Source organism: Lepidochelys olivacea, assembly GCF_965140295.1.
Source record: "Lepidochelys olivacea isolate rLepOli2 genome assembly, chromosome: 13".
In the NCBI taxonomy this organism is placed as follows: Eukaryota; Metazoa; Chordata; order Testudines; family Cheloniidae; genus Lepidochelys; species Lepidochelys olivacea.
The window spans coordinates 13,079,835-13,222,819 of record NC_140423.1 but is presented as its reverse complement, the minus strand read 5'-3'; the positions used below and the strand labels follow the sequence as shown (position 1 = coordinate 13,222,819).

At 41.0% G+C, this 142,985-nt stretch overlaps 6 protein-coding genes and 1 long non-coding RNA gene across 13 annotated transcripts in view; 4 read left to right on the top strand and 3 right to left on the bottom strand.

Annotated features, from left to right (window-relative positions):
• LOC311529318 overlaps positions 1-9,794 on the bottom strand; it is a 14,436-nt gene extending 4,642 nt beyond the window's left edge. The window contains exons 1-2 of the long non-coding RNA XR_014713815.1: positions 9,739-9,794; positions 6,679-6,747 (exon numbers count right to left, since the gene is read on the bottom strand). This is a non-coding gene — a long non-coding RNA (uncharacterized lncRNA). The remainder of the gene's footprint in view (positions 1-6,678; positions 6,748-9,738) is intronic.
• Positions 9,795-9,918: 124 nt separating this feature from the next.
• On the top strand, positions 9,919-20,877 carry FAM210B (family with sequence similarity 210 member B). The gene is made up of 3 exons (XM_084645217.1): positions 9,919-10,501; positions 14,410-14,585; positions 17,495-20,877. The coding sequence occupies exons 1-3, from the start codon at positions 10,022-10,024 to the stop codon at positions 17,709-17,711; spliced, it is 873 nt and encodes a 290-aa protein (XP_084501343.1). The 5' UTR covers positions 9,919-10,021; the 3' UTR covers positions 17,712-20,877.
• A 2,918-nt stretch (positions 20,878-23,795) lies between these two features.
• Positions 23,796-35,629, bottom strand: AURKA (aurora kinase A). Of its 4 annotated transcripts, none has more exons than XM_084645214.1 (9): positions 35,472-35,629; positions 34,432-34,490; positions 32,651-32,939; positions 31,982-32,036; positions 30,821-31,012; positions 29,114-29,252; positions 28,095-28,243; positions 26,419-26,593; positions 23,796-24,670 (listed from the first exon to the last, which is right to left on the bottom strand). In XM_084645214.1, the coding sequence occupies exons 2-9, from the start codon at positions 34,483-34,485 to the stop codon at positions 24,479-24,481; spliced, it is 1,245 nt and encodes a 414-aa protein (XP_084501340.1). In that variant the 5' UTR covers positions 34,486-34,490; positions 35,472-35,629; the 3' UTR covers positions 23,796-24,478. The 4 variants fall into 4 exon arrangements, with proteins under 4 accessions (XP_084501340.1, XP_084501342.1, XP_084501341.1 ...); XM_084645216.1 differs by lacking the exon at positions 35,472-35,629 and adding an exon at positions 35,356-35,374; XM_084645215.1 differs by lacking the exon at positions 35,472-35,629 and adding an exon at positions 35,233-35,319.
• A 699-nt stretch (positions 35,630-36,328) lies between these two features.
• Positions 36,329-51,981, top strand: CSTF1 (cleavage stimulation factor subunit 1). 2 transcript variants are annotated; one of them, XM_084645211.1, is made up of 6 exons: positions 36,329-37,028; positions 43,232-43,427; positions 45,890-46,167; positions 46,803-47,000; positions 48,235-48,625; positions 51,077-51,981. In XM_084645211.1, the coding sequence occupies exons 1-6, from the start codon at positions 36,882-36,884 to the stop codon at positions 51,334-51,336; spliced, it is 1,470 nt and encodes a 489-aa protein (XP_084501337.1). In that variant the 5' UTR covers positions 36,329-36,881; the 3' UTR covers positions 51,337-51,981. The 2 variants fall into 2 exon arrangements, with proteins under 2 accessions (XP_084501337.1, XP_084501338.1); XM_084645212.1 differs by lacking the exon at positions 36,329-37,028 and adding an exon at positions 42,090-42,513.
• Positions 51,982-58,367: 6,386 nt separating this feature from the next.
• CASS4 (Cas scaffold protein family member 4) lies at positions 58,368-86,144 on the top strand. The gene is made up of 7 exons (XM_084645480.1): positions 58,368-58,826; positions 71,347-71,778; positions 77,072-77,176; positions 77,651-77,800; positions 80,670-82,028; positions 83,114-83,194; positions 83,995-86,144. Exons 1-7 carry the CDS (start codon positions 58,815-58,817, stop codon positions 84,406-84,408), a joined length of 2,553 nt encoding a protein of 850 aa, XP_084501606.1. The 5' UTR covers positions 58,368-58,814; the 3' UTR covers positions 84,409-86,144.
• Positions 86,145-89,258: 3,114 nt separating this feature from the next.
• On the top strand, positions 89,259-141,776 carry RTF2 (replication termination factor 2). 2 transcript variants are annotated; one of them, XM_084645702.1, is made up of 10 exons: positions 89,259-89,389; positions 91,926-92,020; positions 92,123-92,216; positions 94,485-94,624; positions 99,982-100,060; positions 129,849-130,022; positions 133,294-133,407; positions 137,780-137,834; positions 137,920-138,012; positions 139,768-141,776. In XM_084645702.1, exons 1-10 carry the CDS (start codon positions 89,321-89,323, stop codon positions 139,953-139,955), a joined length of 1,101 nt encoding a protein of 366 aa, XP_084501828.1. In that variant the 5' UTR covers positions 89,259-89,320; the 3' UTR covers positions 139,956-141,776. The 2 variants fall into 2 exon arrangements, with proteins under 2 accessions (XP_084501828.1, XP_084501829.1); XM_084645703.1 differs by lacking the exon at positions 129,849-130,022.
• LOC311529814 (beta-1,3-galactosyl-O-glycosyl-glycoprotein beta-1,6-N-acetylglucosaminyltransferase 7-like) lies at positions 106,223-118,003 on the bottom strand. Of its 2 annotated transcripts, XM_084646046.1 has the most exons (5): positions 117,752-118,003; positions 113,917-113,975; positions 112,115-113,149; positions 111,516-111,611; positions 106,223-110,446 (listed from the first exon to the last, which is right to left on the bottom strand). In XM_084646046.1, exons 3-5 carry the CDS (start codon positions 113,088-113,090, stop codon positions 110,220-110,222), a joined length of 1,299 nt encoding a protein of 432 aa, XP_084502172.1. In that variant the 5' UTR covers positions 113,091-113,149; positions 113,917-113,975; positions 117,752-118,003; the 3' UTR covers positions 106,223-110,219. The 2 variants fall into 2 exon arrangements, with proteins under 2 accessions (XP_084502172.1, XP_084502173.1); XM_084646047.1 differs by lacking the exon at positions 113,917-113,975.
• Positions 141,777-142,985: the final 1,209 nt, after the last annotated feature.

The following is a 142,985-nucleotide window of genomic DNA, read 5'->3' as shown; positions in this document are numbered from 1 at the left end:
AGGCACAAAAGGAGGGCACAGCAGGGACTAGTTTTCCTCCTCAATGGTGGGAACTCAGTACTCCCTACGCAGACAGAAATACCCTGCTCATCTGCTCACATCCCTCCACTAGAAGGCTACTATGTGTATAGTAAGCTTGTTTTATTTTTTTCTTAGTTTCATCTCGCTTTACTGCCCCCTTTCCGACACAACAAAATGCGAATAATGGAAAAGAAGCAGCTCTGCTCAGAGGGTATAATTCACCTCTGAGCAGAGGGCCAGCATAAAGACCCGAGCACCCAGACCCTCAGAATAGGGTGTAAGTGGGACATAAGTGGCTCTTAGGCGTTGTGCTGTTCTGCTGCACAGAGGTAGATTCCCTCCATGTATGTTACCTTAGCAACAGGGACTATATTAATCTTCCCAATGTGCTTGCTACACTCACTCTCTCATTTGCTTCATGACCTAAGTCATGTTGGAACCTGTGTCTCCTGATGAGAAAAAAACACACCATTAAAGCATTTAACAATTTCTCCTTCTACTTTAAAAAAATCCAGGCCCCTAATTTCTATAGAAATTCCATCCTAGTTCCTTTTCTGAATGAGGTTCATGATCAGCTCCTGGCTTTCCTCATTACATTAATGACACATGAATGGTAATGTGAAATTATCCAGCCTCGGTCATGCATATGCAATAACCCCCCACTCATCTGCAAGATCTGTCTCACTCATTTCCCCATTAAAGAGCATCATATGTTGGCTGATTGGTTTCTCAATCCCTGCATTATGAACATATACAAAAACATTGTAAAATGTAAATTCAATTTGCTGTCATGCATTTTTATGAAATTTAAAAAAAAACATAGTAAGCTTTTCCTCGTTCGCAAAACACCACTCTACTTAGATTAGGGATACTGTGGAAAGTGGTTAAAAAATCTGAAGCATTTTTGGAAGTCGTTTTAGGGGCTACCAAAATGAATGAGGATGCATTAAGTGTTCATTCTCACTAAATCATTAAAACTGAGGAACAGGAAGAACATGTTCTAGTTAAATTACAAACAGTAACTAAAGAGCCAGAAACCCTTAAAATGGAGGAAGATGTCGATGTTTTTTCAAATTCACTGGTTCAAAAAAAAATACACTAAATTTTTAGATAACTTTTGCATTAAAAACTTATGAGCGCTAAGATTACCAGCAGGAATGAAGGAAAAGATCTTGTTAAAGATATTCCTATGTTACTTGACTTGATTAAATACTTGATTATAAATTTATTCCACCAGTACAAGCAGGAAGAATATTTCTGAGTCCATCTAAATGAGAACTATTATAAGACTGAAATCCTGGCCCCATTGAAGTTAATAGCAAAACTCCCATTGACTTCAGTGAGGCCAGGATTTCACCCATGGTCTTCAGTGTACATCAATTTCATATTGTAATTACTTCCTTTATGTGTTATTATGGATAAAAATAATCACAGTGTAATAATAATTATAATGGCATAAAATGAGAGCAGCCGTCTGGCTGCTCAAAGATTAAAATTACCAAGGGCAAAGTGTAGTAATCCTAAAACAACAGCAACTCCAGGTTAGAAATCACAATAGCTACATTCAATCTAGGCAAACAAGAATTATTATAAATTGAAGGTGAATGCAGCAGATAAATAATGTTGTCTGGCAGTCACTGAGGCTGAAGTTTTCAAAAGTGGACAGAAACTGGGGGTGTCTGGATTTTTGGATCTCCATCTTGAGATATCTTGGGCTTGATTCCCAGAACTGCTGAGCACCCACAACTCCAGTGGAAGTCCAGGGGAGCTGTGAGTTCTCTGCACCTCAGAAAAACTAGGCCTAAGGTGTCCCCAGTTTGGCATCAAAAATGGGGGCACCCAAAATCAGAAATCACTATTGACAACGTGGTCCAACTCACATCATTTCTGTGTCATGACCGAATTTACTAGAGGAACTAGCTAGTATTTCACTCTAGAGAAATGAGCTAGTTTTTAGTGGTGGAAACAGGAGGTGTAGTATAGACAGGACCAGCCTTGGCAATTGATAACACAAATTTCCACTCAGGGCTCCACCGTCTTGAATAGACTTGGCAACACATAGATAAGTCCTGTGTACCCCCTGGCAGAGGGATTAAAGGAGACAGCTCAGATCCTAATATACTTGTAGCAGTTAGAGCCTCTGCTGGTTTAGGGGCCCACAAATCATAAATAGATTTCAAAGTAGCAGCCGTGTTAGTCTGACTCGCTAGCATGCACCTGCAACATTCTGTCACCAGATGGCATTCACAGACTAACAAGTTCTAGTGCTGGAACTAAACCAGGGAGAAAAAGTGTGCCTTACACACTAACACCTAGGGATGGAGGATGTGAAGGGAGGGCAGATGATTGCCAATGGACATTCAATGTCAAAGGCGATGTTTAGGGATTATTCTGATCTTTCAATAAAGTCTGGAGTAAAAAACCCAACCCAGGCCATATGTGGGCAAAGGATATTTCATTTAATAAGAAACAAAATTTGAAAATCATAGCTACATTTAAAAGATTTAAAAAGTACAAAAATAAAACCAGTGATTTATAAATTGCTTTGATTACTCTGAACAATGTAGCTGAGGACCCAATAATCCTGCAAGGAGCTGAGTGCCCTCAAGTCCGATTGACTTTAATGGCAGTTGAGTGTGCTCACACCTATTAGGAAGCACTCGTTGAACACCGTATAGGATCAAACCCTAACAGTGGGAAGGACTGCAAAAATCCAGGGCAGCCCAAAGACATCAGTCCTGCATTGAGCTCAGCATGTGAGCCCTGTGCCCACTTGGAGCTCAGTGAAGGATCTTAGCTTGAACTTGATACAGCCCTGTGCAAAGTAAAATGTGAGAGACCTTGTCCACTTCCCTCTTCACTGAATGACCAGGCCTAAGACTTCTGCATACACGCACTCACACCTGCACCATCACCAAACAACAAAAGCCATACACTGTCATATACAGATTCTCAAACCTAGGAGTCATTTGATATCCCTTACATTTTATTATTGTCTCTATGGATGGGATTTGCCTCATTTGTCTTTTTAAACAATAGCAACAATATAATCGGGCTTTATGCCCTTTTGCCCTCTAGAAAAGATGTTAATTAAATAACCCCGCAAGAGAGGACATTTGGAGCCATAAATCTCATAAATCAACTATCTGTAAAAAAACACTGAATCTGTGCCAGCAGCTGACTGCAGCCACAGAAACCGCCAGTGCAAAATCATAGATAATTTTTTAAAGTGTGGCACTGTGTCATCATACTGCAGCACTTTTTACAAAAGTCATATCCACTGCAAGAGCTGTATATTCTTGTATTATGGCTGAGCACAAAGCAGGGGCATGGTCTTTCTGTCAAACACAGATGAACATGTATTTTTGTAGGTATGTGTGTAATTTTAAAAATAATAAAACACTTAGTTTAAAAACAGAAAATTAGCCCATTAAACTAGTTTATAAAGCACTTGAATTTTAATCACGACTGACACCTCATGACAATTTTGAGTGGGTGTTGATGTTTTTATCAGCAAAAATACTAAAGCAAAAATGCAAAATGTTAAAAATCTGGCTAGATTTATGGAGCAACTACTCCTTCAGTTTGCTTTATGTTTGTATATAAATAGTAAATAGTATACTTTGGTATAGTTACAGTATGTGTATGAAAAATGCCTTGGCTGGGGAGGAGGAAGGTTAGAGAGAGAGATACATAAATATAAGAAAATCTTGTGCTGGTGCCTGTTTGAGGAATGGATATATTAGGAAAGCCCATGTTTATTACACTGAGGCAATAGGTCAAATCTGAGAACTTTTGGTAATCTGGGGAAATGGAAATTACCTACATCTGTCCTCATGCTGACCCTGAGAAATGTCCACACCAAAAGTGTTACAAAGCTAACAGAGATGTAAGCACTAACCTATGTTTATATCAGGGGTTGGCAACCTTTCAGAAGTGGGGTGCCAAGTCTTCATTTAATTACTGTAATTTAAGGTTTCGCGTGCCAGTAATACATTTTAACATTTTGAGAAGGTCTCTCTCTCTAAGTCTATATGTTATAACTAAACTATTGTTGTATGTAAAGTAAATAAGATTTTTAAAATGTTTAAGAAGCTTCATTTAAAATTAAATTAAAATGCAGATCTTATCAGTTTCATGTAATCCTTGCCCTTGCTTTTCCTTGCTGAGTTTTCCAATGTCTGTAAATAGATTATCTTCTTTGGGGAGAGAAAGGTTCCATTCATCCAGGCAGGCAGCGGGCTGAGCAGGGCCGGCGGCAGGTATCTCAGGCCAGAAGCGGGCTGAGCGGGGCTGGCGGCTGGGACCCTGGCCGGCAGGGGGCCAACAGATGGAACCCCAGGTCGGCAGCAGAAATTCAGCTTGCGTGCCGCCTTTGGCATGTGTGCCATAGGTTGCTGACCCCTGGTTTATATGGAAGTTGAACATGCTGCATCCTCTACATGAGGTGGAGGAATACAGAAACCAGAGAAGCAAGTGCCTCTCATCAATATTGAGTAGATATCACAATCACTGCAGTGGATACAATTTCATCTTTCCCTCATGGGACCTGTAATACTAACAGCTAGTAAATATTTTAGAAGTTCAAGGAGGGTCTTTGACACACAGGGACTAAAATAAAAGCAAACCAAAGATGAAATATTAATGATCTGTGATACAGCACACCTAGTGTTTAGAGGCTGGAAAGCCTGCTTCATAGAACGTTTTCCTGATTGGTGCCCCTGGATTAACTTTGAAAGTTAAATCCTGGGGGTTTTGCACCAACAATGACAACTTGTCTTTGGAGGCTATGACCCAATGCTCCCTGCATTCCAGAGGGACATCAAACCAGATGATTCAGATGCTAATACTGCAGAGCACTAACACACACTTCCGATGTAGGTTGGGTAACAGTCACAGCACTGCACTGGCAACATTAATCCTAGGCAACCAACAGAGCTGAAAACAGCCCTGTTCTCCCAGTGCCCCATCATGACACACACAACTACCCTGCCAGCCAGGGCACCATCCTGCATTCCAAGGCTCGCCATGCTCACCACATTCTCCACAGCTCATCAAAGAGGCACAGCAGGGAGTGAATCCCCTAACTGTCCTCCTTACCTCCTCACATGATAAAAAATTTTCAGGTCCACTATTAGGATTTCAAGTATTCCCAGGTGTAAGGGTCACTTACTAGAGGCTATAGGACTGCCTAAAGAGGTGAGGCTGGGTTGTGACAACATGAAGGAAGGAGATTGCAATCATATGGGAGGAAGGACAGCTCAGTGGTTTGAGCATTAGCCTGCTAAACCCAGAGTTGTGAGTTCAATCCTTGAGAGGGCCATTTAGGGATCTGGGGCAAAAACTGGGGATTGGTCCTGCTCTGAGCAGGGGGTTGGACTAGATGATCTCCTGAAGTCCCTTCCAACCCTGATATTCTATGATATGTGGGAATGGAATGGGTGCTGCACCATGTGAATTTATGCCAGGCCCTGCAAATCCTAGCAGTCGGCATGCATTCTTAATCTGGCTCTCACAGGTGTGTCTTCTCCCCATGTTCTTGGTCCATTCTTCCCAGAGGGCTGGAGCAAATATCTCTTCTCTTGGCATTTGTGTGCTCTCTTTGCTTTATGATACGTTATGTTGGGATGTTTGTTTCTTTTTCAGTGTTTGCTGTTATTGTTTCTAATTTTGTACATGGATTGTGCCCTGTCTGGAAATGTCTATGCAAAGTGACTCACCAATTATTTTATTTTATGCAAAAAAGGATCAGCCTGACCCTGTGGTTAATATTCTAGATAGCCACACTGCAGTTCTATACTTGATCCTTGATCCCAGTCTCTTGTCCCCGAAGTGGCATAGTCTGGGATCATACCTATGAGCAGGGAGTGCCTTGTGTCATCCACACTGTTGGGTTCAATTCAATTACCACTGGAGAAACCAGGGTCTTGCCTCTCACTCCTAAGCCAACTGTGACTGGAGCTTGCTTGGGCTCACAAAGAAGGCAGTACCTTTTGCCATTCACACTCTCAATGAATATGTGGCCACTGTCACCTACAAATCAAAGGTCCTTCCCCTGATTATACTGGGCACTGCTCTGAGACAGCAGCACTTTAGTAGAAGTGAATGCAGTAAGAGAATGCATCATCCTCAAGAGAATGCTTGTTTTTTCAGTGTATTGTTCAGTTTCAATTCAGTAAAACTTTATTGGCAGGGTAAGTTATAGAAGGGTTGCCAAAGTGTAAAAACGAAGCAGATCTCTCAGGTATCTGTCAGATATAAGTATGATCCACCCAGGATAGGACTGTGTTTGGGGGTGCAACAGTTTGTCAGAGGTGTCCATTCCTGATCTGGTGGCAGATTGCTGCATAGCACAATGCCATTTCTGCTGGCTTTTTCCTTTATATGCATTGTATATAGCAGCCTTAGCTAAGACTCTCATTGTTCTAGGGCTCAATCCATATAACATGTACATGTAATGTACATTTTCCATAATGGCAACAAGTTCCCCAGCTCCCCAGAGGAGGGTATGAGCACTGCTTAGTCAGCTGAAAAGTTTTCAACATCACAAATTCAGTATTTTAACTATAAAAGGACCCTTTATGTAATAATTTCTGTAATCACCAAAACATTAGAAACAGATGATTGTTTTAATAGTGGATTAAAGAAAAGTTCTACCTTCACAAGGTTCCTCTTGTAATTTTTATATCACAGATAGGATCCATGTAGATCATCTGGTAAGAGGTGCTATAAAAATACCAAAGATAGATAGATAGATAGATAATGAACATGTATGGGGATGGATAGATTGATCATTAGAAAAGATTAGATAGAATAGTCTTTGGTAGTGCTGTGGTTTGGCCTGGCCTGTATGTAACGCAGCAAATCTGTAAGACCCCGGGGCTCTATGCTGATTTTGGTTATGCCTATGAAATGTCATTGCCTTCAACAGATTTACTTCTCATTTACACTGTAATGAGATAAGAAACAAGCCCCTGGTATTTGCAGGGCTTTGCCACAGTTCAGTGGCATCATTATAATATGAGCTGGTTATGTTCACATAGGTAAGGCCAAATCGTGATGGCACTACCATGTTAATAACTCTGTCCCCCCGTAGGGTAAATGCTTCTATGTAGATGGGCAAATGTGCAAATGTTTTGGAGCAGTAATAGAGAAACCTGATAGGAAAAACAGTTGTGGTCTTGGAAACGATCCATATTCCAAGCTCTCAGAAAGGGACTAGATTTATGGACCAAGGACTAAAATGCTCGTACAGTGTTTGCTGCCCATTATGTCTGGAACAGATGCTCATTTAATATATGCAAAGCTCTCCTACTCTCTTCCTTCAAAAGACTCTTCAAAACCCATCTGCTCTGTGATGCATCCTACTGATAATGGCCACCCAACATGCTGTTTCCGCATTGTAGCATTCTTTGTCGTCCTGTGCAGCTCCAGCACGTGTTCCTACACTACAAGCCTTTCTGGGCAGGAAACCTCCTATGTATTTGACACAGTTCTCCTTTTGTACAGGGCTGTGTATGTGTACAGAACTAATAACACACATAGGGAAGAAAGGATGGGTCATTAGGGAACATAGGTCATTAGGGAGAAGAAAAACCTTTCTGAACCACTGCTTACCACTTAGGTTAATTAAGTTTTTCCATACAATTTATGGTGATGCAGGGTTTCGGAGCAGCATTGTGTGTGCCATTTGGAAGCCACTTTCACCCCAGCGGTAGATTCATTTGGGCAAAGTGTGACGTGATTTCTGTTTATGAAGGACTCCAGGGTGAAAGGTGCTGTGTAAAAGCCCAGCTCTGAACTATATTCAATAAAGTTAAGGTTGCACAGTTAAAAATCACAGAAGTTTAGGCATTGATCCTGCAAATTACTCCATATGGAAAGACCCCCGGTATGCACACCTTGTACACCCCTCTATGCAGAGCCCCACTGAAGATAATGGAGATCCACACAGGCACTGGCCTCCACATGTACAGAATAACTTGCTGGATCAGGACCTAAGGTTCCAACTGAGCTATGTAACACCTAGATGGTATTTTTACTTCCTGTTTTTCTTGTTATATTTATAACTTAGAATTAACAGTTAGGCAGTCAAGTCCAATTTTCCCTGCTTTTGCTGGGAAAGGAGGTGACTGGGATCTCAAAGATGTTGTGAGCTGTTTGGGGCAGGGACTATCTTTTTATTCTGCGCCTAGCACAATTGGGTTGTGGTCTGTCACAGGGCCCCAGATGCTACCACAATGCAAATATTCATGATAATACATGTGTACTGTGACGTCCCATGCCAGAAATGAAAGGGCAGGAGCATTTTATCTACCTGTTCACCTAGGTACATTTCCATTGGTACCTCCCATGTATTTAAATATAGACATGACAATAACAATATTTCCCTCTTTCTTCCTTCCCTCCTGTCTGGTAGGACAAATAGCTTGGTAAGGTTGTAAAGGATTTTTTTAAATGTATGTTTCTTTGTGTACATCAATGGGTGGGTATGTGTATATGTACTGAAAGAAAACTAAAATATAAGGTCCACTCTCAGAGGCCTTAGCTCTGAAAGTGAGGTCATTTTTAGTCTCCTGTGGGAGTAAGTTCCACAGTCTAGGGCCAGCTGCTGTGAAATTTCTGTCTCTTGCACTTCTGCATGAGCCTCTTCACTGTCAACTACTCATATGGCAGTCTCTGGCACTGTCATAAATTCACTAGATTTCTAGCTGCCATTGACTCATCCACCTAAATTTCCAATGTAAAACCAAGCAACACCCCTTCTCCAAAACCTTCTGTTCCACCCCTTTTTTTTTAAGGCAGATATTTTTCAGGACTTCTTTCTACCTCACAAAGAAGCAAAAAAGGACATAAGCCAGTTTTTTTCCCCTTTGTAATTCACCTTTAATGATGAGTCCTTAACCATGCCCTGTTCATTCCCTCTGAAGCATCTGGCACCGGCCAGTGTTGGAGGACAGGATACTGGGCTCGATGAATCATTAGTCTGACCCAGTAAGGCTATTCCCATGTTCTTTGTCAAACTCAGTGATGTTTAAATTCAGATGTTTGCATTTAAGGTGACAGACTCTCTCTCTCTCTCACACACACACACCATCCCAAACAACAGGGCTTTCTGCTGGGAATTAAGGGAGTGCTGTAGACAGGCCCCAGACCCTGTGGGCTTCCCTTCTGCATTCCTGCAGCCATGAGATGTGCTGTCATGGAATCCCAGGCCCTGGGAGTCTTTTCTAGCCTGATCACCACAACTCCTGGCGTTCTAGCCACCCACCACTGTGCCAGGGAGCCTAGAGTATTACTTGCACACAATATTGACTAGCTTCCCCCCACTTGCTTCTGGGAAAGGGTCCAGTTTTATTATTAGCTGCTAGTCCTACCTTCCTTCAGACTCTCTACTCTCCTCCCCAGCCTTTCCTTCCCCTCTGCTTATAGTATTAGCAGCTGGGGGGGCAGGGGGCGTCTTTTCCACCCAGCTAGCCCTTTAGCTGTCTCTCTACTCAGTTCATTGGCACCCTCTGCTAACTCCATGCCTTTCACTCCGCTCCCCATTAATGTGCCCGGGGAGAGCTGACGAGCGGGGTATGCTGAGCCAGCTGCTGACTCAGCACCCTCGCTCCTGCCTGTGCATAACTAACCCACCCGGGCTTCGCTGGCCCCACGCCTAACGGCCCCTCCGCCCCAGTCCGGGCTGAGCCCTCCCCCATCTGCAGCGCGTACCCTGGGGGGGCTGAAGAGGTGCAGAGAAGCGACGGCCAGGCCTGGCTCTACTGAGGACGATCTGCGGGGGAGGGAACAGGGAGGGGACCTAGCGTCTCCCTCCCCGCCAGGGTCCGGGGAGGAGGCTGCTCCAAACGGGGCTGCCGGCCTGCTCGCTAGGCGGGGGCGCTGTCTCTTTAAGGAGGAGGGTGCCTGGATTGGAGCGGGGGTGGCTCTTTTAGTCTCTGCGGGCCTGGGCTGCTTCCCTTGCCGGGCTCGCGGGCCAAGGGGCCCTGTTGCAGCAATGCCCTGGCTGGCGCACCTGGGCCCTCCGGCGGCTCACCGCTCGCTGGGCTCCGGGGCGCTGCTCCAAGCCACCGCACGCATCGTCTGGGGCAAGGTGGGCAGCGGCCGCAGCAGCCCCAGAGCAGCAGCGGGGGCCCCGCCGTTCCTAGGCGGCCAGGTGCAGGCTGTCCCCGGCGGAGGAGAAGCTAGAGCGGCTCCGCCCAGGAGGGAGCCTCGACCCAGCCTCCGACGGGAGTGCAGCTGGCTCGTCCTGGGGGACCTGCGCCTGCAAAGCCCCCTCCGCTTCCTGCCCCCAGCTGATCCCAGCCGCCGGGCCGGCTGCAGAGCTGCTCAGGCGGGTTATCTGCCCCCCCGCCGGGGCTTCGGATACAGACAGCAGGTGCAAGAGGACGCGGAGTTCAGCCATCTGCAGCCCCAGATAACTCTGCAAGCAACTGCCAGCAACTTCCCCAGCAGCAGCCGCGGCAGCTCCGGGAAGGTGGGTGAGGGTGACTCAGGCTGAGTCAGCAGCAACTTGCAAAGTGGGTTTAGTTTCGCTTCTCTGTAGTGCCAGTGTATCAGTGGCACATACCGATACCCCCCCAGGCTTCCTCCCATTCCATGCAATCCACGGGTGCTTTATGAAGCTGCATCTTGCGTGGGGTCTGGAGTGGGAGGGCACTGTCCCACTGAGAGGCAAGGGAGCTGTGCCTGGCCTAACTATAAGGACCTAATCTGTGCACCAGAATTTCTCAGGTTCTACAGTGTTTCTGTCCAAAATGGGTTAATTTTCTACATCACCCTCAAGATCTATTGAGGGAATAGAGATGCCAAGGAGTCACTACTGGGGAGATGGTCTCACCGCAGGGTACTGAGGGCGGGAAATATTCTTCTTCCATCCCATAGGAAGCTGTTTGTTTGTTCTTTGAAATCTTTCTAGTTATATTGTTGTAATAGCTAGTGCTGACTTACACATACTGGACACAGTTTTAACAGGCAGTAAAACAACTTCTTTTTAAAAAAAATAATAATAATGATGTCCTGTCCGCACACACTGGCCAAAAGCATTGCTTGTTTTCAAGCTGCTTCAGTTTTTGTAGGATAGGTTTTAAGAACAGAAAGTGTTAAAATAGAGGAAATGGTTCTAGTACTTGTAATGTGTGTGTACATCATAAAATACAGGAGAAGGATTCTCGCTTTCTGCCATATGCTGACTGCACATTTTGAATTTTATAGAAGATCTCAAGTACCCAGTTTTTCCGAAGTGACAGTTAAGACACAAGAGAAAAGGGATGAAATTCAGTTGGAAAGTTTAGGTTGAATGTTCCAGCAAGTGATATCTATTAGCCTGCAGAATCGTTTCCCAAGGTATATGGTAGAGGCCCGGTCACTTGGGACACTTAAAACTACACTGGGCAGGACACTTCAAAATGTTCTGGGGTGGGGGACTAACGGTCTTTCTTATCTCTTTTATCCTCTTCCCTATTTCAGTTCAAAGACAGAGTCTGGACTCCTTAGTTATCTGCACATGTATTTTCACTGTTCAATACACGTACCTTTAAAATAAAAAAATAAAATAAAAAGGAGTGGTCTTGGTTAGGAATGCAACCTGAGTGCGTTAGAACAAAATGTGTAATGTTTTAAAATTCCACAACCTGACTGAACTATATGTGGGTGTTTGGAATTTTTTTCCTCTCTTTTGCTGGGGAGAGAGGAGGGGTGTTTTTAAACTTCTTTGTGCCAGAATTTCTAAATGTGAAGGTTCAGCTCCAGGTTAATTTTTATGGCCAAGTAGTCAACCATAAAAAATGCATCTCTTTGGTTTTTCAGAGATGCTTTGCATCAGCTAGTACCCATTAAGAACAGTGGGAATTCCAGAGTACAGTGCCCCTGAAAAATATGGAAGTAATGATACTGTTTTCACTAGAAATGCTGAAGAGAGCAATGCCATGAGAATTGAATGAGAACCATCACTTAGAGTTCTTGACATGAGCTGCTTTCTCTTCTGCATCAGACCACCCACTGACTGCACCATTATCCATATGTATTTTCTTTTCAGATTAAACGCTGTTGTTTGAGACCCTTTTGTGACCATACTAATTTTTTTATTCTTAATACAGTTAGATTGTGTTCGTTTAGGGGGAAATAGTCCTGTTGGTATTGCTAAAGAACATCATATAACTACAGATGCTCAATTCAAAGTAGTCCCTCTAATATGGTGTGTGTTTGGGTTTTTTTGGTTTGTTTTTTTTTAACTAAGCCTTTTAAATATTTTTTTCATTCATTGCATTTCTGCAGGGCTGGTTCTACAAGTAAACACTGAATTTCCTTTGTCTCAGAACAATAATCTAAAAATAAAATGTCATTAATATGGATCTGCCCTCACTGAGGCCCCAGTTCATCAACCAGATGCATGACCAGGGCAAGGGGATTCAGCTCCAGGATTGTGACCAACTCTGTGCATTTGGTTGCTTTCAGTCACTGCTGAATTCTTAAACACGTTGAGCACCTTAATCTTGTGGTGGGTTGATTTCTGGCATTACAGGACTCCCTGGGTCCAAGAAAAATAGACTTTCTACAGAGATGTTATAGAATATAATTCTGTTCTCTGAGCTTTCTTTACTAAGCAAGTAGATATACAGGGCATGACCACATGGATAGTCGTCATAAACAGCTGCTAACATGGTACTGGCTAAATCTCTTGCCTCACTGCCAATACAGATTCAGAAGCTCCCTCCATGTATTTTAGCCTAGTGCCCTAGATTAGTGAGAGCAAAATTGAAAGACATGGAAGTCACTTGGGTGACAAGAACAGGCTATATCTCAGATCCTGTGATTTCGTTTTGCAGAGTTGGCTTTCATATAACAAGCCTGGAGTTCCCGAAAATCCTCTCCTGATTGTAAAAAGAAAAGGAGTACTTGTGGCACCTTAGAGACTAACCAATTTATTTGAGCATGAGCTTTCGTGAGCTACAGCTCACTTCATCGGATGCATACCGTGGAAACTGCAGCAGACTTTATATATACACAGAGAATATGAAACAATACCTCCTCCCACCCCACTGTCCTGCTGGTAATAGCTTATCTAAAGTGATCATCAGGTTGGGCCATTTCCAGCACAAATCCAGGTTTTCTCACCCTCCACCCCCCCACACAAATTCACTCTCCTGATTGTATGATGACTGCCTGAGATACCCTTTAGCACGATAAATTGAAAGCATATATAATGTGGAGCTTAACTGGGCCTACTCATTGGCAGGTTGAGAGAGTCAAAAGACTGAATGGGCAAAGGAAACTGAAATATTCTCTCCTCTATCCAGGTCAAGGTTTGAGGCACATTGACTGGTGGGAAGCATCCAATGGCACTGCCTCTGCTATAAATAAACAGGGGGCTTCAGTCTCAGTGGCTGTCAGAATGGCACCCCTACTATTAAGTAAATTGAAGAAGAGGGAACCCTTCTGTCCATCCTTTTGTCCAGTAATAAATGAAAGGTCCCAAGGTTTTTCGCTCTTGTCTTGGCCAACATTTCCTTTGGAGTTAAGACAAGATAAAGTCCAAGACTCTGTCCGATCTAGCACGGTTAGGATCAGGTTGCTTTGAAACATGCTTTTAATATGAAAATTCTATTTTAAACCTTATTCTGTTATAGAAATGCCAGAAGAAGAAATGAAATGGGTTCCCCAGTGGCTGAGGCAGAAGTCTGTCAATGGCAGCCAAACCAGTGCTAGCATATAATTTTTTCAGCCAGGGAAGGATAGTGCTGTTCATTGCTACCAAGCTACAGCAATAATTCTCAGGTTCTTTCTCTGTGTTGCTGATGCACAGAACGTGATTTACAAGAGTTTAAAATGTTGGGCCTCATCCAGGGGTAAATTATTTTAAGCTGACATCTCTCAATATGTGGTGTCCAATGAGCTTTCTATGTTACCAATCACTTGGCCTTTGGCAATACAGTGCTCTTTAAGGATCTGCACTCTGAGGCTGAGGATTGAGGTACAAAGCAAAATCACTCTGGCATGCAAACTAAGTATCCTATCCTACAGGTGATTGTGTGGGTGGAACTCTGCCTGAACTGAGTCAGTTTCAGGATCAGATTGTCTATATTTATTATTCTGTAATAGGAAAACTTGCCCTAGTGCTGGGGTCCACACAGAGCTCAATGCATCCCTTAAGCCTAGGTTAATGGCTCATGTGGACCTTGTGTGGACTCTCTTCCATGGGGTAAATTGCACCTAATACTGTGCATCTTTGTTTTGCCCCCTATCCAAAGCACCTAAAAACAGCACGGCATAGCATTCTGTGCTTTATTTTGTTTCTTAACAAGTAGCTTGAGACAATTAACTGGAACCTGGACATTGTGTGTCATGTGAGTGTTCGTTCTAAATCATCGTTTTCTTTTTGGATAGGACACAAGTAGATCCCCTGAAAAGGAAGTCACAGATCCCAGTGATGAGGATGAGAAGAAACCCAACAAATCCCAGCAGCTGAAAAAAGTTTTTAAAGAGTACGGCGCTGTAGGAGTTTCATTCCACATTGGAATTTCATTAATGTCTTTGGGAATATTCTACCTGGCTGTTTCAAGGTGCGGGTTTTCTTGCAGATTCTCTGGCCTTGGGTAATCCTGTGTTTTAAAATAAGAAATATCAAGTAGGCAGGGATTTTTGAGGCAATACTTAACTCTGGAGACTAGTCAGGGCCCAATGTTGAGACACAACAGCAGACAGCTCTATGTGCAGAAGTCTCATGGCATCCAACTGGAGATCCATGTACGGAGCAGCTGCAGATTTAGGACCAGTCTGTATTGAGACCAGCAAGAATAAAGATGAGGTTTTGCATTTAAAATGTACCTTGCTCTGCACCTGGGGGCATGGAGGATAGGGAGTGTGTCAGTGCAGTCATCCAGAAGGCAGTTTATGTTCGTGTTCTGGGGACGTGCTGTTTGAATGAAACCCTGGCTTGAGCTGTGGAGATCCGAGAGCCACCGCCATGTGCTGGAGCTGAAGATTGTTGTGTTTTTAATTCAGTATAAATCAAATAAAAACAGAACTGGATCCAAAACAAGGTGATTACCCTCACGGCCAGATTTCCAATTAGGCACAGTAGGCATTTGCCTAGGGGTGCCTAAAAATTAAGAGGGTTAAAAGGTTTTTTTGTTTTTATGGAAAACACAAAGGTCACCTGTAGGCAGGGGGCATGCTGAAGATGATGTCCCTGGGGATACGTAAGGTGTAAATCCGGCCCTGATTACTCTGGAGATCTACTCGGGGACTTGCATGCAAGGAAGGAGAGCAAAAGAATAATGTAGGCTGGTAGGTTCCTTGAAAGGCACCAGTTAGAATTTTGCCTATAACTGCAGAAGGATTAAAACAAATACAGGACTGGATTAAAAAAATAAACAGAAGGGGGACAACCAGGGAGGAGAGAGAGAGAAAGAGAAGTTTGTACATGGCTTTTGCTGGGATCATGTCCTATTTTTAGAAATGTATATAATTATTTACAGGAACAGAGCACATGGTGGCAGCAAAGATCCCTCATGCACTGCACAAACATAACTCCCCTGTTACAAAACAATTCATGTACCTTTACATGTAGGCACAGCAGAATTTGATCTTTTTTGTAAGTTTGACAATTAATATTGAGTTTTATTTTTAAGCATTTTTTTATTTGTAACTATTTATTTTTTAATTTTCACATTTTTGTAGGAAATAAAGGGGGGAGGGTTAGGGTATCCCTGACAGTAAGGCTGCAGGGGGCTCTCTGTGTGGCTGAGAGACCTGAGACAAGAGGGTGCAAGGAGAGGCTGTGGTCCTGGCTTGGCAGAGCAGAGACCTTTGGCCAGAGCCATGAGGAGGAGAAGGAGCCCACAGCTAGGGGGATGCCACCCAGCTGTTGAACGGGCTCCTGCTCCTGGCCAGGGAGTGAGTCACCAGGACTGCAGAGGGTTCTCTGCATGGCTGTGAGGCCAGTGACACCAGATTCCTGTAGGTGCTAGGTGCATTTGCCAACTGTTGATGGATTTTTGTTTGTTTGTTTGTTTGAGTTCTGTGTCAGGTGAAATTGATGCTTACCACTGACTAAGGAAGTAAATCAAATCCTATTAAGCCTTATTTATGGCCAAGTGCGAGAAGTGCAGTGGGGAAAAATGGACCATTCCAATGTCATTTAGGAAATACTCCAGAATGTAGAGCCTATTCTAGACAACTGAAAATAGTTGTAGCTTCCTTGTTTGCAATGTATATGTGACTGATGGATGGCAGGAGTTGAGACAAGTCCCTCTTTCTTTCCTTTGGTCTGTTTTTACAGAAGTTGTTTAGCATTCAAACAGCCTTTTTACTTCTCTATTAGCGAACTTTCAGCATTATGTATGGGTGTATTGTTGTCTTACTCTAGGTCAGATTTACTGATCGTCTGTTTCATTTTGCATGTTGGTTAAACTTTAAATCTTGTAAAGATTATTTACAAACTTGCAATTTTTTTTAATTCAGAAGTTAGAATAATAGAACAGGGATGTTACCTAGAGAGGTTGTGGAATCCTTGTCATTGGAGGCTTTTAAGAACAGGTTAGACAAACACCTGTCGGGGGTGGTCTAGGTGACCTCTTGAGATCCCTTCCAGCCCTACATTTTTTTTCCCTCTCTCTCTCTTTTTTTTTTTTTTTTTTTACCATAAGGGACATATCTGACTACTGGGCTGACGCTGCAGCTATACAATTGTGAAAGCAGAGAAAAGGGGGATGAATGAGAAGGTATTTGGTTTTATAGGGACACCAACCTGGGAGGGGAAAAATATCACACTTCAGTCTGAAAAGTTGTTTCCTACTCTTGTAACAGGCATCATCTGAAGTTGTCAAAAATATCACACTGTGCATTTGACAGCACTTTGTGTTTTGTCAGTTTCTGTATGTTGTGTGGGCCTTTCACACAGCAATAGGAGAGGAGAAAAATTAAACTTGTAAAACCACAAAAATTGGTGAGGAGGTATGGGAGGGCTCAGAGACAAATGTAATACCTCAAATTACAATTTATAATTGATTAGATTTCTAGTTGATGGTGCCTCTTTAAGTCAATCACAGTTTAGTGTCTTTGTTGGAATTTTAATTTCTTAATGCATCTGTGCTTTAGGCTTTTGATTTACATAGAAAAAGGGAAATGTCAAACAGCATGGGCCTCTGGAATCTTCAGAAAGATTGCAATCTAATCTCAGTGAGAGCAGTATAAACCTAGAGTGGCTCCATTTTAGAAAACTCATCCATTGTGTTAGATCAGAATCTGGCACACTGTTTAACTGCTTTTTAAGTAATGCCATAAACATTAACACTGTTCTGCTAATAACCAAGGTAGGTGTTCGGTTAGGGAACAGGAGCATGAGTACACAGATTATCCGAAGTAAACAAAAGATCTCTTTACTAATATAAGGGAACTGGTACAACTTTTTGATATGTATATTTTTTTTTCTTACAATAAATTCTTTTTTCCTTTTTTCCCTCCCCAGTGGTGTGGACATGACTGCAGTTCTCCTAAAACTTGGATTCAATGAAGCATTGGTGCAATCCAAAGTGGCTGCTGGTACAAGCACATTTGTGTTGGCCTATGCTATTCACAAAGTGTTTGCTCCAGTCCGAATCAGCATTACCTTAGTTTCTGTGCCATTCCTTGTCCGATATTTCCGTAAGATTGGTTTCTTCAAACCTCCTGCCTCAAACCCATGATGAAATCTTATTTTTTTTTTAAAAAAAAAAAGTCATGTTCATATAGCTTTTAAAGGTGCCGGGCAACTGCAGTTGCCCTATTTGGACTCATGTTAATACTGATCTCATCTCACATTTTTGCTTGTCCTTTCAGGAAAATGTTAACCCCTTCCCTTCCCTGTTAAAATGGTATCTGAAAACTCCTGCCCGTGATAACATAAGCACTTACCTACCAATGAGGAAACTGTTTAGAACATACATCTTAGTCTCTTTACAACTCAGCCATTTGGGCCTTACTTTTTTCTTGGTGAAACACACTTGCTACAGTGCAGCACTAGTTCATAATAGTGTATTTCAGGAACTAAACTAAGATTGAATTCCCATTTAATTATTCTCTGAAGCATACTCTGTCCTATCATGTGAATGCCTCTTTTGATACACAAACTCAGTGCTTAGTATTTATCCATTGCCCCTTTAAAATAATTTCTTGCTCTGAAAAGGCACTCTGGCCATGCTGTACTTCCATACTTCTAAGTTGTATGGATGCTGAGCATCACTTGAAAGCTCACTCTCCTGGTTGACTAGCAGCTGGCCCTACTGGAATCTTATTTATACTAGAGTGCTGTAGACTATTTGGGTGAAATCCTGATTCCCCTGAAATCAATGGAAGTTCTGTTACTGACTTCAAGGGGACCACAATTTCAGTCTGTGGGCATGATCCAAAGCCCATTGAAGTCAGTGGCAAGGCTCTCATAGGCTTCAATGTGGTGGATCAGGCCCTGTATTAGCAGACATATCTACAACTGAAAACAAGCTGTAGCAGGTTCTCAGCCCCTGCAGAAGAAGCTCATATACATTCCTGAAGTCCATATGCTATAATTCTGCAGACTGTTCAATGCACTAGCTAGTCACTTGATTCTTATATTAAACTAACATGACTTAATATGGGAGTGATCTATACTTTTAAGACTCTTTATTGCATAGCTCACATCAGATACCATTTTAAAGTGCTATTTCCTTTGATGTTTGAGTTGTCAATTTGGCTTGCTGTTCACAACTCAATATGGCATGTTTCTACAAACTGCTGCAATGTCTATAATTCATCAGGTCAAGAAATCTGCAGGTCTGAGCTACCTACTATGGAGTGCATATTAACTATTTTAATGTGAACAGAAAAAAAAAGCTTAGTTCTGATCTCTGCAGTAAATTCCAAAAACTTACCAATGTGCTACATTGCTCTTGCACTGCAGAAGTATTACCGTGAAGTCACAATAAGGGTATGTCCACACTGTGGATCGATGCTGCGGCGATTGATCCACTGGGGGTCGATTTAGCAGGTCTAGTGAAGGCCTGCTAAATCAACCACAGATTGCTCTCCCATCGACTCCGATACGCCTCCAGAATGAGAAGCATAAGTTAAGTGGATGGGAGAAACTCTACGCCCAGTGCAGTATAGGCACTGCAGTAAGTCGACCTAAGCAACAGCAACTCCAGCTATGTTATTCACATAGCTGGAGTTGCGTAACTTAGGTCGACTTAATCCTGTAGTGTAGACTAGTGGTTTTCAAACTTTTTGTCTGGGGACCCTGTTGAAGAAAATGATTGATGCCCGTGACCCAGCAGAGCTGGGGATAAGGGGGTTGGGGCTGGGGCAGAGGGTTGCGGTGAGGGCTGCTGGGTGGGGCTGGGAATGAGAGGTTTAGGATGTGGGAGGGGGCTCTGGGTTGAGGATGAGGGGTTTGGGGTGCAGGAAGGGGTTCTGGATTTGGGGGGGCTCAAAGCTGGGGCAGGAGATTGGGGTGTGAGCTTACCTCAGGTGACTCCCAGTCAGCAGTGCAGCTGGGATGCAGAGGCAGGCTTCCTGCCTATCCTGGCACCACAGACCATGCTGTGCCTCAGAAGCGGCCAGCAGCAGGTCTGGCTCCTAGGCAGAGGTGCGCAAGCAGCTCCGCGTGGCTCTTGCCCGCAAGCACCAACCCCCCTCCCCAGCTCCTATTGGCCAGTTTCCAGTCAATGGGATTGCGGAGCCGGTGCTCAGCGCGGGGATGGTGTGCAGAGCCCTGTGGCCCCCCTGCCTAGAAGTCGGACCTGCTGCTGGCTGGTTTGGGGGCACAACGCAGTGTCAGAATAGGTAGTCACTGGCCTGCCTTAGCTGGGCAGCACTGACGATGGGACTTTTAATGTCCCTGGGTGCTGAGCAAGGTGACCCAGAGCCTTACATGCTGCAACTCAGTACTGGGTCGCTACCTGAACTTTGAAAAACACTGGTGTCGACTTGCCCTAAGTCAGATTGACCTAAATGAGCACTTGGTAGTTTTAGATCCAAGATTTAGACATATATATTAATTATGAAATTAAATAGAAATATTTTCAGTAGCTTTATCTGGATTTTCCTCTGCAGTGTTGGTGAAACAAACACTGCAGCATAATGCAAGTGAAATGGACTATAAACAGACTAGTTCACCTACATCCTCCAAGCTGAGGAAAGTGCAAAGAACTAAGGATGTGTCAATGATGATTCAATTCTAACTTATTTATCCTTTTAAATAATCAGTTGAAAAATACTTCTTAAATATTTTATCACTGTGACAATGTTCCTATCCTAATGTGGAATTTAGTATGTACATATAGCCATGCAATACAGAGTGCCCAAGACTGGGTCCAAAATAAGCTATTGTGTACACCTCAAGGGATTTTGATGACTTAAGGCTAGATTGGCAGCTTGCAAACTGCCCTGAGTAAGGGGCAGCATATAACTGCACTACCCCAGGAGCAGGGGCCATATTGTGACTAAGAGTTGCAGTGTGGTCCCTGCTTCCTCTTTGCTCCATGGGAGATGTAAGATGCTAGCCTTCTTTCTAATGTAGCTTAAATCACCTTCTGCGCCTGTTCTGCTGCTCTGGCTGACTCACTGCCTGGCCAGGAGAGAGAGTTAGCTGCTCCTAGGTGGCTGCATTCCCTCTTGCATTGTGACCCATGATGCAGGTAGTTTGTGCAGAGACAAAATGGGGTGCCTCACATCCCTGCAATGGTGTGTAAGCTAGTTTGTGATCAACTTATCAAGCAGAGTTTACGTTTCATTTTAGTTTAATTGCTGGAATGTTTTGAGTTTTTAATTGAAATTGCCTTCTGGTGATGCTACTGAATAATGGACTTTCTGGATAAAATTGAAATATTTTTAAAGTAACCATTGAAGGTGGTGGTGGTGGTTGCATTATTAACTCCTCACAACAGTAACTTCCCTAGTCTCCTGTGATTTGCTAGCTGCTAAAACATTGCGGGGCCTTTTAAAAAAAATAAATCCGTTTGACCTTGAGTAGAATGTCTAAATTTCCTTAAAGGAAACATTTTTGGTTTTATTCCCTTTCCCATAATTATTTATAATAGAGCCATTTTCTCTGATGGGTCCCTATTGCTTTATAGAGAGTGCAATAGTACTCAAGATCAGAGAAGTCACTTTGATACTAAAGATATAGCAAGATACAAAAAATCCTACTTTTTAAAATATTCAAATGGTCATATCACTTTATTCTTTCATTTCTAAGTAAAATGTGTATTTTTCTATTATCACTATTAGAAAAACAAATAGCATTCCAGTCCTTCTATCTGTTACTTCCTGTAATGCAGTCATGATTTTATGGTTTCTGGAAACAATATTCACTTTAAAAATCACCAGCGTGCCAAGTTAATTTAATTTGTAATTAAACTGCACTTGTCCCCTTTAAGTGAGATTGAGAGACTATTTTTTACCTCTGAATTAGACAAATCTGGTTGTAAAAACTGTCATTTGCGACCTTTGTTTAGATGAACATTTTTGCAATATATTTTAAATCAAAAATATATTTTGAATTTCTGAATCCTCCTGTGTAAGCTTAGAAATGTGAAAACAGAATTAGTTTGTGAAATAGTAGCAAAGGCCTTATAAAATTGGCAACACTGGTAGAAAATACAATAAAATATTTTTTTCCCTTCTAGTTGTTTATTTTCCAGTAAGAAATCTCTTAGGCTTGGATGTATTGCAGTTCTATAACCTAAGTCATATGTATACAATTGCAAAAATGGCAGTACTCCAAAACACCAAAGGAATGTACAGTGGCAAATTATTGCATGTGAAACAGCAGCACTTAAGTAGAGTTGCATCTTGTAAAAGTGAAGACTGACAGTCAGGTGTGGACCAGTGACTGCAGATACCCCCTGAAATTGAACACAGGGTCCAGTGTATACTGACAGCAGGATCCAATCCTGTGGCAACATGACTTTTTTTCCTGATTTTCCTATAATACTCTATTTCCATTTTGCCCATCACATGCAATTTACTCCTGGGGGAATTCTGCACCACAGCAATACAGAATTTTGCAGAACTTAGAATTGTGTGCAGAATTTCCTTTCCCCCCCAGAAATTGGCTGCAGTGCTGGTAGCTACCACTGGACCTGGCAGAGCCCAGCTTGCACATGGAAGACACTGCTGGGAGGGAGGGAGACAGAGGGTTTGTGGCAGCTACTATTCCCTGGGAAGGAGACAGAAGAGTGCAGGAAACTATGCAAGCCTGGGACCCACAATCAGGCTGTTTCTCCTCTTGGCTCTGAGAGGGCAGTGGGGGGCCAAAGCTGGGCTCAGAAGGGTAAGAGGGTGGGTATGTGGGCTGGGGCAAGTATAGGCATGTCCCAGCAGTACGCTTAAACAAGATCCCTGATTCATAATGAATTCCACAGGCTCCCTAGGGGTTCTTCTGTATGTACTGACACATTAAAACTAGACTGTCTTGCTAACAAGGTAAGAATACACTTTTATTCCTGTCTGTGAATGCAGTCTGAGACACTTCACTGGAAACTTAACAGGAGAGATGACTGCAAGCCAAAATATTAATTTTTAATGGGTAGCAGGTTTAAAACATAAAAGGGAGTTCTTCACTCAGTGCACAGTCCATCTGTGGAACTCCTTGCCTGAGGTTGTGAAGGCTATGATTATAACAGGGTTTAAAAGAGAACTGGATAAATTCATGGAGGTTAAGTCTATTAGCTGGGATAGGTAAGGAATAGCATCCTTAGCCTGTTTGTCAGAGGGTGGAGATGGATGGCAAGAGAGAGATCACTTGATCATTACCTGTTAGGTTCACTCTCCCTCTGGGACACCTAGCATTGGCCACTGTTGGTAGACAGGATACTGGGCTGGATGGACCTTTGGTCTGACCCAGTATGGCCTCTTATGTTATTAGCCCCCTTCTAACTGTAGAAGTCATTCAGGTGCCTCAGTGCTCACCTTTACATGTGGAAGTCTTGTTTACTGTATCCACAGTAGTAGAAAAAGAAGCTCAAAGTGCTTCAGCTCACTACCTTAATTAATTCAATACAGAAACTTTAGACCAACATAATCATAGACCCTTAAACAGGCTGCTGCTAGAACCTCTTTCCACCCCAGGTTTAGGATTTTCCTTGCAGCATGACTATATGCAAAGGAAAATTAACATGAGTTTATTACCTCTAGATTAAGGATACCAAACTTTGTGAAGTTTGACATTTCAGCCCTAACCACCTTCCTTGTATTCACATTTTTAAACCCTGACATTTTAGGCTGACGCATACCCCTTTGTTGCTGTTCCCTATGCTGGTTAGGGCAGAGGTTTTAGTAACTTGTGTTTAAAACACAGGTGGGTCCTTAATCTGTGTATGGGCCTGTTTACACAAATAATTTAAATTGATGCAGACCCATGGGGACAGTTACAGTAGTATAAGGGTTACTTTAACTAGTACAAATGCTTCCATGGTAGTTATAGGAAGCTAGTTTTGTTTTAAAAGAATTCTCATTAGCCTATTCCCACACCTCATTCTTTACCTCAAAACTGGATTTACAGCAGTTATACTAATATAATTTAGCAGATCCTTGTGCTAAAACAAAGATTTGAAGTGATTGCTGATGACCCTCCATGAAACTGTACAGTAAAGTCATTAGGCTCTACAAAGTATACTAACATCTTTAAGATCAGACTCTTATGTTTCATAAAATAGGAAGTGTCTACATTTTAATTTGAAACATTTTGCTATATTTTTCTAGTTTAAGATCATCTAATAAGTCCAGCAGTATGTGCAGTAAACATTACCTCCCTATCAAAATGTAATAAGTCTTTATTTAACAAATTTCAAGTGCCTCACCCCTCCACACAACAGCAGACCAAAGAGTACACAGAAGCAAGAAATGCACACAATTATTAGGACACATTTATGAAGAGGCACATTCATCTTTTTCCACTCATCTTCAGATCACTGCACATTTGTGATAACCTTAGCAGCCCAATAAGTTAGAATGTAGGTAACGCAAGGATTTATTATTGCACTATTTGACCATGACAGATATCCAGAACCACAACTGTCTCTTGCTATGAGGAAGTAGGAGCCAAAAATTAAGACTGATCACATTATAGGGCCTTTGGCAAGAACACAACATTTAACTTTGCCTCATCTCAATGTATATGACCCATATGCAAACTGGGCTTCAAGTACGTTGGCTAATATTCTATCAACTTCTTTAAGTACACTTCTTGTCAAACTGCTCTCAATACATATATATAAAAAAACATTTTCTCCATTACAATAAGAGAGTTTAAAATGGTGAATAGCTCACACAACTGAATCATTCCCCACTCCCCCAGTCTGTTTTAATTAGCAGGTCTTTTATTAAAGTCTCATTGCAAGCAACCTTTCCCGGCTGCATTAAAGTAGTCATGGTTACAGGGCTCTCCTTTTGCTTATAGTTCATTTGAGATTGTTTATAGCATGAAACAGACACCTTGCTAAGATGGCGTTCTGTTACTGGTAGCAGCCTCACTCTTCCGGCTGCTTGGTTGTTTTGTAGAGTTTGTGGTAATCCATGGGTGTGCAAGCACGTCTTTCAGTGGCAGCCTCTGGTATGGATTATGCTTCAGGAGCTTTACAATTAAGTCCTTAGCTCCCTCTGTTACAAAAGGAGGAAATCTGAATTCCACCTAAAAACAAGCAATAAGTTACTATTCTAGTGGTAAATATAGAACTAACATTTTCAGGTGTTAGGAATTGTTTGTAGTTGTACAGGGAGTAAAGCAGAGAATACTGGGATGTAGATGGAGCCAAAGGAAAGTTTAGAAGAGCATTATCAGTCAGCCCATACACGAGATCTGACTGATTTTTTTTCCCCCCAGCCTCGTCACATTTCAACTATACAGAAGCAAACCAGGTTACTCCTGAGAGAATTCTACACCAAAAAAATTAAAAATTCTGTGCACAATATTTTAAAATTCTGCAAATGTTGAGAATCAAAACAACACTACATGATCACATCACTTTCAATTATTTTGGTAATTGATTTCAAAATACCTGTGAGCAAGTATGTCTGTAACAATAGACACCATTTTCCCAGGAGTAGAGAGTTAAAGAAACCCCTATGACAACCCAATTCCTGTTTCTCTCCCCCATCCCACAGCCACCCAGCCACCTCCCCCTGTCTGAGCCTTGCCAGGACCCCCCCCAGCCCAGATACCCACACCTCCTCCTCACCAAATCCCAGCCCCCACACCCACCCTCTTATAACCCAGAGCCCAACTGTGGACCCCCAGCCCAGAAACTCCCCACCCCTCAGAGCCCAGGGATCCAGCAGGAAAAAACAGCCTGATGGTGGGACCCAGGCTTGTGTGGAGTTTCTTGCACACCATTGTCTCCTTCCCTCAGAGCACATGGGGAAGTGCAGCTGAAGGGAACCCTCTAGCTCCCTCCCCCTCCTCCCAGCAGTGTCTTCTATGCGCAAACTGGGCTCTGTCAGGTCCAGCAGCACTGCAGCCAATTTCTGTGGGGGAAAGGAAATTCTGCACGCACATTAATTTCTGCAAAATTCTGTATTGCGCAGTGGCATAGAATTCCCCCAGGAGTAAAACCAGGAATCCCCAAAATGTGGTACATAAGCTTCATATTCCATCCATTCACTTCACAACGATTTTTAAGAAGGTGGTATGTGAACCAATTCATTGTGAGACCGTGAGTTAGAAATGTTGTTGTACTCATGATTACTAAAGCAACCTTTCATATGCGAAGCAAAAAAAAGCCTTCGTACAGCCTGAAACACTGACCAAGTTACAAATTCGACACAACGCTGCAAAGAAACTAGGGTAACTAAATACCAATGGCACCTTAAATGCCAGAATTCAACTATTCAATTGCTTATCATTTCTAGTAGCTGAAATGGAAAAAGGATAAGAGAAGCCTTGGGAGGAGAAAAATGGGAATTACTATAGGGAAAAGAGAGGGGAAGTCCCAGCGTGGGAGAAGAAAGAGAATCAAAGGGCAGAAAGTAGTGGTCCTAAAGGTAACTATTTTCCCTCAGAGGGATGATGAATGTAGCAACAGTGTATTAACAAAAAGTTACAGATAACTGAATGTTATTTACTTCACTGATTTTTATGCACAACTCCCACTGACAGTAAAAGTTTTGCTGTGGCTTGTACGTTAATTTACACTGGGTTACAGCCCATATTAAGAGAAGAATCCAACCTTCTCTAAAGGCTGATTTAGATAAAATTCCTGATGGATCACAGCTGCTAGGCTGCTCTTTGATTAACCATGGGAAACCACAGGAAATCGAGGCCCCATTTTCCTTCCTTTAAGTAGTTGAGAAAACAACATTTCAGTTTTATCACCCCATATCTATTTAATATCACTGAATAGGTGACTTAGGAGGAAGAAGTGAAAATGACCCAATACTTGCCTTTGAAATACTTCTGTAAGTTTCCTGGTATGTCTCTGCCTCAAAAGGAGGTTTCCCTACTAGAAATTCATAGCACAGAACCCCCAGGCTCCAGAGATCCACCTTTTCATCATGTGTTCTCCCTTCAATCATTTCAGGAGGCAAGTAGTCAAGTGTACCACAAAGAGTTGTCCTCCTAAAACACATACAAATGGTTTCATACAGAAACTGTAGTTTGGGCTTTATGCAGCAGTATTCTCCATTTCTAAGAATCACTCAGTTACTTTGCTAGTACCAGCTTCCACCCAGAAATTCTAGTTTCTCGTATGAACTTGATAGTTAAGTATAGAAGTCGAATATTAACTTTTAGACACCATCTTGAGGGCAACATTTGTACTGATAACTTGGTGTGTTCAGTTACACAAGGAATTACACATAGTAGTTGATGCTCCCTTTACTCCAAAGAGCTCACTTCAAGTGTCACACATTGGACAATGACAGAGGGGGCAGGTCTATACTCTTGAACAGTGGTTCTCAACCAGGAGCCCCCTGGGGGGGCCACCAAGTAAGGCCCATGTTAAGACTTGCTGGGGCTCAGGGCTAGTGTTCCATCTAATTTATTTCCACCCATGTGCGAAATGAATTTTGTTACATGCACCAATATGGAGGTGATGTGTGACACATCACCTCCATATTGGTGCACATAAAATTCATGAGTCGGGGGGGGCCAAGGGGTTCAGACTGTTGGAGGGGGCTCAGGGCTGGGGCAGAGGGTTGGAGTGCGAATGGGGTGAGGATTTCGGCTGGGAGTGTGGGCTTTGGGGAGGGGATAGGCACCTGTACCCCAGCCGCGGCAGGTCCAAGACAGGCTGGATTGGGGCGCCTGTCCCCAGGCAACAGCAGGTTTAGGACTGGGCTGGGGTGCCGGTCCCCCAGCCGCAGCAAGTCTGGGGCTGGGCTGGGGTGCTGTGCTGCGGCGGGTCTGGGGCTTGGGGAGAGGCATCTCTCCCCGCCACAGCCCTGAGCGTCTGTGCAGTGCTTAATAGGCAGCTGCGCAGCTTAGAGGGAACTTAGCTCAGGGCAGAAAGCCAAAGCCCCACCGCATGGAACTGAAGCCAGGGGCCATGAGTCTCGCCACCCGAAGCTGAAGCCTGAGCAATGTAGCTTTGCAGGTGGCCCCTGTGGCATGGGGCCCCAGACAATTGAACTATCTACTACCCCCTAACACCGGCCGTGTCTTTTATATACAGAAAACCAGTTATTGTGGCACAGGTGGGCAGTGGGATTTGTACAGAATGTTGAAGGAACTCAGAAAGAAAAAGGTTGAGAATCCCTGCTCTTGAGAATTAACGACGGAAACCCTTCTGTTCTCCCCAGGGGGTGCAAGGCTCCAAATACACTAAAACAGTGCTTTCTTGCTACACTCTGCACCAACACATCGAAGGGGATTGGGATGAAGGTAGGACAGACCTGTAAATAAACTGGGCAAACCAATCAGTTTTGGGGTTCTCATGACACAGTGTGCATATTTCTAGGCAAGCTGCAGTTGTGTGATTCAGTCTCTGTGCATCAGCCTTCCTCAATTAGTGCTGTGACAGTGGTGTATGTTCTTTAATACATACTAAGATTTTATTTAGAGCCATGAAGCTTTGTGCTGCATCAAGAGATGATAGGGTACGTAGTGTCTGAGTTCTTACCTAGATGACGGAGCATGCACAGACCATCCAAAGTCAGCAATCTTCAGCTCTCCGTTTGAACCAAGCAGCAAGTTTTCTGGCTTGATGTCTCTATGAATCACTCTCTTTGAATGACAGTATGATAGAGCATCTGCCAATTCTGTCATATACTGTAAAGTGATCCCATGAGACAGTATATGTTAAAGACATAGTAACCTCCTTAGCTTAACTGTTAGAGAACTTGGTGTCTAGACACCCATTATGAAATTGGCAGTGTTGTCAGTTTCAGCCCAATAAGGTCTATCTTAACACTTTATAAGTTATTTCACCCTTTTAAGCCCCTTTGACTATTTAGTGCTGTGCTCTACAGCAGTGGTTCTCAACTAGGGGTCCAGGGCCCACTGGAGGGGGACAAGCAGGTTTCAGGGGACCCACCAAGCAGGGCTGGCATTAGACTTGCTGTGGCCCAGGGCAAAAAGCCGAAGCCCCACCACATGGGGCTGAAGCCTGGGGTTCCAAGCCCTGCCACCCAGGGCTGAAGCTGAAGCCAGAGCAACCTAGCTTCACAGGGTCCCCGTGGCGACGGGCCCCAAGCAACTGCCCTGCTTGCTGCCCCCTATTGCTTGCCCTGCCTTTTATATGCAGGGAAACAGTTGTTGTGGCACAGGTGGGTCCTAGAGTTTTTATAGCAGGTTGGGGGCTCAGAAAGAAAAAGGTTGAGAACCCCTACTCTACAGCACCTTCCCCTCCTCTATACTTACTTGAGACGTCTAGGACCTTAAAGTGGCAGCCAACAGCGAACGTTTATGATGCACATAGTAACTAACTTTCTAGACTATTCCTAAATATCTAGTTTCAAAACTAAAAAGATTTTTTTTTAATCAGTTCTGCTCTTAGTTACCAAATGCATTGATTTCAGTGGAGATGCACTCATGTGCCTAATGTCAGATTTTGATCTAAAGGTCTAACTTTATGCTTCAGATATTAACTGCATTTGCAAAAGGTTGGTGGATGATAAAAAAACCTCTAGAGACACTTACAGTAGCAGTTCTCTGCTCATCAAACTTGGTTAGCTTCTGCAACTCTTTGTAGACTTCTCCTCGAGGTGCATATTCTAGAATTAGGTAGACTCTTGTGGCATCATGGAAGTAGCCATATAGCCTGAGAATATTGGGATGCCTGCAAAAAAAAAAAAAAAAAGTGAATTTTTCTCTACCAGAAAACACCTCTACACAGACAAACAAAATACTGATTTTCATTTTCATTTTTTGGGGGGTCATCGATATAGATGTTATGTAGTTACTAGCACCTAGTTTGAGTTTCATGCATTGGAGGAGCTAGACTGCTAGCTAACATTTTATGGAGTTATCGCTCCCTAAAATTTATACCAGTGACAAAGCACATATCAACTTTAGTATAGAAAGGTGATTTTGATTGATTTTATTTTGAAGACACTTTTTTTTAAGTCTGCTAGCCATTGCATTCAAGAAATTTCTTCAGTGTAGTTCTGTAGCATTTCACCTCAGAGTGCTTCTGTTTGGCAAGCCTACTGTATAACTTAGGTTTCAGAGTAGCAGCTGTGTTAGTCTGTATCCACAAAAAGAACAGGAGTACTTGTGGCACCTTAGAGACTAATAAATTTATTTGAGCATAAGCTTTCATGGGCTACAGCCCACTTCATTGGATGCATACAGTGGAAAATACAGCAGGACAATTTCATACGTCAATCTTAGTGCCTTTAGGCTAGTAAGTAAAGTTCTGGAGCTGCTACAGCTTAGAGTGCATATTTTTAACTTCCTTTCCTTTTTCCTCAATTGAGCAAAGATTGTTTAAGCTCCCCTCCGCCCCCCATCTTTATACAACTTTTCAGAGACACCTTGTTTGTGCACCTCACTTCTCTAGACAGCCTTCCCAACCATGCTACCAAGATCAAAGTCTATGTTGGTAGAACTTGATCACTTGGGAGCGTGAATAAGCCACCCCTCTGAGCAACAAGTTATACCGACTTAAGCGCCAGTGTGGATACTGCTAGGCTGACAGGAGAGCTTCTCCTGCTGACATAGCTACCGCTTCCTGTGGAGGCTGGAATAATTAAGTCAATGGAAGAGCTCTCTCCCGTCAGCTTAGAGCGTCAGCACTAGCAGCGCTACCCTGGCCCGCTGTAAGCTCTGTGGTGTAGCCATAGACTCAGGGATATTAAATATTTCCCCCCACTCCAGAACGTAGAAGACTAGAAAGTTTAAGGAACATTTAAAGGAATTGTACAGACTTGTGCCATCTAAAACGAGTGGGAGAAATCCCCTTATATAATATTTGACCGGGGGGGGGAGGAGGGGGGTTGTTAAGGCCAATTCCTTTAATTGTTTCCTACTGTGTGGCATAAAGGTCAGGATAAAATATAGAGACATGCAATTGACTTGCTGTTTTGAGAGGTTGCTGTGACAAAGCATAAAAACCTGCCCTGTAGATTCATATTGCAAGCTCCACACATGTGATAGTCTGTAAATGATCAACCTTAGTTAGATATCAAGAAAATGCTTGGCACCGTACAAAAACTAGAGAGCCTGCCCTAATATCATACAAGTGACACAGGAGACTGGTTTGCCCAGGCCATCCCGAAAGAGTAACTTTCACAAGATATTCCTACCCTCCTCCTTTAATTGAGGGTCAAGAGATACAATGGAGTCCAACTGTCTCTCCTGTTCTCTGGAAGCATATCTAAAAAAGTAGTTTTAGATCAATTTTACCTAAGATGAGACTGTATTTCTACTTCTCTCCGCAGCTGATGTTCTACTCCTGCTTTTTCCAGCTGTGTTTTAAACAACACCTTCAGCGCCAGGATAAATTTACTTTGCTTTTCACGAGCCAGATACACATTTCCAAACTTTCCTTTTCCCAGAGGACGGCCAATTTCGAAGTCGTCAAGACACCACTGCCTTCTATGAGAAAGTTAAACAGTTTTAAGTTGCTAGAAGCCACACCAGGGACTAGAATTTCTTGATACATTGGGATAACGTCCCAGAATAACTCCACTGAAGTCAAATGAGTTACTCCACATTTATACCAAATTAACTGGCCCCAAGTATTCCCCCCTTCTAGGGCCAGTTACCCAAGAAATGAAAACCTATCTTTGGGAAAAGGAATGCAACATGTAAGGGTCAGTTCTCTTTTCACACTTCTGGATCCAAATCTTCAGTTGTGCAGGGAATTTTGCACATGGCCAGGTTGAATGTGCCAAGGTAAAAGCATGCCTGGACACAAATGTCCAATTTGTGCACACAAATCAAGGTGTGCACAGATCAGTGGTTTGGATATATCAGAGTGCATGCACCTAATTTAGTGTGCATACTCTTGTGAGCTGAGCCATAACAACTCTGTCTTGCACATGCTATTAATACATTTTCCTCCTATGTTCATGTATATGTGCAGAAGATTTGAGAGTCTGGAAAGAGGCATTTGTCATTTAGTTTCAAAATATAAAATTTTGTCCAGCTTCATGGGAAAAACAAAAAACATTAAGTTGAGGTTTTCCATACAAGAAAAAAAAATCTTCACTCAGAATAGCTTCTTAAATGAAAAGCATATAGTTCTCTTTTGGCTAAAGAGTATGCAGATTTTTCTTTTTTAAACAAGCTATGAAAGCCTTTGCTCTTGAAGGTTATCAGGTCATGAAACAGATTAAAGATTTCCTAGAACTTCATCAAAGTATCTCATATTCATAGCTCCAAAATATTTTGTGGTATTTACAAATGCAGAGACAGCATTTCTGATAATAAACAGGCTCAAAACCAATAGTTGTGGTTAAGTCAACAAAATACTTCGCATCCAAATTGCTACATTATTTAGTCCTAAATACAAAGAGACCCTGGCCCCAACAGACATCAATGGCAGCATACCCATGGACTTACTTTTTAGTTTCTTCATTTTTCTGGACAGATGTCCCTTCTGCTTCAAGGCTTTTTGCTGCACATAAAGAGAATTGAACACTTCATAACTATAGTTCATAAACACCACTGTCTGCTTCCAAAATGATTTTTCTCAACCTAGTTCCCAAGTTTTGCATACAAGTCAGGCTCGGACTCCATGGACAGCCTGAACCTATTTAGTTTCTCCTATTGCAACCATTACCATGGTATCTGAGCATCAGTGACCACTATCTTAGTCTCATATGAATAAGCTACTAATCTGGCCTATAAAAAAGCAAGCATCATCACACTAGCTAGTAAATCACAACTACAAGGGATTTTTTTAATACAGGAAAACTCTGTACAAGTCTGAACTACCCTTCTAACGTGTCTTCCCGTTAGTAAAGCATTCTCTTGTGGATTGTAAGGTATTTTGGGCAGGGACTGTCTTTTTGTTCTATGCTTGCACAGCACCTTACCCAGCCGAGTCCTGGTCCATAATTAGGACTCATAGGTGCTATGATAATAAAAATAATAGAAAAGAATTATGGTTCAAGGTGAAACTAGACAAATCTCTTATGCATGCAGCAAGAATACATGCCAATTTAGTTAATATGCTGAAGTTGACTGCATATTATTGAAAATGAAACATTTATTTACAGTTATATTTACCAGATAGTGAAGCCTGTGGAGGTTCCTCATTGTTTTTACTTGGAGCCTGAGGCCTAGAATTTGGTTGAACTAGAAAAGTTGGTCGAGGCTGTTGCATCAGCTGGTTTTGAGACTGTTTCTGGTTTGACAGCACAGATTTTTGAGCCTGTGACTGTACAGGAACTCGCTGAGCCAAATTTGAAGGACACAAAATACGCTGTGCTTGGACTCCACCTCCAGGTATCCGATTCTGAGGATGCTGCTGATGCACAGGGAGCCGTTTTGGACCATCCCCAATGGTGGGTAGAGTCTAAAAAACCCAACACATTTAATTACAGTAGAGGCAAGTACAACATACTAGAAGTTCTGCTTTTCCTGTAGTTTATTCCTTGGGCCTGTCCATTTATTATTACAGGCAGGCAAGTGTTTTTTCCTACCTGTGTATGAGCTAATTAGCTCCATTACACTCAATTAATATACCCATTAAGAGTTAAAAAAAGTAAATCATACAGAAAGGAGGATATCATAAAATCATAGAAATGTCAAGACTGATAGGAATGTTGATAGTCCCCTGCACCAAGGCAGGACTAAGGCCTGGTCTACACTAGAGTTAGGTCGACATAAGGCAGCTCATGTCAACCTAACTCTGTAAGCATCTACACTAAAAGGTAGTTTCCACTGATGTAAGTTGCCCAATACATCGACTTAATAACTCCACCTCCATGAGAGGTGTAGCGCTTAGATCGATGAAGTTAGGTCGACGCAGTGTCCGTGTAGACACAGCGTTACTTACATCGCCGAGGGGCCCGGCTGTCAGTGTGCCATAATGCGCATGCAGTTAAGTCGGTGGAAAGCACTCCCGGTGAGGACGTGCACTGCAGACAGGACTATAATGTGGACATGAAACACTGCTTTAATTACTGCAGTGGCTGTACATTGATTTAACTTGAGTCGACTTAATTTCATACTGTAGACATGCCCTAGGTATTATCTAGACCACCCTGACAGGAATTCTTGTTCTTAAAAACCTGACAGAGAATCCACAACCGCCCTAAGCAATTTGTTCCAGTGTTTAACTACCCTTACAGTTAGGAAGGGTTTTTCTAATATCTAACCTAAATCTCCCCTGCTTCAATTTAAGCCCATTACTTCTTGTCCTGTCCTCAGAGGATAAAGAGAACAATTTATCACCCTCCTCATTCTAACTACCTTTTACACACTTGAAGGCTTAGATCTGCCTCTCTTCTCTAGAAGAAACAGTCCAATTTTTTCAATTCTTTCCTCACAGGTCTATTTTCTATACCTTTAACCATTTTTGTTGCTCTCCACTGGACTTTCTCCAATTTGTCCACATCTTTCCCAAAGTATGATGCCCAGAACTGAACACAATACTCCAGCTGAGGCCTTATCAATGCTAAATGGAAGAATTACTTCTTGTGTCTCGCTTGCAACATTCCTAAGAATACATCCCAGCATGATGATCACAGTCTTAGATATTTAAAGACCCATATCACAAGAAATGGCTGCCACCCCACAAGAAAACATTTTAACACTAACACCATGCAGAAGCAGTCTGTAGAAGTTGTATTCCAGGTGGCTAAGTCTCCACAGCAGTGAGCTACTGAGAGTAGCTTGGAGAATATTCCCTGTGTCTTTACGAAAAAAAGCGGAACCTATTTGATGAAGAGTCAGAGATAATTATCACAGATAATTTGTGGAGTGAACAAATAGAGGCTTACAGTCCTCATATGATCAAGCCAAGTAAAATGCATTTGCCTAATAAGTGTGCAAGACCACTTTACCTTGACACTGTGACCAGGGAGCCCATTGTGGTTCTCTTTACTATTTTTCTCCATATTGCCTAAATAGAGAACATTTAATTGCAAAGCTGTCTCATGCAGGGACATTAACTAGAAATATCTTCCATACAGAGCACCCTTCTCCTCATCACCCCTTGCACGTCCTCCTCATACCCCCAACCCTCACACTCTGCTTTCTTCATCCACACCCTATATCAACCCACACCCCGCTGCAGTTTTCATACCTTCAGTGCCCCTCCCCAATGAAACCCCCACACCACCCACAGATGTAGTCTTCCCACTCCCACATCTGGTCCTGCACAATCTCCTCCCACTACCGTCAGGATCGTAATGGTTCCTACTGGCCCGAAAAATCCGAGTCTCGGAACCCGGTATCCTTTACAGTCTCCCCCAGTACAATCCCCTGGCACTGTAAGCGACACACCTCATACCCCTCAAATCCAGCTCCCCCTGCAACCCTCTCCCCATTACAACGCTTCACCTCCAGCTCCATGCGGCTCCCGCTCACAAACGCAACTGCACAGGTCTCCCACTTCCCCGCCGGCGGCGCCCCGCACCCCCATGAAGCCCCTGCCTGCTGCACCTCCCGCGCACGCGCTCCCCACCGGCTCCTGAGGGAGCCCGCCCACGCGCTCCCCACCCGTGAAGCCCCCCCCCCCCCCGCTGCAACTCCCCACGCCCCGTTCCCACCAGCCTCTTCATTCCCTACTCCGCGCCTCGCGCCCTCCTCAGCCCCGAGGCGGCCCCCTTCCCAGATCCCCCACAGCCCCGTGCTCCCCTCACCGTCGCCACCGCCCCGACCGCCCGAGCTGTTTGAATTCAAACCGCCCTCCTGGGCTACCCTTTAAACCGCCGCCGCTCTCCATTAGCCCCTCCCGAGCCCCGCCTCTGCCCCCCGAGCCTCACCCCCGCCCGCAATGTCGCCGGGACACAAAACGCGGCGACCCGCTGCACGACCCCACTTCCAGTACCCAGCGATGCCGCCGCGGCACGGATGAGGCGTGTGACTGCCAGTCACTCACCTGCGGGAGGGGGGGGGGTCCAGACTCTCACAGCCTGTAACTGGTACACGTCTCCCCCCCCGCACCGTACTAGGGGCAAGCGATACCTTACAACAGATAATTAAACGATCTGCCGGTGATGATTTGATTTCTTTTCAGGCGCCCGCCCGCGGAGGCCCAGGATTGGCCTCTCGAGGCCACGTGACAAGGAATGCAGCCAGTTACTATAATCCGCTGAGTTTTTTAAAATAGAGGCAGATGATTGGCCTCCTGAGTCCACGTGACAAGATCAGCGGCCTTTTTTGACGAACCTAAGCGGAAGGCGGGGATGCGACGTGCTTGCGTGATCACGCTCACGCCGAGGGGGGTGGGGCTTCTTTTAAAATGGTTGTCGCTTCGGGCTGAGAGTTAGTCGGAAGCAACCATTTTAAAAGAAGTCGCCCCCTCCCCCAAATAAATCCTAGTTGGGGAAAATCACAAGCCCAAATCCGTTTATGATAACTGCGCTGCCACAGTTACGCGATTTTGCGTAATGAAAGACCGACCAAGCAGAAAAGAGGAAAGTCCGTAACTGACGCGTCGGTCTACGTAGTTAGTGTAGGGAGGAAACAAGAGCGAGATGACGCGTAAAGAACGCACGTAGCGGCGTTAACGCGACGCTAAGGGCGGGAGGGCGCGGCGGGTAGCGGTCACGCATGCGCCCGAGTCGTGCCCGTGACGTTCAGAGGCTCGCTCGGCAACCTGAGGAACAGTTAGGAACCAATCGGCGGGCGGCGCCGCGGACGAGAGGCCAATCAACAGGCATCCTTGTTCCTCACCGCCGGCCATTAAGATCTGGCGCAGAGAGTGCGCACAGAGCCTGGGGGGTGGGGACGGGAAGGACTTCGGGGGGGGCTGCCTTAGAAGCTGCTCGTCCCTAGCTTCAGGCGGAGAAAGGTGGCTGGGCTCTTGCCTGGCGAGCGGGTCGCCCCGGCGGTCGGTGACGTGTGATCCGCGGCCGTTGCTCCGGGCTGTGGCTCTCGAGCACCAACGTGAGTGGGACCGTGGCCAGCGTGTCGCAGCAGCGGTGACGTGTGGTCAGTGACAGGGCCCACGGACAGCGGGCGGTCGAGCGCAGGGCCAGCGTGTCGCACCAGCGGGGCTTTGGGCGCTCGAGGGCACGCGGGAGGGGGGCACCGGGCCGTTCTGTTGCACTAGCAGCCGGGCGTGTCGCCTGCTGGCTCCCGTTGGACCTGGGCCGCAACGCACAACCGTGAAGGGGCTCTCGAGCCATTGTGTGTGTGATTGTGTGACCGGCGGGCCCGGCGTGAGGACGGCTTGAGGCCTTTGAAGGCGTGAGCTAGGCGGCATCTCCCGTTGCCACCGTGCTCGTGGGGACGAGTGTGGAAGTGGTCTCGGCGTGTGGGGCTGCGTGGCGGTGACGTGTGATAGATGGCAGCGAGGACAGGTGTGAGGAGGATGTCAGGCCGTCGTGTTCCCTCAGCGTGTGATAGACGTCCGCTTCCACGGGGCCTGAGTAACGTGGTCTCCCCCGCTCCTGAGCCACGGCCGCTGCGGCTGCCTTTCCTTGAGGCTGAGGTGAGTAGGGCCGTTTCTGCGGGGGTGGGCTGGGCGGGTCTGTTCTCTTGGGACAGGCCTTCAGCACTGCTGCTGAGGCACCCTGAAGTGCCTTGTCTGAGTGTGCCACCATGTTGTCTCCTAAATTCTGGAGTCATCCCAGAGGTCTGAAGCACCCAGCAGTGGGGCCTGGTGACTTTCAGTTCCATTTGCTTCCAGCGAGGCTTGGGATGTAGAACCCAGCAGTCCCAATCCCCAGTCTCCTGAGATCCCACTGCTCTCACTCTATCAAAGGAATTGAAACCAGGAGTTCTGAATTTCAATTACAGATCTTATTAGGCTACTCAATCCCTAACCCCTTTCCAGGCCCCTCCCAATGAATACTGCCATTGATCTCTGTAGCCTCTTTATCATTTCTCAGTTTACCATGCTCTGAGCTAACCATTAGGTCTTATTTCTGCTAGAGCTGGAAATAAATGAATTGTGCTCTCCTGAACTAGACTGGTGTTATCATTAGAACTTCCTGCGCTTCCAGACCGGGAATAGAATCTGCCTTTCCATGCTCCTAGTCCCACCCTACAGTCCCCTTTCCTCCCCACAAAAAGTAGGCGTTTGCCAAGGGTCTGTATATGCTCCCAGGCTCACGCTTTTGTGGTGTACATGCACCGGGTCACCCAGCTCTTGGTTGTTTAGCATGTACTCCCCATGCTCCTGGCACAATTTGCTGCTGATAGCCCTTACTGACATCTAGGTATTCTGTTATTGCACTGTCACAATTTGCTGTCTCTATGCTTCCCTGTCTCCTGGTCTAAAGTGGCATATTCTGACTGAGGGGAAGAACTCCCATCACAATTTGCTGCCCCTTGACCAGGGGATGGGAAGAATAGAGTTAACCAATTGTGATGGCAGTGCCCCATCTGTCATAATTTGCTGTCAGCAAGGCAAACAAGAATCGCTTACTTTACATGTCAACATTTTAAAAAGTATCTAAACTTATTTTTAAAAACAGAATTAACACTTATTTTTGTGACTAGCTAAGTGTACATTAAAATTGAATTTCTCTATTATTATTTGTATTTTGATTGTATAATTGCAAGAAAACCAAAATATTTACCTTTTAAAAAGTTATACAGTAGACACATTTTGTAAACATCACAACTATAATTGCACAAAGTTTGTATACGTTTCTTTTTTACTGCTCAGGATGTTTTCACTGGTTCCCTGTGGAAGGCAGAGCACATGTTGCCCACCTCCTGCAGGAGTCACACTGTGCCTTTCGGGGAAAAAAAGATGGAAAAAATGACTACACTAATTGTGCAAAATATAATTTCAATTAACTCAAAATTATAAAATATTTATTGAACTTCTGCTGTGATTTTTAACTTTCTAGTTACATATCAGTTGAAGTTTTTATTAATTTGGAATTATTACCACAATCCTGACCCTTATCCAGGTTATTCCATCTGCGCTATATGTAACTGCCTAGATACTGGGCCATAACTTCTGTTCTTGTGCAATGAACTATCCTATTCTGCAAAAAGAAAAGGAGTACTTGGGGCACCTTAGAGGCTAACCAATTTATTTGAGCATAAGCTTTCGTGAGCTACAGCTCACTTCATCGGATGCAACACTATGAAGTGAGCTGTAGCTCACGAAAGCTTATGCTCAAATAAATTGGTTAGCCTCTAAGGTGCCCCAAGTACTCCTTTTCTTTTTGCAAATACAGACTAACACGGCTGTTACTCTGAAACCTATCCTATTCTGTTTACTTACTTGCTCAAACATATGGCATGTGTTTCTAATACACTTCTGAGTTTCTTAGCATTATGCAATCTTTGTTTTCTTTCTTGCATATGACAGGGTTGCAGCAGTAGACTTTTGTGCTCTCTGCAAAATCAATATAATTTAATCAAATGATTTCCTAATTACGGAAACTATAAATAGAAATAGATTCATTAATAAATGTCACTTATTTCAAGAACTACAGTAACGATTTGCAAATATTTTCCTTTCAGGTGCGGGGGGTCATATTTAAATAATATTTGGTACCCTCATCTATTTCTCTTAAACTGTTAATTTGTAGATATAACTATATCCTACTGTATTTCAGTGCTCTTTTGGTTTCAACCATTTTTTATTTTTCACTAATTAAACACAATATTCATACAGAGAACCCAGTTTCTTTCATTAGGGTACCAAATTTGTGACACATTTTAGTACATTTATTAAAATAACTATGATGACATTCTACTCTTCCTATTTACCTTCCCGTATACTCTGACTTCACTAGGAATATATAACAAAGCTATACCTGATTTTTTCCATTAAGAGAATTGCTGTTTTTCTCCTGTATATACATAGGATATCTTGTGTGGCTTCCACATTAGTTCTAGAATCTTATGCATTTTTAAAATAGAAAACTCATCATAACTAAGTAGTAGTCAAAATTTGACATTAACCACTTTTAGGATGGATGGTCTAACAGTGTGCCCAACCTCTAGTATCTTGTGTTCCACGATTTCTGTTTTCCAGAGTCACATAGTAGATTTTTCAGTTTCTCAGTGGAGGAAGAATCTATACTTTAAAATGAATAGCCAATAGCTGACTTCATAATTGTATTTCATGCTTTCATAAAGTCACTCTCAATATTTAGTAATGGTTTACTTTTTTATTTAATAAATGCTTGGAATCAGTACATGCGCACACATACGGTTTTATATTAAGGTATGCATATACCACCTGCCAGAGTCTTGGGCTATATTTGCTGCTATTGTGCCATTGATAAGCCCTTCATACTCATGCTAAATATTAGTGTTTTGAGCCCAAGCTGAGTGAAACAGTCACATGCTCAATTCCTACCAGTTCAGTGTCCACCCTTTTTAATAGTGAGCACAAATATGTGCTGTTTCCATTTTTATCTTTAGCTATCAGGAAATTAATCCGATCTTGTTGTTAAATCACATTTATTGAAAATAGCATCCCACTAATACTGCATGTTAACTATGAATATAAATATCATCTAAAAAGTCATCTCCTAACTCGCATGAGGTGTAGGGAGATAGGGTGAGACACTCCTCCCCACCCTACACAAACAAATCCCTTCCAGAACTTGGCTCACATAAGGGGGGCATGTATGGGAGGGCCTTAACCACCATAGATGGGCAGGGACTCCTAAGATCCTGATATAGACACAGTGGCCAGACACACCACTGGGGGGGCTCAGACTCCCTGGAAGGCAGGTCACCACATATTGCATGGGGGTGTCCACACCTCTCTAGATGGGCTGGACCCTCTAGATCAGTGTTTCTCAAACTTTTGTACTGGTGATCCCTTTCACATAGCAAGCCTCTGAGTGTGCTCGTCCTTATAAATTAAAACCACTTTTTAATATATTTAACACCATTATAAATGCTGGAGGCAAAGCGGGGTTTGGGGTGGAGGCTGACAGCTCGCGACCCCCCATGTAATAACCTTGCCGACCCCCTTTGGGGTCCTGACCCCCAGTTTGAGAACCCCTGCTCTAGATTGTGGCATGTACGTGGGAAAGGAGAGGTGCCCTGTCTGCCTATTCTACCAGCCCCCAATAACTCCATGTCCCATCTTTCCAGTGTCCCTCCCCATCACTTAACCCTCTCAACCCCTCTCCTTCCCACCCAGTCCCATATATCCCCCTCCCTTGCTCTAAGACCACCACCCCCGTTCCCACCTACTCTTCCACCCCAGTCACGTTCCAGGGAGCAGTTGCATGTGTAATTTTTTCTCCTTTTTTTTAAAAAAGTTTCAGCACTTTCAGAATATTCTGCTGTACTTAGATTACATTTCCACAAAACCAAAACTCCCTTTGACAGAGGCAGATTGGAGCAAACTGTATCTCCTGCTTTTATTTAGGATTTCTGTCCTGGGCTGGATTTGCCACCAGGCTGTGGCTTAGGTTTGGTGATCATAACAGTCCCCCCCTTGAGCCATTCAAGATGTGTGATGTAGAGGTCGTTTCCAGCTATCTTCTCTCTCTGTGCAGGCTCAGTATAATCCATGTGGCATGTTATCAAGCACTTTAAAGAGTGGTGCTCCTAACAGGAGAATTAAAGTTCTTGGCTGCTAATGTAATTTGATTTCCCCCAAAAGGATATAGTGTATGATACCATACACTCCATTGAGGTGGCTCTCAAGCATTTGAGACCCTGGTGTGATGATCTCTGAGACCTGGTTTGATCTCTATCTGTGATCAAACATTCACTACCAGAACATGTGAATATTAAGAAAAGTGGGGAGGTGGGGGAGGAGTAGGTACTGTATCTCATGAACCCCTTGTTCAGATAGCCCCAAATTTAGGTCAGTGCCCAGGAGGCACAATTTCAAGCCAATCAAAGAAAGGAAAGGGAAACTAAAGAAGTTTTGATGCCAGCCTTAAAGTCATTTGATTTAAAAAACGAAACAAAACAAAACACTTGTGCAAATAAAAATTAAAAATTGCAAACTGCAAAATCACAGTAAAAACATATGAAGTGTTCTACTAGAAACAATGTGAGATGTGATTGTTAACCTCTAGCAACTATTAATATTTTCAGTTGCTTGCTATTAAAATATAAATTAAATAGTGCAATGGCATCTGTTTGCACAATGTTAATATAAATGAAGTGTAAGATAAGAGTAATAAAAACAATTTTAAAAAGTAAATAATGAAAAGGCAGGAAACAGCTTTGACAGTGGATTACAAGAAATGGAATCTGATTCAGGGACTGGAACAGTAGATAAAACAAATTAGTGAACTGCTCTGAGGCTTTATGCAGACATAGACAGAAAAGGAATTCGTTAAAATACTAAAAGCATGTATAGGAATGCTGTTTGTGTTTCACTGTATTCAGTCTTCTTTAGCTGCTCAGTACATCGTTTCAGATAAGGAAGAGGTGCCTTTTCTAGGCATTGAGATGCTCTATGCCTTTAAAAACAGCCCTGGTAAGCGGACCGTGAGATACCCCTTTGCTAAGCAGTGTAAACAATAGTCTTCTTGCCACGCACAGCTTATTTTTGCAACCCACACAGACATCTCGCCCCACTTCTAGTAAACTCTCTATGTGTCTAGTTTCCCCCTTTTCCCCCCGTTGTCTGGCAGAGGCTCTTAACCCCGGCCCCTACTCCCTATGCCTGATTTTGCCCCTCTCCTTCGCCTGCCTCCACTAGCTGCATGATTTCCTTGAGTGTGCAGTCTGGATCCCTGCACTGCAGGTAAGATCCCACCTCTCCGATTTGTCCCCTGTCTCCTTGTAACGCGGCTGCGGGAACAGCAGGACGTTGTATAATCCTAGTTAGGGAAGCAGGCGGGCTTCAGGAGCAGATGTGCGTGAGCATGTTCACTGTGCACGAGCATGCTCAGTAGCGCAAAGCTGCACATTGCGCTGGGGAGTGATTGGGATACAGTTAGCCGCCGCCTCCGGCATCTATCGATGTTCTCAGGGCTCCAGTCGCCATTTTAGGGGGAGAGCAAGGGAGGCAGAAAGACGGGCTGGTAGGTGCCGGGGCGGTGTGAACAACTCCTTTCCTACATGCCCTGCTGAGCTGAGCGGCTTACAGCTCTGCTTGTTTGCCGAAGGCCGTTTCCTCTAGCCCGCGGTCCCAAGGAAACGCTGGCAGTTCACTCTCCTTCCAGACAGTTTCTTCCCCCGCCCCTGAGTTTGCTTTCACCCCTCCCCGTTTATAACAATCGATTGTTCTTTGGGGCTGGAAATGGATGGATTGGGGGAGGGGTGGTGTGTTGGGTGCAGGGAGGTTATGTTTTTTCATCTGGTGGCTTCACTGAAAAACATACAATACACGTTTTGTTTTGCCTCTTGGCTTCCCTACAAATTGTGTGTGTTAACATTGTCCTTCACAACTGTGTGCCCATTTCCCCACACCTGCTTGATAGAATTAAAGAAAGGTTACTGTCAGGAGGCAAACATTGCTAGCCAGTGTTGCTTTTCTCTCACCTTTGTAGCAGTCCTTAATCACAGTCTGAGTGCTGGTAACTGGTGGTCTGTCTCCTCTGTAGTTGCTACTGTCTGCAACAGCTTTCTGTTATCTCTTTTCATTTGTCCATCTAGTTTTGAATCTTAGCTGAAAATCTTTCTTTTACGTATACAATAACTTTTTAATTTAGTGTTGAAAGGTGTTAAGAGATGTTCTGTTTGAAAAATTACACCATTGCAATGTAACTGTTTTGTAAGTATTTTTTTCTCTTGTTTCAGGCACCCGCAAGGCATTCCTTGCTCACAATGTATAGAACAAAAGTAAGCTTGAAAGATCGTCAACAACTTTACAAACTGATTATTAGTCAATTGCTGTATGATGGATACATAAACATTGCCAATGGCCTGATAAATGAGATAAAACCACAATCAGTCTGCGCACCATCTGAACAACTGCTGCATCTGATTAAACTAGGTAAACTGTAATGCAGGATTCATGTACGTAAACTAGGAATTGCAGACTTTTTTGATGAAGTTCAGGTATGTAGGTCCTGACTCAGCAGGGGCTGGATTTGATGACTTTTAGAGGTCCCTTCCAGCCCTACATCTCTGTGATTCTGTAGTGGACTCAGTGCAATCTAAAAGTAGATGTTCTCATTCACTTATATAACGATAACTACTAATGTTGCTGTACAGTTGAAAGTCTTTCAATAACTCTTTTCTAGGATCTACTTATTTATTTGTACTTTTTCAAATTATAATAGTGCCTATCCAATGCCCTGGATCCTCGACAGTCTTCTAAAAGTACATGGAATAAATGGGGCTATTAGATCTCCTAGATAAAATCAAATAATCCATAAATATAATAGAAACTAACTGACCCATCAAATCGCACATCAACACTAGTAGACCTACTCGAGACCAGTCTCCTCGCAGACAGGAGAAATGGTGGGCCTTGCATTGTGTCTTGAAGATAAATAAATAAACTGTTACAGATCTAGAAAGGAAATGGGTTTTAGAGTTCCAGGACCCTCACAGAGAATGCTCTGCCAGTCACTCCCTCTCTCTTATGAGGTTTCAGTTCAGTTGCCACATGTCAGAGGGACTTTTTCATGTTGGGGGGGGGGGGGAGGGAGGCTGAGGAGGCAGGTAGGTCCCAGGTTTTTCAGGGTATATAGTAATAGGTTTGTTACTGACACTGGTATTACGTGTCAGATGAGAATTCAGTTTTTTTATTGTCTGACAAATGTCTGGGTGATGGTGTAAGTCTAAACATATTTCTCTCTTAAGCAGGTGAATGCACTATGTATTGGAGGATGGAACTTAATAGGAAATCTCTGTTAAATGTTTACTTTCTAAACAGGTGTAACTGAAGCAGTGTAGTCCAGTGGCTAGGATACTGGACTTGGACTCAGACCTGGGTTTTAGTCTCTGCTTTGTGACCTTGGTCAAGTCACTTCACCACTCTATACATCTGTGTTTTCTCAACCTTTTTGTTTCTCTTATATTTACATGATAAGGCCTTTGGGATAGGAACTGTCTCTTACTATGATAGACTCTTAGTGTGTGTAGTGCCTCTTAACATGCATCATTGGGGCTTCTGTATGCTACTGGAATATAAATAATAATAATGTGTGGTAGGGTAATTTTATTCACCAACAGATACCAACAAAATATTGTGGAAAGTCTTGTAACTGAGTTAGGCAGAAGAATACTAATGGAAAAGTTAGTGACATCTGCTAAAACCAAAAGTATTGTGTCGCAGTGTGGTAGCTTAGCTTCAGAGTAAGCTTAGATCTGTCACTAGTCTGGTTTGTGTGTGTGTGTGTGTTGCAGTATTAGTGTTGGAGGCACTTTATTGTTAAAGTGACAGAGACTAAAAGTATCCTGTTTACTGAAAATACTCCTGATTTTTCCATGGAGCAGAAATTTTATACTGGGGAGAAAATTTTTATACTGGCAAAAAACTGTGCTGCAAAATTTACTACCAAATGAGTAAAATTATTTAACGACTATTTAAAGCATTGTAAGCTTTAACAGTCCTCAAGGGCTAGAAATCACAACAAAGGATCAAACTGCCTTCTTATATTATTTTGTGTAACGTCTTGATTTGAATCTCAGCATGTCAACTAGCTTTTCTTTGGCTCAGACAAAACTAATGACAGTAACTACAAGGAGCTCTGAAATGCAGCATTTAACTTTACACGTTTCAGTGTTAAGGCAGTTGAGGTCTTAGTATAGCTATTTTTCATCATGATCTCTTTGAAAATCTACTTGAATAATGTAATAGCAGGGTGCATAGCAAACTGAAATAGTGTTTCACACATCTCTGAGAGTATAAATATAGTAAGCTTTAGATCTATCTAAACTAGGAAAATTAGTATCTCTAATTTACTACTGATGGTAACAGCAAGCATTTTCAACACCATGTCATCCAACACTACTCTGAACAGGGTTAGGTGACATAGACGGGGAACACCATTTACCTCTGTTCAGACTAGAGTTAATGATGTGGTTAAAATGTTGAGCTTGTACCTGCTTAAGCTGCAACGTCCACTAAGAGAAGAAGGTGTTAAATATGAGATATAAGTGTATGGAGGAATAATGGTTCTCATTATTCTTATTTGAATTATTGTAGTACCTAGGAGCTCTAGTCATGGACCAGGGACCTTTACTGGCACTGCTTCATTGTGGTGATTATGGTAGTCATAATCTCTTTTTTCTTGGGTATTCTTTACTGAGCTGCAAAGGAAAAAGTTCTGTAAATAGCTGTCCTTTTTAAAAAAATATTTTTTTTCTATGCAGGCATTACTATTTCCTGTGAAAGCTGGCTGTAGATACAATCGTGGCTATTCTAAGCAGTTACTAGTATATTTATGAAGACTTCGTCAACCTTTTTGTGGAGAAAGTAAATATATTTAATCTCTCATCCTTCAGGTATGGAGAACGATGACAGCGCAGTTCAGTATGCAATTGGACGCTCCGATACAGTAGCACCAGGAACAGGGATTGACTTAGAATTTGATGCAGATGTCCAGACTATGTCCCCCGAGGCTTCTGAATATGAGACCTGTTACGTCACATCTCATAAAGGACCATGTCGCGTAGCTACATATAGCAGAGATGGGCAGTTAATAGCTACAGGATCTGCTGATGCCTCAATAAAAATTCTTGATACAGAGAGAATGTTGGCAAAAAGTGCTATGCCCATCGAGGTAAAGTATCACATGAATCATGATCAGTCAGTGAATGATAAAAATGCTACATCCATTTAATAGCATTTGTTCTGCCTCTGATGGCATACTTAAAAAAAAGTACCTTTTTGTTGTTGTCTGGAATCTGCATACAGCTAGTGGTAGTGCACAGTCTTAAGAATGTTGCCGGAAACAAAATAAGTGCAACATTTGTTTCGGTCGTATTGTGAGTTAGAGCAAGGGGCTAACACTCAGGACCACTGAGTGTTGTTTTTTTTCTGCTGTCAACTCCATTTTGACTTTGGGCAAATCACTAACCTCTGTCAGTTTCTGTTTGCTTCTCTGTAAAAGAAGAATATTGTATACTTATCATGGGGGTGTTAATGACCAATATTTGCAAAGAACTTTGAGATTATCATTCTAAGTATATGCATAGATTTTCATCAAAAAATACAATCTTTGTTTGGAAGATGAGGCAGGCATTGATGCATGTTTAAAACTCACTTTTTCTCTTCTACCAGGAGATCCCAGGTGTTTTTTGTATCTATCTTTTAAATGCCCCAGAGTAATAACACAAGAGTTGGATAGTGGTTTATGGTTCGTTCTTTGTAAGAAGGAAACACTCTCCATTGACTTGTTTTAAATGTTTTCTATAGGTCATGATGAATGAGACAGCTCAGCAGAACATGGAAAATCATCCTGTTATTCGGACGCTATATGATCATGTGGATGAGGTTACATGTTTAGCTTTCCATCCAACAGAACAGATCCTGGCATCTGGTTCAAGGGACTATACACTTAAATTGTTTGACTATTCAAAACCTTCTGCCAAAAGAGCCTTCAAGTATATCCAGGTTAGAGGTTATAGTCTTTTTAAAAAAAAAAAAAAAGTTTGAGGTCTACAACTACCATGATAGCAATTAGCTAATTTGTGTCTGCATGCAGAAATAGCTAGATACACAGGAGTATGCTATTATCCAATTTGCAGATACTCTTGTGGTGATTATGCATACAAATTAGGTACATAAAATGTCCACTCTTCTCTCTCTCTCTATGTCCACCGGGGAAACCTGAATCTGTTAGAAGTGGTGTTTCTGGCATTTCCTTTATGAATAGTATTGAAGTTCTATGGATTTCTTTTTGGTTGTTGAGGGGAAAATTTGCTCCTCTCTCCCCCTTGCCCCATGAATTGGCTTTGAAAATTGATATAGGACTTAGAGCAGTGTTTCTCAAATGCGGCCACCGGGGGCTTTCCTTGCGGCCACAGCCCTCTGGGCAGTCATGGGGGGGCGCAAAGCATCAGCCCCTCCTCCGAGGTGATCAGTAGTGGTTGGGCCCTGCCCTCCTCTGGAGACACACAAAACAGAGGAGCAGGCAGCCAGTGATTGTCTCACCTTCCCCGGAGGCAGTGTCGTTGGGCTCCAGTCATGGGGCTTAAAGCTTTGTTCTCTGGCCGCGTGGTGGTGGTGGGCTCTGTCCCTGAGCTCATCATCCCTCTCCCTACCCACCTCCCCATCCAGGGCTTAGTGTGTCCCCAGGTTTGCCGGGACTGAGTAAGTCTGCTGTGAAAAATGATGTTTAAGTCTGCTGTGAAAAGTGCTAACAAACACTCTCTAGCAAGTCTGTCTTTTTTTCTTGTTGTTTCTTTTGCTTTTTGGGATAAAAAAAAAAAGTGCAAAGCACCTTATTTGTGTTTCTATTCTGTTTAGGTCCAGTAAAGAATAGAGACAACTGTACATTATTTTTAATATTGAGTCTGCAAAAAAATCCTTCATAAATAAATTACAATGATTTGGACGTGTATAGAGTTGGGGGCCGCACTTTGAGGCCAACAAAAAATTTGTTGTGAGAACTCCTTCAAGTGTAATCCTGATCGATCTAAATATGTTACTGCAATATAGTGGAAAGGGGAATGGTGTTCTCCAATTTATATTCTGCCCTAAACCCTATACTAATTAAGAATTGAACTTACTTTTTTTTTAAAGATGAAAATATCCTAGAACTTCAGACTTGTGAATCCACCAGGATTTTCTCTCTGCAAATAGGTTCTTTATATTAATATTGATTTATATATTTCTCATCACACAGGAAGCAGAAATGTTACGCTCCATCTCTTTTCATCCTTCTGGTGACTTCATACTTGTTGGTACCCAGCACCCTACCTTACGGCTTTATGATATCAATACATTCCAGTGTTTTGTGTCTTGCAATCCTCAAGATCAACACACCGATGCTATATGTTCAGTAAACTATAATGCAAGTGCTAACATGTATGTGACGGGAAGCAAGGATGGATGCATCAAATTATGGGATGGTGTTTCAAATCGATGTATCACTACTTTTGAGAAGGCACATGATGGGGCTGAAGTCTGTTCTGCCATCTTTTCTAAAAATTCAAAGTACATCCTGTCAAGTGGAAAAGATTCTGTAGCTAAACTATGGGAGATATCCACAGGTCGAACGCTGGTCAAATATACAGGTATGTGGCAAAAATTGTTCATGCAGTAATCAACTAGTGATGGGAATGATATTGGATGCAGCACAAAATTTTTAAGTGCTTAGTCCAGTGTCTGATGCGCTCAGTTAAGTATGTGAAAGATTTTTTCAGAATTTACTCATAAGATCATGATAGCCTTGTGCTGTTGAACAGTAACCTCTAAAGTTAATTGGAAGTTTTCTTCTGTGAAGATGAAATTCTAGGATTCCCCACTTTTTTTCTTTTCTTGGTCACAGGTAACAGATATGTCACTTCATTCCATTCTTGACTGTCTTTAGGCGTTGGTCACTATCTTACACTAATATAAGTGGATTTGGATAGCTTTCTATCATTACTTCATTTGTTCAGATGATGTATTACTATTCTGCTGTCTGGTTTGCTGGCTGTTAGCTGTCTGTCAAGGGAAAGCATCATCATATACAACTCTCTTGAGTTACTCCAGAAAGGAAAACAAAAGTAGACCTATCAAGATATATATTTTTGGCAAGAAGTTGCTGACTGGTGGCTCCTTTCAGTCTTCCCTAACCTCCACAGGAGATTTTGTTACTGTGAAATTGATTCCAGAGATATTAGGGCAGTTTGATCTGCCAAAACCAGAAACTTACACTTTGATTCAATCTGCAAAGAGCTCAGTATAATTTAACAGTGATCTTGTTGCTCAAAGTATAAACTGGTAGTATTTTTAACCAGCAGGGTGCAGCATAGCCTCCATAAACAACCACAAAATGTTTGTAAAGTGCAGCCACTTTACTTGATTGTTTCTCTTATTTAATCAAATCAAGTCTGTGTATGCCATAGTATATGTGAAACATTTTTATAAGAAAGTTTAATGCTAAACTTCTACAGTGGGAGCAATGGCCTAGCTAGATAATGGTTTATATATTATTTATAGATATTGATAATGAGAACTTGCACTTCCCTCTGTTAGCTGTGCTCTTTCCAGTTTTAGTTACCAATTGCTACGTGCTAAGTTTCTCACCAATGCTACTGGAGGGAGAAGTGGTGTTGGAGCATTGTGCTCATGCCCTGTGTTCTATGAAGGTCTTTTGATTTGGTTGACTGATTCAGTTAGGAAGGAAGGGCTTCAGGTATTCTCTATACTTCTATGAAATGGTGTGTGAATACTTACAGTAGTATGGAATTCTTTCACAGGTAAACCTCGTTTGTTGGAATGTATATAGATTTTCTTTCCTCAAGATAGTTTTTGAAGGACGAACCCTCACATTGTGGTGGTATTGACTAGTACAATGTGGAATTGCGTATTTTAAAAAAATAAACAAACACAAACAAAAAACCCTTTTATTTCCAAGCACCTCTCTGAACTTTCCTATATAGAGGCTGAAATATGGCAAAGTATTGTGCCCAGTGCCATTTATCTCTTTCACCCCTACCCCCCCACCAAAAAAACACCTACTGTAACGAATTCATTGAAAGTCACTTGTAGTTGTAAGTGATTGCGCTGATGTATTTTTTTAAGTGTGGGGAAAAAAATGAATAATTTATCAAATTTTATTAGCAAAAACACATCTAGACTGTCTGACGCCAATACTGATAGTTGTGACTTCTGCATAGGTACTATGTAGGGAGATGTAACATAATGAATTTTCTCTATAAATAAGCATACACTTTCATTGAGCATCCGAATTTAATGCTTCTGCACATGAGGGACTAATACTGTTGGTTTTGAGTCAGGTAAAGAGTGGGTAGGTGCTGTGTAAGCTTGGACAGATCACGAGACATTCAGCATCCCTATTAAAATACTCCTTGAGTAGAAATTGGCCACCATGCTAAATATTCATCATAAATAAATAGTTTCTTCCTTATTCCCAAACTCATCTCGTATTCCTTAAGTCAGGATTTGATGTAACTGCCCAGAAAGATTTAAAAAATAATATGAAGTTGTGCCTTCATTTCACAGTTCTTTCTGCAGTCCTCTGGCTTCTGATGGTCCAGTAGTAGTTTCAGCAAGTTTTGATGAACTTTAGTGATCTGATTCTCAAATCTGAGCTGTGTTCAGCATCTAATACTAATCTTTTTATTACATTACACAGAGGTGTGCATGCGTGTGTTGCGTTTTTTATATATATATATATATATATATATAAATGCACAATTTGCAAGAGCATTTTCCCTATCGTAATTGTCATTCTTCAGGCCTGTGACTATTGCTGCTTCCCTTAGTGCTACTGAGGTTTTAGCAAATAGCCTTTCTGCAGTGAGGGTGAGAGGAGAAATGTTAGAGCACAGTTTTGTCAAAGAACCCTTCTAATTGTTAATTGGTGAACACAAAGCTGGCCCTTGTTGATGGTCGTTAGCAAGTAATATCTAAAAGAGACTCCTTATGCTTTTGACAATCTGCCCCCTAAGCAAGGCTACTGTAGGTTACATGTTTTACTTGCACCTTTAATGAGTATCATGTCCCTGCTATTATAGGAGCTGGTTTGAGTGGACGACAAGTACACAGAACACAGGCAGTCTTTAACCACACAGAGGACTATGTGTTACTGCCTGATGAAAGGACCATAAGTCTCTGCTGCTGGGACTCAAGAACTGCAGAACGGCGAAATCTTCTGTCATTGGGGCATAACAGCATTGTCCGGTGTATTGTTCATTCTCCTACCAATCCTGGTTTCATGACATGCAGTGATGACTACAGAGCTCGATTTTGGTACCGAAGGTCAACCACAGACTAAAGACAGTTTCATAAAACAGTGATTATCTAGATTATACCATCTTCTATTAAGTGTACTGCCAACAGATGCCTAAATAAGAGCCATGCTATGTCTGTATTTAACTTTGTCAAACATGGTGGGAAAAGATGAAAGTACTGAGATTGAGTTTTCCCTCACTCACTGACCTTATTGGTGTGTATGGCATCAATTGTGTAAGTAGTCAACCATTATCCTTGAATACAATGAATCCTTCCTACAGGCATAGTTTTAAACTTGCTCTTACATGTCTAAATTTTCAAAATGTTAGTAATTTAAGTGAATCTTGCTCAATCTGTATAGAATTTCTCCATTACGTCTGTGCAAACCTATTAAAGTTGTTTGTTTTTTTTTTAAAGAATGGATTACACAAATTCTCAGCAGAACTTGGCCAGATATTTTAAAGAAGCTTTAAGTTGTATTTCAGTTCTGATTCATGCACTGTGCAGTGAAAGCTCTGGTTTTGTATCTTTTTATTCATTTAAAAAAAAAAAAAATTGGCCCAGTGGCTCTCCAGCTCTGAGCCAGAATTTTGTGCCATAAGAATTTGAACATCCATTTTTAAATGGTTTAGATGAATTCAACAAATGATGTTTTAGTTCTGATATTAAAGCTCAGACTTGAAATCTGGTGGCTGACCTTCATTTGAATTTCTCTTAACTAACTGCTGTAACTGTGAAGCAAATAGAGGCTTGCAAGCTGACCTGAACCCATCAGTGCCAAGACATGACTACAAATGTCGGGTAGTATGTAATTTGTATAGCATGCATTTGGTCTTTGTTTGACTTAGGTAGTCTCTTATCACTCAGGGCTTGTATATGTGAACTTGTTCGTGGCATATTGAAGTGTGAATCTGTACGTACATACGTATGTACACACATCACATCACAGACCCTAGACCAACTGCATCGTGCTAATGCATACGTTAACAGTCATTAATATGCTTTGATCTGGTCCAATTTCAAAGACTAGGTCAACACATATTAATAAGCTACCAACAAGGTGTGTACAGACAGCTAGTCCACACCAGGCTCCCAGCATCCCAAAGTCCATATTGTCATCTGACTAACAAGACACGATTGTTACACATCTCTAATCATAAGCTAATCTTTTACAGTCCAGAAGCCAGTAATGGCCCTACTGAGTGCTCTGGTTCTACCTACTAAATCAGCAGACTGTTTCATGGCTAGGAGAATAAGATGGACTTTCTATCAGCTCTACGACAGTCTGTTTAGCAGTAATATCTGCACACCACCAGCCTTTCCACCCCCATGTTTTTTTCCTTCCATGCAGTGGCAAGATTCCTTAGGGCCCTGATTCATGTTTTTCCTCAAGGTTGATGAGTGTCCTCTCTCGTTCTAACAGGGTTGATAGGTCTCCCCTAAACCACCTACTAGTGAAGATTGCCTCTTTAATAGCTATTACATCAGCTAAAAGAGTAGGAAAGATTTGGGGCCCCCCCTCAGCTCCTCATTATATGGCATTTTGTAAGGATAGGGTCACTCTCAAGTTCCTACCCATATTTGTTTTAGTATTCTAGTTCATTCAGCTCCCAATTTTTTCCAAAATCTCATTCAACCCTAGGGGAAGTTAAACTTCACAAATGTAATGTAGTAAGAGACTCTCTGCATTAATGGGACAAAACCATTCAGACCCCTGATGATTGCTCTCCCCTCAGCATGGGTAGCGTCTTCACTAAGCACTGCAGCTGGGCTGCTACAGCATTGTAAATGTAGGTATCCCTTATGTAAAAGCTTACGTGCTAAGAGCTACGTAGCACTTCTTGGGGGACATTTTGTACTTCCCTTTAGAGGTCTGGCTTGCGCCTAATTTTGAAGCCAAACATGACCATTTGGGGCCTTTGCAGAAGTGAAGAAGTTCGCTATCAGAGATTTTCTAAGTGGGATTCTGACTACATCAGAATATATTCTAAATTAGCGAGGGTTAGAGCTCATTCCACTAGAACAGGGATCTCCAACTCAATTTACCTTAGGGTCAGGGCCAGTCCTCCCAGTGAGCCAATAATGTCACTGAAGATGGTGTTCAGAAAAGAAAATATTTATTTGAATTTCTTAGAAATAATAAAACTCATATAACTTTATACAATTCTTCACCTGCCAGAGAGTTTTTAGTGTTTGCCAGACACCTGGCAACGCTTCAGTTGTGTCAGTTTGTTGATGTTTGCCCTCAGTGACAGCAGTTGAAACCTTCAGGATTGCAGCAAGGTGGACATCAGATAGTTGTGTTCAATATTTTGACTTGTTTATATTCATTGTGGGGGAAAAAAGCAACACTGCCTCTATGGCTGTCTCTACCCGGCAACTAATGATGATGATTCTGCCTGGTGATTAGTGATAGTATCTCTGTCCCTCTCTCCCAGCCAGTAGGAGATGTGGAGGGTGGCTCCTGCAGCAGACATTGCCTGCAGCTTGTCTGCATGCGTCTCTCCTCTGTGGGCCGCAGTGGGGGAGGTTCTCGGGCCGCAGATGTCCCACAGGATGGGACTTTGACACCCCGGCGCTAGAGCTTAGGTAGCCTGTTCAAAAAATGTCTGTCACAAAAATCTGTGAACAGCAATGTGGGGCTCAATCCAGACCTTTACAAGTCCCTACTCTTTGGCAGAATCTTCCAAATTGGATGCCCATTTAGTCCTGCAGTCATTGTTTAAATAGATGACTGTTCGTTAGCCACCAAGAATGGAATCCATGTGGACATTACAGACACTGGGGAGCAGGCGCAAAATGGTTATCCTACAGTAACTGGTTCTTCAGGAAGTGTTGTCCACATGAATTCTGGGGCTCACCTTCCTTTCCTGCTTCTACAGAGTCTTATACCAGTGGGATTCTGTATTAGTAAAGGGAACTGAGGAACAGTTGGGCCCCTGTGGGGGGAGGAATGCAGAGTATCTAGGGCACAGGTGTGGCCCAAATATAGACTGCTGGCCAAATGAATTCGATCTCATTTTCACACGGCACATGCACACCAAAAGTAGAATCCATATGGACAACACAAATCGAAGTGCAGTTTAAGTAACTGTACTTTCCTAAGATTTCTGACATTTTCTGTTCAGCTTGTTTAGTTGAACAGATACTTTTCAAACATTCTAACTCAACGCTTTTTATGTGCCGATGCTGCACCTAGTTGACACCAGCCCGAAGGGTTAGACAAAAAATCCAGGTGGCTGGATAGCAGATGAGAGTAAATTAGATGGGAGAGTCATACTCCACCACTCATCCTCTTAAAATGTAGAGGAATATCACAGGAGACCAGACTGATCAATTTGTCTTCTGAGATGAGTCAAAGTTGCTTAAATTTTTCAGTGTCTTTCATACAAAATGTACCTTACAACACATATGGTAGTATGGTGGTGCCTTGTAGGTATGTAAGAACACAAATTCCCTACCCCATAGAGCTTACAGGCTATTACAACACAAAGTTATAATAATTGTGTTGTAATAAATGTGAGAAAATTTTGCAAGATATGGAAAATGTTGGCTAGAAATCCTGAATTCATAGGATTGTGGCAGTCAGTTATTTCATTAAAGTGCTGTGCAAACACTTGTAGTAAACTGTTCTTCCATCAAGCTTCTAAATTAGGAACTACAGGAACATGTAGCAAAGCAGAAGCGTGGGTTTTTTGTATCTGTGGTTATTTGCAACAAGTCTGTGACAGACAGATCAAGGAAAATTCCACTTTTTAGACAGTTATTCTCGTTGTAGACGCTGTTAGGGTTTTTTGTTTGTTTTAATCTTGTCTGCTGTCACAGAAATTGACTTCTATGGGAAACCTTTTGTATAGCTAAAGACTTTCAGGGCAATACTTGTCAGACTTTTTTTTTTTTTTTTTCTTGCGAAATAGTTCCTGACACATTGTGACTTTGCAAAACTGAGCTCTGTATAACACTGGTTATACAGTGATTATTTATAATATTCAAAGTGGCACGGCTGCTTGGTGATAGCTATGGATAAAAATAGCAGAATCAACACATCTGCAACGGTAGGTTGATGGTTTATGAGAACAGAATTTAATGACTTAAAATATTAGGAGCTGAAGTAAGTGTGATTTGATAGATAGATAGATATTTAGTTCAGAATAACTCTTCTAGTATCATGCATGTTTTATATCTTTACCAATTAATTGTGGAAAGGGAGTTTTTGGTTTGGATGCTAAGGTACCGGATGTTTGCTTGTATTTCTGCTGTTGGAGACCTGGCTGTGGCACTGGCATTGGTGTCTGAAGAAATTCTCCTTGGATGCAACTCTGAGTAAAAGGAAACCTAAGAGATTTTAGAAGCGTTAATTATACTGACAAAAATTAAGTAAGCCCCAGCTTCTGTCTTGAAGGTACCACCTCTCTTATTACTATCTCAGAATGCTTTGTAAAGCTCTTTGATGGTATAATAATGTACTATTATTAACTAAACACTCCACACAACACATTTGTATGGTAGATAAGTTAGTTCCCTATTTTACAGGCAGGATAAAAAACAAGTTAAATTATGGAGGGTTTTTTATTAGACTTACAAAATCGGTTTATAAGCTTTTCAAAGAAGAGAACTTGTCTATGCGTTTGTACTCTACCTAGCAACATGTGGGCCCGACTGCAATATAAATAACTTGCAGAAAGTGTCAGTGTATGTCAGGGTCAAAGAGAATGCTGGAGTTCTTGGCTCCCAGTGTAATGTTCATGACCTTGATCATGTAAATATGATTTGGGGGGGGTTGGAGTTCGATACCAGAAATGTAAGGAAAAGCACCTGATAGGAGTTACATGGAACATTTACTGTGTTCAGTTTTCTGTCACGGTCTGTTTGAAAAAATTGACCTCTCTTATTCCATGTTAAGTTCATCAGAAGACAATGGGACACATATTCCTCTCTATTACTGACAAGAAAACTTGATCCATTTATGTTTTGAAACTCATATTTTAAAAAGTTATCTTATTACCCCCTCTTTGGCTCCTAATGCTTTTATTTTCAATTTAGCAAATTTCCAGGTATGATATTTTGGTCACAGAAGTCAAAATAGTTTAGCAGTGGCTGACTGAATTTAGCAATATCAACCTGACTTGTAAATTCTGAGCACTGCCCTTCTACAAATACACATATCTCATGGAGATGAAGTATGGTAAGAAGTCAGGAAACCATTCAAATTTCTGATGCAACATGCTAAATGACCTATTGGTTCCCATTATCCCAGAGGCTCTCAGGCAATGTCATTTTAATGGCCTTACATCATTTTTTATAGTTTATTCTGTGATAGCAACACTTTGGCAAGATCGGTGGGCAAAAACTGAGTCCTGTTATAGCTGGAGCACAGTGGCTGTCAGCTGTGGCTGTGCAGAAATTCCCATTATGATGAAAGAACTAAACAGTAGTGTTAACATGGGCTCCTGAGCATCATTTAAATGTGTGTGTGTGGGGGGGAGTAGATTTGCATCTCTCTCTGACCCTCCTCTTCCCCTCTTAGCCCCCTTCCTCACCAGCTTCCTGGCACTTCCCCTGCCCATGAACCCCTACACCCACCCCCTCCAAATGTGAGCGAGTGGTATTGTGACCAAAGAGTGGTAAGGCCATGTCCTGGGTACCTCGTCTGCCCCCAGCTCCAGGGTCTATGAGTGTTATTGCCACAGCTAATCATTAGCAACTTCCCCCCCCCCCCCCGACCTTTGCAGGACAAACTGCTTCTGTAATGGAATCCAGTGCATTCGCATGCTCTGTGGACACCTTGTTAATGTTTTTGGATATGCGTTGAGGGCTGATTGTACAGTGTGCAGGTGCAGCGTCCTATGTGCATATGCACAAAGTAAAGAGTGTTGGGCAGGGAGACAGCGTGTGCACAGGGCCCTGTCCTATAGTAATGAGTTCTGGTGGGTGGCTGGCAAGTTGATCCTGTCTAGCAGCAGCATGAAGTGAGAACAAAAAGATGCAGATAGCTAAGCTCCTGTCAGACACGCTTAAGCTTACTCTTAAATTTCTCTCATTAACAAATGCTCAGTACATGCGCATACTTTTTTTAATTGCATACTTGCAAGTAAGTGATCAAGCTTGCAGAGGAGAACACCTAGCGCTTAGAATTTTAGTTGCATGCTCTCACCTTGCAACCACAGCAACCTCCCAGGCTCTGCTGTGCATTGTGCAAGGATTTTAAGCTATCCGGTGCCTGAGCTGGCTATGTGCCAGTCAGCCACCAGCAGCAAGTTAGAATAGCCTAACTTACAGTACTTGTCAAGAGCTTTGGGGAACAGGAGTCATATGTGCATTATGGAATCCGCAGCCATGCTCTCTTTCTCTAAATCCCATCCCCTGACCCTCTAGTATAGGAGGGAGCTGTGGAGTAGCGTAGGCCTTATGCATGCTCTATGTTATTGAAGTCGGCATTGTCTTCCTGTGGTCAATTATGCCACATTTAGAGCAGCTCTGTGGCAACAGATTGCATTGTTGTTTCTAAAATATAGTTTTAAAAATTCTGTGGTCTGTGGTGGTACATTTGTGCAATTTCTCTAGGCTGAATTCTCTTCTTGCACGTTCACAACTGATAATACCAATGCCTGTCACATGAAAAGGATCAGAATTTGTTGCAAGTGAGCTTCATTGTACCAGATATTTTGCATGACTAGAAAGGTTGGTTGGATGTTTCTGCATTACCAAGTCAACTTCAAGTGCAAAAGGTTAAAATTTAGAGAGAAAAATACAAAAATCCAACTGTTGCCCCCTGCAAGACACGGGCACAGTTTTTCATTATAAAAGTGTTTTGGGGAGAGAGAGTGAACATGCTTACTGTAGAAAGAGGAAGGAACAGAATGGAGGCAAGATAATTTCTGTATAAAGGAACCTTTGAAAATTGTACAAAACAGAAGATGTTAACCGTGAACTGTTCTGCATTGGTCTCTCAGATTCTCTGCTTTTAAAATATGTGGTTTTTCTGCAGTGTTTTATATAGCTGTAAAGGTCTTGCTGAGCCATGACATTTCTAGTGACCTGAACATGAAAAATTCAAAATCGAAGTGTTTTTAAATACAAATTGAGGAGGAAGAAGAACTGATACTACCTTGGGAAAAAGCCCCCAAATGCACTCAAATCACTCTGTCTTAGCTTCACTGCAGTGTCCACGTGACGTTCTTATAGCTCTACAATATCAGAATTCCTATTTTGGTTTCTGCCTTTTCTTCCTGGAGGCTTGACCGAGTGCCATTCCTTCTTTTGCATGAACATAGCTGCAGGCCATGTAACGTTAGAGAGAATTTACTATGTAATTAGTTCCATTCATTCCCAGTGGCTGTTCACTTCACCCTCGGCAGGGTTCACAGTAAGTCCAGCACTGGGAGGTGTAGGCTGAAAGTCTAATACCCAGGCTTCTAGCCAAACCTTACCGTACTTCAGTCTGAGCTGAAGAACTTCACTTTGAGAAGGGGAGAGTGTATTGTTCTCATTTAGGTAATGGAATAATAGAGAAAAGACAAGATGAAAGTCAATGTAAGTACTAGATTATTACTTCTGCTGTATTTTATTTAATGGCATCGCATTTCTGTGAGAATGTATATGGAATGTATATCTGCATCTGCTACAATCTCTGTTTAAAGCATGCTCTATTTCTGTTTATTAGTTCCTAACATGATACTTTGTAACATACAATCTTAATTTTTAACATGCAATCCATAGTTATCTGAAAAAATACTACTCTATTTTATCAAGGAGAGGAGGAGAGTGTCTGTCTAAAGAAGTTAGGTTTGACTCATTCTTCTGTAAGTAAAGAATTATACAGTGATACAGTATACTGTACTGGTAAGCAACATTTATGACAATAGCAGGTTATTAGATGTCTAATTGGCCATTTGCCTTCATAATTACCATGGAATTTTTAATGAGCACAAGTGATTGCATCTCATCTTCATTTTGGATCTCATTCAAAAGAGGTTTCAGAGTAGCAGCCATGTTAGTCTGTATCCGGAAAAAGAAAAGGAGGACTTGTGGCACCTTAGAGACTAACACATTTATTTGAGCATAAGCTTTCGTGAGCTACAGCTCACTTCATCGGATGCATCCAATGAAGTGAGCTGTAGTTCACGAAAGCTTATGCTCAAATAAATTTGTTAGTCTCTAAGGTGCCACAAGTACTCCTTTTCCTTATTCAAAAGAGGGAAGCCATACAAATGTCTGTGCGGTGTAGTAGAAGACAAATGTATGATTTATGGAACTGTTCAAATACAACCTATGGGCAGATTATCCCTTTGATGTACAAGTGTTAAGTAATATGAGTAAGAGTTACATTTGTGCAGAGAGGACAAAATACACTAGAATGACTGAACACATCCTAAAATACTGTTCTACAGTAATGACTGAACTGAAAAAGAGCAAATAGCCAGTACGATTCCTTCTGTCTTTAGAAAGTTTTGAATACAATTGTTTTTTCATGGGAAAACAACACAACCCCATGCAACGCTGATCATATATCTGTTATAAATGTGTCTTAATATTTTGGTCTGGATTTTCAGCACTGCACATATAAGCTTGCTGTAACAGCATATCATAGAATCATAGAATATCAGGGTTGGAAGGGACCTCAGAAGGTTATATAAAAATGTCCAGCTTGAGATCCAGGTTGTAAATTTCAAAATTGAGCCTCCACATTAGTAATGGAAAGCTGAACCACAGATATTAGTAACGAACATTCTTTGCACTTGTTCCTTCCATCTGATTATCTCAAAACACTTTGCAAAGATTTATCAGTCCTCACAGCAAATCTTGTGAATAGTATTTTGCTCCCGCATTTTATAAGTGGGCAACATGAGGCACAGAGAAGTTAAATGTTTTCCCAACATTACAAAGCAGCCAAGCTGGGAAGACAACATTGTCCAAATTACCGGACCCCTGCTTTAAAAAGACCGCACTCCACAGACCACATTTTTCTATTAACCCCGTGATGCCAGGTGGAATGACTTCTTCTAGCATTAGTTTCCTTTGTGCAGAAAGGTAAGAACTTCTGCAAAATGGAAAACTGTGTGTTTGGACTTTGTCTAGCACATAAAGCTGACCCTGGCAACTGTAATTTAGGAGGTAATTCCCCCTCGTTACTATATAAGGGGCATGCTAACATCATCAGCTTCAACATGTTCTAATTATGTTTCCTGCATGTAGGTGGAAGTGTGATTTAGTGATTATGGCTGGTCAAAAAAATTCCATCAGCTTTTGTTTGTTTGTTTAAGTGGAAAAGCTAGGTTTTCAAGTCAATGAAAAGTTCCACAAGAAGTACCTGCTTTCCTAAAAATTTTAAATCAGAAAACCAAAGCCTTTGAGGAATTTTAAACAAAAACTTGGGAATTTAACAATTATTTTTCTTTTCATTGACATTTTCCAAATGGGGCGGGGAGCGGGAGCACATATTCTGGCACCTCTGTCAAGGATTAGGGCACTGGGAGCTAGGAGATTCGGCCTCTAGTCCTGATTCTGCTACTGATTCACTGTGAATGGGCAAAACAACCTCTCTCAGCCTGTTTCTCCAATTACCTTTTATTTTACTTGGCTTTCAAATTTAATTCTGACCAAGTTCAGACAGTCACTATCATCCTATTTTAAATGTCATATGAGCCTGTGGGATAGCATGCAATCACCATTACGTTAGTAGGGGGGGAAAAATATAGCAACAACTAAAATGAAACCTTTGCAATTAGATACATGGCACAATGTTACTTCTGCAAATAATTTCCTCTAAATCAAGTGGGCCATAAAGGAAACAATAGATGGGATTAGGGCACTGACTGAATCCCTTTACTGCTCAGTTTCCAGACTTTTTAACAAGTTTAGCTTTTAAAAGGTGTAGTGCACAGTGGCAGAGAGAGGATGGCTTACTCAGGGGGGCTAAAGTTGGGGGAAAACAACCAGTCCTTAATTTACAAAGTCTCTTTAGATGAAGCCCAGTAACAAGGTTATCTTCCAGTTCCTATTGCAGCCTCCTTCTGGCCAGCAAAGTTTCCTGGCTGGGCAAAGGACAGAGATCTTTTCTGTGCCTCTTCTCTATATCCCTCCTTTAATGATCCCTTAGTCCAGTGGCCGGTTCTCAAACAGGGATTCAGGTGGCCTGCAAGCAGGTTTCAAAAGGTTCACCAAGCTGGGCAGACGTTAGACTCACTGGGGCCAGGGCAGAAAGCTGAAGACTCTGTGCGAGGCTGAAATGCCCTGCCACCTGGGACGGAAGCCAAAGCCTGAGCAACTTAGCTTCGCAGGGCTATCTATGGCACAGGGCCCCCGGCAATTGCCCTGTTTGCTACCCCCTGACACTGGACCTGGCTTTTATACGGTGAAAAACAGTTGTGGCACAGGCGAGCCATGGAGTTTTTATAGCATATGGGGGAAGCTCAGACAGAAAAACGTTGAGAACCCCTGCTCTAGTCAATCTTCTTTGTTGCCTACTTTAGTGATGGGTACATACAACCCACCTAAAGCTCTCAATATGCCTTGATAGCTAAACTTGGTAATTTCCCTACTAAATGTACCTAAACCTATTAACAGGCCGCTAACCTCAGTATGGCCAGCAAGCCAACACATCTGGAGTCTTTAGACCAAGACCATTTGGAGATAGAATGAGTCAAAACATACATAAATGAATTAAATACATTTTAAAATGAAAAAAAATGAATGTTTTCAAAAAATTAAGTGCAGGGAATTTCTTAAAAAATATTGTATTTTTAAAACTCATTTATTATTTTTGATTCCCAACTTCCTGGAAAAATTCTGGCAGGAGTTGTGGCACGTGAAATTTTAGGAAAATACGTTGAAATCTGGCCCTATTGAAGTCAATGGGAGTTTTGCAATTGACTTCAGTGGAGTCAGGAATTGACCAGTTTTGTCGGGGAGGGGACGGGATTTGAGGAGGGTTGAAAAATAGATTTATAGTAGGAAACTACCTTAACTATAGAGCCGCTACCAACTCCCTGTAATACAGTACTGAGGAAACAGGACTCCATGCGTAAAGTCTCCTCCAAAAGGTATCGCCCATAGAATGGAAGCCAATTTTTCCAGTTTGGAAAGATCTTCATCCTTCCAAGAGCTGAGCTGATCCTTCTGGATTTGAAATTTGTAGTTCTTGGAATTTTAAACCTGATGCTTAGATTCGCTAACCAAAAAAACCCTTAATTAATGCAGAGCTATGGTTGCCTTGTGGTATCTCATGGCCTTCCAGAACCTCGAGTTCAATAACACTCAAACCACTAAAAAACAGGAAATGAACAGTTAATTAGATCCCTAAGTGGTCCTCTAACAGTTAGATAACCCTTTGCATAGAGAATAAAATAGATAAAGTGTTCCTCTCCGTTCCTAGCTCTCAAACACTTATTTATATCAAATCCTGAAAAATTTCCGTACGCAAAAACATGGGACTTCTGTGTATGGAACAAGGGTCAAATCAAACCAAATAGTTAATGCTTGCTACATTTTTGTTATTTTCTAGTTACATTAACCACAAACAGATCCACGGATTAAATGAAAGCATCTCAGATCACCTGTGCTCCACCAAAAATGTTACATATCATCTATACCAAGAGCAAACACATATGGTCAGGCATAGTCAGAATTAAGGCACATATATTTAGGGAAACTTCAGAGAATCTGAGGATTTTCTATTTTTCTTCTGCATGTGTTAGTATATTTTAACTGTTGGCAGTCTACAGTTAATTTAATTTGTCACATTAAATTGGCTTAATTTAGACTATTTAAAAAGGACTCATCTGGGAACCTCATTCCACATTTTAAAAGGCATGTGGAATTGTTTATTTGTTCAGCTCTTTTCTGAGGTGAATAGATTAACTGGAAACAGTTCAGTAAACATGCCAAGAGGTGTTACTGATACATCAACATAATTGTTTTGCAAACTATCCACAGCTTTTAACTGTATCTTCTTCTTCTGCTCAAATATTTAAAGTCATATTATCCTGCACTAAAGAGTACTTTAAAGGTTTTAAAAGACTCTCAAAATGTGGCTACAACATCTTTTAAGAATGTAAATCTCAATCTGCAGACAAAATTCCCATGACTAAAAAACTGTGTTCAGACTTTTGAAATAGCTATTAAAAAAAAAAAAAAAAAAAAGCAAACTAAAGACAATAGAAGGAAAAAATCTTTGGAATTATTTTCTTTAGAAATTAAGATTCTGTCAAATGCCTAGCATGCTTTTGGATTGTATTAAATAATAATAAAATTAATAATTAATAAGGATTTTCAAATACAAGTTGCAGGTGTCCATAAGTGAAATGCCAACATTTCGACAGCCTTCTCTGATTGGAAAGCCACCATGCTGACTACTGTAACGTGCAATATTTTGCTAGTGACATTTGCTTATATGTCTACTAGATTTTATTTTCTGTAACATAGTTGTGTCGTTTATTTCTTGGAAATATTAACTCTATATCATGCTGTAAAATAACATTTTTTCTTTATTTCTAAATATATGCTATGTTTTTGTATATGTAGCTACAGCTACTTAAGGTTAAATAATTGCATTGTCAGCTTTGTGGACTTCTAACCACGTTATTTCCAACTATTTTTCATTAATAAACATACAATTACATAGCAACTTTCATCCTTAAGGTTCCCAATGTGCTTCCCAAATTCTGTACTGCATGTCCATTAATCATTTCAGGTTGGGGGGTGGAGGTTAGCAGCCAGGCAGATCATGGGACCTATATCTGTGCAAAACCTCACCTTTTCAGATTTTGTCTGATCAGGTGCATTATGTGATAAGGAAGAATTTAATTTACCTTTTCAGAAGAGTGAAGGGTTGTGTTGACTGAACAACGATTCTAACTTGTGTTCCAGGGAGCTAAAACTGCTGCTTTTAGACAGCTAAACCATCTCTGTTATCAGCCTTTAATGTGACTTTCCTCCTCTCAAACTATGTAATTAACTCACATGGTTATAAATAGGGATTATGCATACATATTCAGAGGAGAATAAATTCTCATGGGGTGCTTGGGGATGATGGTCACTTTCTAGGCCTAAATTCTTTGATTGGCTATCTGAAATTTACCTTGCGGTGGGAATGATTAACTCATCATCTGTTGATAGGTTTCAGAGTAACAGCCATGTTAGTCTGTATTCGCAAAAAGAAAAGGAGTACTTGTGGCACCTTAGAGACTTGGTTTCTAATATATCATGTTCCTTTATCTTTTTATGGTAGCAGTGGGGTTTATGGGGAAAATGTTAGTGTCCTTGCTATACTGCTTTTTTAGGGAAGATGGGACCTTTAAAGAAGCAACAAACAACACAGACAAACATACTTTGATCTCATCTCTGCTGCTTTAGTGTTTATAGTGCATTGAGTATTTCAAGTGCACATTAAAGAGAAGTATAGAGATCATGTAAAACTACCCAAGAGCTGCATACAGCTGTCCTAGTCAGCATTGTGTGGCTGATGGTGTTAGACAGCCAGTTTCCGGTTCTCTGGAAACAAACAAAAAATGCAATTCCCATTGGCCTCAGAGCAGAACTATCTCTTATCCCAGCAGCCCACAGAGGTCTCAGTGATCGTGGGAATGATTGGCTAATGAACACACACACAATCTTCAGAGAGCATTTCTGCTCAAATAACAGAAAGGGCCTTTGATAGTGAGTCTTTACACATGTCCCAGGCAAGTGTGAAAGAATATTTGGGGCCTGGTTTTGAAAAATGAGCTCAAGTTTGGTGCCCCCAATTCTGCACCCACAAATAATCTTGGGGCAAATAACTGCAGATACAGTTGATAACACACTTGCAGCCTGACGATACTGGCAGATCAGGTAGTCAAACGTTTAAATCTCATAAAATAGGTCTGCAGTTATTTGCAGCCACAAAATTATGCACAGAGTTACTGTGGGCACAAAATCAGGTACCAGGCTGAGCTCTTTTAAGAGTCAGTGTCTTACTGTAAAGCATCTCGGAACAACTAGAGCAAGCAATGGCTGCTTAGTAATTCACTATACTTCTCAGAGTAAATGTAAATCACAGAATGGAGGATCTGAGTGCACGAGTCTATGCTGTGAGAGTGTTGGTGAATGGCAGAGCAAAGGCCAGGGGGCTCCTCGTGTTATGCCAGGTTCTGTCAGTGACTCTCTTAATTTCACTGTACCTCAGTTTAGTCACTTATAAAACTAGTATAATAATACCTTCCTCACAGGGGTATAACAGGGGGCTTTAGTCTGCCAAACTAGCATGTTTCACCACTACTACATTTACTTACAAATGATTTTCAAAGTGTCTGTGCATCACCCATTTGGGTGCTGGCCCAAGACTGGGGCTCTAAAGCAGGGGTGGGCAAACTTTTTGGGCCGAGGGCCACAGCTGGGTGGGGAAATTGTATGCAGGGCCTGGGCAGGGAGTTGGGGTGCGGGAGGGTGTGCGAGGTGTGGGAGTGGGTGAGGTGTACAGGAATGGGCTCAGGGCAAGGGATTGGGGCAGAGGAGGCATGCGGGGTATATGAGGGGCCTCAGGGAAGGGGGTTGAGGTGCAGGAGGAGTGCGGAGTGCAAGAGGGGGCTCAGGGCAGGGGTGCAGGAGGGGTGCAGGATGCGACAGGGGGCTCAGGGCAGGGGCTTAGGGTGCACGGGAGTGCAGAGTGGGACAAGGGGCTCAGGGCAGGGAGTTGGGGTGCACGAGAGGTGTGGGGTGCAGCAGGGGGCTCAGGGCAGGGGGTTGGGGTGCACAGGGGTGCAGGGTGAAGCAGGGGGCTCAGGGCAGGAAGTTGGGGTGCAGGAGGGGTGCAAGGTGCAGGCAGGGGGCTTAGGGCGGGGAGCTGCGGGGCAGGGTGCAGGAAGGGTTCGGGCTCTGGCCCGACGCCACTTACCTAAAGCGGCTCTGGGGTGGCAACGGTGCGCACCAGGGCCAGGGCAGGCTCCCTGCATGCCTGCCCTAGCCCCATGCCGTGCCACTCCGGGAAGCAGCCGGATCCTTGTCCCTGCGCAGCCCCTGGGGGAGGGGGGGCACAGGGCTCCGCGTGCTGCCCTTGCCACGCCTCCAGGTACCTCCCCCAAAGCTCCCATTGGCCACGGTTCCCCATTCCCGGCCAATGGGAGCTGTGGGGGGCGGTGCCTGGAGGCAAGGGCAAAGCACGGAGCCCTCTGCCCACCCCCAGGGTCCCAGGGACATGGTGCTAGCCCCTTCTGAGAGTGGCGCGGGCCTGCGACACCATCGGGGGCAAACCCACAGGCCAAATCCAAAGCCCTGAGGGGCCAGACTCGGCCCGGGGGCCGTAGTTTGCCCACCCCTGCTCTAAAGTATTACTGTGATACAAATGATATGTAATGATAATATATCTGCTAAAAGCTGTATAGGTTCCTTAGATGAAAGGTACTACCTAAAGTATTATGCTCTCTTGCTCACTCCCTAGCTGTCAAAGTTGTAAGAGTCATGATGATTAACCACCATAGTCAGAAAGGAAATGCGAGGGAAAAAATGGTACTTACTATACTTATTAATAGATAGGCAAAGGAGAACACAAGGCATGGAATGAAGGCAAAGCTATACAATTTACCGTTTTTATGCCCTGCAAAAATGTTCTTTTTTCTTTATTTTTTGGAGCTCAGGGGTTAATTGCAGAACAACCTACCTCACTGGCTTTGTGTTGCTGATGTTGGCATAACAATACGCTGTTGTGGTTTTCCCTTGATCCTTCATTACTCTGAACACAGAAAATACACAGAAATCTGAAACCTTTCAAGGGAGGAAGTTGGGTTTTCACAACAAGATCTAGATGCAAAATGCTTTACAATTTATGGCAGGAATTGGTGCCAGGAGATTAAAATAACAACAGTAAAGGAACAAACAGTTAGAATTTGGGTAATAACATTGTAGCACATTTATAAGGTTTCATAAGTGTTTCTGCATGCTGCTAAAATCTCTTCAAATATGAGTGGGAAGGCAAATAGGTCTAAAATCCTCACTAATATACTCAGGCAGTTTCCAGGCCTTTTGAACATACAATGACAAATGTCATACATCATATCATCCAGCGGATGAGCAGACAATAACACCTACAAACATAAGATTTATTATACCAATCAGATTACTGGTCTCTCTAATCTGGAATCAGACTTCCAGCAGTGGCCCGTACCTATGCTCCAGAGGACACAGGAAGAAATCCTATAATATCTCCTGATTTGTGCAATGCAGAATATGGGGATGTAAAGGAATTGGCTCCTGACCCCCGTGGTGCTGACCATACTCCCTGAAGCACGAGCTTTAACTTGTACTGTATCACTATAGGTTGCATAGTTGTATTAATGGCCATAAAATTACTCTTTGCCCTTCTGTAAATCTCTCTAAGGTATTTGTGACACAATGACTTTACTTCCCTTGGGACCAAAGTCCACATGTCAATATACGCAATGTAAAGGCATCTTTGTTTTTATTTGTTCCAAACTGACTGCCTTCTCAAATCTAATTATGCTTTTAAAAACCATTGTTTAAAATCGGTCACTTAATCGGACCCAGTGTGGTCCAATTCCTTGAATCATTCACTAGTTCAATTTAATTATTACATCTTGCTTAAGGAAGCTGTTCCAGAAATTTCTGGCATTTCTCTTGCATTCACCTATTGAGCTCATCTATTAAGAATGGAGCTCTCAAATGGAATGCAAGATGATCCATGATCCATGAGAACAACAGATTTGCTATTTCATGAGTCAGATTTTCAAAAGTACCTTCTAATTTTCGGTGTCTAATTGGAGTGCCCAATTTTACATGGCTAGGGCCTGATTTTCAAAGGTGCTGAGCATGTGTGATCCTTTGACATCAGCACAAGTGTCTAATATAGAGGCCACTTTTGAAAATGTAAACCCATATAATTTAGCCACAGAACATAAGCAATCATATATATGAATGTTTGCTTACAAGTTATAAAACACTCTGGGCCATGTTTACAGTTTTTATTAACAATGCCAATATCTGTGTATCAAGAGACAAACTGACTCCTATACTTAAAAACATGAGGCCTCATTTTCGCTAAGTCTCCAACTAATTTTGTGTTCCCCCTTGGTTATTATTGGATCTTGATGATGATTCACCAGATGAAACATTTATTGGTACAGGTCTAATAAAACTTTTCTCTAACACTTTTTAACAACTTTTCTCTAACACTGTAGAATGAAATTTAAGATACAAAAATAAAGGGATGGGGATTAAGGATTCTTTAGTGTCATCTCTGATAGTGGGATTGTCTTGCTCCATACATTCACAGTAGAAGGAGACCCATCTATCCCTATGCAAGGAGATTAGAGAGTACTTGGCAAATTTCCCCCAGAAATGCCTGCTGAAATCACTTTTGGGTGTCACTGAAGCACTGATGATGTGACTATTATGTCATACATTCATATAACATGGGCCATAACTTATGGTCCTTAATTGTAGAGATTCCAAGTAAAGTACATGGGCTAAGCTTAAAGCTGTTGTAAGTCGGTTCAACCCTTCTGAAATCTGATATGTGCACTGCAATTGCAGACTCAGGCATAAAAATTCTTACGATAGCGTTTTCTCAACAAATAATTAGCTACAGATAGGTTGATAGCCAAATGTCTTTTCAAGTCATACCATGGATATCACCTCTCGTTTACATTGGCGCAACTAGGAAGGATGGTCTTGTGGTTATGCCACAGGTGTCCTGTGAGACCTTAGACAAGTCATTTAATTGCTCTATGCCTCAGTTGCCCCCCATTTGCAAAATGATGATATAAATATTCCCTTTGCCCATCCTTTCTATGTAGTTCACAAACTCTTAGGGGCAGGGACTGTCTGTTACTGTGTGTTTATACAGTGCATAGCACAGTGGGACCCCAGTATTGGCTGGAGTCGCTCACTGCTATTGTAATATTACTGCTAACGATACTAGGAAAATCTGGCCTTTATTCACAATTGTGACAATGTGAAATGCCCTGTCCCTCTCTGGGTTATACTGTATGTTGAGATTACAGAATGTCTCACTTAAACACAGGTGGTCCCAAGCATTTGGTATTGTCAAAGTAGAATTTGGGACTGACACGTACAAGGCAACAAGAACATTTTAATCAAACTATGACATAAGGTAAGTGGGACTGTTGCTGTCCATCTCTGACAGCTGCTAGTGCAGTATGTGTGGATCAACCCATGTATCATAAAAGGGCCATTGTTCCCAGCCATCCCTATGAAGAAATTTATATTACCAACAACAGGCTGCTTTCATCAGCTGAGCTGACAAATTGATTTTCTTCTCCTGATACTTCAAACCAGCTGTTGCTTTATGGCAAATGCACTGGATAAAAATATCAGGCATTATATTTCCAATGCAGACGCTATCTCTTTGGACATTACTCGCACTTCTGGATAAGAAACTGTTTTTCCTAATCCACATTCCATGGGGAGAGTGGCTGATCTTATTTTGAAGCTGAAAATAAAGCCACGTATGTGAAATAGTATGTGGATACTTCTTTTTATTCTTTCATCAGCAGTAGTAAATTGTACAAAAATGCCTCCAGTGATGAAGCAGCCGTGTTAGTCTGTATTTGCAAAAAGAAAAGGAGTACTTGTGGCACCTTAGAGACTAACCAATTTATTTGAGCAAGAGCTTTCGTGAGCTACAGCTCACTTCATCGGACCGATGAAGTGAGCTGTAGCTCACGAAAGCTCATGCTCAAATAAATTGGTTAGTCTCTAAGGTGCCACAAGTACTCCTTTTCTTCCAGTGATGAAGGCCACGTTTGCTATACTTTTGGCTATTTTAATGATATTGCTTACTAAAAACCTGAGTTCTAAGAACAAAACATGTTTAGCCACATACATATGATCACAATAAATAATTGAACAGAGTGGAAGCATAGTTTACTGGTTAGTATGTTTGTATGGGACTTGGCAGACGTGGGTTCAAGTCCTTGCTCTGTCACAAATGTGTAGTGTGCCTCAGTTCCCACCTGTAAAATGCGGCTAATAGCACTTCCTAACTAATGGAAGTGCAGCGAGAATAAATACATGAGAAGATGCTTGGATGCTATCATAATGGGAGCCATATAAGTATCTTATGGAGACTATCTTCCACAATAAAGTAACTAGCAGCATCACTATTCTCAGATCTCTTATTATGCTCATTGATTTGAAATGTCCTTAATCTCATGTTCACAGCAGGGGTCTTGCCTACTCTGAATATTTAGGGAAATCTCTCTCTGACACCGCCCTCCCCCTCCCCATCCCCGTGCTGGCACTGGGTGCTGTTCTCCCAGTACTAACACTGGTGGAAATGCTAGTGTAGGCTGGCCACTGGTGTATTTACTGTACTTTGTCATCTAGAATGGCTTGGTTAGAAGATAAAGCAGTAAAAACCGCAGCAGCTACCATATCTATCATTGCTAGCACCAGCGGTTATTTTCTTGAAATCCTCAGGGTAGTGACTACCAGGTGGTTCATTTATATCTGGCTCTAAGAAAGGAAATGAATAATAACACCTCCAGCACTGTGTTTTATGTGAAAAGAGAGGGAGGATGGATGTGTGGTTAACACTTGGAGCTGCAAGGCACTCAGATACCAGGTGTGATAGAGTTGTAAATAGATAGATTGATTAGACAGAAGTTAGGAGATGTGGGTTCTATTCTTGAATCGGTCACAGTCTATCTGCGTGACCTGAGTAGCTTTCTGCCTTAGTACCCTTATCCAGAAAACTCAGCTAATGATACTTTCCTACTTTCCAGGGGTGTTCATCAGGCTAATGTAATTCATGTTTTCATTGAGATCCTCCGATGGAAGGTGCTAGAGAAATGCAATGTATGATTATAGCATTATTTATTTCTGTAACACACTAAAACATGGCAGGCATATGTTCAAAAGGTTTAACTTCGTAAAACCAATGCCTTGAGAACTGATCCTAGGAATAAATATTAGCAGTTTTGAATTTGCATGAATTTAGGTGCTGAGAAATGTTAATCTGGTAGCTCCATATAACACTTCTGAATAATACAAGCAGTGCAAATATTACTGCATGTGTTCTTTTTTATTTGTTTTTCCTCTCTAGAGTACCTTGGCAAAAGCATTATATGACAACAAGGCTGAGTGTTCAGATGAGTTAGCCTTCCGCAAAGGAGACATCCTAACGGTTCTTGAGCAGAATGTTTTAGAGAGTGAAGGATGGTGGAAATGTTCCCTCCATGGAAGACAAGGTCTGGCTCCTGCTAATCGCCTCCAACTCCTTGCTGGTTCCCAGGAAGGAACGTTGTCTCCCTCCTCTGAGCCTGATTCTCAGGAATTGCCCATCAGTCAACAAAATATCTACCAGGTTCCATCAGCTCCCAAGTCTTCCACGTTGTCACCTACGTATGAACGGATGGACAGTTGGATTAAGCCACTTCCTTCTTCTGTTTCTTCTCCACCTACTCAAGAAATATATCAAGTGCCAGCTTTAGCTGCACAATTATTCAGTGAAAAGATCCAAAGCCTAACCAATCAGGTAAGAATATAAGCAAGTGTTAAGGTTTCAAGTGTTGGAAAATACCAGTGAGAGGGGAAGGGAAGCCTGATGGTTTTTACTTTTTCAGCAGACTCCTAAGGACTTGAGAATTTCAGTTGAAAGTTGCAGTGAAGTCAGCCAAGTAAACAATGCTTTGTTTAGGCTACTTGAATAAATACTGTTATTCTATTGGAAATATTCCCATAAAACACATATCGTCATCTCTGGAATCACATCACCCCCCACTGAAAAACAGCCACCTCCGTGACAGTAAGTGGCAGCTATATAACTGCCCAATCATTTAGGACAGGAAGTGAAGAGGAATATAATAACTGCTTTGGGTGGAATATAGCAATTTAAGGTTCCTACAAACACATGCTAAAATTCCTTAAACTATAAAATTCCAGAGCTTCATCCGTTAGTGGTTGAGGCACAGACACATATTCCTTTGGTTTTGACACTTATAGAAGATAATTTGTAACAATGTGGTTATAGAACTTCTCAGCCAGACTATCATCTTCTCTTGCTGCAACTCTCTTCCCTTTAGTCTCTTCACCTCCCATTTCTTCAATAAGTGCAGAATGCTGCTGCCGGTCGCCTCATGCACCAGGTCACCTCCTTCTCCAGATAGCTCCATTGAGTCCCTATCCATTTCAGGAGTCACTTCAAAACTGCTCCCTTGTTTCAGCTTCTCAGTGAGAGACCCTCTCTTTCTCTGCTCGCCTTTCTTTAGGCTTGGATGCATGATTACCCAGTTCACATTTGGGTGATCCCATCAATACTCGGGCACTCCAACAGCCCGTATAAGTACTAAGTATTATTTTTATTAAATGTGAATTGAGTGCCCTAACATAAGCAGTTGAAAACAGCCATCCCTGTAACAAAGAATTGCCTCGGAGGCCTTCCTAATGAAAAATGAGCAGTAATAGCAGGAATTTATCAGTGAAGTTCACTACAGTTTATTTTACTTTATGTTTTGTCTCACAGACTCATGGGGCCTTGGGTATGGGAGCTTCACATTAACCATCCCCTAAATGAAACTTATGATACAAAGGTTAAATGATCTAAGGCAGAGACTTAAATATTAAGTCAGTCTATAAAGGATGCAGACGATTCATCTAATCATTTACTCTGAGCCATCTCATGTTGCTCCATTTACCTCCTTTAGCCATTTTTCCTACCTTTGCATCAAAAGGAAGGATACCATGACAACAGTGTTGCTCTATGTATTACCTGGTGAACAGATGCTGAAAAACCAAGGGAACTTAGTGTATCTGTGGAGATTGAGGTCCATTTTTTCAAAATTGCATTCCCAGTTTTCATGTGTGATTACCATAATTGCACAATCAAAGCGTGTAACTGAATGTTCAAGGGAACATAGTTAGCCTTCTGCACAGGCAATGACCTGATCTATGCACCTACTTGCAAAGAAGGCGTATACACACTGGGCATGACAGTGCACGAACATTTTGCATATGCAGTTGTGCCCCCAACTTTTAAAAAAATCAGGCCCTGAAATTGTCACATACCCATTTTCCATTGAATTAGGAGCACAAGCTGAGAGTTACATGGCTTTGCTATCTATCTATCTATCTATCTATCTATCTATCTATCTATCTATCTATCTATCTATCTATCTATACTGCTGCCCTGTGATACCTGCTAAGCTGTTATATGTTGACTCTACCTTGTTCAGCTATAGCTGTTTCCTTTAACAGGGAAAGAAAAGTTTCAGAGTAGCAGCCGTGTTAGTCTGTATTCGCAAAAAGAACAGGAGGACTTGTGGCACCTTAGAGACTAACCAATTTATTTGAGCATAAGCTTTTCGTGAACTACATACTGCATCTGATGAAGTGAGCTGTAGCTCATGAAAGCTTATGCTCAAATAAATTGGTTAGTCTCTAAGGTGCCACAAGGAAAGAAAAAACACTTTAAAATCGTTAAGATGTTTCTAATATTTACACTTTCAGGTTTGCCTGAGCTACATCACAGTTGCTACTAAAAGAACAATTGTACCACAGGAGTCAACAGCGACATGTACACATGCATTTAAAGGTGTAGAGGTAGACAGCCCATCTGAGTACAGCAGTACAAATTGAAGTATCCTAGATTACCCCATGTAGATGGTATGGGACAACTGGCATATCTTCTGACATGTTCAGCTGTTCTCTGAGCAGCTGGGTGAAGCTACTCAGTCTTTGAGGGACTCTGACTGAAAAAAATAAACCCCTCTGAAAAACCCTGTGTGCATGCTCCACCTACACTTTAAAGATTGTAATTTTTTTTTTACTTCTTATCCAATAAAAATTTCAGCCATCTGTTGTCTTAGCTTGCTTGACCCTGAAAATATACAAAGCGATTTCTTTTCTGTAGCAAATCGGGTAATAGGGTATGATATTCACTGATTCACATTTTACTACCAACCAAATAAGATTGTCTGTATCTGAAAGTAGATTTGGGCCAAACCAGAACCTTTTAGCTGGACTCTACTTACCTTCTTACCTGCTCTGCGCAGAAAAATAAAGCCTGTTCTCTTACAGTTCTGTCAGTGTAGATGGTTTGTAAGAGAAATGGAGTACTTGTGGCACCTTAGAGACTAACCAATTTATTTGAGCATGAGCTTTCGAAGTGAGCTGTAGCTCACGAAAGCTCATGCTCAAATAAATTGGTTAGTCTCTAAGGTGCCACAAGTACTCCTTTTCTTTTTGCGAATACAGACTAACATGGCTGTTACTCTGAAACCTGTAAGAGAAATGGCTTCTTTTGCAAAATAATAACAGAATTCACGTTCACTTATTTATTTCCTTTCCTTACAAGAAACTAGTCAGCCAGGCCTTTCTCAAACATGTAACAGGCAGATAAAAAGCTGAGGCCTTGTCCTTCTTCCACATAATATGTCCTTCCACCACATTGCTCTGAATTTGGTGGGTGTGACAGTTTGATGTGGTGGAGAACACTGCCTCTCACTTTTAAATGGGTTATTGCAACATAAAGCTTCAGTAGAAGCTCCTTCAGGTCACAAATTTGGTGTTGCAATGGTTTATGCCTGACTAACCTAATTGCCTTCTGTGATGAGATAACTGGCTCTGTGGATGAGGGGAAAGCAGTGGACGTGTTATTCCTTGGCTTTAGCAAACCTTTTGATATGGTCTCCCACAGTATTCTTGCCAGCAAGTTAAAGAAGTATGGGCTGGATGAATGGACTATAAGGTGGATAGAAAGCTAGCTAGATCGTCTGCCTCAACGGGTAGTGATCAATGGCTCCATGTCTAGTTGGCAGCCGGTATCAAGCAGAGTGCCCCAGGGGTCGGTCCTGGGGCCGGTTTTGTTCAATATCTTCATTAATGATCTGGAGAATGGTGTGGACTGCACCCTCAGCATGTTTGCAGATGACACTAAACTGGGAGGAGTGGTAGATACGCCGGAGGGTAGGGATAGGATACAGAGGGACCTAGACAAATTAGAGGATTGGGCCAAAAGAAATCTGATGAGGTTCAACAAGGACAAGTGCAGAGTTCTGCATTTAGGATGGAAGAATCCCATGCACTGCTACAGACTAGAGACCAAGTGGCTAGATAGCAGTTCTGCAGAAAAGCACCTAGGGGATACAGTGGACGAGAAGCTGGATATGAGTCAACAGTGTGCCCTTGTTGCCAAGAAGGCTAACGGCATTTTGGGCTGTATAAGTAGAAGCATTGCCAGCAGATCGAGGGACGTGATCATTCCCCTCTATCCGGCTTTGGTGAGGCCTCATCTGGAGTACTATGACCGGTTTTGGGCCCCACACTACAAGAAGGATGTGGAAAAATTGGAAAACGTCCAGCGGAGGGCAACAAAAATTATTAGGGGGCTGGAGCGCATAACTTCTGAGGAGAGGCTGAGGGAACTGGGATTGTTTAGTCTGCAGAAGAGAAGAATGAGGGGGGATTTTATAGCTGCTTTCAACTACCTGAAAGGGGGTTCCAAAGAAGATGGATCTAGACTGTTCTCAGTGGTAGCAGATGACAGAACAAGGAGTAATGGTCTCAAGTTGCAGTGGGGGAGGTTTAGGTTGGATATTAGGAAAAACTTTTTCACTAGGAGGGTAGTAAAGTGCTGGAATTGGTTACCTAAGGAGGTGGTGGAATCTTCTTCCTTAGAGGTTTTTAAGGTCAGGCTTGAGAAAGCCCTGGCTGGGATGATTTAGTTGGGGATTGGCCCTGCTTTGAGCAGGGGGTTGGACTAGATGACCTCCTGAGGTCCCTTCCGACCCTGATGTTCTATGATTCTGTGATTTATAGACCCACTGTGCAGTTTCAAGGGCGTCTCATTGCTGAATAGACAAAATTCAGGGTGGTTTTGGAGTGGGTGAAAAATCCTTTTCCCAGTGTTCATATCTATTTGCACTCTGATAGCATTTTAACTAAACATATCCACAGCCTCCCGTCATGGCGGTATTTTCATTCTTATGCCTCTTAAAACAACGTTTCAAGCATACAATGAAATAAATCTGTAACAGGTCTATGCATTAGAGCTCCCCCATCAGACTCATGTGCTCTAGGAGTTGGACAGGACCAGAGGAAGAGGTGAGAACAACAGGTTTGCTCCTTCTGAGAGAAGTCCAACCTCCTTTACAGCACCACATACTTTAAAAATACTGGTGCTACCGCCCACTATAATCTCCTCTCACTTGAAAACCATGCTCTGAAGCGTCCCTACCCTCTGTTTGCCAGAAGCTGGGAATGGGCGACAGGGAATGGATCTCTTGATGATCACCTGTTCTGTTCATTCCCTCTGGGGCACCTGGCACTGGCCACTGTCGGAAGGCAAGATACGGGCTAGATGGACCATTGGTCTGACCCAGTAAGGCCGTTTTTATGTTCTTATGTTCCTGTACCCATAGGAAAGCTGGAGTAGAAACCCCATGGATCTCTTTTCAGTTTTACTTTTTGGGAGCCAAAAGATCTAGTTGGTATCTGGATCAGGACTGATTCACTACACATCTTTTATATTTCCTGGGCTATATGTGAGGCAATATATATATGTGAGGCCTTTAATCTGGCAATAATTCATCTCTGAAATAGAGTGGAAATACTAGTAAAAGGGAATTATAGGAAAAATAAACCCTGTCTGTTTAATAGGCAGACAGTGAGCAGTTTTCAAGTTTAGGGCCAGTGAATATTTGACAGAAGCTTTTTAATTAACACCCCAAAAGGAATTCTTCCAGCAATGGCCATGAGACTCATCACATTCTCAAAGATGCCCTAAGATCACTTCAACTTTCTCATTACGTTCTTCTTTTTTCCCCCTCAAGCACCAGTTTACTCTTCCCACACCATCTCGGGCCTCCATACCATGTATAAAAAGTGAGGTTTATGATGTTCCATCACCACAACACCGAATAGCCCTATTCACTCAGGTGAGTCCTGTCATGTCACTGAATATGTCCATCAAGTAGGACTGGAATTCAGGACTTCTGAGTCCTTATCATATGCAACGGTGTTATAAAATTTAAAAGTAAATTATAACTTTTTTATTCATTTATTGTTTGAACTCTGCTATAAAGATTGGTAGAGAATTCTATATGAAAGTTAAAAAAACCCAATAAGAATCTGATTCTCTTTTAAATTTGATACATTTTTTAAAATAATATATCTGGATCCAAATCCTCAAGAATTAACTGTAACATCCTACTGCGCCACCTAGTGCCCATCTCCCCTCCCTACAGCATTATGATATTATTCAACAGTTCTGTAGATTCTAAGAACTGGATCCTGCTCTGAGTACACACACAGAATACTTGCATGAACTTAAGGCAGTTATGACCCTAAGTCTTCAAGTTGGTGCAGTGATAAACAGTATTTAAGTCAACCTTACTTTTGTATTTTATTAGAGGTGTGCCACTCCACCCACAGCCAGAAAGGGCTCTATGCCGATCCTCTTCAAAGAATATATCCAGGAAGAGCAGCAACAGCTTTATGACATCCCATCCAGCCCAGAAAAGGCAAAAATCCATGTCCAGCAAGACTCTCCAGTGGGCAGTGTAAGTGTTACTCACTGAATGGCAGAGAATAATCTTTCATTAATACTTTCACACTCATACAGCAGAACACATGAAAGGGTGTATGGTTATACTAATATGCTGTATATGCCTCTGATGTGAGGTGGAGCACCAGCACAATAGTTAAGTGCCATCAATCTGCCAAGAAGAATAAACATAAAAACAGCACTACGTCAATGTTACATTTCTTTAATATCATAGAACCATAGAAATGTAGGACTGGAAGGGACCTTGAGGGGTATCTAGTCCCTCCCCCTGTGCTGAGACAGGGTCAAGTGCACCTGTCCAAGATGATCCCTGACAGGTGTTTGTCTAACCTGTTCTTAAAAAACTCCAGTGATGGAGATTCCACAAACTCCCTTGGTAACCTAACCCAGAACTTAACTGTCCTTATAGTTGAAAAGTTTTTCCTAATATCTAACCTAAATCTCCCTTGCTACAGAGTAAGCCCATTATTTCTTTTCCTACCTTTGGAGGACATGGAGAACAGTTGATCACGGTCCTCTTTATAACAGCCCTTAACATATCCCCCCTTGGTCTTCTTCTCCTCAAGTCTAAACATACCCATTTTTTAAACTTTTCCGTAGATCAGGTTTTCTAAACGTTTTATCATTTTTGTTTCTCTCCTCTGGACTTTCTCCATTTTGTCCACATCTTTCTTAATGGGTGGTGCCCCAAACTGGACACAGTACTCCAGTAGAGTACAGCATGACAGTTACCTCCCAAGTCTTACATACAATGCTCCTTTAATACACCCTAGAGTATTAGCCTTTTTTGCACCTCCATTACATTGCTGACTCACATTCAATTTGTGATCCACTATAACCCTCTCCCCAAAGCCTCCTCTACAGTAGTATTACCTAGCCGTTTTTGTATTTCCCATTTTTGTATTTGTGCTTTTTTTTCTTAAGTGCACTTTGCATTTTCTTGTATTGAATTTAATCTTATAGATTTCAGATCAATTCTCTGATTTGTCAAGATCATTTTGAATTCTAAACCTGTCCTCCAAAGTACTTGCAACACCTCCTGTCTTGATGTAATCTGGAAATTTATAAGTGTATTCTCCACTGAGCTGTAGCTCACGAAAGCTTATGCTCAAATAAATTTGTTAGTTTCTAAATTGCCACAAGTCCTCCTTGTCTTTTTGCGGATACAGACTAACACGGCTGCTACTCTGAAACCTCCATTATCCAAGTCATTAATTAAAATGTTGAATAGTACTTGACCCAAAACAGACTCCCACAGAACCCCAATAGATATGTCCTTCCTGTTTCACAGTGAACCATTGATCCATTGATAACTATTCTTTTAGTGTGTTTTTTCAGCCAGTTGTGCATCCATTTTATAGTAATTTAAACTAGATCACATTTGGTGGATTTCTTACTTTTAATATTAAGTAAGTTTAAAGTAAGAAATGAGACTAGTTATACTGGATACCTGCTGAAGATGGAACTATCATTGTATTTGTTTGCTTACTGTATTTAAAGTGACATTGTCACCAAAAAAGGTGACTCAAGAAACTATTTGGTAAGTAAAAGTGATGTCAGATTCTTATATTCTTGAATATCTGCATGTTTGTAACCTTGAAACAGAATCGAATAACTTGCATTGTATTGTAAGATGAGAGTGTGGTCTAGTGGTTACAGCTAGTCGACATGACTGTATCCAGCTCTGCCAATGACTCACTGCACAACCTTGGGCAAGACACCTAATCTATGCATATCACAGTGTATCCACTTAAAAATAGGAATTATATTATTAATAATAATAATTGTATCATGCCAAAAAGTGTGCTGGGAGCTTTACAAGGATAGCCAAATAGATAATGAGATCCATGTCCCAAAGAACTTACAATTTGAAATACATAATACCTACACCTCATGGGGATGTGGTGAGACTTCACCAGTATTTGTAAAGCATTTTGAGATCCTTGGGTGAAAAGTGAAAACTGTAGGCTCAGTCGTGATGCATGGACTGGCCTGCTTTGGATGTAGTATTAAGCGCCACACCCCAGCTTAAACTCTGGGAGGGATTGTGCCTCAGTGAGCATCCCATTGTTCAGGGGAGCCATTAGAGGTGCAGCTTGCCCACACCTTGTATATCTGGCCAGCTACATGGTCCAATGAAGGGGGGAAAGTCAGGGACCCACCTCTTCCTTGCCACTTTTGAGGGTGTCTTGCACCCCTGGAAACCTTGGCAAATCACAAACGCTGCAATTGTGCCCAGCGACTGCACACTCCAGTTGCATCTTGAACTCCCTCCCCACCACCCTTGTGAAGCAGCAAAGCACCATCTGGCCCAAAGTGTATATTATTCTTACTACTGGCCTTATTGCACCAGAATCAGTCATCATTTTTCAAGCTGTAGAGGTCAGATGTACACAAGCAGCTATTGTATGCCACTGAATAAGATCTGTATGCATCTCAGGAAGCCTTTGAAAATGTAAACACAGTGCAATTATTTTAGTGTGGTCAGTTGTGCATTTTTTTTTAATTTGCATGTGTGCATATGTTTGTATGACTACTGGAAATTAAAGAGATTGGAATCAGTTCTGCTAGTTAAGAGGGTCATGAAATCTTGTTCACTGCACTATCTAATACTATCCTTGATCAACATTACCTTACAGTTTGATCATCTGTGGATGTGACAAAAATATACTTGGTCAAAATATTAGATATTTCCTATTTGCAATGTGATTGTGCATTTCAGAGAGGGAGCAGAATTAGAACTAGGTGCCAGAGCCACACCTGGTGTAAATCGGCATAGCTCCATTGATTTCATTGACCTATGCCTCTGCATCTGACCTTATATTTCTAAATGCCGCTTGTAAACCTTGTGTACTGCTTTCCAGGTGTATGATGTCCCCCCCACAACCACAAGAGACCATGACATTTCACTACAAAGTTTGTCTCAAATAAAATCTTTGGGTCATTATAATACCTTGCCAAATCCTCGGAAGTCAGAATGGACTTACGATATTCCAGTATCACCTGAAAAAATGGGTTTAAAAAAAGATCCTTCCGATCGTTCCCTGGAAAAGCAGGTGCTGTATGATGTACCACCAGCCAGATATGGTTCTAGTTTGCAAAATGTTCCACCAACAAATATCAAAAGCAAATCAGTGAATCCACAAATGTATGATGTTCCACCAACCCAGAGAAAATTAACCTTTCCTGACATCCCTCGTTATAATGTACCATCCTCACGTAACATGTTACTTTTGCAGCAAAACGGTAACTATCATGTTCCACCAAGCTTTCTGACTCCAAGGGTTGAGCAACAGAACTCTGAACAAAATGTTTATGATATTCCAAAAGTGCTGCCTACTGCTTTACAACACAGGAAAGGGACTGAAAAAAACAACAGTAGTTTTGGAAACCATACTTACAACATTCCTCCACAGCTGTCAAAAGATGCCAAATTAGAACAAGACAGATTATCAGTTTCCAGTGTGGACAGTAGAACCAGCACCCTATCTACATCATCAAGCACTTCTGCTGAGTCCTCTTCTATGTCATCATCAGAAGAACCTGCAAAAGAAATTAAATTGGAGCTTGACTTAGCCATAGAGACATTGACCAAGCTGCAGCACAGTGTATCCAGTTCAGTTGCAAGTCTGATGATTTTTGTAAGCAGTAAGTGGAGATTCCAGGAACACCTGGAGACAAACCTTGAGGAAATCCATAGAGCAATTGATCACATAAAAGAATCTTTGGGAGAATTCTTGGATTTTGCTCAAGCCATCAAGGTGAATGCCTCTTGCGTCACTGACAATAACCTTCAAACCAGAATTACAACACAGCTGAAAATTCTTACAGACTCATTCCAGATCTTGGTAGAAACAAGGGAAGCACTAAATAACTGCAACTGGTCACTGGAAGTTCTGGTCATTAAGAAACCTCAGAATAACCCAGATGATCTTGATCGGTTTGTTATGGTAGCCCGCACAATTCCAGATGATATCAAGAGATTTGTTTCTATCATCATAGCTAATGGAAAGCTTCTCTTCAAAAAGAATTGCAAGGAGCAAGAGACGAAGTCACCAAAAATTGATACAGACCGTAAAATGGCAAAACCGATCCCAATACCCAGAAGAATAGAACTGAATTCACTCCAAAGAAATACTTTGGATAAACCAAACAAAAATAAAGTCTCTTCTGAGAAATCAAGAGAAAATGTCACTGAAGACTGTGATTATGTTCAGTTACAGGTCAGTATAACATGATTTGCTGCCAATTTTCTGCTTCATGTTGTTTGCAGGTAAGTTTACTTGCTCTATTTTAACTTTGCTTTACCACAAACCTCGCTTTGGTTTATATTCAATTTCACCTGCTAGCCTGATTGCCTACCTCCAGGCTTTTGGGAGGTCTATGGCTACGAATGCCACAGCAGCCACAACCATGACAGCCAGTCAAATATAGAAGGACTAGAGAAGTGGGGCTTGTCCATTCATAGAGAGCAGATCTTGAACCTCACCACCCAGATATGCTTAGGGCTAAAATTTCAGCCCAGCTTCAAACAATGTGTTTCTTTAGGGTGCTATTTGTTTCGTGTCAGCATATTCAACGTTAATAGTTATGGCACAATTTTGTGTTTTCGGTGCACATCAACTATGGTGCCCAGATGCCGGAAATGTCAGCTGCCCTGTTTGTGATTTGTTAGCAAACGTTTTGCAGTTTAGGGGTAATTTACAAAAGGTGTTAACACACAAACCAAATGGTCTAAGCAACTTAATCTCATACTGTAGATTAACTGACCTATTTATTAATTTTCCAGGTGCTTGTCAGTTGAGTAATTTTCCCAGAAAGGGAGAAATGCCAGAGAGTCCAAGAAGCTCACTAGGAACATTGTTCTAGCTCTTGCTTTTACTCGGAAGGCACTCAGATACTATGGGCAGCAGTATAAAACTCGGAAAGAGGGAAAGTATTTCAGTCAAATGCCAGGAAATAATATCTAGACTTAAACAATATTGGAAGTTACTCTGGGAACAGAGTACACAGAACAAATATCAGACAGCAAATGGCTCTGTCGTAACATATACTGACATTAGCTGGAAGTAGTTCACTGATAATGGGCCCGATGCTACTACTCCTTTCAGGGTCAGCTCCTAAATTTTGTAGTAGAAATTACAGCTGATCACATTATGTTTCTAACAGCAGGTGTCATTCTATACAGTAGCAACATTTTGACTGCATGTAATTTTTAAAACAAGGAATTCTTATAGCGCTATATGAAACAAAACCCGTAGTATGTTGAAACAATATATAAATCATTTCAAGTGTTTTCATTTTTCAGAAGTCTCCTGGGTTGGAACAGGTGAAAAAAACCCTTTCAGCTAAAGAGATGGCAAAGAAGAATGCAGATTTAAAAACAAAGGTATTTCTGATTTTGAAAATTGTTGCTAGTAAAGGCTTTCGGTCCCTGAAGTTATATATGGCTTCTACACCTTGCTAACATTTTAAAAAGCTAGAATTTGACTGGAAAAATCAATTTTTTATGAAGGGATTTTTTTTTACTGATCTTTTGTCCAGGACCAGTGCTTGGAACAATTTACAAGTCCTGAAAACATTTGTACTAGTCTAGGGAAGTGCTTCTAATCCTCATGTCGTGAAAGCCTGGAATTTTAAATCATAGCATTATTTACTGTCTTGCCTTTTTCACTTTATTTTGAGTATGACTGAACCAGCTAATATCTCAATGGCCACAATAAGAGATGAAACCCTTGATTTTCAGAATTCTGATTACCCACAACTCCCGTGAAGCCAATACCCTGTACAATCAGGCCTAAATACTTTATAGCATTTGAAAACTAGAATTCCAAGTGTTCAGCCTTTTTAAAGCATTGATTTTTAACTCCAACAGTTCTTGTGACATCCACTACTAAAATCATGTTGTAAGTGAAGTGTAAGTATGTGGGCAAAAGGTAGATTACAATTAGGATCATATCATTTTAAGATCTGATATTTCATGGCCTACCAAAGCTAGAAATAGTGCTTTATAATTACGAAAGGTCTCCAGGCTGTGACAATTTTGGAGCTGCGGCAAATCAGCTGCAGCAACGTGAAGAATAATTTATTTAATTGAAACTACAGGAGAATACAGGATAAAGTGGATAAGGAAACAATCTCTGTGTTACCAAACTGAATGTCTTTCTTGTTTTCTTTTCCCTTTTTTAGGTTTTCCCACCTTCAAAAAAGCATAATATTCAGAGCAACCTGGACTTGGCAAAGAAAATCACTCTCTCAGAAAATTGTAGACTGTATTTTGATGCCCTTCATAAGGCCATTAGTGTATTTACCAGTAGTCTTAGCAATAATCAACCGCCAGAAGTCTTCATAGCACAGAGCAAACTGATCATTATGGTGGGACAAAAGTTGGTGGATTCTCTCTGTCAGGAAACTCAAGAAAAGGATATTCGGAATGACATCCTCTGCAGCAGCAGCCAGTTTTGTAGCCTGCTGAAGAACTTGGCTGTTGCCACCAAAAATGCAGCAGTGCAGTATCCAAAGACAGGTGCCATACAGGAACTTCAAAATCAAGCTGATGAGCTGTCTAAATACACTCAGCAGTTTAGGGCAATGATGGAATGAAGAAGCCTTTCCATTCTTAGAAGAGAATCCTGGTGAAAACTTTAGGATCTCCCCCGATTTCTGGGTTTTAACCCCTCAACTATGGTATCCTGAGAGCCGAGGAAGACAGGACTCCACAAAGAACCCAAATTCCAGTCTTAAATCAGCCATACCCTGTCGAGGTTGCTGTTGGGCAATGAAAGGTGTACTAAGGCCCTGAGGAATGTCTACACAGGCTGCGGCAACAATCCTCCCAGTCCAGGTTGACAGATTTGGGTTAGTGGGACATGTTCTGGTGCTCTAAAAACAGATGTATAGACAGCACGTTGAAGTGACAGCTTGGTCTGGACCTCAGAATGTGAAACTCAACCCCTCCTAGACTTTACAGATTGTGCTCCAGCCCAAGCTGCAATTTCAAATCACTGTTTATACACCTATTTTTAGAGTGCTGGTGAAAGCCAGCTACCCCGAGTCTATCACCCTAGGCTAGGAGGCTGACTCCCACGGGCTGTGTAGAGATACCCACTATGACCAGGAATCGAATTTGTACTTTCCACACAACAGTTTAGAGCACTATCTGGAAAATGCTGAGTCAACCCTTCCAATCAATCATTGGAATGGCTTGGCAAAAATTTCCATAGAGTATGGTTATACACTTATTTTATTATTTGTCTGATTTCTTATCTTTCCAAACAAAGCAGATAAATATATTTTTCTATTCTTTTTCACTTGGAAATGTAAGTGTTGTACTGGTTTTCCTGATAACAGACCAAGATATAAATTGTGATACATTGTTATGTGAAGCCATCATCATTCTCTCTTTTCCAGGGGATTGTTTACCGTATTTGTTTTAAACTACAGATTTTTTAATAAAATGTCATTTACAGATCTTTCATATTACAATGTTATGAGCACAGTATGGAACAAATTCTGGCAGATGATGTGTATATAGGCCACAGAAAACCTATACCCAGCACCATAGAGAAATGATTGGACTCCCCATACTGGCTCTCATCTAAACCCAAGGAGCAACTGCTTCACAGGTCTTCCATGGGAGAAGCTATAATGGACCATTACAGAATTGGCCTCAAAGTTTAGGGAACATGGTCAGCATGTTTACGATCACAAAACACACATAAGATCCATGCAGGCTGTTCATGCAAAATTAGGGTGAATGTCAAGACAGGAATAATCTGTTTATTGGGTTGCTGCTGGCCAGAATATGGGTGCACAGTAATGCAGGATACATGTGCACTCATTTTGAGGACAATTCTGCATAGTTGAGGAATTTGAGCCAATGATTTTTGTATGATTTCTCTCTCTTCTGGTGCTCAGCTATTACAGTGATGGAGGCCATATAAACACCTAGATAGGTTTTTGTGTGTTGTTTTGTATTTTTTTTACCAATTAATTTATTTTTTTTCAAATATGGCTTAAATTTTCAAGTCTTGTTTTCCTTTTGTAGGTACAACTTCTATCTGTATAATTTGCTTCTGATAAGCAGGCAGTTAGTTTTGCCATCATTTGTAGTCGCAATTCATTTGTGGATGCAAAAATTCGGGTGCAATTTGTGCCTGTAAAGAAAATTTGGCTAAGTCTCAGTGTAATGTTCCAACATGCAACAGAATGCATTGCTGAAACAGCTGCATTCAGACAGATTTCCAATGGAAGTGCAAAGAAAAAATATTTAAGCCGTTCTTTATTTTGAGCACACTGTACATATTTTGGCCTGGCCTGATATCTGCAGAAATTTGTTCTCTGCATTTCTGATGTTTAATTTTGTTCTTCTGTTTTCCCTTTTAAATGAGTTTTACAATTTTTGTTGTTCACAAAACATTAATAAATAACATATTGATAAAAATAGTTTTAATTTATCAATATACCATTGCAAAAATGATGTTGTGCCTATGTCCTTAACAACTCTCTTACAGACTTAATTGGGCCAAGCAGAAGATAGGGTATTTGGTTTAGGATCTCTTTCCAGTTATTTGATGCAAGAAAAGGGAGCGAGAACAGGAACAAGTAGCCATGAGGCTATTATTGATCCTCTAAGTTCAGACTAATATCTGAACCAGTTGTTTGTTCATTTCCCCATATTTTCCTAACAGTGTTTTCTGAAAGCATTTTAATTTTAGAACCTTCTTACCAAAACAAAAAATAAAAACAAACAAAGCCTGCTTTGAATCAGTTTACATGATGGTATCAATTAAGTAGGTTTTGTAACTCTGAGCTATAGCTTAGTGAAGAGCGCCTAACAAACAACCACAAAGAAGTCTAATATAGTACATGTATAAATCCAGGGCAGAAGTAGGCCCTTTGATGTGGAAGTTTCAGTAGTATTTTCTCTGGAAAGAAACTGAACACCAACATAACTGTTACTATTTGTTATTCTTATCAACGAAGAAAGAGTAGAAAAGGATACATGTTAAGGTGGGGATTTTCAAATATAAAATGGGCAAGTAATTTTACTGCACAACATCCAACAGTAATCATTGGTGGGGTTTTAAAGGAAAATTTCATTGCACTATAAACAGTATTGCAAGCATCACATTCAAGTACAAGAGTAAATAACTAAAAAACACAAGGGTCTTAATATAATGAAAATGGTTTATTAAAGAGACTGGCCCAGGATTTGGTAGAAGGATATAGTACTTTTTACTTTTAGGCTGTTTGTTTAAATTTAACCTTTCTGCTGCCTCTTTCAGTGGCCTATGTGAAACCTAGTCTTAATCTAGTTCTCAGTGAGAGGGTGTCCACATGATGACTGTCATCCTTTTAGAGTCTCAGCACTAAGGACATGGTCTGAATGGATCTAGAAATTTACTGGATGGATACATGAGGGCTCACAATGGACCACAATTCTGCAATCTTAACACTGGAAAAATTCCCATTGAAGTCAATGGGAATTTTGCCAGAGTAAGGGCAGCAAAATTTGACCTTTTTGTTTTGTGAAGGTGAAGGAGATTGAGGAGGTAAAAAGAACTGCATGAGAAGTGTGTGTGTAAGAGAGACAGACAGGGAGAGAGAGACATCACTATTGCTGCTTTGCATTCACACTCACATAAATCAAGGTCAAAGGTCCACAAAAGAGAGACCCTAAAGGCAGTCTGTTCTCAGATGCTGGCCAATGAAATCTGAAAAAGGTTCAGAAAAGGGCTCATTTTATTTACATACATCTTTCATTCATGCCTGCCAGTGCATGACTCCATTCTGTTTACTTGTTCTCATGTCCCCAGGCCCAGGTGTTTGTCCCTGTGTGCCAGGACCTGTCTTTGTGTGTTATCCGTGTGTGCAAATATGCCAATGTCCATCCCCATGTGCCTATGTGTGCCTACATGCCAGTGCCCAGTCCTCTGTGTTTTGTGCCTGTGCTGTCCCTGTGTGCCTACATGCTAGTGTCTGGCCCTTATACCTGTGCCTCTCAGTTTGCCAAGATGTAAGTGCCCATCCCTATGTTGCCGGCACCCAGTGCCAGAGGCAAGCAACAGCAGGAGTTCGTTGCCCGGTATGCATCACCCAATAATCACAACGGGGTGGAGAAGCAGAAAAATTTATTTGTACCTTCAAAGAAGGTACAGGGAGAATAGAATCTCAAATCCTGCACCCAGAGCAGGAAGTTACACAGGCTTTTATACATCCTTTCTTCAGCATACTTATCCAATAGGAAGCTGCCCTAAGTATCCATATAGCCAGCCAATCCAGTTACCAGCTAGTTCCCTTGTTCTCTGTACCATCTATTAAACTATAGATATAAAGCTGCTTTGTTCAGCATTGTTCTGCCATATCTGCCCTGTTTGGCCTTGTTTAGTTTCAGGCAGTCTGACTTTGCAACATATTGTCGCAGATCCTCAGCATAACTGCTGCGAATGCCTTGGGGGGGTCGGGGAGGGATGGAGCCAAGGACACTTGGGCCTAGTGCGAGGAGGCTTCATCGAGACTTGTGGTCTTCCATCCCCTCGAGTTACCTAGTGGCCATGCCCAGTGTCCCCAATGCCTATGTGCCCGTGCTGTCCTTGTGTTCCTTCTATGCCAATGTCCATCCCCATACGCCCGAGGGTTGCCACCTCTGAGGTGCAAAAACCCACGACATCCGGCACAATCCTGACCCCCATAAAAACTGGACAGCTGGCAGTGTATACTGAGGAGCCTTACAGATTTCCAGGCTAGCTACCTCAAAAAAGGGATGATCCTGGGAAGACTTGGGCAAGTGGCAACCCTAAGGCACCCATGTTGTCCCTGTGTGCCTTCATGCCAGTGCCCATCCCCCTACGTTTGTGCCATCCTAGTGTGCCCATCCCCATGTGCCTGTATGTCAGTGCCCATCCCCGTGGCCCAGGGCCCATCTCCATGCATCAATATCTCAGTGCCCACCCCCATATCTCAATGCCCACTAGGGTGGCCAATTTTGGTTGGATGTATTCCTGGAGGCTTCATCACATGACATAAGATTAATCTTTAATTCCTGGAGACTCCAGGACAATCCTGGAGGCTTGGCAACCCTAGTGCCCATCCCCTTGTACCCCTATGTTAGTACTCATCCCCAGGTGTCAGCACACCCCATGTGGCTGCATGTCAGTGCCATTCCCATGTGCCAGGGCCCAACCCCCGGTGCCTTTGCGTGCAGGTCTGGGGTGACATGTGGGGGCCCTGCTGGGCTCTGTGGTACGGTGCGTGTTTCCCAGGGCCCTGGTGTGGGAGCAGGACGGGCGCTCCCACCAGCCACTGAACCCATACAGGAGCGGACACAGAGCTCAACACCGGAGCCTTAACCTCCTCCCCTTCCCCCGCCCTTTGTGTGACTGGTTGCTAGGGGACCTTAGCAACCCGATTCCCTGGTGCGTCATCCTCGTGCGCCGGAAGCACTCTTCATCCTGCCGGAAGTACGTTTGTTGTTGGATGGGGTCGACGCGGAAGTGCAGCTTGGAGGGGAACGATGGGTTGCGACGGGGGGACCATCCCCAAGAGACACGAATTAGTGAAAGGGCCTCGGAAGGTCGAGAAGGTAGGAGTGTGCTCCAGGGAGTCATGTCTGGGGACGGCTGGCCTGGTCCGCGGGGCACGGGGAGGATTGGACCCCCACCCGGAGTGTGGAAAACCTGGTCACTGAGGGGGAGCTGGAGCTGCAGTCGAGGTTTGAACAGGAAGCCAGGGGATTCCCCCAGTAAAACAGTTAGGGTCAGGATCAGAGTTAAAAAAGGGAAGGAGGATCATCCAGGGAACTACAGGCCAGTCAGCCTCACCACAATCCCTGGAAAAATCATGGAGCAGGTCCTCAAGGAGTCAATTCTGAAGCACTTAGAGGAGAAGAAAGTGATCAGGAACAGTCAGCATGGATTCACCAAGGGCAAGTCATGCCTGACTAATCTAATTGCCTTCTATGACGAGATAACTGGCTCTGTGGATGAGGGGAAAGCAGTGGACGTGTTGTTCCTTGACTTTAGCAAAGCTTTTGACATGGTCTCCCACAGTATTCTTGCCAGCAAGTTAAAGAAGTATGGGCTGGATGAATGGACTATAAGGTGGATAGAAAGCTGGCTAGATCGTCTGCCTCAACGGGTAGTGATCAATGGCTCCATGTCTAGTTGGCAGCCGGTATCAAGCGGAGTGCCCCAAGGGTCGGTCCTGGGGCTGGTTTTGTTCAATGTCTTCATTAATGATCGGGAGGATGGTGTGGATTGCACCCTCAGCAAGTTTGCAGATGACACTAAACTGGGAGGAGTGGTAGATATGCTGGATGGTAGGGGTAGGCTACAGAGGGACCAAGACAAATTAGAGGATTGGGCCAAAAGAAATCTGATGAGGCTCAACAAGGACAAGCGCAGAGTCCTGCATTTAGGATGGAAGAATCCCATGCACCACTACAGACTAGGGACCGAATGGCTAGGCAGCAGTTCTGGAGAAAGGGACCGAGGGGTTACAGTGGACGAGAAGCTGGATATGAGTCAACAGTGTGCCCTTGTTGCCAAGAAGGCTAACGGCATTTTGGGCTGTATAAGCAGGAGCATTGCCAGCAGATCGAGGGGACGTGATCATTCCCCTCTATTCGGCTTTGGTGAGGCCTCATCTGGGGTACTATGTCCGGTTTTGGGCCCCACACTACAAGAAGGATGTGGAAAAATTGGAAAACGTCCAGCGGAGGGCAACGAAAATGATTGGGGCCTGGAGCACATGACTTCTGAGGAGAGGCTGAGGGAACTGCGATTATTTAGTCTGCAGAGGAGAAGAATAAGGGGGGATTTGATTGCTGTTTTCAACTACCTGAAAGGGGGTTCCAAAGAGGAATGATCTAGGCTGCTCTCAGTGGTAGAAGATGACAGAACAAGGAGTAATGGTCTCAAGTTGCAGTGGGAGAGGTTTAGGTTGGATATTAGGAAAAACTTTTTCACTAGGAGGGAGGTGAAGCACTGGAATGTATTACCTAGGGAGGTGGTGGAATCTTCTTCCTTAGAGGTTTTTAAGGTCAGGCTTGAGAAAGCCCTGGCTGGAATGATTTAGTTGGGGATTGGCCCTGCTTTGAGCAGGGGGTTGGACTAGATGACCTCCTGAGGTCCCTTCCAACCCTGATATTCTATGTTAAAACAGCTGGAGATCTCCGCTGTAATCCTGTTAGTGACTCTTAGGGAAATAGCCCCAGAGTCTTGGAGCTGGCGACTGCAAACTCCTCTGGATTCTCTCTCCCTCTGCAGACACCGGGGGGGGCAGTGTGAGGCTGCAGCGTGTTTTTCCAGGTGGAGGTGGTTCTTTATCTCACACTAAGCGAACACGGCATTCTTTTGTGACGGCTTGTTATGGGAATGAAGCTAAACTTCATGCCATTAAAACGGGCAGAGAGTGCTACTTATTGCACAGCATGGAACTCACCTGCTATTTACTTTGTCAATCCACCCCAAGGAAGGGGCTCCAACAGAAAGGATGGGAACCACTAGAACAGTGGTTTTCAACTTTTTTTTCATTTGTAGACCCCCTAAAAAATTTCAGATGGAGGCACGGACCCCTTTGGAAGTCTTAGACAGTCTGTGGATCCAAGGTTAAAAACTGCTGTTCTGTGATAATGACGACTTTTCGCAGACCCCTTAGACACAGTCTTCAGACTCCCAGTGGTCCGCAGACTAGAGGTTGAAAAACCACAGCACTAGAAGACACTGCCCCTGCTGTCCCTCCCCCACATCTTCGTGGTTGAGTTTATAATCTAATGTTTTGATCCTGCAGTGGTTACACATGCAGTTACACATTTGTCAGGAGTCCTGTTGAAATCAGTGGGGCTACTTGCATGAGTAACGGTTTGCAGGTTTGGGCTCCAAGTCAGATATAGGGGAAACGAGTGTTTTGGCTAACACTAACCTAGCAAATATGCAGAATCTTCACTGAAAGGTTTTGAAAAAGCATTTTATCAGGTGAATTTGAGCCAGGAGGGTGGTTGCTTGTCATTTTATAGGGTGTGGGTGCTGGTTTCAAATGTAAAGGTTTGAACGATAAACCTGCCAGTTGGAAAAATCCATCTGAAATGAATGATAAACCAATGTTTTTTCTTCCTTCAGGTTGACAAAAATGCAGAATTAGTGGCACAGTGGTACTACTGCACACTGAGTCAAGAAGAATTAAGGAGACCAATTGTAGCCTGTGAGCTGGGAAGGTATGACTGTTTTTCTTTAGCTTTCTTGATAAAAATACTAATTTTTTAATAAATGTAGTTTATGAAAGTCACAGAATTTTGACTGCAAATTTTATGTTGTAGGCTGTATAACAAAGATGCTATCATTGAATTTTTACTGGACAAGTCATCTGATAAATCCCTTGTGCAGGCTGCATCCTATATCAGGAGCATTAAGGTAAGTGGATGCCAAAATTTAAATCTGATTCTAAAAGGCAGCCAATTAATATCTTATTTTTTCAAGTACTGTTCTCGCACTTTTTCCAGTTCAAAATGGAAAGTTTAGCAAATAATTTTGTAAATTCTTATAGCATGTAAATTTAGCATCTCATTTCCAGGCAGTTTGATACTTTGGTAGCAGTTGTGTTTGCTTACGATATCAGAGACGCTGTTGCTATATTGCAGGGTATCGCTCTTTATGATATATTGTATGGCAGAGGTACGGGTACTCATACTTTTAACTAATGGCCACATTCTCAAATTGCCAAAGTCTGTACCCAGTCTGTATAAAATGGAGCAGATTTCACTCACTTTCTTCTATACTATGAGGGTGCAACCTGTGGAAACTACCACACCCAGTTTGCCAAACTCCATCTTGATTCAAACGGGCATTCTTCCTGCCCTGAAGTGGAGTATTGCATGCTGTACTGTGTTGTCTTCACAAGCTGCATTTCTGCATTAAACATAAGTTGCCCTCATAGAATTTAGAGCTGCATTTGGGTCACCCTTTGCTTTGTGAATAGCTCATGATTAAGGCTGCGAGATTGTCACAGAGCTGCCTGGCTATGCCTCTGCCTAGCAGCTGAGTGAGGGTGATGTCACTGCTTCAGGGGAGCCCCCCAGGTAAGCACCACCCAGAGCCCGCCTCACCCCATCCCATGCCCCAACACCCTTCTCCCTCCCACACCCAAACTCTGCTGCTGCTGGGGGGAGAGACGCAGAGCCAGGTAGGGAGCCTGCCGGCCCTGCCAAAATTCCCCCACCCCCCAGCAGGGATCCCGGGCTGCCTGCTGCCGCGCCCCTCCCCCGCACCATCTGGGCCATCCTCCCCCAGGCAGACCCCCAAGTTGCAGTCATGGGTATTTTTAGTAAAAGTCATGGACAGGTCTCGGGCCGTGAATTTTTGTTTACTGCGCGTGACTTTTACTAAAAATACCTGTGACTAAAACATAGCCTTGTTCATGATATCTTGCATGTCACTATTAAATAACCAATCCCATACTACTCCTGTAACATAGGTGGTATTATCACCTTTTAAACAGTGGAGTAAAGAGAGGCACAGTGAGGCTAAACTGGGAAAGAGGCTAGTTGATATTGAGCCAATATGTCCAATTTGTAAATAGTTTATTTTTAAATCTTTATACTGTACTACAGAATTATCAGTTAGAACACTGCCAGTCAGGAATAGAATTCTGAGTCTCCCCTGCCAGATGTATCTCAAAAGTTTTGCAGCTGTAAAATTTCAGAGCTGCTGTATGGCTGAACTTATAAAAACTTGGTACAGTGTCTGTGACCCTAAAATGTCATTCCAATAACATTTATAATGGCAAGCTCTAATATAAAATAGAATCATAGAAATGAAGGGGTGCAATGAACCTTGTGAATCCATCAAGTCCAGGACCCTGTGCTGAGGCAAAACCAGGTGAACCTGGACCATCCCTGACAGGTGTTTCTCCAACCTGTTCTTAATTTCCAGTGATTGGTATTCCACAACCTACCTGGGAAGCCTGTTCCAGGATTTAACTACCTTTATAGTTAGAAAGATTTTCCTAATATCTAATCTAAATCTCCCTTGCTACAGATTAAGCCCATTATTTCTTGCCCCACCTGCAGTGGGCATGGAGAACTACTGATCACAGTTCTCTTTATATACAGCCATAACATATTGAAAAACTGTTATCCCCCTCAGTTATCTTTTCTCAAGACTAAACATACCCAGTTTTTTTTTAACCTTTCCTCATATCAGATTTTCTTAACCTTTTCATTTTTGTTGCTCTCCTCTGGACTCTCTTCAGTTTGTCCGTATCTTTCCTAAAGTGTGGTGCCTAGAATTGGACACAGTATTTCAGTTGAGGCCTCACCAGTGCTGAGTAGAGTGGGAGAGTTACCTCCTGTGTCTTGCAGATGACACACCTGTTAAAATACCTTGGAATATTAGCCTTTTATGCAACTGCATCACATTGTTGACTCATTCAGTTTGTGCTCCACTATAACCCCCAGATTCTTTTCAGCAGTACTATACACTCGCCAATTAGTCTCCATTTTGTAGTTGTGCATTTGATTTTTCCTTTCTAACTGTAGTACTTTACACTTGTCTTTGTTGAATTTCATCATTTCTTCATATAATAAGCCATAAAGGAAAATGTATCTTCAGGCACATCACCACTTCAACATGTCTCAAGCATCATGAGAACACAACTTAAAAACTTACATTTGTCTTTTTCAGAATGTAACAGAGCTGAACCTTGCAGATAATCCAGCTTGGAAAGGTGATAAAGGGAACACAAAAGGTGATAAATATGATGACATCCAGTGTGCACGCTTTATTTGCCCTGTGGTGGGCTTGGAAATGAATGGAAGGCATCGGTTAGTATCGTGCATGTAACTTTAACTGGACTTTACTTAGAACTGTGCAAATTAATATTTTAGAAACTGTTAAAATAGTGGGAGGACAGATCCTGAGCAGCTGTAAATTGTCATAGCTTCATTAGGGGGCTCTAATCCCTCTCCCACTGCAAAACTTCTATTAACTTCAGTGTTGCGGGGTCAGCCCCAGGGAGTCCTCCTGTTGCAACACATTATTTTGGAGGAATGGAATAGTGGTGGATCTGTGAAATTAGAGTGGAAGTCTACCAAATTATGTTCAAAATATCCTCACCCATTTTCTTTATGATGATGATGACCTAATATTCTGCCTCTCAAAATAAATACCCCAGGCAAGAAAAGTTCTCCTCTTTAATGCTTATTCATTCCAATAATCCATTTTAAATTGTACTGTATTCAGTAACAGTCAGACAGGTGAATGCCTACTGGCTCATGTATCTGTTCATGAAGGCTTTGTTATTTTCCTTTTAATGTCAGCAAGTGTTTCAGGATGGGGGAGGGGGTGACTCTTATTTAATGGTACTTTGAAGCTTTGGTATTTTATTTATTTATGCATGTGCCACCTTGGGTTGTTGGAAAGGAAATTCTTTCCTAAAGCATATAAAACCATACTTAGAACCATTAACAGATCCGTCACACACTTCTTTTCTCTTTTCCTTTCTGCGTATCTCCTAAAGTTAAGGTATAACAACACTCATGCCACAAAGACAATGTTAAGAATATAGCTCCCATTGGCAATACTGCTCATTTAGTAATTAGCAGAAAATTTGTTATGTATTTATGCACAGTAACATGGTTATTTTGGACTGTATAAAGGTAAGAATTATGTTTGTCTTAACTTAAAATTTTATATCAAACATTGGAAAACTGAATTATGTTAGGAATCATAAATTTAGCTAACCTCACCAAGACTCTACATTTTACTTAGGTTCATATTTTAAAAAATGACTGTTATGTTTAATCCACTTCTCAAATTGATTTTCAAATCAAATGTTTTGTGAAAATTACTGCGAATAGCCCCAACATTATTATTTATTTACTATTGGAGTTATTGTAGTGCCTATGAGCCTTACTAATGGACCAGGGCCTCATTGTGGTAGGAGCTGTACAGTCACACAAGAACAACAACAAAAAAAGACAATCCCTGCCCTAAGGATCTTGCAATCTATAAATCAAGAGACAATAAAGGGATACAGATTGGGGAGTTCAAGGAAACAGACAATATTGGTCAGCATGGTAGACAGTGGTCTCCGCAGCTTAACGATTGTCAGCTTTTTGTTGTAAGCATCATAGAAATGCAGGGCTGGAAAGGACCTCAAGAGGTGATCTAGTGCAGCCCCCTGTGCTGAGGCAGGATTAAGTATATCTAAACCCTCCCTGACAGACTGTAGCAGAGTCTCTGCAGGGACCTCCTGGCTCCTGCCAGGCTGAGAAAGTCATACAGAGACCTTTAGATGCAGTGCTTTTATTTACAGGCTGTGCTTTCTGCACCTTTCCATCATACAAGTAGTCCCCTTATTGCAGTCCCCCAGCAGGAGAGAGGGGGCAAGCTATCTCTCTCTGCTTCCCCTCACTGTCTTTCCTCTACTGCAGCTTTCCTCTTTCCAGCTTCCCCCGCCCCCCCGCTTCCTTCCCCTGGGGCTCTTATCCAGCCCCAGCCTGATGAGGCAGCAGCTGTTCAAGCGTCCCCAATCAGGGCCAGGTGGTCCACCCAGCTCCAATTCACCTCCCTTAATTGGCACTGGAGTGACAAAGGGTTGGCTAAGCAGTTTTCTGCTTAGCAACCTGTCACACGCCTCCCCGCTTTTTCCAAATCACGTGGTTCAACCGTACAGGTCCCCTCCTTCCTCTAACGGGTGGGGTCCTACTGGGGAGTCCTTCCTTTTTTGGGTGACCAGCTGGAGCTTCCTTGCAGGGTTCAGCCATCCCCAACCTGCAGAAACCACATTGTGTGGAGGGTGGGCCACCCCTTAGCTCTGCTTCCGCCCAGAGGTCATCACACCAGTCACACCCCTGAGTGCGCCCTTCTTTCTTTCACCCATTCACCTCTGACAGGGATTCAGAATTGGCCCCAGCTTCCTCCTGGGCACCCAGGACCTCAGTTTCCCCAGACCCCTCAAGCAGGATTTAGGCCTAGTCTTCTGGGGGTCTGCCTCAGAAAGTTCTGTTGGGCCCATTGGCTCTGCTGAGAGCCCAGGGGCAGATACTCCCTCCCTATCTTCTTTCTCCTTTCCCTTCTCCCGTCCTTCCTGACTCGGGCTCTGTTGTCTAGGGTTTTCTATCTCCAAGACCTCTTCCCCCTTCCTAAACAGGTCTCTCCCTTCTCTCACCTTGGGCCCCCAGCCCAATCTCATTTCCCTATTGGGCAGGGGTCCTAGTCGGTACTGCAAGCCCTCTACCACCCCGACCCATTTCCAACGGAACTGGCCCCAAATCTTGAGGGGTGCCTGGGCCATTGCTACTCATCCCCATGGACACATTCCAGATTTATTTTGGCCCCAGGGATTATCCACTGCAGCTTCACCAACCCCCTCCTGACAAGAGAGCAGGCAGAGGCTGAGTCCACCAGACCCTGCTGGGGTCTCCTCCCCACCCTCACAGAAATGGACAGTTTCTGCCCCTTCCCCTGCCCCCTAGAGTTGGTCCACCTGAAAAATTCCACAAAGCCGCAGTCCATATCTGGGCAGTCCTGCTTTTTATGTCCCACTTGCCCTCACCGCCAACAGATGAGTTGCCTGGTCCCCGTGGGAGCTCCCCACTTCTTTTCCCCAGACCCTTCCCGGTCAGGGTTTTCCTGGATTTTTCTCCCAGGGTCCTTGTCCTTATAGGGGTGCCGCTCCTTCCTGGGGGAGTCTGCCTCCACATACTCCTCTGTCAGCTTTACCGCAGCCTCCACCGGGCCTGGTTGGTGCCATCTCACCCATACCCTTGTTCTCTTTGGTAGGCCTTGTAAAAACTGTTCCAGGATGTGCGCATCCATGATCTCCTCTGCAGTCTGGGCACCAGCTCTCAACCATCAGGTGGCCCAGTCCATTAATTTCTGGGCAAAGGCCCAGGTCCTCAAACCCCCTGTCCACTTTGCCGCCCGGAAGTGCTGGCGATATTTTTCAGCAAACAGCCCTACCCAATCTAGGACAGCCGCTTTGACCATGTCGTAGCTCCTGGCCTGTTCTTCACGCAGGGCCATATAGGCAACCTGGGCTTTGCTAGCCAGGTAGAGAGCCACCTGCAGGGCCCAGGTTGTCCTGTCCCATCCTTCCCCCATAGATACCCACTCAAAAGTGCCCAGAAAGGCATCAGGGTCATCTGCCAGGCCCATTTTACATAGTCCCAAGTCCTGGGGGGACTTCCCACCTTCTGAAGGAGCTGCATTGAATGGTCATCTGCTCCTGAATAAAATCTTGCAGGCTCCTCTGCTGCTCAGCTTGCCAGCTGAGCAGGGCCTGCTTCTCCAGCTGCTGAAAAGTTTGTACTGCCTTCTGCAGCCCTTCCTGCTGCTTGATCAGCCACTGCGAGGTCTCTTCCATCTCATGCTGCCAAATTCTTGCTTTGGCATAATCCCGGATGAGCCCCCATATGTAGCAGAGTCCCTGCAGGGCCCTCCTGGCTCCTGCCCCCTGCTGGGCTGAGAAAGTCATATAGAGACCTTTACGTGCAGTGCCCACCTGGTGCTTTTATTTACAGACTGTGCTCCCACCACCTTTCCACCATACAAGTAGTCCCCTTCTTGCAGTCCACCAGCAAAGGGGGGGGGGGAGAGTTATCTCGCTTTGCTTTGCTCTGCTCTGCTTTTCTCTTTCCAGCTTCCCCCTCCCTGCTTCCTTCCCCTGAGGCTTTTATCCAGCCCCAGCCTGATGAGGCAGCAGCTGTTCAAACTTCCCCAATCAGGGCCAGATGGTCTACCTAGCTTCAATTCACTTCCCTTAATTGGAGCTGGAGTGACAGAAGGTAGGCTAAGCAGTTTTCTGCTTAGCACCGTGTCACACAGACATATTGAATCTTAGAATCATAGAAATGTAGGGCTGGAAGGGACTTTGAGAAGTCATCAAGTCCAGCCCCCTGCACTGTGGCAGGACCAAGTAAACCTAGACCATCCCTGACAGGTGTTTGTCCAGTTGTTTTTAAAAGCTTCCAGTGATGCGGACTCCATGACCTCCCTTGGAAGCCTGTTCTAGAGCTTTAACTACCCTTATACTTAGAAAGTTTTTCTTAATGTCTAACCTAAAGCTCCCTTGCTGCAGATTAAGCCTGTTATTTCTTGTCACAGTTTCATAGAGGACTATTAATCACAATTCTTTCTATATACAGTCCTTAAAATATTGGAAGACTATCAGCTCTCCCCTCAGTTGTCTTCATGCAAGACTAAACGTGCCCAGGTTTTTTTTAACCTTTTCTCACAAGTCAGGTTTTTCTAAACCTTTTATCATTTTTGTTGCTCTCCTGTGGACTCTTTCCAGTTTGTCCACATTTTTCCTAAATGCTTGAGAGAGGTTTTGAAGATGGATAATGAGATAGCTTAGTGCATGTTTACAGGGGGCACCTCACAAGTGTGAGGGGAAGTCTATGAAAAATATATGAAGAAATTTGTTTGAAAATTTAACAAGTAGGCGAAGGAGGCTGATGGGCCAATTGATGGCTCATTAGCGAATGAGAGACAATAAAATGGGGATAGACTGTGAGGGGCCTTGAAAGTGAATACAAGCAGCTTATGTTTGATGTGATAGAGAAAGTGGAGCCAGTGGAGATGTGCAAAGGAAGGGGCGACACAGGTTGGGAAAGTGATGGGCTAGGAATATGATCTTTGCAGCAGCCACAACAGGAAAAGTCATGGTGGAGAGTGTCCATCACTCATCAAAGTGCTCATCATACAAATACCAGAGTTTGATTAGTGCTTAGATACTTCAGAGGATCTGGGGAACCGACATGGATCGGTAGCAAAGTATACTAGGCCTTGTAAGAATTCATAAATTTTTGAGAGATTGTAGTGAACTTTTTAGTATTCACTGAAATAGTATAAAAATAAACCAAATTAGACTAGTCAGAATAAATTAACGAAGTACATAGCATAATTCAGAATGCTTGATTTTTATTGTTTGTTCAGTTAGTAATTATAATGAGTCTCAATATCATTAATGCAAATTAGCTATGTCATACTTGTGTTTCTTTTGAGTAGCCACAGAGAGGTGTACAAAAAGCTAACAGGTAAATTACTTGCTGCAATCTGAAGTGTTGATTTAATTTATTTACTACACATGTATAAAATAAAATGTCTGTTACTGGTAAACTAAATTTTCTAAAACGTTAGAATCAAATTACTCTGGTTTTATTTTTTCCCCAAGGTTTTGTTTTTTGCGGAATTGTGGCTGTGTGTTCTCTGAACGTGCTCTTAAAGAAATTAAAACAGAAGTTTGTCACCGGGTAAGTTTAAGCTTTAAATCTTGTTTTTCTTTAAAAACACATAGGAGTAAATGTGGCCATAGTTGGGGTGTACGCATAAATATACAGACACGCTATGCCAGCTGCAAATGCTTCTTCACACAAAAATTTCAACAGATGCACATACAAATTGAAGCTGCATCTGCAAAACTCAAAGATTTCACTTTTCTAGTAGCCTGAAAATAATACTTTATAGCCTTATAACAGAATTGATAGTTAAATAGTTCCTTTGTGATTGTCTTGGAAAATGCACATCTTAAAACCCATGTTTTTAAAGTTAGTTTGTTTTTATAACAGCTGTTCTCCAAAATCAAATGTTTTGTTCATTTTATTATTTTCCCAAACACTGTAGTCTTTTAATTTCAGTTCAAGGAAAGGTTGTTTTTTATATTTGCTGAATACTTGCCATTTGCTGTTTGTTTTAAAAAAAATCTTTTGACTCATTTATAATGTTAAAACATCAGATAACTTTTTCCCAGATTTTTAAATAGTTAAATAATCTTAATACTTACAGTAAAAGACTAGTTACTTTGAATTATTCTGCTTGGAACGAGATGGAAAAAGTAACACTATATATATATATATATAACCTTACTGCGTATGATTTTAACATTGTAAAACAGTCTTGTGTGTTGATGCATAAATAAACACTGATGTGAATTCTTGATGAAATTCAGGGTGCAGATGGATTTTCTTTCTTCTTTTAATCTTTTTCTAGAAGCAATGATATGAATGCACAAGAGAATTATTTACTCTATTTTTGCTTCTGTTATTTGACTTGTTCTTGAAGACATTAGTGTGCTCAAAAAGAATGTTTTCTTTATTTTACGGTATTCCATTGATAATTTTGTTTGTTGGGTGTTCTTCATTGCTCTGAGTGTGATGCTGTGGACAAAGGGCTAATGCAAAAACTGGGAACCTCGAGTAGGAGTAGAGAGGTTATTTTACCTTGTTATTAGGCACTGGTGTGACTGCTGCTAGAATATTGTATCCAGTTCTGGTATCCACAATTCAAGAAAGATGTTGAGTTATTGGAGAGGGTTCAGAGAAGAGCCATGAGAATGATTAAAGGATTAGAAAACGTGGGTTGTGGTGGATTCTCACTGACCATTTTTAAAATCAAGATTGGATCTCTTTCTAAAAGAAATGCTCTAGCTATCATTTCGGGGAAGGTCTATGGCCTGTGTTATACAGGAGGTCAAAATGGATGATCACAATGGTCCCTTCTGGCACTGGAATCTATGAATTACACCAGCTGCTAGAAAAAGCTGAAACATCACATATGTCAGCTTGTCTTGATTTAAAATTAATATTCATTCTGCACCATAGGTATACAAAGTTCATGTATACAAGATCTAGCAGATAGACCTACACATTTGCTTTAGTGGTATTTGTCCTGGAGTATTTAAGAGAAGAGGATGCATGGTTCATAGATTGCTGGAATGAAGATTGAGCTGCTGCATTAGTCTTTAACTGGTAACAGCATGGTGACTACGTGACATTGTCTTGGTTCCGCAGATGTTGAAGCTCAGGTGCAGGGATGTTCACTGATTTGTCCAAAGTCATACAAGGTCTGAATATAGTGCAGAATTTTGGTGGTCCCAGAACAGGCTCATGCTCCTTGAATGCTTGTATAAAAGTGATTCACAAATAGCTGCTGCTAACGTTTCAATACCGCTTTCAGTATAATTGTGATTGTAGTAGGTCTTAACTCCTCCGCTGGTTCAATTTTAACTGATTCAATACTATTTCAGAGTTAGTTTGGGTAGAACTGGAGCTAGAATCCTGACTCCCAATCCTGTACTTTTTACTTAGGGGGACAGAGGAGGGGTAGGGTATGAACTTCCACTGCACCATGCTGGGGGCACCCTTTTGAAGCAGCACAAAGGCAGAATGGGAGGGAGGTGGGGGCTCCTAGCTTACATGCACTGGTATCAGTATATAAGTGACTTTACCAGTGTAGTTTTATGCGAGTTCGGGAAACCAACATTAGCTATACTGGTGTAACTGTATGTACAGTAGGACTTTTACAGACATAGCTTTGTTGGTTTAAAAACAAAAATCCCACCCCTAACTGACATAGTAAAATCTTTTAAGTTTAGACCAGGCCCCATATTTTGGTCTGCACTTCCTTTGATATGTGGTTAAGACTGAAGAACTTAGAGTTGACTGTTCAGAAAAGAAACGCTGAAATCTACACTGAGATAGCTCTGATCCAGTTGCCTCATGCACAGAAGGTGAATAGAAGTTTAGTAAATAGGGTCCTTAGGGAGCTGGTTTCTATGCTTTCGTAGTTAATGGTTTGTTTATATTGAAAGCAATAATTAGCTGTATTCCCCTGGTGCAGTCTTTTTCTTTGTGCAGTAGTGGATTTAAAAACTGAAGTGAATGTGAGAATTTGAAGTAAAAAAGCTGTCATTTTCTATAGACAGTATGTTCTATGATTAGTGATTGACTATTAGGAATACTGTTTGTTAATATCTAGTATAGGCTGTCTCTCGGAGCACAAGGCCTCCCACAATGTCGAACTCTGGATTTTACCAATTCCCACAGAGACGTCTTGGAAGCTACATTCTAAATAGTGGCAATGGCGACAGCTTCTGTTGTGTAGCTGAATGTATTTAAAGACGTTCTGTTTTGCTAACCAGTATCTTAAAGATAAGTGAGAACATGTTCTCAGAAGAAGCAACTTCTGATGCAATAATGATCAGCGCTAGCATGGCTCTTGTGATTACACTGATTGCAAAGTTAAATGGATTTTGTGTGTGTGTGTGTAGGAGAAATGTAAGCTTATTACAGCATAACCCATAGGTCATGTGTTTGATTATGTTCCCTTTCTTCATATCAGTGGGCAACCTTATATTTTTTTGAGGAGGAGAGGGAGGGAGGGAATAGTTTGAGTCAGATTTAAGGTAACAAAAGAAAATTCAGGTTGCCTCAGCTCATTTCAGCGAGATACATATCGTACCATGTTCAGAGGCTTCTGAAATCACTAGCATTTGGAGGGAAGGAAGGGATGGCAGTTTTTGCATTTCTTTTCTGACAAGGGTCCCCCAGCACTGAAATAACTTCATTAATTCCCAGCAAATACCTTGTATGAAGCAAATCTCAAATATATTACCCATCTACATTCTTCTGCTGTAGCTGGAAACTTTTTAAGTCCTGGTTTGTATTTTGTTTTGCTAACAAAACAGGAAAGAGTACAATAGGCAACTGTCATTGCTGCTTTCCTTTACTAGAGGCACTATGCAATGGTTAACATTTGAGAATTTTTTGAAGTTGATTTTACACAGTTTTTCCATTCTTCACACCTCTGTCTCCTACGGCTTTAGGATTCAAGTCAGAGCTGCCGTTAAAAATGTGAAACCTGTTGAACAACTACGGCTATGTGTACATTACACAGTTTTTAGTGACCCGGCTGTGCCGCTACAGCCGTGCCACTAAACGAGACAGTGTAGCTGCTGTTTGTTGGCAGGAGAGCTCTTAGAACCTCTTAAAAGAATTTAGTCTCTAAGGTGCCACAAGTACTCCTGTTCTTTTTTAAAAAGATTTAGGCTCTTAAATCATTTAGGTTCTTTCGAAAATGTTACACCTTGTGTGTGTTAAAATTTGCACCAGTTTTACCAAAGATGTGATTTAAACCAGTGGAAAAACTAGACACACTCAATACAATTTAATCTGTTTTATATTAATTACCTTTAAATGTAATCAATTTAAGACAAATTGATATAAACCTGATTTGAATTGGGTTAAGATTGTCCACAGTGCACTGGTTTAACTAAATCAGTTTTTCACCCAATTTATAGTTAAACCAGAGCGACTCTGATTCTAGAATAGGCCTAAATACTTAAAAAGCATTTCATTTGATTGAGTGGTATACAGAATAGTATTTTTGAAAACCCTGGAGCTGCCGCAGAAAAGGAGAAAACAAATATAATATCAGTTAAGATGCCATACTTCTAAAATATCAATGGCAGGATATGACTTTAAGAGGAAAAAGAAAGGAACTGGAAGAACAGAAACATTTTTGGAGGGAGGAAGCACCTTCGGATGGTTGGACAACACAAAATGAGAAGGTTTCGAGGAGGTATGTTCCACAATGCAGGATCCAACAGAACAGCAGCATGATTTCCTGTCAACTTCAGAAGGAATTGTGCAATTGTAAAAGAAAGGCTTTCAGTTGCACTTTGATCTGGAATCGTGTCACCTACTAATGTTGCAAATAGCACCTCAGATTACTAAATTTGGAGTTGGAAGGAAGAAAAATTCCTGACTCGTTTTTTTGTTTGTTTGTCAGCAACTTGGACATGATCTTCACTTTTATACAGGCTGTAGCTCCACAGACTTTAATGGAGCTATCCTGACTGATACCAGCTGATGAGCTAGTACTTGGCATATAATGGACATTTTCATACTCTTCCTGTGTAGTCACTCATTCTACTGTTTTTGTGTGAATGTTTCATGTAGCAACCGGGATGAAAAAACATTATAAAAAAACTATTGTGAAGCTGCAGAGATTAACAGGGTGATTTAGCAACAGGTATAATAGCTGAAATTATTTTAACTCTGTTTTTTAGAAAATGGCTAGTTTTCAAGTTGATAATGGTCATCTCAAAGGCATTTAGTAAGAGCATTAGAACAAGTTCCACTAGTAAGTAGACCTTGATATAATCAGGGTCCAAAGCCGTTAGGGTCTAAGACTTTAAAACTGGGACTACTGATTTTTAATTTTCTCCTTTATAGCCACCAGCTATAAGGCATACAGGGCGCACATAATGTGATCATGGTAGCTCAAACCTTGGAGCAACTTTGATGCAACATTCTGAAGAAACTGTGGGTGAAGGAGTAGCCACAATGAGAGGACTGACGAGAGGTTTACAGTAAACCAGGCTTGTCACTATAGTCTGTGGTCTGTGTTGCTGTTTTGAGGTCATCGAGTGGTGAAGATGCAATGGCACAACCAAAAAAAGCACTTTTTTTACAGTGTCAGATATGTTTCAGGCTTCCATGGGTGGGCCATAGGGTTGCCAACCCTCCCAGTTTTACCGGGAGTCTCCCGGAATCACGTCCTATCTCCCGGGGGCCACTGAAGCCAAACTCAGAGATTTTAGGCACTGAAAGTCTAGCGGAGCAGCTGGGCTAAGGCCTGCCCTGCCTCTTGCCGCTCCCAGAAGCGGCTGGCACGTCCCTGCTGCCCTGGGGGGAGGCTCCTGCGGGTTTGGGCAGCACACGGAGCCGCTGCTGGAAGTGCCAGCCGCTTCTGGGAGCGGCGGGGTGCCAGGGACCCTGCCTTTAACCCCTCTGCCCAGGAGTCGCCCAAGGTAAGTGACCCCTGGCTGGAGCTTGCACCCCACACCCCCTTCTGCATCCCAACCTCCTGCCCCAGGCTCAGCCCAGAGCCCCTCCCCCACACTTCAAACCCCTTGGCCCCACCTCCCAGCCCAGAGCCCACACCCCCTCCCACACACCAACCCTCTGTACAAGCCCGGTGAAAGTGAGGGTGGGGGAGAACGAGAGACTAAGGGTTGGGGGGATGGAGTGAGGGGAGCCTCAGGGAAGAGACGGAGCAAGGGTGTTTAGGTTTCTGTGATCAAACAGTTGGCAACCGTAGGCCAGGCCATGGTCAAAAGTGAAATCAAGATTCTTAACTTGGTTATACCCCTCTGAATAACAAGTGGGAGGAGCAAATGGAGATGTGAGCCACCTCAGGCAGGCAATCACAACTTCATCAAGCACTCAGTAGGAAGGCTGTAATGCATACAGTTGGCAATATTATTCAAGCATTCCTGCAGAGCAAAGACTGAACTTGAAGGGACCAAGGGGATTAATATGTATATTGGACAGGATGGGAGAGTGGGCAGAACCTTGAACAATGTACTTCTGTTCCATTGATTTGATAAATTAGCGAAATACAAGTTTCATTATGTTCTTCAAAACCATATTTAAGATTCTATTTTTATCCTTGCAATATATAACAGGCTCTCTGATACCAGGGGCATCTTTTTAAATATAACATTTATCATAAGCTGTGGTAAGGTAAATGTGAATAAATAGAAGGCGGTGGTTTTATATGCCATCTTTTGCATTTCTTTAACATTTTATTTTGAAAATGTTTCATTTTCAACAAATTTGAATACACTCTTGCTATAGTGCTTTATTTGAAATAATGCCTTTTAAACCTACACAAATATGCTTCTCTTGAAAACACAGCTGTTGCACATGTGCAACAACTTTCAGAAGTGTTTCAAATGCCTTTCATCCATAGAATCAGTGCATCTCTGATACATTATACAGCATACTGTTTCCTTGTACATAATCAGATTGACATGATAGATTGAAGTTTATTGAGTCAACAGTTTTTAAAAGTCAGTAAATGCAGATTGACATGAGACTAAAACAACCCTGAGCAATTTGCTGGTAAAAAACAATAATGTGCATTTAATAAATTTCCGTAAATATATGTTAATGCTGTTCTCAGCTCCCAGTCACATTAATGACTTGTTTTAAAATTGTGGTTGAAAACACTCAGTTAAAATACTGTTAAGGCTTTTACTTCAACGAGATTGTGCCAATTGAGAGTTAGGGATGAAATGTTTTTTTTTAAACTGCCCCATTGTGTCGACATTAGATGACTTCTTGCCCTCCCCCCAATTTTTTTATATGGAGAATTTTGCATTTAAACTATATAAAATATAGAAGAGCCATTTAAGGAAGGATCAGGCTTGACTCTGAACTTCTTGGCTTGCCCATTCTTAAATCGTACCTTAATACTATTTTAACGAGGCTTTTTTATGTACATATGTCAGCTGTAAACTAAATCTTTTTTCTCTGTTTTATTCTGTTAGGGCCAGATTCTGCTATCCATACACATGTTAATTGATTCCTTGCTACACAAGTAAACCACTAATTTAATTAATTATGGAGAAAGATATTTCTCATTGTGAATAAGGATGGCAGATTGGGTTGTTAACTTGCAAGCTATGCACTGTGAGTCCTTTATAGTGGCTCTGATAACAAAATGATTGTGATCATTACATTTTATTTTCTAAAACTTTGTGCAGAGCAGATAAATACACCTAATGTTTTATAATGGTATTTAAAGAGATGGTTCAAAGCTAATTTTGTTATGACTGATGCACATGACAAAAATCCCTAGTTTTCAATCAGTCTAAACAAAGTGAAAAATGCTCTTCTATTGAATTTTCTTGAGAAAAGGCATTTGCTAGTTTATCCTGTGATTCTAAACCATGAAATTCATAAGATTTATGCTGCAATGTATTTTTAAATAACTAAGTTGTATTCTGATCTTTTTTTTATGCCATGGATAATTATGGAGGCAGAGTTTGAATTTCTTGATTTGCTAAATAAATAGGGAAACAGACGCTCAGTGCTTATGTTAAAGTTCTTCTCAAATAAACCATGCTGCCAAGAAACCATTCAATAGTATGGCTCAGCTCCAAACTCAACCTCAGGAAGGGAAATCACTGTGGCCTTAGGTAAGTCACTTACCCTCTCTGTGGCTCAGTTTTTGCATATGGAAAGGGGGGAATAATACTTTGCTACCTCACAGGTATAGGTCTGACTTGACATGAGTAATTGGACATGCGTGAGGCCTTATTTGTTGAGAGACAGGATTAGGGAGGTAAATGGATCATCAAGCTGGAAACAGAATGTCTGGACACCCAGGGAACCATTTACAATGGACAAGGTCATAATGGATAAGGTAAGCCTTGAATATAAAATGAGGTAAAAAGTCAGTAGTGTTTGGACAGTGCATGCTGTATAGGGGTTTGTTCTTTTAAAGTCACAGAGCCAACCCCAAAATGTATGATGCAGTGCAAATGGGTAAATTTAAATAAAAGAAGAGGTATGCTGGGTAACTTTGGATGTGTGCCATATATCCACCCCTGACACTTGAGTCTGATCAACTCAGCGCAACTTTGCTGTATGCCTGACAAAGGAAGCTAAGTGACGAGACTGGAGTTGAACTGAGTCCTTGGGGGAACCCCAAAATAGTAGTGCCATAACTTGGATCCGCTCGTCTAGAGTATGTAATGTATACACCCCTTAGTGTGGGGGTCATAAGCTAGCATTTAGGGAAATGGCATTAAAAGGGTTTCAGAATTTAAATATGAAGAAATTAGTACCATGCTAGAGAATGGGTTAAATTTAAGGCAGCCCCTATAAACTCCCCAGAGAAATAATATGGGGAGACTGAGACGAGTGAAAAAGGAACTCCAGAGAGTGGTATCAGATGATTTTAAAAGTGCTTGGCAAAGCATGGCAGAAGTCCATTAAATACCATACATAAATAAATAGCAGAGCACAGCAAAGGTCTATTGAATGCCTCTAAAATTTTCAAGAAGCAGGACCCATTGGCAGCCATAGAAAAAAAATAGTATCTAGATGGAAGTCTCTAGATGTGCAATGTGTAAATAATAGTATGTATTTTATTAGGTCAAAGTTCACTTCTAGGTAATGTAGGAGTGTATTTGGGGTCATGGGACTGAGGTGCCACTGCACACATTTTTTTCCGGGGACACTGATGACTTGGATTTTTTTAAGTGGCCTAAAAAAATGGAAGTTTCTCCAAGAGATCCCTTTCATCAGTGACATAGTCTGAATTGTTTTTTTTCTTCTGCTGATGTGGATTTCTTGCTCAAGGGAGAATGGGCTGGCCTGAGAACACCAACACACCCAAACAGACTTGTGCCCCATACTCCTGGTCATTTCAGCGCAGGATTGAGGTAAGGCCTGCCAGGAGGGGCTTAAGGAGAGAAGAACTGCTTTGTTCCCCAGAACCAGTAGAGGAGTCCCAGGAAGTGAAGACAAGTCCTTGCCCAAAACTATGTGGAATCCTTGCGCTACTGCCTCTGTTTGTTGGTTGTTCATAGGGTCTGGATGGGGACACCACCTTCCAGATGCAGAACAGTGCTTCCTTTAGTCCACAAATGGATTTGGAGGTGGTATGCATGTCCATATGTGGCTAGATATTCTCTGAACTCTACAGCTATGTTTAGGTGTTGGAAAGAATTGGGCTGCCTGCATATATCCGCAGGCACATACCCTGTGGAATGGAAGTATGGGCCTGTTGCCCAGTTTTCAGTTGCTCCCAAACCCCAGGTACTGTTTGTACCTTCTTGCCCTGTCCCTGCTCCCATTGTTTTCCAGTTCCATTCAGAGATCTCAGGAAAAGAGTGCACCCCCAGCTCCAAACTCAACTAACAGCAGTTCTGCTACTGATAAATACCCTCCAGTGAAAAATATGCATGTAAGCTTCCACCAGAGCAGTGCATAAGTGATGTTGCCATGCTAGTGCATGAGCCAGGAAGTGCAACAGGCCATCAACAAAACAGTGGAATTGACTATATACAAAGTGCTGACAAATACACAAAATAAACTGAGAAAATAGCACGTGTGTGTATGTATATGTATACATATCACTTGACACTTGACTTTGTTTTAGAAATTTAGGCGTTACTTGTAACTCTCTTAGGTTAAAAAAACAACTCCGTGAATGTTTTCAACCTACACTGTCCCTTTAAGACTACTGTACATAATCATCTCCCTTGATTCAAAATAAGTTACTTACTAGATATAGTTAGAGACCACTTTAACTTTAAAATCTTAATATTTTGTCTTTGTTCAGTCTGTGCTTCTTATTTTCTGTTTCAGCAACTTGAATGGTGCTTTCTTCAGGGACATATAGAACAATGATTTCCCCATTGAATGAATCATTTTAAGGAGTAGCTTGAATTTTCTGCTTCTCTTTGATAAGTCTCATATGTAATCATATGGTAGTTTATTCAGGTGTAGGGGGAAAAGCCACTTCTTCCCTTATTAAAAATTTGTCTTCTGATCTTTTTGTCCATATTCTTCAGAACTTTCTCAAAAGAAGTCTGTACTGAAGTAATAGTGGTTCTACTCTACTCAGTAATTAAGGGTTTCTTAACACGGTTAGGAACTTTCTTACAGTTTGTAGTTCCCAGAGATGGTAGTTGGTGAACAACAGAACAGGAGCTGGATTGATAATATCACCTTCCCTAAATATAATTTACATAGAGAACTCTGCACTTGTTAAAAGACATGTTGTTAATTTCTTCCCATTCTTTCCCCTCAATATTTTAGATGTTCAGTAGGCTCAGACATTCAACTTCATGTTAAAATAGTTACTTTCCTGAAAATGCCAGTGGGCTTCTAGTGGGACTTCAGCTTGCTGCAGTACTTTAAGCCTATAGCGTCTCTCTAGGCAGTCCATAACAAGTGGATATGTTGTAGGCTCAAACTTGTTGGCAAATAAATTAGGTGATTCAATGATCCATTGTAAATCTCCCAGTCCATAGACACAAATATCTCGGATGTAATGACCTGCAAAGACAAAATGTAAATATATTAACAATTCCCAGCTGACTGAAATGCAGAAGATACACAAATGGGGAATAATGAATTAGATGTTTTTTAAAATACTTTAAGGTGCTACTAACATAAAGGACAAATAGATATATCTGCTTATGAAGCACGGTTCAAGTAAATCTAAAGAATATTACTGTTTAGTTACTTATGAAAACAAGGGGCTACATACTGTTATTGATTTTAGGCAAAGGGGTGTACATTGTACTCAGACTTGCTGCTTCAGTGACACATTGCAGTGCTTCATGTTGCTCACTTGACCTGTTGGTGGTCTGATTCCATGCTCTCCTCTGGGATACAACAATCCATTCTTCTTGTTTTATCCTGTACCTAAATTTCCTGTATGCTTAGTTTATGGCAGTTGCAGGTTTAAATGAAAGTGGGTGATTGAATACTCAACCAGGGTCAAACTGCTCTTTAGACATCACTATATTTCTGCATTTTTGCCTATTTTTCTGGGCTGCACATGGGCCAACCCTGAGTTACCTTATGGGCACATGCACACTCACTCGTTCAACATGCATATTTGTCAAATGGATGACAAGTAAATCTGTTCTTCTGTTTAAGACTGGAGCTACTAAGGTTAGTGCACTGGATACACGCTCATTTAATAGGTGGGAATTATGTGAGTGTGCAGTGGCTTGTAAAAACACTAGTTTAAGATTTAATGCTACTGAAACGTAAAATGTGTGGAACTCTGTCATTAACTCACTTAATTATAAAAATATCTTCTTAGTTGGGGGTTAAAAGAACAGTTTACTAAATAGGTACTGTAACAGTCTGCAGTATTCTAAGACATCGAAAGATAGTTGGACTGGGTATAAGAGAGTAATTTAGTATGGTTGCTTTTATTTGATACTTTAAAAATAAAATATCCATGACTGAGACATTTCATGGATAGTTATGAAACATAAGAATTATTCTGCAATGGATATTAGAGCAAGTGCATCAATTTATCTGATAGTGGTATTTCATAAATACAATATGTTTTGAAAGGGCCTAGTTCTGTTTTCAGTTATCACATTACCTTTGCAGCCATTATGTGCAACTCCTTCTTGATCTTTCCATTTAATAGCTCGTATATTTCCTTCCCACTGTGCATTTGGTGTAGCAGCTGGAGCATCTAAAAAAAAAAAAAACCAAAGCCAAACAGAGTTTTGTGGGTTTTTGTTTTTTTTTTCTATGTAACACAAATAATTTAGATTCTTTGAAGCAGTCTTTTAAAAGTATTGCCTTATTGTTTCTTCATTATACCGATATTAAAAATAACAGAAAATGGAAGTATCTAATAGGTTTGCCCAATTTATTACTCGATTAGAACAAGTCATTAATAGATGGGGGGTAGGGGACATGCTTAAAAGCTGCATTTTTCTAGCCCAGTGACTAGTGGTCTGCACTGCCATTTGTGAGACTTGTTTTACTTCAAGATTCCATCTTTTATTTCCCAAACCATCAGGGATGTGGACACTGCAGTACATCCACTGAGGATGCAGGAAATAACCTCTGCAGGTGATATACAATGGCCCCACTGGGTTCCAAAGGGAACCTCATCACCCTCCTGGGGTGAAATGTCATAATAATGTGGGACAAGGAGGCAATTCATGGTATAAATAACATGCGTCTTACCATTTAAACGATTCAGTGTGACCCAGTAGTGCTCATCTGGACTGTATGTGTCTTTTGACCATTCAAGCAAATCTTTTGCACGTACGTCAGTCAGTGTAAACTCCACAAACTTTCTGGTGAGTACATAGTAAGCAGTACCAAAATATATAGTTAAGTTATGTGGAGGATCATCTTTCATATTCTTGGTTGGATACACGTAGGATGTTCCTGAATGTACATATTCTTTGTAACTAAGATGCGTCCTATGTCTCATATGAGGAGGTTGGACCACCCCAGGAGTCATATTTTTATCATTCCATTTACTTTTGATGTACTGTATAATTTCTTTGTTCGTTTTGATGGGATAATCCTGGCCACACAAATTAATAACATAATTCCATTGAGTTTTAGCATTAACTAAATCCTTCATACAATTAATATCAGCTTGTAATCTTGAAAATCCTGCATAAACAACATTTTCTCTTTTTGATGAAATAAAAATGTTTTCAAAGCAGTTAACTAGTGTTTGCACTGCGATTTTATAATACCGTGGTGACTTTTCATCTATGTGTATGCAGTATACATTCTGAGGCAGATAAATGGCTCTGAGTAGCTTCACAAACATTTCTAACTCCTTATGAATTGTGATGATATATGCCAAGGAGAAGTTTCCTTCTTCTTCAGACAGTGGTCTTGTTATAAAATGCAGAGTCTTCAAGACTGTAGAGCAATTGCATGGAGTCCGTATGCAGTCAGGCATTTCAGGTTGGTGAATCATCTGACAAAAATTTCCAATTTGAGGTGCTGCACTTTTCCCCTCAAAAAGCGCTGAACAAAGCTCATCTGGATAAACACCACATTCTGCTGTATCTGGGAAGGATTTTTGTTCACTTGGTTCTTTAGAAAATGTGTTTCTTACATAGATAAAAGTGAAGATGAAAATACAGAGTCCAATGCACATTAAAAATCCTGATTTTGTTGCATCAAGTTGGTTCATTTTTTGCTCTCTAGAAACTTTCTTCTGACCATAGTTCAATTAAACATACTTCAAATTACCTAAAAGGGGGGGAAAATAGTGTTTTAATTCCTTTAACCTGTTAAAGGAATTGTGCATTTGTAGATGCAGAAATTGTATTCTTAGTATTGCATAGAAGTGCTAAATTTCACAAGCACCAATATGGGAAGGCAGTTAGGAATAAGTGTCACATTTTAAAATAAACTTTAACTTTGTTTCCCCCACCCTGTGTTCATCCTTATTGACAACAAGGAGTTGAACATATCCGCTGTTGCATTTTCCATAGATTCCAATTATTACTTACATTAGCTGTATTTTTGTTTTTTCTTCTGTCAGCCCAAGAGTTATTTAATATTTTAGTCTCTTTTTACAGCTGTTATTAAATGGATGCTCCTCTGACAGGAGTAGATAGGACATACCAGATATGTTTTGACAATACTAAAGCTTCATATCTCTCTCTGTGATATGTTTTAGCTGTAGAAAAACTACTAAAATAAGAGCCAAAGATCACAGTATGATCCACAAAGGTATCTCTATAGTTTGTTTGTTACCATCATTATAATAAAAAGTGAGCCATGGTTCATTTGTTTTTTTGTCTGTAACGTCTTTTAAATTAGTGCTTTTGAATACAAGACCTAAAACCACAATGCATTTTCTTGTTTTTAAGCTTGCTTAAACCTATCCTTAAAAGACAACAGCTGTAATTTACTTTCTAATATGTATAGATCAGTCAATTCAGTTCTGTTACAGCAAAACGGTTTAGAATTTCATGTTGTATATGTGAAAATATATATATATTTACAGATACCTCAGATCATAAGCATGACATTACAGCAGTCCAGTCTCCCAAAGTCATTAATCCTTATCCTTGAAGTATTTGGCATAGGATATATAGAAAAGAAAAGACTGTCAATTTCACTGAATCTCATCTGATAAATATTATTTTAGGACTTTTAAGTTTTACATGTAATTGTGAAGACCATTCATGCTTTCTACTGCTTTATGTAATACTTTTTTTAACCTTTATTTAAGTTAACTGCTTGTAGCAAAATATTGATATTTCACACATAAATATAGCATATTTTGCATCTGTCATCACTTGATATCAGAATTTTTCATTAGAATCTCATGAACAAAGAAAATCAATGCAGTTTAGTAACCTAGATCTTTCCATAGCTCTCTTGCAATCTTAAGATTCATGCTTTTGTTAAAACAAAAGTTTCTCATGTCTTTCAAATAGAAGGACAAATAAAGTAATGTTGTTTTCTAGCTTCTAAAGCATTACACACAGAGGATAACACAACTCAACACAAATCAAAGTCGAAAATTGGAGATCTTCTATAACATATAATCTTTAAATCTTATTAGACTTTTGGCAAATAATGTATTTATCATATTGTCCTTACTAAAGAGCTCAGGATTTCAAGCTGGAAGAATGTCTTATTTTTCCCCTTCAGCACATTAATCCATTTTCTGGAACGATGAATCTAGACGGAAGATTCATCCATTTTGCTTTATGCCCTAACTGTGCGTCAGTCAGCAGTACTCTTCAGTATGCACTGAACACGCAAGCCTAAGAACAACATCAGGAAATCAGGTCCCAGAAGAATATTTTCTTAGTGGCTCATAAGGGATATGTTTACTTTGTAAACATATATATGCAAGCATGATTTTAAGTGAGCCCATTACATCTCTTGAAGCTGAACAATTCAGCACTCACACCAGCATCAACCTTTTCATGTTGTAGAGAAAGCAAGACGAGAAGAATGTCTTTGAAAGATAGACACAAGTGTTTTCACAGCAGAAATGAAACGTGACAGGCACTGGAAGTGTAGCCTGCTGCCAACTGACTAACAGATCCAAGAATGGGTTAGTATAATGGACATTATGTACCCAGTAGAAGGGGTTACAGGGTGGAGGGTTTGTTATAGTAGGGTGGCATTGGCTTTGTCTTAGAGCCAGAAAAACTGTTTTATAATGAGTGAATTATTAAAAAGAACAAAGAAGTAATTCTGAATCAGTGAATGGTGGGATCTCTAGGGCATGTGTCACATGGGACATTCACTGTGCTGGACATCAGCATAAGTATTGCATTGAAGGACAGAAAATGCAAAGTTATTAAACGATATTGAAAATCCACTAGCATATACATTTTTATAGGACTGCTATCTATATGCTTTAGAACCAGCTTAGGAAATGCAACATCTCTGTAGGAGGTAGAATTCTTTTCTTAATGGATAGATTTAAAAACTGAGAAGTTACTGAGAAATCAAATTATAGTCTGTTTATTATTACTTATATTTAAACTGACTTTAAAACAGTCAAACCTATAAATAGTATCCTCTAGGGGGTTTTGCATGAGATTATTAGGACTTGTCTTGGGTTTTTCTATAGTGCTTAGCACTGTAGTAGCTAAGCATTATAAAGAGTTTTGGTTTTTGTATAGTATCAAATATATACAGCACTTCACAAACATGTAAGAAGAGAAGATTCCTTCCCCAGTATATATTTCTTAGACATTTTAGGAATATGCATAATATTTTAATTCCAAATGTAAAAAACAAACAAATGGTGAAAAATCCACTTTAACATTTTTTCATGGAAATATTCGTAATCTGTTTTATTTATTGTAGCACTAACTGGCCTCAGTCAGGATTGGGAACCTAGTGTGCTAGGTACTGCACAGAGCAAAAAAAGTCCTAGGCCGCAGAGTTTACAGTCTAAGAAAGATAAAATGCATGGAAGGATTGAGAGTAGGAAGGACACAAGAGAACAGTAACAAGAATATACATAAGTTTTACATAGGATATATAAATATCAGAAGTCTCTGCTAACAATCTACCTAGATGTCTTTAACTTGACAGTGTCCCCTTAGTGAAGGTGACTGTATTTAGTTTAAAATTATAGGGATGGTGTCAGTGGTTTATTTTCACTATAATCTCATTTTTCTTGTGCCAGTTGTTACTTAATTTTTTTGAAGGTACTGCAAACTTTCTTCAGTATGCTTACATTTAAAGGCAAGTAGAGCATTATGGTCAGGTTGAAATTCCCTCCTTTCTGCACAAGGCTTGAATAGGCAAGCTTTCTGTGGAAATACAGAATTCCAGGTCACCCATCATGAGGCCATGGGGCTAAAACACAAGCCCTCCACAGTCACTATACCAGCCTGAAAGCTGGAAAAACAGCTGTTGCTCTTTCTGTGCTTCTCAATGGGAAGTTTGGGCCACTGGATATATGAATATCCTGTAGCCCCTATCTGACCTTCCAGGCAATATATTGAGCCAATATGGAGAGCCTCCTGCAAAGCCATTCTGCCCATACCTCCATCTGCCCTCAAAGGGGCAGTGTGTGTGGAGGACCTTTGCTCAAGCCCTCTGTACCTGGGTGAACTTGAATTTGCATATACTAAAACAAAAATATCTACAAGTATCATCATAAGCAAAGAGTTATTATGGTTATATACCTGATACTCAGAGTAGTTTGTTACGTTATGGCCAGTACTTTCAAACTTCGGTACCTATGTGTCTTGATTCAGAGGTGCTGAAGTCAATGATTATTTCGGGTGCTTGGCACCTCTGTTTGGTATAAATTTTAGGTGCTGAATTCAGGCACTCAATTGAAAATTTTGGTTAATATGTTAAAATTCCAAGGTTTGTATGTGGTAACTTTTCTGGATTGTATGTGTGTGGGGGAGAGGGGGAACTATTGGTAGCATGCCACATCACTGTATCCCTAAATCAGCTACTGCATATGCACTTGTGTATTTCGTTAAAGTTAAAGTTTAGTTAAACTTTTTAGTTCACACATCTTCATAATTCAGTGAATCAAATGCCTTTAGAAGAGAAAATATTATAAAGAAAGCAAGAGGTTAAAAAGCACTTAACCTGAGTACATATATATATTAAAAAAAACTTTGAAATGAAGCTTATCTGATTAGAGAGAGAGTTATACAACAGATGGTGGTAGAATTATATAGGGAAGTGAGCAATAAAATTCTAGAAAATGTTAAAGTCTAAGCCTGCATTCTGAAAGAAAGTAATAGTAGTGAATGTCGCTTTATTATATCCTTACTACTTATGACTTTTTTTTTTAAATAAATTGTTTTGAAACATCTTCTGTTCTGGAACTTATCCTCAAATGAGGTAAATGAAAATTTTGCTAGATTGGACCCCAAATAAATACTTTCTTTGAAATTAAAATCCTTTTGACGCTAAAAAGTTGAATACTGGATCCGTACTGCCTAGAACATCAAAATGGTTTATGAAGACTAATATATTAGCTGTTATCTTCGTTTGTTTACTGCACAAAATTTTTGAGCACTGCAGTTTAATGCAAATGCTAATACAAAAGCTATAAAACACTGGGTTACGCAGTTGTAAGAAAATGAGTTGTTTGCTAGAAACCTTAAATTGCAGTTACAAGATCTTGAATTTTATGAAGGCTTTAAAGCTTTGATTTGTACATATAATAATCTTTCTTCGTAAACATACATAACAGGAACTGTATTTTTCAGACAAACAATATATTGAAAAACACTTTTAAAACTAAGTGTAATGCTTTGGTCAAAATTAAAGCATTCTTTATAGTTCTCTTAAGGGATGTAGCAATAAATAAATCTTAAAACCCTGCTTATGGAAACTCACCTTGTACAAGAGAAGCCAGATATTTGCAGCAGAATTTAATAAAGAAATCCCATGTGTAATCCATTGTCCTTCGTGGAAAATTCAGGCTAAGTCCTTCATTTTGTTCCTTATGTTGTCATGTGAAATCAGTTAAATATTAACATGAAATGATTTCCTGGTTAGTTCACTTAACTGCATAATATTTGTTCTGCAGTAGTCCCTTTAATATTCAGAAGCAGCAATGTCCTCTAACGTAAGAATGAAAGGAAGCTTGAGCTTCTCTGGTTTGGTTTTGTCATTGCTCTGACGCAGCCTTTTAAGGAAGTAAAAATCAGTCTGAGATCTGTAGAAACTACATTGTAGCTGATTATAAATAGTATTGCTGTGGCTTTAACCTCTGGGTTGCTATCACAGCACTGTGAATGATGTGGAAAAAACCTTATGCATCTCTTAACTCTTTGTCTGCTGAAACTTTCCAATTTAAGCAGACAACTGAGTATAATGGAGGGGTGTGTTTGGATTTCCATAGCAGCTTGAAGTTTAAAAACAAAACAAAAATCCTAGAAGAGACACTTGCCTTTCTTTGCATTCTCCTAATCTAAATATTTCCCTTCTGCTTTTATAAAATGTAACACTTGTTACATAAGTAAAAAGATAATAGATAAGCCCAGTAGGGGCTGAGGAGCTTTTGGGTATGAGAAATATTTTGTGTATTTGCCGTCTAAAAATAATATGTGTGAGTAGGTCTACAGCTGCACTTTTGTCACTTTGATTGAACAAAAAGTCTGTTGGTCAGAAATAAGTACAGAGATGGCCTAGAAATATCTTAAGGAATTGCTGCAGGCACTCCAAAAATGAAAGTTGCTGACTTCAAAGGAAGCTCTGTATACAGAAAGAAAAGGAGTACTTGTGGCACCTTAGAGACTAACCAATTTATTTGAGCATAAGCTTTCGTGAGCTACAGCTTACTTCATCGGATGCATACTGTATACAGAGTTGCAGCATAGAGCCCTTAATAACCAATAGCACTATTGTTTTAGAAGCTGTAATGTGTTAATTATCACATCTCTGCAGTGAATATTGTTATGTGCTGGATGACCGTTCCTTTCATAACTAAAATAAGGTTGATATTTTCTCTCTATTTCATTTGCATAGGGCTTCATGGATCCTATGGAAATGAACTGCAGAATTCAGATAGTATCCTAAATCATGTTTCTGTCATTTGTTTTTACTGTTTCTCTTGTTGCCCCCCCAAAAAATAAAATCATTTTGCCACCCAGTTAATTTTGCTGAACAACCTCCTTGATGAACAGTTTGGAAGAATTATGTGTTAAGACTTTTGTGGGGTATTTAGTCCTGTACATGATATAAATGACAGATGTCAGCCTCCTTGAGAGACTCTCTGGCAATCAGTCTTGCCAAGGCTTCTGGTCTTTGAAGTACTGTTTTGTATTGACCTAGAATTGAAGGCTGTGCACCCTGTGCAGAGCTGGGGGGCTCCTTTGCAAGAACGACACATGTTGTCTTTCTCACAATACAGACGACATTCAGGCAGACTGGGTCAGCACAGTATTCTTGGAGGGAGTGTTCCACTGGTTGTCACTGTTGGGTGGTCTGTTTAGTCATAGGATTGACTAGTGAAGAAGACCACTCCAAAGAAAATGTTTCCCCCTAGAAGTTTGTTCAGCAGTAAGAAGTTAATCTTATCCAAATATATTTTCAGCTTTCAGCAAAGAGCTTGTACTTAGAATTAATTTGGAGGCCACTTCACCCATCTGAGGGCCTGTACGGAAAAGTGACTATCTACTCCTGCATGACTTTGGGTTACTGCAGCACTTGAAAAATTTATCAGGCACTTATCAGCTAGCAGCTTACTGGCCAAAGGGGCCAATAAAAAATGTGAGGAAATGGGGATCCACCAGGCAGATCCAAGAACAATATCTTAGTGAGAAACACAACCTACTTTTTCCCAGCTGCCATGAAGAGGAAGATGCTGGGATTCTTACAAGGGTGTTGTCCGCAGACTATTCTTGAGGATCTCTCTTGCATCAGCCTCTGACAAATCTGAAGCCTCTGCTCTTCCCCAATTGCTGTTTTCTTGCTCCTCTCCCTCATTCTCCCCCACACACAAACACAAAATACATCATGAAGGTCTGTGAGCAAGGATTGACTACTGTGCCACTCCTCTTGACTCCTTCAAAAGTTGGGGGAAGGAATTCATAGAATCATAGAATATAAGTATTGGAAGAGACCTCAGGAAGTCATCTCGTCCAATCCCCTGCCCAAAGCAGGACCAACACCAACTAAATCATCCCAGACAGGGCTTTGTCAAACCAGGCCTTAAAAAACTTTAAGGATGGAGATCCCACTACCTCCCTAGGTAATCCATTCCAGTGCTTCACCACCCTCCTAGTGAAATAGTATTTCCTAATATTCAACCTAGACCTCCCCCACTGCAACTTGAGACTATTGCTTCTTGTTCTGTCATCTGCCTCCATTGAGAACAGCCTAGCTCCATCCTCTTTGGAACCCCCCTTCAGGTAGTTGAAGGCTCCTATCAAATCCCCCCTCATTCTTCTTTTCTGCAGACTAAATAACCCTGAGGAGTTCCCTCAGCCTCTCCTTGTAAATCATGTGCCCCAGCTCCCTAATCATTTTAATTGCCCTCCGCTGGACTCTCTCCAATTTGTCCACATCCTGTCTGTTGTGGGGGCACCAAAACTGGATGCAATACTCCAGTTGTAGCCTCACCAGTGCCGAATAGAGGGGAATGATCACTTCCCTCTATCTGCTGGCAATGCTTCTACTAATACAGCGCAATATGCCGTTGGTCTTCTTGGCAACGAGGGCACACTGCTGACTGATATCCAGCTTCTCATCCACTGTAATCCCCAGGTCCTGTTCTGCGGAACTGCTGCTCAGCCAGTCGGTCCCCAGCCTGTAGCAGGGCATGGGATTCTTCCTTCCTAAGTGCAGGACTCTGCATTTATCCTTGCTGAACATCATCAGATTTATTTTGGCCCAATCCTCCAATTTGTCGAGGTCACTCTGGACCTTATCCCTACCCTCCAGCATATCTGCCTCTCCCGCCAGTGTAGTGTCATCTGCGAACTTGCTGAGGGTGCAATCCATCCCATCATCCAGATCATTGGTAAAGATGTTGAACAAAACCAGCCCCAAGACCAACCCCTGGGGCACTTCACTTCATACCGGCTGCCAAGTAGACATCAAGCCATTGATCACTGCCCGTTGAGCCCGACAATCTCGCCAGCTTTCTATCCACCTTTTAGTCCATTCATCCAATCCATACTCTCTTAACTTGCTGGCAAGAATACTGTGGGAGACTGTATTAAAAGCTTTGCTAAAGTTAAGATATTGTATAAAGCTAAAATTATTAATAGGTATAAAAGGTACATTTGTACCTATTATTATTATTACCATAGCTCTTAGGAGCCCCAGTCTTAGACCAGGACTCTGCTGTGCTAGCCACTGTACAAACACAGAACAAGAAGGTGATTCGTACCTAAAAAAGCATATAGTCTAAGTAGTTGAGGTACAAACCCTGATTTTTGTTATGTGGCAGGAAGAGAAGATTTTTAGTATAATGAAAACTTGTTAAATATTGGTACTAAAAAGGCTTTTTTCTTATGTAATTTTTTTCATATCAATGCAATCAGCTCAATTCTTATTTTAAAAGATTTTCATTTATTCTAAAAGCTATTCTTTTTATACTTTAAGTTCTGGCTACCTACTGAAATCAGAGTGTGTGTGTGTGTAGCTAGTTGTATCTTCTGTACCTATTGAACAATTATTTGAATTGTATAGGTATTAGACCTTCAGAATCTGAAATTACCATTTTTGTAGTAAAGCGTGTGTATGTGTATCTATCTACATATCTGTAAAGTCAGATTCTGAAGGCTTTTGGATGCCTATTGCTCGCACAGTTGAAATAATTGTTTAATGTAACCATCTTAGATTAGGTAACTTCAAATATATAGTTTGACTAAAGAAATTTAGACACATTTTATAATTAGAGTACTTACAGAAAAGGAACACAAATTGTGAGCAACTGAACTGTAACATTGCTCATTCTCGTGCCTATTTCCTGCTTGTATTCAGTGTCCTACCTTTCAGCAGTTACAACTTGAATCATACGATCAGAATTGATTTGGCTGTGTTTTTATCCATGGGAATTTCCTTCAATTTTTCTCTGATTCGTCTTCTCTGCAAGATGTTTTAACGAGAAAAGAGAGGCAAAGTCAGTCGGTAAACGTGTTCAGTAGTGTTGTAGGCAGTTTCAGTTTCATCATCATCTAGATAGATTATATAAAGGCATGCCTTCTATTGTTCTGAGACAACACCTTTAACAGGAAACCTGATTGTCAATAGACGTTTTGCACAATCAAAGAAACTCAGAAACTTCAAAATCAGAAGGGATCATCATGATCATCTAATCTGACCCCCCACATTGCAGGCCACAGAACCTCACCCACCCACTCCCATAATAGACCTCTAACTTTTGGCTGTGTTACTGAAATCCTCAAATTATGATTTAAAGACTTCAAGTTACAGAGAATTCACCATTTAAATCTGCAACCCAAGCCTCATGCTGCAGAGGAAGGCGAAAAACCCTAAGGGTCTCTGCCAGTGTGACCCAGAGGAAAATTCCTTCAGACCCCAAATATAGCGATCAGTTGGACCCTGAGCATGTGGGCAAGACCCACCAGCCAGAAACTGGAAAAGAATTCTCTGAAGTAACTAAGAGCCCTCCCCATCTAGTGTCCCATTACCAGCCGTTGGAGATATTTGCTACTAGCAGTAACAGCTCAGCTATATGCCATTATAGGCAGTCTCCTCATACCATCCATAAACTTATCAAGTTCAGTCTTGAAACCAGTTAGATTTTTTTTTTTACCTCCACTGCGCCCTTTAGAAGGCTGTTCCAGAACTTCACACCTCTGATAATTAGAAACCTTCACCTAATTTCAAGCCTAAACTTGTTGATGGTCAATTTGTGTCCATTTGTTCTTGTGTCCACATTGGTGCTTAACTTTAGTAACTCCTCTCCCTTCCTGGTATTTATCCCTCTGATGTATTTATAGAGAGCAATCAGATCTCCCCTCGGCCTTCTTTTGGCTAGGCTAAACAAGCCATACTCTTTGAGTCTCCTCTAATAAGGTAGGTTTTCCACTCCCTCAGATTATCCTAGTAGTAGTAGCCCTTCTCTACATCTGTTCCAGTTTGAATTTATCTTTCTTAAAAATGGGAAACCTGAATTGCACACAGTATCCTAGGTGAGTTCTCACTGGTGTTTTGTATAATGGTTCTAACACTTCCCTATCTCTACTGGAAATACTTTGCCTGATGCATCCCAGGACTGCATTAGCCGTTTTTGTAGCCATATCACATTGGTCGTTCATAATCATCCTGTGATCAACCAATACACCCAGGACTTTCTCTTCCTTTGTCACTTCCAACCGATATGTGCCCCGCTTATAGCAAAAATTCTTGTTGTTGGTCCCTAAATGCATGACGTTGCACTGCATTTCATCCCATTTCTATTATTACAGCTTACAAGATCGTCCAGATCATCTTGTATGATATTCCGGTCCTCCTCCGTTTTGGCAGTACCTCCCAACCTTACGTCATCCGCAAATTTTATTAACACACACTCAGTTTTTGTGCCAAGGTCAGTAATAAAAACGTTAAATAAGATTAGTCCCAAGACTGATCCCTGAGGAACTCCACAAACACTCTTTCCAGCTTGACAGTTCACCTTTCAGTATATCCTGTTGTAGTCTCCCCTTTAATCCGTTCCTTATCCACCTTTCAATTCTCAGTTTAATTCCCACCTTCTCCAATTTAACTAATAATTTCCCATGTGGAACTGTATCAGATGCCGTAGTGAATTCCAGGCAGATCTACTGTATTTCTCTTGTCTAAAAACCAGTTATCTTTTCAAAGAAGGTGATCAGGTTGGCCTGGTATGATCTACCTTTTGTAAAACCATGTTGTATTTTATCCCAATTACCATTCACCTCTATGTTGTTAACTACTTTCTCTTTCAAAATTTGTTCCAAGACCTTGCACACAATTGAGGTCAAACTAATAGGTCTATAGTTTTCCAGATTACTTTTTTTCTATTTCTTAAAAATAGGAACTATATTAGCAATTCTCCAGTCATAGGGTATGACCCCCGAGTTTACAGATTCATTAAAAATCCTTGTTATTGGGTTTGCAATTTCATGTGCCAGTTCCTTTAATAGTCTTGGATGGAGATTATCTGGGTCCCCCAATTTAGTCCCATTAAACTGTTTGAATTTGACTTCCACCTCAGATGTGGTAATTTCTGCCTCCATATCCTTGTTCCCATTAGTCATGCTACCACTCCCTCTAAACTCTTCATTAGCCTTATTAAAAACTGAGGCAAAGTATTTGTTTAGGTGTTGGAGCATGCCTAAATTATCTTTAATCTGTACCCAGTCCTCAATGCTTAGCAGCCCCACCTCTTCTTTCCTTGTTTTATATTTTTTTATATGGCTATAGAACCTTTTGGTTTTAATTCCCTTTGCAATGTCCAACTCTGCTTGTCTTTTGGCAGTTCTCACTTTATCCCTACACTTTGACCTCCAAGAGGTAGTTTTCCTTGCTGATCCATCCCAGCTTTCATTCCTTGTAGGCTTTCTGCTTTCTCTTACTCACCTGTTTGGGTTGCTTGCTCATCCAGGTTGGTCTGCAACCCTTCCCTGCAATTTTTTTCCCCTTGCTTGGGATGCAGGCTTCAGATGGTTTCTTCAACTTTGACTTAAAGTAATTCCAAGCCTTCTTCACATTCAGATCCTTGAGTTCTTCAGTCAGTCCACTTCTCTAACGTGTTCCTTTAATTTTTTAAAGGTAGGCCTTTTGAAATCAAGGACCCTAGTTGCAGATCTATTTTTGTTTATCCTTCTATTTAGTTTAAACTTAATTAGCTCATGATCACTTGACGCAAGATTGTCCCCTACAACCAGTTCTTCTATGAGGTCTCTCAGTACTCACCAATACCAAATCTAAAGTGGCATCACGTCCTGTTGATTCAGCAACTGTTTGGTGAAGAAATCTGTCAGTTATCACATCCAGGAAAATCTGGGCCATACTATTGTTAGTAGCACTTGTCCTCCAATCTATATCCGGGAAGTTAGTCTCCCATAGTCCACACAATTCCCAGTCATGTTTTTAATGAAATTATTGTTAAAGAGGTGCCTATCCATATCCAAATTAGATCCCGGGCGTTTGTAGTATACTCAAGGGAATGCACTAAGAAAGCACTAGCCCAAGGGAACCTCTAGTTGCTTTCTTCCCTAAAGTGATTTTGGCTCAAATAGATTCTGTCTTATCCATTCCATCACTTCTAATTTCTTTACAGTCTACCTCATCATTAATATACAGTGCACCATCACCTTTGCCTTTGTGTGTTTCCTGAACAGCACATACCCTTCAATAACTGTATTGCAGTCATGAGTACTATTCCATCATGTTTCTGTTATCCCTATATCTGGTTTCACTTCCTGCACCAATAGTTCTAGTTCCTCCATTTTGTTACCCAGGGTCCTTGCATTGGTGTACAAACATTTTAATGGTTGCTGCTTGGCTTTGCCCATTTTCCTCACCCAGCTGGGTGTAGTCATTCTATTGCCAGTATCGCCTACCTGACTGTTAGTGCTCAGACCAATGAAGCTATCTTTCCTCTTAATGTACATTTTCCTACCCACTGCTCTTCCGTTCTCCATTGCGGTATCCTCTTTTACTTGATGTTCCTCCCTTTCAATGTTAAAATCTGGCATGGAGATTACATGAGCATCTCCCAACCATTTCCCCCAGAGTTTCTAGTTTAGAGCTCTTTTAATCAGTTGTGCCATCCCATGAGAACAGTCTTCTGTCCATGAATGCCTCCCAGTAGTCAAATATCCCAAAGTCCTCCTTAAAGCACTACTGCTTGAGCCATCTGTTGATTTTCATAATCTTGTCTCGCCTTCGTTCTCCTCCTTTAAGGACTGGTAGAATCCCACTTCCTTATTTTTTTAATTCCAGACTTTCACATTTTAGCTGATTTGTTATGAAACATCATTCTTTTGTAGCACAGAAGGCAATATTCAGAGGAAAAAACTTTGTGAGGCTGTAGGTCCACTGACACGGCCAACTTAAAAACCTATGCAATGTTTTTGTTCAAAACTACAAATAACAAACTGCTTCTGGTGGAGCAGTAGAGAAAGATGGAGTCTGTTTTTCCATTGCATGCAGTGTGCTGCTGTTTAAAAGTGCAATCTCTCAAACTGTCCTCACTTTACCATATCTTGGAAGAATTTGGTCACTCTAACGTAACTGGAGCTGGTTGCTTGTTCAGATTTTTCACATTGTGCCTGTCTGCAAATTTAGTGGTTATAATTGCAAAGTTAAAGGCACAAGCAGTAACTTAAACACTTGAAAAATATTAGGGGAGAAAAACTTTTTAAAGGATCTTCTAATGCCATGAGGTACTATGGCAGTAAGGTACTGGGAGATGTTGCGGTGACAAGGTTGGGGTCATAGAGATGCATGTATTGGTTGCAGTAAACCCTGAACAGAAAATTATTGTATCTGTCTTCCTGGGCATGACCGAAAGGACGCGACAGGTAAACAAACCGGCCCGGCCCGCCAGGGGCTTTCCCTGAACAAGCAGCGTCCCAAGTTTGGGAAACACTGGTTTAATGGATTATAGGGTCATTTTGTATGATCATCTGAGAGCAATACTTCCAAAAACAACAGTTCATCCTTGTGTAAGGGTGTCTGTGTTTGATTCTTTACCTACTAAGCCTCCAACTGGACTTGATTGTCTTTTTACAGGACTTTTACTGACTCAAGGGAAAGATTTTTAGTAACCTCCATGTATTCCCCACTTAATACAAAGACATATTTGTCTTGACTGCCAAGCTTTCTGGTGTCCCGGATCACAAATGACCAAGAGTATAAGAATATAACAAGTTGGTAGTGTTGTAGTATCTTATCCACCAGCAGCTGAAATATGAAGTAGGTAGGAGCAGCAGAACTAGTGAGACATTTATCTTACTGTCAAAGTGGTTTTCGGTACCTATCTTTCTAGGCCTTACTTTTTCCTTCAAGGTTTCTTTTCCTTCTGTGTTAGGATTAGTTTTCTGAACCATATGGCCCCCACCTTTGAAATTATGGAGGGGAGAGGTTACATCTCAACAGAAAAATTAAACAGACTTCAGTCAAAATACTGCATAAATGTTCTTATAAACTCATGGGGGGAGAGGGGAGAAATGTCTATTAGACAAACAGTTAATCCCCTCTGGAAATAAATAAATTAAATAACAGACAATTAAGGGATTTGAATGGAAGGGGAAAAAAAGCAGAGAATTAGCATTAAGCAGTATGGGCATGGTAGTATCTTCCTGGCCAGCCGAAAACATTTCATCTTACAGAACATGCAAAGACAGAAATTGATAGAGATTAGATAAGGAAATTCCACTAACAGTTGCCCTTTGTGTGTGTGAAAAAAAAAAAAAAAAAAAGCATCTGCCAAGTGATAGTGGATACGCACAATGAAACATTGTTCTTAAAGTATACGTAGGCTTGGAAGGATTTGATTTTTATTGGTAAATGTCAGTAAACATAGATTTCACCATACACACACAAACCATCGAAAAAATATTTGTCGATAGAAATTTACAGACAGGCAAAGTAAGAAATGCTGCTTGATAACTTTTTAGAGTTTGGTTTAATGATATTTACTTGGTTTATTTTGACATGTGAGGTTGACAGTTTGTATTTTAACATTTATAAAGCTTTCCTTTTTTGAATCTGTATCTTATTAAATTTGTCTGACCCACCCCCCGATATTTCCTGCAACTGTGAACATTTCAAAAAATTAAAAATCTGTGAAAATTTAAAAAAAATACTTAAAAACATGAACATTGGTATTATCCTTTGAAGTTGTCTTTTGCCAAGTGTAAGTGTCCTTGTGGATCTCAATGTAAGTTCACATATGCCTCATGCACACGAGCCCAGAATCTTTTCAGAATAGTAGTAACTATGAGAAAGGGACTGAGAGACTTTTTCCATTGGACCATATGAACTGGAACTATAAACTCACTGAACATTAAATCTCACCAAATGAGGGTAAATCCATCCTCATCATCGTATCCACTCATTATCCTCCATACCTGAACATACCCATTATATGAACAACATACCCCCATATATCAATGTCTGTAATTTTGACCCGTTAACCTTTTACCCCAATCGGGGATATTGCAGATTATGTATTCCTTACTCCAACCGATCCTAAAGTGAACTTTGCACCCCTTGATAATATGTACTTTATTGGCTGATAACCAGAAATTATGGTTAAACTCTGTACTGTTTTCCTTTTATTTTAACATCTTAATAAAATTATTAAATCTGTATGCCCCCACACCACAAGGTGAGGCTCTTTGCCCCAAACACCTTGATAGCAGACTCTAAACCGACAGTGTTTAAACTTGCCCATTGTGTGATGCTTTTATGCCCTTAACTGACAGCCGGCAGATGCCTATTGTGCCTCGGGGAAGCACACATCCCCAACAATCTGCCATTCCTTCTTGTCCCACATCTGAAAATTGAGAGACACTAGGGCTCAAATTACATCTACTTGAGCAATCCATGAAAGTAATGTTTGAGCCTGGAGAAGAGATCTACCAAGTCAGAGTAGAGGAGACTATCCATGGCAAATTTTCCAGTAACCAGACAGTATACCCCAGTTCCAGTGGGGAGAAGAAATCCTCTAAAAGGGCACCCGAGCCACTGCTACCAGTGCCAGGATCTCAGAAACTGAACAGAGCACCAGAACCCTCGGCATTGTCAGCGTTTGTGCCGAGTGCATCAGCACTTACTCTAGAGATCTGGAATATATGCCATCTACTTCAAGAAGTGCTGAGCATAAGCACAGCTCTGAGCATGCAGTGGAATCATCTTGCAAGGAAAGCTCAAAATATTCATCAACGTTGAGCCCAGGGAACAAGGTACTGACTGAAAAGAAAGTGGAGGAAATAGTGACACTGGTACCAATCAAGACCAGCACCAGTACAGACAATGGCATCAATCAGCAGACCTTTCCTAGTAGAGAGAGAGAACTCAGTAGAGAGACTCATTACCTCTCACATCTGCATCTGAGCAGGCAGCAGCCCTGCATCCAATGGCACTACTGTTCATGGACATACTTCTTCTTGTCATCTCCAAGTTATACCTTCTCCCCTCTATCAAGAAGGGAACCTGCTCGCATCAATCAGAAAAGGGAGTTCCAGACATCCCATGCCATGCACCAATGCAAGATTGACAATGGACTAGTCAACTGCAATCTGGCCAGTACTCTTATAACTTGCCACTTCAGTCATATTGGCCTTACGGGGGGCCCACCTTCCGATATGTCCATCTCAGGTTTCAAGGAAGAAGACAAAGTCCCTTGCATCCACAGGTTCACTGGCCATACCAAGCTCCTCACACCTGAGCTAGAGGAAACTCCTTGTTTTAGGCACAGGTGGTTCTGGAGACACTTCATTTGCCCTCCCTACCAAAGGCATTTTTATCTTCTCCTGATGAGACAGTCAGATCAGTCCTGACACTGGCTTGAAATGATTTTAAGGCCTTCCAGAACTTGCTCATGAGGATAACTGAAACCTTGGACATCAAGACAATGGTGATCCAAGAGAACATGCATAAGCTGTTTGACATCCTCAGGACCATCAATAATTGCCCTTCCAATCAATCAGGACATAATAGACCCAGCTAAAGGGGTTGTAGCACACTCCAGTTTTGTTTTCCCTCCCCCTCAAAGTTAGTAGAAAAGCACTACCACCAAGTACCATCTAAAGGTTTTTAACAATTTTAAATATATCCAGGATCTTTAGTAGTATTTATGGTTCAGGAGAAGACAGCTCATCTGAGGAGACTCTGGAAGACAAGAACCCTCCAAAATTGGACCACACTGACACATACTTGAGAACCAGTTACTGACCCTACAGTCGGTTGTGATTCTTTGAGATGTTGGGTCATGGGATCTAGTCTGACTATATCTTCTGTTCCTGCTTTTCATGGTTCTCAGCAGTCACAGGCTTCAGATTGTGAGGGAACTGAGGGAAGATCGTGGTTGCTCAGCCATTTATGTCCTTGCATGGGAGCACAGGGTGCATGCATGGCTCTGACACACTTACTCAGAAAAGATTCCAAACTTGCGCAAAGCTACTTCAACATTTCAAAGATCCACTGTTATTGTAGGGTAAGTAAGTGTTCTTTCTATGAATTAAGTTGAAAAATGCATGGAAGAAAACTTTGTACCTCATGGAGATTAGTCAATGTACATACAGGGCATTTGGGTTGTAAAGCAATGTGTAAGTGCTTAGTCTTACATGTATTGGATAGAGTAGATCAGGAATGCAGTAGTTGAGAGACAAGAGGAGGAAAATAGAAATTATATCAACTCTAATATCTTGTACAAGTCCCACTACCTTCATTATCATCTTTTATCCACACAACCGCCTTTCAAAAAAATTGCAGTTTGATAGCTATGCCATTGTGGAAAGCAAATTGCCCATCAGTCTCTCTGGAATAAACCTCTGAAAGGGTGATATCTTTATACTTGTTTCTGATCAATACACAGAAGTATTCACTTTAAAATATTGCCCCGTTGAGAGAGACAAATTTCAGAGCAGAATTGGCATAGTTTAAAATATTAGTTAAATACATTCACAGGCAACAAGTCAGCGGAAAAATGCCAGTGTGCTTTTGTTAGTTGCATTTGTAGAAAAAAATGAAGTTGATTTCCTCTTTAATGGATTATGCAAGAAAATTAGAATCTGGACCTGTTAGAAAAATCTACAACTGGGACAGAAAATGTACAATGGTACCATTTAATTTAAAAAAAAAAAAATCCAGGTAAGATTACTACTGGGAAGAGAGAAATAGTGGTGTAACTATGCAGTTTCTGTACCTTTTTGCATGGAATAGGGTTTTGTACAAATTCAGAATTTTCTAATACACTTGGAATATTTTTAGAATTTTCTATGCAGATTGATACATTAATTTCTTGTAAATGTAGTTATTTGTATCTTAAGTGCATGGTTCACCATTAAGATCATCAGTATTTATTATCCCTTTGAAAGGATGTACTTGTGGGATGGTTGTTTCTGCAATAGACCAAAATACTGAAATTTTTCCTTCGACTGACTAGAAATCATGGTGGCTATAGTTTAATAGCTATGTTTTATGGTCTCTTGTATTTAGAAAATACTTCCGATCATCTACTTTGAAAGAGATTTTCTCCTTTTGATTTAGCAATTGAAAAAAAGAGGGGAAAAGTAAGATAAGAATTACCCATATTGATGTAATGGAACAAAAGAATATTGCCAACTTTGTTTTCTAGTTTAGTTTCTATTACAGGAAAAGCAATTGTAATTATGGTAGATGATGGAAATTTAGAAGTGATAAAACATTCATTAAAATCATCTCATTGTCCTGTTAAGACAAATTAGTAGTTAGTACAATAGCATCACATTCCTTCCACTATGGCTCTCTTGCTGTTGTTTTTTCCATTACTATCCTTTGTGCTGAAGGCTTTATTAATCCAGATTAAGAACTAATTTCTATGTACATTGCATGTACACACCAAGTGAAGAAAACACTTCGGACAGCAAGGTCAGAATCCAGAAGCAAATGACTTTTTGGAGGGAGCACCAACTGTTAATGGTGGTTACTGTGACACCAGTACTAACAGTGTCACAGTAAGGCGATATGAATCAACCACGGTAGTGCTTACTGCTGGTTTGGGTCTACTTAGTGTATATTATCTGCACATGTGCAGTCGCCAGTTCTGCTGCGTGCAATTTCTTGCCCCTTCGTTTTAAGTCTGCTGGAGGGGCAAGAAAATTAACCCCTGTTGTAGTAGATGATTGAATTCAATCTATGCATCAGGCACCTTAAAAAGGAAAATTTAATTTCCTTAACTTTCCAAAATATATTAATGCTGATGTTAAAAAAAATGAAAAGATTTTTTGGTAATTACATGTAATCCTAGACACATCCTTAACCATATTTGAAAATAAGGTTGTCCACCTAATCAATTAATCATTTACATTTCTTGGAAATTGGAGAGTGGACTCCCATCACAACCTTTTTTTCCATTAGAGCAGTGCCTTTTAACTTAGGAAATGTCTTGTCTCCTTTTTTGTGCCAAAAGCTAATTAAGTAATCTGTTTATGCTACAGCAAAGTTTTAACCTATCAAAACACAAACAAAATTCACTTCAGGATGTGTTTTGTGTGTGTGTGTGTATTCTTAATTAGATACAATAGTGAGCTGCCCCTCCAAACGATTTGTATACTGTCAGCCAGTCACGGTTTTGGCTTGGTGCTGAATGGAGATAGACTTGCAGGTTTAAGTTGAGCTAAAGCAATATAAGGCACTCTTAAACCAGTATAAGTGTGCCTAGATAAGAGGGCTGCACTGATTTAAACTAGCTTTCTGAACTGATTTGACACTAATTGCTCACTTTTATTTTTAGCTTTCTCTCTCACAATGTGATTATTTACAAGAAAGACTCAAGGACTTTTTGTGTGGTAAAAACCCTAAAACCCATGTTCACCCTTTTTAAAGGGGACCTTCAAAGTGCTTTAAAAACAAAAAAAAATGTTTAGGCTCTGTTTTCTTCTTTATGAGGTATGAAGGGGGCTTGACGTTTTGGTTTCCTATTAGAAATTCAGTTATTGTCTAGATTTTTTTTTTTTTGGTGGAAAATGTTACAAATCTCTGGAGAACTAGTAGGATTCTGACACAGGTACCGAGAGAATATTGGCACAATTGACAGAAGAGGAATTTTTGGTTGCACTGTTCAAAACTATTCTTGTTTTAACTCAAACACCTAACAAACAGAGGGTGTCTGAAAAATTCACCATTGCTTAAGGGGAAAACATTAAAAAAATTCTTTTCAGCCCTCATTTATACCTCAGAAAGAAGCAAAATTAGTGCACAACCCTTTGCATGTCATCTTTACATGTATACATGATACTGGTCTAGATTAAATTGGGGTTAATATATGTGCAAATGTTTAACTTTCAGTATTTAACAAACATCAAGCATGAGGACTAATGGATATGCCTCCATTTTCCTAGTTGACAAGTATGAGGCAACCTGCACGGTTAGCTGCTGCAAAATGGAATCACATTGGGCTCCCATGCAGATGCTTTACCAGTGCTAACTGTAGTTTTCATTCCTTAGTCACCCTCATGAGTGGGAGCACTTCTGTGCAAGACCATAGTATAATGCCATTTCTGCTGCAGTTTCTGATCAGTGTCTAAAAATAGAGAAATATACACTGAGAAAAATGGGGAGCGAAAATGAAAATGGAAAGGCAGAGGGAAGGAAAGATAAGGATGTGGCAGTTCTTTGAAGAGTGTTCAAAAAAACCTGTACTTTTAAAACAAAGATCCATCAAGCATAAACATCTGTTTCCAATCTTGAAAAGTTATGTTTTGTTTCATTGTTTTCTATTCAAGTGTGGTGTTCCCTTTCAAGATGTTGATGTGATTATACTTAATGGTAATAAAGACGATGTGGAAGTGCTGAAGAAAAGAATGGAGGAGAGAAGGCTTAAGAGTAAAGTGGGAAAGGTAATGATTTTACAGAGACTTAAAAATGCTAGGAAGTTGTGTGTGTGTGTGTGTGTGTGTGTAATGAGATCTTTTATGAATAGATCTCATAGGTGAAAGTTCAATTTGTAGAAACAGAGATTCTTCCTTGATTCTCAGAATGAACCACATTCATTCTAAGCTATCCAGATTTTATTTCTTGCTGGTAAGTCTCTTTTTAGTTCACGTTGGACCCACTGATCTGAATGCTTCAGTTTTATCCAGAACAATTTTTTTTAAAGTATTAGTTGTTTCTCTACAGCATTCTCCTGCAGCAAGACAATGCATTTTAGATGCAAAACATTTTGATTTTCTGCATACTATTCTGAAGTGTAGGGGCTTTATTCAGTAATCTCCACTGTCTATTCCAGACCAAGTCCCGGAAAGATATTGTTATGCTTAAGACCAAAGTAACCAACATCAGTTCAAGTGTATGGCGGCCACTTTGGCATACCATAATGTAATGTCAATACAAAGGATAATGAAGATAATTGGGGAAAAAATGCAATAGAAATAAATATATTGAAACATACTTTGCAGATATTCAACATAAAGACTACATCTAATTGATCCTTATTGTGCATAATAAAAGTACATAACTCACTCATGGGACACTGCTACTGGAAGAAAAATATTTCTCCTAGTCACCTGTGTATGTGGATAGTGTGTGCATCACTTTATAGTTCATTATTCTAGTCTGTTTTAAAAAGTCACCTGGATATGTAACTTTGTTCAGGGTGGTGAGCCTCTAACAGACATTGATAGCCATGCCCATCTCGAGCTCTGGTATCATCAGATCTCACCAACTAAGTAGTGTCAGTCTTGGCCAATATTTGAACCTAGTATTTTGGCAATTGGTGGTGCAGTTGGTGGCACTGTTTTTCTAAATTGGTGCAAAACCAATCCCTTTCCACAGTACCTGGGGCGCCATGCTGGTGGAGATGTAAAACCAAGGTCCCAATTTCTTGTCATTAGATTTTGTGGTACTTTTCACAAGTATCAAGTTGTTACCCGTATCTGCTGACCAAATTACAGTTTTGGGGTGGTTTTTTTCGACCATAATTTTAGTTTAAACTCTTGTATTATTCAGAATAGCTCCACCTTTTCTCTCTGCTCACCTCAGTAATTTATAATCTAACAAATTAATCAGAGAGAAATAAACATTGGCTTCTGTACCAGATTAGCTACTACTTGAGTAGTTGTTCTGAAGCAAGGAAGTGACTAAATTTGTATTCAGTATGTACACAAATTCAGGACTTTTCAAGAGAGTAATATGTGGTCAGTAGAGTCCAAGAATGAATCCAAATGAAAAGGTCATGCCAAAATCCTTCTATAACTTTAACTACAGAACTGGTAGGATCCTTGAAATACGAACTGCTTTATTCTTGCTCCTCCTTGCACCTGTACCTCTCTCCTACCCTCAGTCCGAAACACTATCTCACCACCCTGAATATGTGCTGAGAACACCACCCAGCTTCCAGTAGACTCCCCCTCACTGTGTTTCATGAAATAGTCAAGAATTATAGTTGGCCTAAAGAGTCTAAATTGCTGCAGCAACTTATTTCGAAATAGTCCCAGGGTAGTTTTGCTTTTTTCAGCTGTTTCTGTTTTGAGTCAGCTTTTGAATGGAAAGAAAGCTAAAATATGTCAGAATGCAAAATTAATTCTCCAACCAGGGTAATAGGATTGCTTCTTCAGTGCTGTTGTGCTGGAGGCCAGCCATGTGTAATTGGAATGTGTTAATTAGTTATTCTGTGTGTCACTTATCCTCAGTTGCATTTGCTTTTATATTATGGTGAAGCCTATTTTAAGTGACCTCTTAGAGATGGTTTTCTAATAACACAGGAACAGAATTGTAGTTGATACATTTGAGAATCCTTTAGAACAGTTGTTTGAAACAGGTGGTTGCCTATAAGATCTATACAAGTTTCATTCTACAATGTTTTATATTCATTTCTTAAGCTCATGGTAGTCTTTTCTAAATAGGTTTTAATAAAATAACTTACCATTTTTAGTAACCCATATTTTACTAATTTGTAGTTGTTGCTACCTACTCAAGCCATACGAAAGAACACTTATTTTACTGGCACTAGTTTTTACATTTAACTTATTTTCACTCAGTCTGAGTAATAACTTCTCTTACAATCTAATTTTGGTCTTTGGTTGCTGATCCTTTCTCCTGTGGGTAGAGTGCATCTTGTTCTTATCCTTGTCAAACTGAATTAAAGTAGCATATTATACAAGAAGTATTTAATATAAATACTGTGTGCTCATTGCAGCTTCTCCTTGGTTCAATGGGGAGCCTCCTTGGTCTTTGGAATTGCTGGGTAGCAACCATCCAAATACGCAAATTTGAATGAACAAAACTCTTATTTAGGTCTACATTTCAAGAACAGTGCTTCCTCATCTATCTTCAGAAATGAGAAGATCATTTCAAGAACTAAAATTGAGATGTGGAAGAGAGAAACGTGTCTTATGCCAAGTTTTTTGTAGATATTCTGCATTGTTCAAACCAAAAAAAACCCAAATCCATGTTGTTTCAGTAGTATCAGTAAATATTATTAGGGCTGCATCTTCTTCTGTTCAACACCTCTAATTGGTTATCCGGTGTCAGTAAGAACTTTGGACTCTGGATTAACTGGAGAGCAGGCAAGTGTGACAGGCTTGTTAGTTGGGCTGCTAAAGAAATACTCAATGCTAAAACCTACCCTGAAAATGCAATTTTTTGTTGTAAGCTGTTAAGTTTCATTCTGTCTGCTTATTGGATGAAGAACTAATATGTGAAAGCCTCAATTGTTGTCAGGTGATCCATTGTCAGATTTAGTGTGCAGACCTTTTCCATGAACGAAGACGTTTCCGATACATCATCCCTTCCCTCTGCCTGTTCTGTGTTTGAAGCAGACAGGTTATTGAAATATACAAAAATCCTGTTTCCTGAAGCACTCAGATAGCATTCTTGTAAGTTTCAGTGTCTTGCATGTCCATAACACAAAGATGGAGGCATAGTGAAAAGAGTGCTCTTTACATCCACATACTGCAAAGAAATCACAGTAATTTATTTCAGAGTAGCAGCCGTGTTAGTCTGTATTCACAAAAAGGAGTACTAGTGGCACCTTAGAGACTAACAAATTTATTTGAGCATATGCTTTTGTGAGCTACAGCTCACTTCATCGGATGGAATCACAGTAATTTATTTCAGAGTAGCAGCCATGTTTGTCTGTATTCGCAAAAAGAAAAGGAGTATTCCGATGAAGTGAGCTGTAGCTCACGAAAGCTTATGCTCAAATAAATTAGTTTAGTCTCTAAGGTGCCACAAGTATGCCCTTTCTTTTTGAGTAATTTATTTCTGGCTTTATAATAGTGGTCTTTTAGCATCACCTGCTGGACAAGACTAAGAGCAGCATTTGCTAGGTCACTTTTTCCCCTAAGATTAAATCATACTTGTGACAGTATGCAAGCTCATAGATTCAGCAACATATTTTAAACGTTTACCTTCATGGGGGTTAGTCATCTGTTTGCAGTGTTAGTAAATTTCTTCACTTTGAAGAAATGTACAGTTGCTGACAGTATCTGCAAATCTTTAAACATCAAATATTGTCATTGTTTTTCTCTGATACTTTCATACGGTTTTTTTAAATGTATTTTTACATAGTCTAACACAGAGATTTTTTATTTGAGCACATACAAAAGTGGGCTTTGAAAATCTTGCCAAGAGATGCTATTGAACTGATATTTTTTCAGCCTTCTAAGAAATTAAAATGAACTGTTCTACTAAGCTTTGTTTTTCAAGTGAGTATCCATATAAGAAGGAATGCCTTCATAAAACTAGGAAATATAAAGCAGCTAAAACCAAGATTAATTGAGAAAAATAAAGATTGAATTATAGTAAGGATTCCAATTATTTGTTTATGCTGAAGTTTCTTTTGTTCATGCTGAAGTTTCTTTTGTTCAGAAATGCCATTATTCATTACAATTGTGCACAGCTGTAGTATCTCACCAAATGGTTTCAATGCTAGTCAATAAAATTACTGAAGAGCTGGTCATTTTAAAAAAAAATACAAAGACTAATTTTATTAGTAAAAAGATGAAACCAAATAAGAAAAAAAACTGCTTCTAGGCAGATTAGTTTCAACCTATGTGTTGTTATTTGAGATGCCTCCAAGCTAATCAAATATTATTTTCTATACTAAAATAGTAAGAAAAGCATAAAGCAGCTGTATGGAAAGAAACAAGTTCATTGTAGAAAAAACATAAGCATAGCAAAGGGACTTGAATTTCTATCAAATGCACACTTGATTTGATATCCAGTATGGAGATTCTAAATGTAACCTGTTTTCTGCTTATATTGTTTCAGAAATCAAAGAAATGTAAGGCAGCGGAATCAGTCTCTCAACAAGACACCACTGAAGGTAACGTCGTCACAGCTATAACTTACATTTACCTTCTGAGTAATTTAACCAGCTTATGCTTTTGCTTTTTTTTCCTTTTCTGCAGATTCTCCAGGGCCATCAGAAGTAAAGACTGCAAAAGATGGTATGAACACTAATTCTGGAGAAAGGAAACAGATTGTCTTCACAAAGAGTGCAGGTTGGTGTTTTGTTTCAGTTTAACTGGGAAAATTTTCATAAACAGTTTTCCTGTGTTCAGATATTTTTAGAGATTCTTTGTAAGCTATTTGGGGCCAAATTTTTGACCAGGCTTTTACCCTTCCTCCCTTGGTGTGTGCTCAAAATGGCTCATACATACCCATGCAACCACGTGTTGCAAACATGCTTGAAAATTCCAATGTAAGCACGTGCAGAGTGTTAGAGAATTTGTCCTTATAAAGCCCAGTTGGAGGTAAAATTCTAACATTTGTGCACACATGGAGGTGTTAAAACTTTCCAAATGCACAAGCGTGTGGGCAGAGTGCAGTCCAATGTTTGCATGCACACCCAGAAGCCTGGGTCTGACAATTGGGTACTTAATATCATCCATATTTTCTTTTATGTGTCTGTTTTATCGATTGTATCTTAATCGGTTCCACTTTGTGGTGTTAATACCATTATTTAGGAGTTGAAGAAGATTGTTTACTATTTCCTCTCAAACCATAAAAGCGTCAGCTATGCTAAAAGTAGTGTTATTCCCCCCCCTCCGCCCCCGTATATGACCCTGTGAGAGATTTGTTCAATGCATCATAGAGGACTTAGTGTAAAATAAGACAGGGTCACCTTATGGTTTTCATTACCAATTCCAGTTTTTATAGGATTTAACTTGGTAAAAATAAATATTCTTGCCCATCTAAGTTTGCAAGGTTGGTAGTGTTGGGGAGGAGTTTATAACTTTTGCAGAAAAATTGTTATTTCCCATTAAATCTGAAGAAGGACAAGTCTCTTTTGACATTCCTTTCAAACGAAACTAATCAGCTTTGGATATTTTAATAACTTGATTGCTGTTCTGTTACATATCAGAACACTGGAGAATAACTTCAGGACATACCTAATATATTCAGCAGCAGTCATGCAGTTAAGATTACACTTGGCTACCCATTAGTCCAGACTAAGAGTAGCAGTATGACTTTAGGTAATATGACAAAATTTAATGTCTCTAATTCACATTGATTTTTTTTATCCAGAGCTATAAAAATGAGCACATTGTAAAGGTCAGTCAGAGTTTAGAAATGAGACTCAAAATCATGTAAGTTACAGTAAGAGAAGACAACATTTTCTGAAGAGAAAGTTATCTGTTTGATGAATCCAGAGATAGTTATATGATGAGCAATAGTGCTTTTGTGTAGTAATCAGAGTATTTTCATTATAAAAGTGTCTGATCCCTGCCTCTCCCCAAAGAAGGGCTGAGTTCTTCAGTTTATAAATGATGATTCTGGCATTCACTTCATCAATGATAAAGGGAATAGATAGATTCCCAAGTGATAAACATGTCACAACTGTAGCTTTTGTCATTTAACAACTAATCCTAAAACAGTAGCTGAAGAAAAATAGCCTCCTACACTTACTTGCTAAGACCAGAGTTCAGAGCTCTGTTTTTTGCATACAGGAGTAGATGATGTCAATACTGTGTTAAGCAGTGCAGAAGGCTAAGGGAGGGTGTACATGCACACAGAGTGGAGAGAGACATACTTTCCTGTATCTAGATTTAGTTGCCAATTTTGTATGTGCGGAAAGAGGTACAAATGACAAACTAGAACCTACCTCATACATTCATGAAAGATATTCATAGCTGTCAGATTTCTGAATCAAGCCATCAATAAACTTATCTTCCAGAGGTACAAAAATGATTTAATAACTTAGGGGCTTTTTAAATTTGCAAATTAGAGAAATTGAATTTTCGTTTCTTCTCTAGAAGCTAATGAAAGTTCTTCTGCATCAGAAAAAATCAGTAAAGCTTCAGCTGGCACCACCAAGAGATCCATTGCCAACAGTGAGGAGAAATCAGAGGCATACAAGTCTATTTTTACGTCACACAGCTCAGCAAAACGCTCGAAGGAGGAGTCTTCCAATTGGATTACTCACACAGCATACTATTTCTGAAACAATTGTATGCATGATTGTAAAAGTCATTGCTGCTTTTCTTCCCTGAGGCTTTTTCTGTGTAACTCTGATACAGGATGTTCATTGTAATCTTTGCAAATTGTTTATAAACTTGTAAATAACCTGTGTACTTAGGTTGTTTTCAGCTATTGTTAAACAAGAAATAGATGGCCAAAATCCATGTCTGGTAATGTGACTTACTTTAAAAGATTATTTACAAAAAATATAATTCTTTGGGGTCAGATTCTGCCATCCTTAGTTACACTGAGTAGTAGTTTACTCTTGATTGCAGTTCCAGTTAGGATTGCAGAATCTGCTTACTAGTAAATATATCCTTCTATGCTTTTAGATGTAGAATGATTTACCTACACAATTTTAGCTGCAGTTGTAATTGAACTTCTTTGTGTTAGTTAAGACTAAATTTAATGTTTGTAACTTTCTGACACTGCTTGCTAACAATAAACCCCCCCACAATATTTCCTCTCTTACATTAATTTGACTCTAGTCAAAACCAGTACACGTCTCTCTTAAAGGTGCTGGAGATCACTTTGAATTAACATATGTCAGGATGGAGTCATTCAGAAAGCTCAGTATGATCTCAGAAATAAAGTAAAAACTTTTACAATAGTCTTCTGTTCCATTTCAAAGGAGAATGGAGGTGGGGGAAATGTTTTGCTATTTACTGCTAAATTATTTTTAAAGAAGGCACCAAAATTGTTTGTTGTTCCCCCCAAAAAGTGTTCTAGCTTTTTTTCCCTTCTTACATTAGAAATGCCAAGTCTGGGCTTCCATCTTTTTGGTGGAGAACTGTGGAGGAAAATGGCATCACACCATGCTGAAACCTGAGCTGGAGCTTTCTTCCTTGCAGTTGAAGTAGCACTGAGGCTGGGTTTTGTACACCATTAAGCAGCAATTTGCCTTTAATTAAAACAAATTAATGGATCCAAATCCTTTTAGCTCAACTGAAAAATATGAACTCACTTATTACCGTAACTTTTGATGTTTTCAGACTTTGGAGAAGCATTTAGTTCATCTGGTTAAAGCTGTTTTATGAACCTTGCACATTAAAATGAATATCAGTGTGTTTAAACACATTGAAAGATTGGTGATTCTGACTCAAGGTTTGGGTGGAAGAGAGAAGAATTCTACCGAGGACTCCTTGGAGAAATCAATATCAAACTCAGTTTTTAAAAAAATTTTATTTGCGACTGTGCAAAGAAAACTGCCTTTAGCCCGTCTGCTTTGTTTTTAATATAAAAAGTCCAGATGTATGGAAAACTTTTACATGTTTTAAATGATGTCTGTGCCAGATAGTAGTTTTGATTTAAGGGGGAAGTTTACAGATACTATATAGTGCCAGGTATGGAAATATTGACTTCTGAAATCTATTTTATTTAAATGTTATTTCCCAGCTACTCTTTAGAAACTGCAAGCCTTCTTACCACACTATGGCTGCTAATTTCACCCCTTTTTCCTTTTTACTCTAGACAGGCTAAACTATGGAAGTCCAATCTATACATTTCAATGAGTCCTTCAGTTTCTTCTTGGAATCATTTTGCAAGAGTATGGAAGAGTGTTTTGATTATTCTTCTTTAATAATTACATGATGAATCTGACCACATTTATTTAAAAAGCTGTGGACTAAATTGCAGACATCCCAAAAGAAGTGCTTTCAATCTTTGAGTTCAAATGTTTGCCCAGCAAAACAGTGTAATTACATGTGCAAATGCTCACCCAGATGTGTGCATTCTTTTATGTGGATAAAGAGATGCACTTGCAAACTTTGGGGGCGTGCATTAATAAAGACCATTTTAAATTTGGGCCCTTTGTGTCTTCAAACACAGTGGTAATCTTTCTTTGCACTCTTGCATTGCAGGTTACTGAAATGTGCTGCTTCCAAAACGTCTATAATCCATGTTTCTTGATTCCTATCCTAAAGCTTCTAACAGGAACTGAACATGTTAACCAGTCCAATTCAAGTCCAAGTCAGAACTGTATTGCCTATGTAGAACTGAGTGATACTATGTGCATGTACAGCAAGGCACAGCGACTTGCTCTTATTTTGATCAAGTCTGTCCCTGTAACTTTGACTGAAGTAAGTGGTTGGTTTTGTCATATGACCATAAAGGTTCCTGGTAGCCTACATAGCATATGTCAGTGCTTGAATAGAGCAACTTTTAGATGTTAGTCATCTTTGATTGTCATATGCCTTCCTCTGAGCCCTTTTTTTAACCTTATTTGAAATTTAGCAGGCCTTTTAAATGTTAACTTTCCACTTCCAATTATTCAGTGTCTAACAATACTCGATACTGTTATCCAATAATATCTAAATTGATCAAAATAAAAGCTGGAAACTTTAGTTTTGTTTTTTTTTAAATGTTATAGCCTTTGTTCAAACTAACCAAGCTAAAGTAGTAGGCTTTTAAAGCTACTGCACAACGATGTTACATTGTTACTTTTCTGTGTGACAGCAATTAATTAGCCTTGTAATTTATTTTGAAAAGTGCCTTCCTTTATGATCAGCAATAATTAATTGGAAGTTTAGATTTGTTTATGCTTGTCTACGTGGTCTTTCTGATTCATGTGTGTAGAATGCAACTAATATTTTGTAATTATTTTGATAGCATTATTTCCATGGGAATTTGTCATGAAACATACATAAGCATTTCAGTTGTCCAAATATGTTAACACTTAAGATACATACAATTAATATTCTAATCAAGTCAAGTTGAGGTTTAGTTGAGTTTCAAGGAAGTACTTAAACATAAATATAAAATGTGGGTGCGTTAGCAATTAGCTTTGTTCTTCCTGTTCTGTATTTTTTTTTCCTCTTCATTCTTTTCATTTATTACGTAAGCACAAATGTTGAGTTCAGTGTGGTACAATTCAGAAATTGACAATTTATCTGCAATCTAATCCTGCTTCGACAACAAATGAATGTGTGTTCAAGCACACCTTTTTACTATATGTAGTAGTCCTATGGGATAATGCTAAATATTTATAGCTACATCATCACATGGTTTGGCAAAG

What these genes read in the sequence shown, in the direction of transcription:
- LOC311529814 (XM_084646046.1), bottom strand. Translation starts at nt 113,090, where the DNA reads ATGAACCAACTTGATGCAACAAAATCAGGATTTTTAATGTGCATTGGA. An exon ending in CACACTGAATCGTTTAAATG is followed by an intron (nt 111,612 to 112,114) that starts GTAAGACGCATG and finishes TTTTTTTTTTAG; the next exon opens with ATGCTCCAGCTGCTACACCA. An exon ending in TGCACATAATGGCTGCAAAG is followed by an intron (nt 110,447 to 111,515) that starts GTAATGTGATAA and finishes TTGTCTTTGCAG; the next exon opens with GTCATTACATCCGAGATATT.
- FAM210B (XM_084645217.1), top strand. Translation starts at nt 10,022, where the DNA reads ATGCCCTGGCTGGCGCACCTGGGCCCTCCGGCGGCTCACCGCTCGCTG. An exon ending in GCCGCGGCAGCTCCGGGAAG is followed by an intron (nt 10,502 to 14,409) that starts GTGGGTGAGGGT and finishes CTTTTTGGATAG; the next exon opens with GACACAAGTAGATCCCCTGA. An exon ending in TTCTACCTGGCTGTTTCAAG is followed by an intron (nt 14,586 to 17,494) that starts GTGCGGGTTTTC and finishes TTCCCTCCCCAG; the next exon opens with TGGTGTGGACATGACTGCAG.
- RTF2 (XM_084645702.1), top strand. Translation starts at nt 89,321, where the DNA reads ATGGGTTGCGACGGGGGGACCATCCCCAAGAGACACGAATTAGTGAAA. An exon ending in AAACAGAAGTTTGTCACCGG is followed by an intron (nt 100,061 to 129,848) that starts GTAAGTTTAAGC and finishes CATGGTTCTCAG; the next exon opens with CAGTCACAGGCTTCAGATTG. An exon ending in TCAACAAGACACCACTGAAG is followed by an intron (nt 137,835 to 137,919) that starts GTAACGTCGTCA and finishes CCTTTTCTGCAG; the next exon opens with ATTCTCCAGGGCCATCAGAA.
- AURKA (XM_084645213.1), bottom strand. Translation starts at nt 35,012, where the DNA reads ATGGGGGTGCGGGGCGCCGCCGGCGGGGAAGTGGGAGACCTGTGCAGT. An exon ending in TCCCTGGTCACAGTGTCAAG is followed by an intron (nt 32,940 to 34,431) that starts GTAAAGTGGTCT and finishes TGGGTTTTTTAG; the next exon opens with ACTCTACCCACCATTGGGGA. An exon ending in AAAAATGAAGAAACTAAAAA is followed by an intron (nt 31,013 to 31,981) that starts GTAAGTCCATGG and finishes ACTTTCTCATAG; the next exon opens with AAGGCAGTGGTGTCTTGACG.
- CASS4 (XM_084645480.1), top strand. An exon ending in AAGACTCTCCAGTGGGCAGT is followed by an intron (nt 77,801 to 80,669) that starts GTAAGTGTTACT and finishes ACTGCTTTCCAG; the next exon opens with GTGTATGATGTCCCCCCCAC. An exon ending in ATGCAGATTTAAAAACAAAG is followed by an intron (nt 83,195 to 83,994) that starts GTATTTCTGATT and finishes TCCCTTTTTTAG; the next exon opens with GTTTTCCCACCTTCAAAAAA.
- CSTF1 (XM_084645211.1), top strand. Translation starts at nt 36,882, where the DNA reads ATGGCAGCGAGGACAGGTGTGAGGAGGATGTCAGGCCGTCGTGTTCCC. An exon ending in TGCCTTTCCTTGAGGCTGAG is followed by an intron (nt 37,029 to 43,231) that starts GTGAGTAGGGCC and finishes CTCTTGTTTCAG; the next exon opens with GCACCCGCAAGGCATTCCTT. An exon ending in AACGCTGGTCAAATATACAG is followed by an intron (nt 48,626 to 51,076) that starts GTATGTGGCAAA and finishes CTGCTATTATAG; the next exon opens with GAGCTGGTTTGAGTGGACGA.